Here is a 117,881-nt window from a genome sequence, read left to right as displayed (position 1 = left end):
TTTTTGATTTAACTTAAGAAAGATTCCATCTACACTTGAGTTGAAAACTATCCTTGGAATCACATTAGATGTGCTCTCATCATAATTTGCTCTGAAATTATCCAAAATGGCTCTGATCTATGCTCATTTATCTTTTTCTAACATTATTGCCTTGAGTTATATGATTCATATTCTTGCAATAATTTGACTTACAAATCAGAGTACAAAAAGAAAAAGAAATATTTGAGTATTCTTATCTTTGTGCTTAATGTTTCATTATCTTGCAACCTTTTTAATGTTGTCAAAAAGGGGGAGAAATATCTAAGTATATGCTCATAATGCTTTATGTTTTGAATTGAATACAAATCAGCTTAAATTGAAATATGTTGATTGTATTACGCTGATTAAATCTAAAGCATTATCATGAAGTATGTTTTAAATATATATGTTTTCTACTTCATGCAACTTAGTTATGCATTAGTTCTAGAACATAATCTATTTTATATTGCATATACTCCAAGTTTTGTCATCATCAAAAAGGGGGAGACTGATGACCCAAAGATTGAGTTAAAGATTGATTTTGATGATCACAAAACTTTGAAGTATAATTACTAATGTTTATGTTGCAAGAAGAAAGATATTTATTTTTATTTTGCTAGAAACATAACAAGTTGGAAGAATAGAAGAAGGCCTCAAAAGCTCTCAAAAAGTTGGAAGAAAGATATACTTAATTGGGCCAAGTTTCAAGTTCAAAGGATTCAAGTTGGAGGAGCAAACTCAAAGAAAGATTCAAAAGAATAGTCCTCGAGTCGACTCCTGGAAGTTCCGAGTCGACTCTGGCACTCTAGAGCTTCAAAGAACAGTGCTCGAGTCGACTCCGGAACTTTACGAGTCGACTCCGACTGAGAACAAACAAAAAGACAGAGAGTTGATTTTCAGCGCTACAGTGATCTCGAGTCGACTCCAACTTCAGTGCTACAGTGCGGAGTCGACTCCCAGCTACAGTGCCGGCAGACTACTATTCACGAGTCGACTCCTATTTCAGCCGAGTCGACTCCTGCTTCAGCCGAGTCGACTCCTGCTTCAGCCGAGTCGACTCTAGCACGCTGGGAGGCATAACGGCTAGTTTTTTCTTGATTCCAACGGCTCTATTTTTGTCTCTAACGGCTAGATTTTTGTTTCCACTCCCTCTAAAGCTATAAAATCAAGAGGAGAGCTAGGGAAGAGGGTATGGAAGTGGGAGAAAACATTTAGGAAAGAGATTTCAAAGAGATTACAAGGAAAATCTCCCATAAGCACAAAAGGGCCATTCAAAGTAAAATAGAGAGAAGAAGAGCATCCAAGTGAATCCCAAAGCTTCCTCTCCATCCGTGTGCTGCCTCGGAGATCCTCTACTTCGTGCAAAATCAGAAGAGGGGCAAGTGAAGAAGAAGCCGAGTTCCTCCATCTACAAATTAGTTTGAGGGCTTCTTCTCTTTTCTTTACTTATTTACATTTGCTATATTTGCTTATTTGAGAAGCTTGTATTTGATTTAAACTCTTGTTCTAATATCTTGTAACTTGATTCAATCAAGGGATTGAATCAAGGGGTTAAGGTTTGTTGGTGAGCCAAAGGGAAAAACCAATCGTTGTAAGGTTGTGGTTGGTGAGCCTTTGGGGAAAACCAACTAGGTTGATTGTGAACCCGGAAAACAATCATTGTAAGGTTGTGGTTGGTGAGCCTTTGGGAAAACCAACTGGGTTGGATTGTGAGCCCGTGAAAACAATCGGTTGGTTCTAGTCGGTGAGCCTGTGAAAACCGACCGAGTTCGTTGTGATCTCGCAAAACAACAAGTTGGGTTGTGAGCTTGTAAAACAACTGACTGTAATCTAAAGGATTATAGTGAAATTCCCAAGAGGTCTTGGGGAGTGGATGTAGGTGCTGGGGTGCACCGAACCACTATACATCTTTGTGTTTGTGATGCCTTATCTCTTGTATTTCATGCCTTCCATTCATGCTTGATTGTGTAATATCTCTAGCTTTGTTTTCTATAGAGTTATAAGTGATTTGCTTAGCTTCCACTCCATTCTTACCATACACATAGATTAAGATTGATCATACAACTATAAGTTAATTTTAGATCAATTGCACCCTAAAGCCATAGTATAATTGCTCTAGCTTAATCTTCCACTGCTTTACTTGTAATTGCCTAGAGCTTAAGTAAATAACATCCTATTATTCCGCTGCATTCTATTCAAAGTAAAAATTAGGGAACATAATTTTTAGAAAATCCAATTCACCCCCCCTCTTGGGTTGTCACCTTGGGCAACACTTAGCATGCCTATGATCTATTATGGTCCCGCTAATGGGGTATTTGTTGGCCCAATCGACTTGTAATCTGTGAGAAACTGATTTCGACACCGTATCACTAGTGATTAGAATAGTGGTATTTGGACACTTTGGCATCGGTGGTTAATAATAGTAGTTTTGACACTTTGTGCCACTCATGCCATTAGGTTGTATGGCCATAACCTATTGATGTTGGAATTCTGGTATCAAAGTTTTTATGAAAATATTTAATTAATTTTTTTTTAAAAAAAGTTTATTTGTGATTTATTTTTTAGTCATTATTTTGTATTTTAATTAAATATCTAGCATGCTTTGACCCCACTCTGGGGTATTATGTTGCTTACTAGGCTAGTATAGCTTATTATCATATTTTTTTCATTTTTCAGATCCACAGGCATGATTGTATGGGACTGGAGAGTGTGCTAGATTTTCTAAAAAAAATTTAGTTATTGGCGTTTTAGTTAATTTAGTTAGATTATTTGATTTATGTTAGCACATGTTACTTTGAAACTATTGTAAAAACTATTTGAATAAATTATTGCTTAAATAAATTTTATGGATTTGTCATTACTTTGATATGATCTGTAGCCTTACATATGCCTGTACAGTCCGTCATATAGGCATGCGGCGTCTGTCGCGCTCTAAGTTCGGGGATTGACAACTACCGTCTCCATCAATCTTTATCTCCTCTTTTTCGGCAATGCCGTCCATGGCAACTTCATCCGTGTCCCTCATTGGCATTGTGCCTGTTCCTTCGATCCCTTCATGTCCATTGAGGCTGCCCATGCTCATCACATTGATGCATATACCCACTAAGATCAGCTCGATGTTGAGGAGGGTCTAAGAATTCATGTGGAGATTCTCCAATTTGTGAAAAACTCCCCTTACAAACAAAAAACCAATAGTTTTCTCACTTATTATACTAGAATGGATGGTTGTGACAAGTATCTCGGGTATTATATCAGGTATCAACCAGCTGCTAGAGGTTTAATTTTAGTCATCCAATCTAAATATACAAATGGCTTATAAAAGATTAAGGTACCAAAGCAAAACTGAATACTTTATTACATGAACCTTGAGACAAGCATATCAAAATAACATGTTCTCGACTAGAATTATCATTACAGCTTCCTATGCAGGAGATTTTAAATATATTATATTTCAAGCTTTAACGCAAAGACATACAACACCCGATCATATAATGAAACACCTATCAAAAACAAAAATTACCTAATTATATAGTTGAATTATAAATCACTGCTATGATTGGCAACGTGATACTATTGTTAAACTTTTCTAACATGACTCACCATCCTTCAACGGCCCATCAGAGTTGTGTTTGAAATTATGGGGCAGCTATCAGAATTTGAAGGAGCAGGCACATTTCTTGGAGGAGAATGAAACATTGAAATGGGCATATTGGGTGGCAAAGCTGGCAATGGGGTATCAAATTTAAGTACATTGATTGCTTGCCTCATGGTCGGCCTTTGATCTCTATCAGGGTGAGCACACCATAGTCCCACAACCATCAAGTACACCATTTGTTGCTCATCGAATTCCATCTCTAACCTTCGGTCTGCTGCAGCCAAACATCTTCCATTCCCATAAAGTTCCCAAACCCACTCAACCAAATTCACTTGATCATCTTTCTCCACTTCAGATGGCTTTCTACCGCTTGCAATTTCTAATATAACTACTCCAAAGCTGAAAACATCAGTCTCCTTACTAGCTTTCCCTGTGAAATGTTATGACAATTAATTTAGGCTGTCAAAATAAAACAATGCTTATAGTTGCTCGAATTTAGTTCTGTTAAAAATAAAATGATCTAGCATTTTCAATGATATTAAAATTTTATAGACATGCGCGAGCAAAGTTTTACGGGCGACTTAGTATTACTCTTTCAACTGAATGATTTCTTTTTTTTTCGGTTACTCTAGAGCTTGATGATTCATTTTATAGACATGGTTCTGCAGGAATAACCCGGACTACTAGACACCAACAACAAACAATAATTGATTGAGGCATAAGAATTCATTTTTTTGGGCGTCAATTAAATTAAGAAGACCAGATGCTCCCTGCTCGGACACGAAATTTGGAAGGACTGCTGGTCCACTGGTAGCCTCGGTGGTGCCAGATGTGACGTACTCACATAGAGGATTCGTGCCGGAGCCCAGAGGGGTCACCGAACCGGCCCACGGGTGGGGAGGATATGAGTAAAACCGGACGGGGTGCCCAACACACGGTCATTTCTACCCGCATCGAATATTCTCCTGGTGGGATGAGTGTCCAGTAGGGGTTGCTATGCGGGGGTGAGCTTGTCCCTTCCTCCCCTTTTTCCTTTTGCTTTAGCAAAAAATAAAGAAAAAAGGAAAAAAAAAAGAAAAAGAAAAGTGTGGATAGAGCAATGATGATTTAAATCTCTTACAGAATTCCGTTGTTTATTCAGTAAAATTACTGTATCCTGGTCCTATTTTTATGGAACTCTTAGGTGATTTTGCACATAAATCTTTTCACTTAGTGTGTAAATTGGAGTGGCATATATGTCTTTTCAACAAAAGGGTAAATTAGTACTTTGACACTATATGGTACCTATTTTAATGAATTAAGTCCTTATCAACCGCCACATGCGTGCATCTTACTTTTGATGCACTACGATGCGTGAGCACATCATGCACACATCTGTCATCATGGATCAACTACACATCTACTACATCCTAAGGTGCAGCTAATGCCATGCCATGGTGGATGACCACACATCCATAGTGTGTCGGACCTGCAATCTTTATCATCTTTATCCAGGAGAAGTAAAATAACTATGATGCCTTTCAATTTTATTAAGAAGCAATTAAAAGACCTCGCAAAATGTACTATAATGGCATAGATTTTGTTACCTGTAATAGCATACTCCGGTGCAATATATCCCCTGGTCCCGGCCAAAACTGTTGTTTCTCGGTTGGAATCATGGTCCACGAGCCTTGCCAATCCAAAATCAGCAAGTTTAGCATTGAATCCTGAATCTAGCATCAAATTGCTTGGCTTTACATCTCTGTGGATGACGCACTGCTCCCACTCTTCATGAAGATACAGCAACGCTGATGCTAAACCTAGAGCTATTTTGTACCTCTCCGGCCATAAGAGCAATCTTGTCTTTTTGTATAAATGGTAATCAAGGCTTTTGTTTGGCATGTACTCGTAAACAAGCAGCAGGTCACCTCTCTCATGACAATAGCCTATGAGTTGCACAAGGTTGCGGTGCCTTAGCCGGCTTATGATCGTTACTTCTGATATGTACTCTTTGGTCCCTTGTTTTGAACCCCTGGAGATCCTTTTAATGGCCACCTCAAGCTGTGAATCATGCAGCACCCCTCTGTATACCTCCCCAAATCCTCCTCCGCCAAGTTTCCTCTCCTCCATAAAATTTTTTGTAGCACCCTCGAGTACACTGTAAGGAAACCTCCTAGGCCCACTCTCTCTCTCAAATGCAACATTAATCATTGAATCAATAGTCTTATCTGCTTCTTTCTTCCTTCGATCACCTTTCTTGCATAAACATCGCCTCATAAACCACATCAAACCCAACCCACATAGTAAGACCACGGCGCCAATACCCAACCCCAAAAATATATAAAGATGTCTAGCTCTTGGAGTAGGGCTTGGACTAGAACCATAACCCTGAGAACTCAAATCGGAGGAACTGAAATTCCAGGATACAAGGCTATGTTGTTCGGTCTTGTTACCTGTGGCAGCTGTGAAGCCAACGGCTACCTTAGCTGGCAGAACCTTCCTCAAGTCAACAACATGAGACAGGCTCCAATTCATTGTAGGATCTGAGGCATTGCTAAGGAAGACACTCAAATTTTTGGTAGTAGCTCTGTAATTAACACAAGCGTTGAACGTCGTGTTCTTTCTCATGTTAGCTTTCAAGTCCAGCTGCACAACCGAGTATATCGTGTGGACGTCGATTCCCATATGGTTGGCGCTTATATCCTTGTACTGAGGATTGAAGAAGGTATCAAACTCGACAGCAACGACAGTACTCGGGAGCGTTATGTTGCCATCAGGACTGGTAAACAGACCGAGAGTTCCGCCGCAGGATAAATCGGGGATTGCCGAAGGGTATGACGAGAGGAAGAAGGCGAGTCCATCTGCACTGACTGGTCTTTTGAAGCCATAGATAAAGAAGGAGAAACATGAAGTGAAGTTGATGACGGAAGCTTCGTCATAGATAGTCACTGGTTCAGGATATACCATTCTTCCGGAGCTCCTCTTAAGGTTCATGTGGGCCTGGTTCTTGGTGAGTTGGACGATGCTGCCGTCGAAGAAGGCGTCACCCTGGTAAATCATCTTGCCAATGTTCAGATCATCACCAGAGTAGTTGAAGGACAGGGGGCTTGCAGGGGGGATTAGGATGGACAGCAGGTGGAAGAGGGGCAGCAAAAGTTGGAGGGATGGAAGGGTTCTAGATTTGGAGGGAGCCATGCTTGGTATGTTGGATAGGAGACATTCCAAGGCCATTTGGTGGCTTGGGCGGCTAGAGAAGGTGCTTGGCAGACCACACAACGTGAATCGAGTTCTAATCTCGATTCTTCTTTTATGGTTGAAGCTTAGCACGGTGTCTAACTACGTAAATTGATTTTTCTCTGGTTTATTAAATTTTGATTTTAATAAATGGTAAAACGTTTGGTCCAGTTTGAATTGTATGAGTTCCCTTCCTCCGATGACGATGGGCTCTCTTTTTTTTGAGGGAAACGATATGACGAACCACGGCTCATAAAACTTTTCCTCCTTGACCGACTTAAATTCTAGAAACCAGGTGGCGACAAGGTGATGGCCTGCAGCCAATAGAAATTATGTAGTAAAAAATTACAAAGATCTGACTCCTAAATCTTATCCGGCTCTGTCCGTAACGGCTCCATATCGATTCAGATGATTCTTTTGGAACATTTAGAAAGTAGATAAGGGATATTAAGTCCAAACCCTGAAAGAAATGAAAAATGGACCATTTTGTAGGGTTGAAATGCTAATCCCTAGCAACTCAATCAAATCTTGGATAATTAGGGATAGGAGGTTCTATATACCATGGACCAAGCTATCTCTGATCCTATGAATTTTATGAAAATGACCAAAATAGTCCTTTTATTAGCAAAATGTAACTAGTCTTTTGATCTAAAAATAGTCATTATGATTTTCTTTTGATGTTTTTATTTTTTTGGATTCTCATTATGATTTCATATTCTCTATGGTACAAGACAATCATATAATGAGTACAGAAATTGGTTATTAAACTGTTCTCAGCCACAAAAAAAAAAAAAAAAAAGTTATCCAAACAACGAAAAAGCCTTGTCATGTCATTTCCCACTTTACCCGGGAACCATGTATTCTCATTGAGCTTAACAGCAACCTAAGCCTGGGGGTTTGGATCACTTGCCTGTAGGTGGCCTTTCCATCGATAAAAACTTAACCTCATTCGGGTGGCTTAGCAGGGAGCAGATATATACTCACGCCATCTGAGATAAATCAAGCAAACCAATTTGACCAACTATGGAACGATATTCTCAAACAAATAAGAAATCTTTATCGCGCGTATGAACTGGCTCCAGTTAAGAAAGAGAGAGAATATTTCATTATGGTTGATTTCAGCTCTGAAATATCGAAGATGGTCTCGGAGTATTTAGACCAGCATCTTCTTTTATATATATATATATATATATATATATATATATATATGAAATGGTCGACGCATTCCATTGCGTGTTGCTCGTGAAATTATTGGAAGAACGCACGCAAGTCTCCGACCCTGGGAAGTTCCAAACCTGTGACGGTATGCAGGACTTTCTTGATGGTGTTTCTTCTCGAGTGACAGGTAATGGAATGTGACGGCTGGCGAGCGTCAGCGGGAAGTTCGAATCCTCGAACGGCAGGACTTTCTTGAGGGTGCTATTGCAGAACTCTAATTAAAGCTTCCTTGCGGTGGCTCCTCTGGAGCTTTCTCAATCCCAAACTCACAGGGGACTATGTCAATATCTTCGAGAGGTCAAGGTTATTGTAGAAGATCGGTTGCTTGCTGTTGCTCGCTAAAGGATTCGGTGATATTTTGGATTCTTAATCCGGCCTCATGTTAGTTTAGCATTTTACAAATCTTTCAGCCTTGCATGGATCAAATTAGATATCCCATTACCGTTACTAGAAGTCCAAAAGATCTCCAGGCCAGCAGAGAGCAAGTACTAAATTTCACATGTTTGCATTTACCATCAGGTTCCAATAACGTAAAATGACCTTTTAGCAGTAAAAATAGGAAAATTATAGATATACCCCCACCAAATTTTGGATGTTATTGCTTAAATCTCATAAATTTAAAAAGTGTAGTTTAGCCACCAAAACTTTGAATTTGTTGTAATGTGGTCTGGTTATCATAAAATTATCATATGAGGGTCATTTGATAACTAATTTTTTGTAAAATTTCAAAACTACCCTTTCCACTCGCAGAGTAAGGGATTCTTGTTCTGGTGTGAATTGAAAATGAGTGCTTTAAAATCTGTGCAGATAGATGAACAGCAGAGGATGCAGTGCTTTAAGATTTATGTAGGCAGATGAATGATAAATGATGGATTGCTTTGAGATCTGTGAAGGTGAATAGATAATAGAGGATAGAATGCTTTGAGATTTATGCAAATAGATGGATGGTAGAGAACAAAACACTTTGAGATGAATGACAGAGGATAAAGTGCTTTGAAATCTATGAGACAAATGAACGGTAGAGTATGGAGTGCTTTGATATCTATACAAGCAGATGGATAACAAAGGGTAGAGTGATTTGAGATCTTAGATGAATGATAGAGGATAGAGTATTTTAAGATTTGTACGATAATAAATGATAGAGGATGGAATACTTTTGAAATCTATATAAGTGGATGGGTGAGAGACAATTGAGTGCTTTGAAATCATGCAGATGGATGGATGATAGAGACGAAGTGCTTTAAGATTTGTGGAGGCAGATTAATTATAGAGAATATAGTGCTTTAAGATCTGTAAAAACATATGGATGATAAAGGATGAAGCGCTTTGAGATTTGCGCAGACGAATGAATGACAAATGGAGTGCATTGAGATGTGTGTAGGTGGATTAATGATAGAGGATGAAATACTTTGAGATCTATGCAAGCAGATGAATGATAGAGGATGGAGTACTTTGAGATCTATGCATGTGGATGGATAATAGAAAATGAAGCGCTTTGGGATCTATGCGAGTAGATGAATGATAGAGAATGAAGTGTTTTGAGATCTGTATAAATGGATGAATTATAAAAGACAGAGCGTTTTCAGATTGCGTGAGAGCCACTATCTTGCCTCTCTAAATCAAGGATATTTCGGTCTTTTCTCTCACTCTGCTAACAATAGTGTTAGGATGTAGATAGATGACTGGATCATATTGCAATGAAAATAAAGTTTTAGTGGCCATTAGGCCATATTGCAAGGAAAATGAAGTTTTGGTGGCTACCGAAAACCTTATTATTTTTTTAGAATTTAAGTATAATTATCTCAAATGTGAAGGGGTCTTTGTCTACTTTTATTTAAAAAAAGAATGTAGGGTGACTTTGGCGAAGATTCCATGAGTAGGGGTGGCTACGAATTGAACGCGCTCAGGTACTAGTCAGGTCAAAAAAAGACCACAACCCACTGTGATAAGGTCTGCCAGGGAGATCCGTTCCTTGATATTAAATATTCTTGTGACGCTTTAACAGTTGAAGCGACAAATTTTATAAGAAACAAACGTTACATATCTCTGTGCATTGCAATTATAATTCTACGCAAGTTCCATTAAGTTTTAGTGTGGCCCTTTTAAATTAATGACTCATCGTTTCATTACGCCAGCCGATGGAGTTCCTGTGCGGATAGCTGTTAGGGTTGTGTTTTGATAGAGGCTGCCAAAAGAAAACGCCAAATATAACATAGAATATAATATAATTTAAGAGCAACGGAGGGCCGCCCGAAGTAACTGGGCGGAAATATTTGTTTCCATGAGAAATGTTCCATATGACCCAAGCCCGTCTCCGTGAACAAAGAGATGGCGTAAGTCTGAACACAACTTGGCTCAATATAGCTAAGATCAGACCAACTCATATATCGGCTGGCAATAGCTCTGTATATGTCTATGTGAGAGAAAACGAAGAGCATATATAATTGTCAGATTGTTGCATACTATACTATACCATACAATACTATATTATATTATATTATATTATGTTATGTTATGTTATGTTATGTTATGTTGTACTGTATTGTATTATCTTGTACTGTGCTATGTTATGTTATATATGTTATATTACATTGTCATTTTATATTGCATAGTGAGTTATGCTATATACTATACCATGCTATACTATATCATTTTATATTATATTATATTATATTGTACTAGAGTGTAGCAAAATACTATTGTATAATATAATAGATAGTATACTGTAGTATAGTTATATTAAATTTGTATATTTTGTATGTATTACATAAAACATTGCCGAGCAGGGAGGGGTTAAATTTGATGAGTCTAAGCTTCATCCAAATGTTAATGAAGCCAAAGTTTCTCAACCCAGCCCAACTTGTCGATCCGAATCCCATTACCTAGGCCTGCCAGAATGACACAGCCAGGTCCAGTTTCGGGGAAACTCTTGTAATGACAAATCTTTTTTTGATTACTTTAAACTATGATTGCTCCCTTTGAATTGGCATCGTGCCACTAAATAAGGGCAACTGAATCGTGCAAGGCACCTGAGTGACTAGTGATTTTTTCTGAGTTTCCATAACATTTGCTCTTTGGATGATTAAAAGGCATGTTAGTTACATTTAATAGGTTATTATTACTTCTACTTGTCTACTTAGGGCTTCATTAATTGGGTATGGCGTGAGAAAAAAAAGGGGATATGGCTAGATGGCGTGAGAAAAAGGGAGGAGTCCTTCTCTAACTAGGACTCTTAATTAAGAAAAGGATATGGCGTGAAAAATAAATTATGACGTGAGGAATGGGAAGGGAATGCTGAAACGTGAGGGAAGGATTGGAGTGGGAATGAAAAGGGATAACTAAAGAGGATGGATGGAAGAGTCTCACCTTCACTTAAACTCTTAAAGGGTTGGCGTGAAGAAGAAGAAGGAGTTTCATCTTCACCAACTTCTACCAAGGGCTTGGCGTCTCACCAAGAAAAGAAAAGGAAAGTGTCTCACTTCCTTCACGAGAGAGGCTTCTAATTTTTTCTGTAAAACTCTATTCTCTGAATTTTATTCTTCAACCTCTTCTTTATATAGAGTAAGAGGTTGGAATAAGTTGGAATCTTACAATCTGAAATTTAAAGAACTCCTACTTTAACAAGAACTTCTTCTTTAACTAGGACTCCTATTTGAACTAAGACTCTTACTTGACATGGACTCTTTTAAATTAAACAATTGACTAAATCAACTAACAAGATAGGACTTCCACTTGACTTGGACTGTTCATGGTGCATGGAATGAGATTCCATGTCTGTTAGGACTCTTCCCAAATGTCATGAGGACTAAATGACTAGACTCCACATACACACAAGGACTCTTCAAAGCCTTGGACTCAATGTGATTTAGGCGTTGGACACTAACTCAAGAGGATTTGACATGCCCCAAACAAAAGGACTCAATATAACATTGGACACACCCAATGTTGGACCCAAACTCTCTAATTCAAGACTCCTAATAAACTTGGACTCTCTAATTGACACATGACTAAGAGTCCAAATTAGCTAGGACTCTTTTACACGACACATAGACCCATTACAAAGCCTCCAAATAAATTAGGAATCTTCAACGCCTCTAAGACTCAATGTAATTGGGCATTGAAATACTAGAACCTAATGTAATTAGGTACCGAAATTCTTGGACCCAATGTGTTCTAGTTTTGAAACTCTTAGACGCAATGTGTGTGTTGGCACTAAAACTCATGGACCCAATGTGTTATAGCATCGGAACTCTTGGACCCAATGTAATTTGGTGCATACCCAAGGAGGGGCCTCAATCTCCGTGCACGCCATATGCTTCGACCCATGCTCCTGCATCAATTCCTCCTGCTGAGAAGAACTTGACTATGTCAAGTTGGGGATGATTTGAAGAATCCTGCTTCGATTGGAATCCATTATATAGTGCGCGCTCAGGTGCGGGCTGGTGCATGCCGTTAGAGTCCTGGTAAAACTGAGACTCGAGTCTGGTGTGTTGGTGAGCCGTCAGCGGGATGGGTGTGCACGAATGTGGGTCTGGTGTGCACGGGATGTGGGTCCGATGCTTAAGAGATGCAAATCCGGCGAACGCCGGGAGGCTGCTGCACTCGGTTGCAGACTTGTGCATGGGCGCTGGGCGTGGCATAGTGCGTGGATCAGCTAGTCGCTGCTTGTGCTCCTCACGGCTTTGACTAACGATCAGATTTTTTATCTCAAAATCAGATGACATCTCTTTTGAATTTTTAGCACCATCTTTCTTAGCAATCGATGCAAACATGTCCCCAACTTCATGGTTGATCTCCTCGACTCGCCTCATAGACAACACCCTTTGGATTACTAAATTTTTGGGCTTGAAATCAACAATCTGTAGTGGTCAGTATGGCTCAGGATGAGGCTTCGATTTTAACTTCATCTTGTTCAGCAACTTGTAAGAGACGATGTTCATCCCGTCCTCATTGTCGATGATGAGGTTCGTGGCTTTGTTGTTGTGTTCGACACAAACATGGAAGAGGATTTTTTGTGGCATGGAAGAAGGAAGGGGCAGCAATGGGAAAGAAGGTCTTGGTGAAGACGATGGTGGGGAAGAAGGGATAACTAGAAGGTTGGGTAGACTAGATCCCAGAACAAGATCTATGTTATGCTGAATGTCATGCATGGGTGGAAGTTCCCTGGATAGATCCTCAGGTGTTACATCAGAAAAGTCCTCCAAAATAAACTTGAAATTAGATGGGATTACCTCTGAAATTTCAAATTTTAACTTCTTCGCTTTACTTGCAACCCAAAAGGACCCTGCGAACAACACAAACGGGCAGATCTGAACCTTCTAGTTCCGCCGCAAGCGCTTCTTCCTTATTGCCTTCCTCCTCTTTTTCGATCTCAGTGGGTTTAGGAGAAACTTCAGATATCTCCGTGATCTCATTTTCTTCGCACACCAACGTAAATTGTTGGTCTTTGGTGGGGCAAACATTAGCAAAGTACCCTCGGCCACCACACTTATAGCAGTCGGATTGGCTTCCTCTTTGCGATATAGGACCTTTTTCTTTCTCATTGGTCTTTACTACTCCTCGCTCTAGATATGGACCCCTATTTGCAGAAGTTTCAGATCTCATGAAAGGAGGATTACCTTGAAAAAAAGGAACGCTCTTGCTCCTGCGTTCTAAAGGTCCTCACCCAACTTGAGGGCGACGCTATAGTTGTGCCTCCACAGCATCCATCTTTTGGGTCATCACAGCAAGTTGATTGACAATTTTAGCTAGCATCTCCTCTTCTTGTTGATCGTTATTGTAGGGACGCCCGCTTTCTATACTCATGAAGGTAGAATACCTAAGTTGATATCGATCGGCATTGTAGGGACAGCCACTTCTTGTACTCATAAAGGTAGAGTACCCACATTGATGTCGACCGATGTTGTAGGGATGGCCGCTTTTCGTACTCATGAACGTAGAGTACCCAAGTTGATGTCCGGCATTGTAGGGGCAACCGTTTCTCGTACTCATAGTGATCAGCAGAAAATTCGCTCTCATACTACTTGACGCAGTCGGGATGGGAAGGTTGCTGAAGATTGGGGATGGCAGCTGATTTCTTTCTTCTTCTTTTCTTCCTCTATCAATGGCGGCTAGGGTTTCTTATGGATGGAGGAAGGAGATGAAGGGATGATGGCTAATTGGGTTCATTTGGGTTCAATTGGGTGTGGGTTGACTCAATCGTGTGCAAAAATTACTGATGGATTGTGGTCGCAATAGGAAGTGGGCTTAGACTCGTTGTGGGATTGGGTTAGGATGTGAAGGACTTATGGGTGGCTAGAGATTAGGAGTCCTAATAGAATTAGGACTCTAGGGTTGGCATGAGAAAATAGTATGGCGTGAGATAAACATGGTTGTTGGTGTGAGATAAAGAAATCCTTCTATCACAAGGACTCTTAAATGAAAGGATATGGCGTGAGGAAATAGCCAATTATGAATGTACTGAAAAACTGACGTACTAGATGAGTGAGGACAGATCTCAGAGAGAAGGCAACTGAAGCTCAAGGATGCTCGTAGACGAAAGCACCATGAAAGAAGAGCAAGAGACCTCGAATTGGATGATAAAGGAGCCGGGGCAGCAAATAAAACTGGAGATTAGGGATTGGGGCGACGCCATGCAGATGTACACCTCCATGATCAAAAGTGGGACCGTGCCTACCGAGTTCACCTTTGCCAAGCTTCTAACGGTATGGTATGGTGCGCTGCTCTTGCATGATCGAGAGCGGGACCGCGCCTACCGAGTTCACCTTCGCCAAGCTTCTGACGGTATAGTGTGGCGCGCTGCTCCTGCATGATCAAGAGCGGGATCGCGCCTACCAAGTTCACCTTTGCCAAGCTTTTGATGGTACGGTGTGGCTCGCCGCTAGATAGTAGAGGACTGGACCCAGCCGAGATGTGGGCTGGCATGAAGGGTGAGTCAGGAGAGAGAGGAACCGTGGGTCAACCATTTACCGAGTCGGCGTTGCTCACGAAAGTGAAGCCCTCCACAGAATCGAAGGCAGTCGGCTCGGGCTAGGTCACGAACCACGCGGCATCGCCTGAGTATTCCACGAATCGGTCATACACCACCCTTATCCATTTCAACGTGCAAGCGACGGGGGGAGCGGGAAGTAAGCACAAGTGATGACACCGAGCTGGCCGAGGCCACCAAGGGTTGCAAAGAAGAGGTCGGGGCGCGTGGTAGCGGAGCATACGACGCAACGAGGATCGTGGCGGCAACATCGTCGTATTCCATCTCCTTTAGGGAGATCTCGCAGGTGGCGCCCATCTCGACGACAAGAAGCGTGGGGATGGTGCCACTGTAGATGCCACGCTCCTGGCTGCCTCTGCTCATTTGGGGCTCGTGTATTAGTGAATTGAAGGAGATCGCGAAGCCGGCAAAGCTGACGCTCTACTCATACTGGCAGAGCTCATGCTCACAGCAAATCCAAATTGTCCTCCATCTCAAAGGGTTCAAGTATCTGAACTGAAGGAGATTGCAAAGCCGGCAAAGCTGACTCTTTATTCCTATGGACGGGGAGGGCACGACCCCGGATGCCACATCCTCCTCGCCGTGTCAGTCGGCTACAAGACCGTGAGGGCCATAAAGGCGTACATCAGCAAAGTTGAAGGCGGAATGTAGGGACTCGAGGCGGTGGTTGAGGACATCGAGGAAGCAGACGATAAAGGGGAGCTGGAGGCAGTCGAGCATCTCGAGCCACTGGAGCTTCCAGGCCACCGAGAGGATCTAGGCCATTGTCAGATCGAACTTGCCCTTCTTGCCAAATGTTGATCCAAAGTGGCTGGAGTGCCGTGTCCGTAGCTTCACCCGGAGGCTGATCACCGGCCAGACGGTGAGCCTCCGGCCGGTCTCCACCACCATGTCGAGCTCCTCCTCTCCTCATCCTTGTAGTCGTTGCAGATGAGGAAGGCATCGGGGCTTCCTCGCACGAGGCAGCTTATGGCACGGAGTAGCTCCGGCTTGGATCCAGCCCCGAGGCTGAAGCGGAAGGGGGCACCAAACTCGATGATGTCCTCGACGATGAAGCGGTCCTGGTTCATTTGACTAGGTAAACGCCCTAGTAGTGGGCGCCGTAGTTGGTGGAGCGGATCTCGTCCCTCAAAGAAATAGGTGACCCGGTCACCGAGTTCCACCTCTCCGGCTTCAAGGTCATCGTACGGATGAAAGGGGATGGGGAGAGGGAAGAAGAGAAATCCAACAATCGAAATTAAGGGTCGGATCAGCTTCTTTTCGAAATCATGTTGCTGGGATTGTGGCGTCGTCCGATCAATGGTTGTCGTACATGGGGATCAACCTGGATGTGTTCCTAGAGAGGGAGAAGGAGCTGACCAAATGGTCAGAGAGTGCAGTCGTGCTGCAGATCTTCTTCAACGAGAAGCTTTTGGGGGGCTTGGTGGCATTGAATTCATTGAGTTATAGCGGAGAGTTTCATGGTCGACCAGTCTGGACGAGTTCCAGCCGATCGAGCCTTCCGTCTCCGTCAACTCCCCCATCGTGGATGTCTTCTCCATCGAGAAGTACCTCCGCGATCGGGGTAACAACTTCTCGGCGGTGATCGTGAAGCGGATCTCATCGCTCAAAGAACTGGGCGAGCCCCACAGCACAGGAAGAGAGACATCCCAGACGCGGGCATAGCCAGGAGGGGCGAATGCAGCGCCTACGCAGGCCAGGGCTAGCATCTCTTCCTGATTACAGTAAAGATGAAAGAAAAAGAAAAAGTTAGATTTCTCACGGATTTGAAGAAGAGAGTTTTGGAGCCGTCGAGGCTAGAGCCCCGGCTACCCCCCCAAACGAGGTAGGAGAAATAGAGGATCTGCGAGCGATAACGACGACCACAGCAAAGATGAAAGAGATGATGGCAACAATTTACGTGATCGGTGGCTCTGATACCATGTTGAAATATTTGAAGAAGAAGAGAAAAACAAAAGAAAGAGAGAGAAAGAGAGAAAAGTAATTTTATTTCTCTATTTACTTCTTCTCATATGGTATATCTCAGGGGTTATATATACTCGTGTATAGACTTCATAAATGGAAAGTAATATAGGTTGATATAAGATCTCGCTAATAATGAAAAATATTATAGGTGATACAGGTTCTCATATGATCCCTAAAATTATCCTAATAAAATTTTGCTAACAAAGGAAACTAATATTAATTGACATAGAATCACATCGATAAAGAAAAACATTATGAGTGATGCAGGTTGTTATGTGATCACTAAAATTATTCTAATAGTATGAATTCATTAACCAAGCTCGGTTTCAAGAAGAAGAAGAAGAAGGCAGACAGGAAAAAATAACGTAACGATGGATACGGTGTCTTTGTAATTAACATAATAACTTCATTTGGGCATGTCAATTACGTCCCTGGTAGTTGTAGTTTTCATCAGTGGACAGAAAGAACAAAAGAAAGATTCCATAGATAAGATCAAATGCTTTCATGAGTGTCTTTTCTGGTTTGTTTTTCTGTGAATCTTCCATACCTTTTTTTTCCTAATTAATTTGCTTGACTACGTGGAAGCTCATCGACCATCAAATTAATTAAAGACCATCAAACAAAAAGGAGAATATATATATGCATTGTCGAATCTGTAAGACCGCTTTAGAATCCTATAAAGAGCCCATTTTAGAAGCCACGAAGAAACCGTATGGAATTCTCTTGCCGCTCATTAGAGGACGGCCACCTACCTTCTCCTAGTGGCTGGCCCCTCCTTTGGTTCCCCGCTTGCGGGCATCTCCGGTGTTTTTCTTTAGTTATATTTTTTTCAGAGTTGCTTTGCATATGGGCCAATGTCAGCAATGCCACCAAACACTTACCGTCAGCAAACGAGTTGCACGCTCAATAACTTGGCAAAGAATATCTTAGGGTTTACCTTCCACTAATACACTGCATGGTCGTCCATATAGATGATTACAACCGCTTGTTTCCGAACACTCATCTTAATGCACCTTTATAGAAACAAACGATTGTGATTATCTACATGCATAACCACGTGGTGCATATAATTTTTTAGAGTTACTACTAAAACTATGTGGTCGTGCATATAGATAATCACGATCGTTCGTTACTAAACGCTCATCTTAATACATTCCTATAAAAATAAATAATTGTGATTATCTACATGCATAACCATGTGGCGCATGCAAGATATAATTTCTCACATCTTAGTGGGTGATATGGTGGAAGCGTTGCATCATTGTTCTCTTTTTTACTTTGATCGTAAGTGGGAGGTGGGACCCACCATCAATTTTATTGATGAATGTGTTCATTTACAATGGTTGGTTGGTGGTGCTTCCCTACTTAAAAGAGTTTTGAAGTGAAGTGGTCCTCTTGGTTTACAAAAAAAAAAGAGAGGAAAAAACAGTAGTTCACTTGAGTTGTGAAACAGTTCTATGACCACAGCCACACATCTCCTCTCTTCTTGTTCAATCGTTCCTATTCAGTCTTCCTTCTGTCTTTCTATTTAGTCAATCCTACCGTCTTTCAAAGCACTTATGATGCTTAAAATGTGATTCTTAGCATTGACTTTGTATTCCGAAGACTAGCTTTCGTGCAAGAAGCTTGCTTTCTATTTGGCTGTTACTTTATTATAACATTTACTGGCCATTGTTTTTTAAAAAATAGATTCTCCATGTCTGTGAGAAAAGAAATTTTGGGCAATGATCTGAGCAAAAAGTCTGTACTTTTTTTTGTTATTTTTAGTTATCTTTCAATATAATATTTAATAATAGCCCTTAACTAACTATTTCCATGAAGATATATGTGAGTATGTATTTTGTCTTACATCGGCTATGCACTGGATAGATCTTAAATACTTATAAAGAGCCGGAAAACTCAAATAATATCGTTTTGCTAGTTTCTTTTTGGATAAGGTACTGGATTGTTGCAAATACTATTAGACCAAACTCAGTTCATAGTCTATGTAGACTAGGAGAATTGACCACGGGCTTATCGAGGTATTTATGATTGGATTTGAATGAGACTTTTAGCCTGGCAAGAATACCATAACTTAAACAATATGAGTATGTAACGACCCATGCAAACATATGTTTACATCACTTGTTCTAATCATGACTATCAACGAAAGATACTTTTTCCAAAAAAAATATGGTAGAAATACCACCATCGAAATTAGGATTGAAGCCTATACATAAAAGAGAAGGTGCCAATCTACTTGGATAGGAGCTATTACAAAAGTTTTACAAAATACTCTTATACTAATGCACTTTTATACAATTATGAATTAAGATAAAATCTCCAACACATTCATCCATTCATCATATCATATCATGATTGGAAAAAGTTGCATTCATCTTTCTAATTCATTGACTTCTAGAAATTTTAGCACATGATGACCATAAGTTCAAAAAAACACATGGTACACCTGAGTATCTAAGTATTAACTCAATAATATATCCTCTTGTTTCCAAGAGGCTTGCATCTTGAAGTGGTGTTAACTTCCAAGACTTTAAGTACCCCTCCTTTCCCAAAAATATTCTTTGGAGTAAAAAAACCTAATCCCATGTGCAATAAGCCACATTCCTTGCTAATTATATCATTTGAGTAATGTTGATAGACGTCAACTTTGGACCATATTCGATCCCTTCTGTCTCTCATGTTTGTATATGTGACTTTTCTCTGTTCTCTCAAAAACACCACAAATACCAACCCCACCCCCACAAGTGCAAATACCTCCTAAAAATTCTAGTGAAAGTGGAATTTGAACATAAAATTTATGTCATTAGTGCAACACTCGAAAAAATTCCCTAGCAAGCAAGAATATTAATTATAGGTCTCTACTTGAGTCAAGTCGTTAAGATACATGTGTAAGGTCACGCGCAATAGGACCAGTAGAACATATTACAAAATATATCGAAAATGAACCAACACGACTCAAGTTGAAGAGACATGTGGGCCATACATGTTACTGCATTGGGTGCTTCATATTCAGCATCATCCTAAAAGTTGTATTCGGAGAACAACAACAAACCGATCGGCAACTCTCACAAATATCCATCCTGAACCGAACAGAGGCTGTGTTTGTATGTAAGCAGACTTTGAGTGCTTTGAGATTAGTGCAGGATACGATCCAACGATCAATATTATTAAAAAAGATCAATTTTTTTTTTTGTGCGAAAGATGCAACCTGAATCCTCGTGAACTAGGGTTAGCTCACCCAAGTTCTTCTGGCCAAGGGCTGCCATCTGGACACGCGGCCTTCACTCTCACCAATCCTGATCATCAAGTTCTTTGTGAAGCTTCGGTGTTTGATTGTGCTATGCAATTATTTATAGCGAATGCTAAAGTGGGCACCAACGTCCATCTTAGTGCCTAGGGAATAATTTGGTCGATATTGTGGGATTTGCTACGTTAGGGTTTATTATTAAATTTTTCAAATCCAACTTTTTTCCTTTATGTCTCTCTCTTTCTTCTTGGTGTGAGTCTTCCACTTCCTCTTTATGCTTTGGTTGGTCTATTTCGATGTGCTGCATGATTATCTTTCTTTTAGAAAAGTTGGACAATGGACATCACTAAATCCTTTGCCACTCAGAAAATAAATCACCAGATAGCCTTTGAACTCTTCTTACCCTGCAAAACACGCATGGCTCTCTGCAATTTCTCTCTCCAAGCCATGGTGCCTCTGCTTCAGTTGTTGTGCTTCATATTCCCCCTAGCAAGCTCTCTCTCCTTCAACTTCTCCCGCTTCAACCAGGACAACACAAACATAGTCTTAGATGGCGACGCCTACTTGCTCGACCATGTCATCCAGCTCACCAAGAACCAGCTCGACTCTTCGATCGAGAAGAGCGAAGGCAGAATCACATATTCTAAGCCAGTGCCTATCTGGGACGAAGCTTCCGACGAGCTCGCCGATTTCAATACATGTTTCTCATTCCTCATCAACGGCTTCAATAAAACAGTAAGTGCCGATGGGCTGGCCTTCTTCCTTTCATCCTTCCCTTCCAAGATCCCAGATAACTCATATGGTGGGGCTCTTGGACTATTTAACCGTACTGGTGCTAACTCGACCGCGGATCATGTCGTGGCCATCGAGTTTGATACCTTCAAAAATCCAGAGTATAATGATTCAAGTTCCAATCATATCGGAATTGATATTAACACAATCTTTTCCGTCGCATGGCTCGATTTGAATATTAGCATCAGACAGAAGACCAAGTTCGATGCTTGTGTCAGTTACAATGCCAAGAGTAAAAATTTAACTGTCTTTCTCCGTAGTGCTACAAACCACACAAGGAATTGGAGCCTCTCTCATGGTGTTGACTTGAGGATGGTCCTGCCGGAAAAGGTAGCCGTTGGCTTCTCGGCGGCCACCGGTAACCAAGTCGAGACACACAGCTTATTTTATTGGAATTTCAGTTCCTCTGATTTGAGTCGTCAGGGCTATGGTCCCAATCCACATCCAAGCACCAATTCCAGGCACAAGCCTAGTTTTAAACTCTTTTGGCTTGCCATTGGCGTTGGGATGCTGCTCTGTGGGCTGATTTTGGTTTGGCTAGGAAGACGTTTATATAATAAGATGGCTATTACAGGGAAGAAGGAAGAGATGGCCATTGATTCAATAATCCATGATAACTTCGAGAGAGGGAGTGGGCCTAGGAGATACTCTTACAGTGTACTTGTGAGTGCAACCAAAAGTTTTTCCCAGGAGGGGAAGCTTGGGGAAGGAGGATTTGGGGAGGTGTACAAGGGAGTACTGCATGACTCCAAACTAGAAGTGGCCATCAAAAGAATCTCCAGAGGTTCAAACCAAGGAGCAAAAGAGTACATATCTGAAGTCACAATCATAAGCCGGTTACGCCATCGCAACCTTGTGCAGCTGATCGGCTTTTGCCATGAAAGGGGTGACCTGCTGCTCGTCTACGAGTACATGCCAAACAAAAGCCTTGAATACCATCTCTACAGTGAGGAAAGATTGCTTGCATGGCCAGAGAGGTACAAAATTGCTCTGGGCTTGGCCTCAGCTTTGCTCTACCTTCATGAAGAGTGGGAGCAGTGTGTAGTCCATAGAGATGTGAAGCCTAGCAATGTGATGCTAGATTCAGAGTTCAATGCGAAGCTCGGTGACTTCGGATTGGCAAGGTTGATGGACCATGATAGCAATCCAGAAACAACTATCTTAGCAGGGACCATGGGATACATTGCACCTGAATATGCCACTACAGGTAATGTGAACTGTTACACTTCAATTTAATTTTACATTATATTTAAATGTAAAAAAAACTGTTGTTTAAATTGTTCTGCTTCTGCTAAAAAGGGATGGCAGGAGATCACGTTTGACGCATATTGGATGATTGTGGCATCGATCAATATTGTTGAATGACTAATAATCCAATATGTGTTAAACTTAATCTACCTCCAAGTTAATAATAACAGGATAATCCAATAAAAAGTAAGCTTCAAGCCCTTACCAAACACAAAGTTGAGGCTTGAATGGTAGTAATAAGTCTTGATCTTAAGTTTTTTATGACAATGAAATTTTCAATTTTTAATTTATTATTTTGTGTTTTACGAAAATACGAGATAATAAAAGTTAGAATAATATGATAACTATTCTTCTTATTCAAGGTGTAGACTTATCATAGTCAAAGTCTTTGGAGCAGGTCATCGCGTCGCTTCTTATGGGCATGGGTACCTTTACTTTTGAGTCAAGGTCGAATACCTTTAGGAAGATGCTTGGGGCCCAACCATGGTCTCAAAAAGAAAAAAAAAAAAAAAAAAAGGACTTCATTGCAATGTAACAGTAACACCCATTGATTGGCTTTCACAAAACAAACCAACGTGACCACACAAAATAAAATAAAATAAAATAAAATGAAGAGATTTTTATTAATTTTTGAATAATTAAATGAGACAATGAGAATCTGGACGTCCTTCTGCCACCGTCCTCTGTGGAGGAAACCCGGCTCTTACCGTTCTCCTTAACAAGCACGGAACCTCAAGGAATGCATGAAAATTTGAATAGGATGTTCAGGAATTTGAATAGGATGTTCAAGAATTTTTTCTATTGTTGCATTGTAGCTTAAATTATTTTATGAAATGCATAAATTTTTTAGTTGTACTAAATGAAATGCATCTTAATATGCAACAGGAAAAGCTTGCAAGGAGTCTGACGTCTATAGTTTTGGAGTAGTAATCTTAGAAATTGCATGTGGTAGAAAGCCAATTGAAGTAAGGGAGAACCAAGGCAAGGTGAAATTGGTAGAGTGGGTTTGGGAGCTTTATGGGAATAAGATGTGTTTGAGTGCAGTGGACCAAAAGTTAAAGTTGGAATATGATCCACAACAAATGGAGCAATTGATGATTCTGGGGCTGTGGTGTGCTCATCCAGATTACACTCGACGACCATCTATAAGACAAGTTATCAACGTTCTAAAATTCAATGCTCCACTGCCAATTTTGCCACCCAAGATGCCAATTCCGATGTTCTATTCTCCTCCAGTTGAAGCATCTAGTCATTGTAATAGCTGCTCTACTGCTTCAACTCAATCAAGTTGGGGGATTGATGATTGTAAGCCATGTCAAACTCAAGCATCAGCACCGTTTCTCTCATTAGATCAGCATATAAGATTTTAGCTATACAAGTTTGTGTCCTCTCATCTATGTGAGACTTATTTGGGTTATGTTTTTTGTAATTGCAATGTAAAAGAAGTCGGTTAAGCACTGAAATAGTTATTTGACATGATGTGATATCAATATTTTGATGAAATTTTGGTCGGGTTTGTCTTCATCCTATATATTTCATGTGTAATGCCTTTTGCCCCTTATTTGCTCAAGGCACCCTATATGTAGAACTCATTAGCTTGTAATATATGAATTTGTATTGTTCAACCCAGCCCTTCTATATGAAAGACTTTTCGATTGTGTGACAAATTTTATTCTTTAGCCAACAAAAATAGTGCTTGGCTCTAGAGATGGGGCTGGTTTGAGTTAGGTGTAAGATTCCTTACCTTTCTTGCCTATTTTCCTATATTGGGTCATAGTTCATAAGCTCTATTTTCTTTACCAAGAGATGAAGTATTCAACTAATGAGCAACTCATCTTGATATATAAGTTGTTCCACATTATTACTCGATAAATGGATACAATTAACATGTTTCTATCATAAGAAAGTTCATTAGATATTTTGCATAAGTAATGCGACAAGGCTCTCATTATTTATACAAGTACAATTTTCTTGCCATGTGGCATCAAAGGATTTATGTAATTGACAAGGTTGTTCCCAAAATGGGTTGGTTGATTTAGAATTTACTAAATCAGAATTTATATGATTGATTTCAGCTTTGTTATGTACATGCAACGAGCACCATGAAGCATTTTCTTTTTCCCCTTTCAAAGTGATGAAAAGAAAAGGGGATCAGAAATTTGTTCCTGTCGACATGAGAGAGTTTGCCGGATCACTTGGATATAGTGTCCTGTGCCTTTTTCTTCAATTCTTCCTCTTTTATTTCTTATTTATTTTTAGGCTTCACAAGTTCTAGTATTAACTAGCCAAATCATAGACCAAACATTAGGTCAACATGTTCGACTTGTATAAGATTTCTCTCGTGCTCTACTTAGAACATGCCTGCTAATATCCTTGGTTATGTTAAGATATCTACTATCACTCAAGAACATGTTATCTAAGTACCAGCACAATAATAATTGTTATATAATGTACCTACTATGAAAGAAGTCCTCTGTGGCTTTTTTTCCATAATAAAAAAGGAAAAGATGGAGCGGGCTCACTCTATGAAATAATTTTTAAAGAAAATTCTAGATGGAGCTACTCATAAAGACAAATTGAATAGAGTCAAGCTCCACAAGATACCATGAAACCACATATTTCATGGATGTATAATCTATTTAAAAACATGATACAACCCTGGGAATGGAGAGAATTTATATAGAAAATGGAGTTAAAAATTTGGGTTGAAATACATGGTGTTGAAACTTACTATTGTAGTGAAGAGATGCAAAAATAAGTTTTCTTTTTTAATATATGAAAAGATAAGTCAACCATGGATATAGTATCTACTTTTATAATGCAAACTTCTGAAGTCTTTGTTTATTTGCAGGTCATTAATCTTCTCTACTGAGCCAACCATTAGTAAGCACGGTTACAACTATACTCTTTCTTTATTAAATAACTTTTTATGAGCAATTTTGATTGATAATGTGAAAATATCCACTAAATGCCTTTTACACTTTTCACTCTTCATTAATAAATTAATATTTTTAATTAAATTTTATGTTAAATTTAAAAATAAGTTTTCTTCTTATCCACAATGTTATGCTAAATCTTTAAATAGTCTCTAACCAATAAATAATGAGCTAAGAAAAAAAATAACATTGTTTTCTCTATGCACAAGTTTTTACTATAATAATGGCCAATAATAACTATCCTAGAAGCCTACATCTTATCTCAAATAAATTCAGTTCAAATCAAGATTTCAATAATAATATTATTTCATTACTAGTGAGGTTACTTGTATAATCAAAAAGAATCAAGGGTGGAAAAATAATGCCGTTATTTACCTAAATCACTTTAGACTAAATAATTTTTTTTCCATCAATTCTATATATTACATAAATATTTTCAATAGGTCAAAAATTTAATCTGGAAAATGATTTTATGGATTGAGTAGTCCAAATAACATTCTAATAACGTTAGTATATACTATAACCGGCTTCCCTGAAACTGGTTACTATCTCAAACCACGGTCCGCGGTAAATGAGTAAATCGACGGATGTTATCTCTTCCTTGTATTAGTAATGGTACCTTCTGTTCTATTCCTTTGAAACCCTCCGCTTCTGTTAGAACTTAGAACCTTCCCCTTGGACAAAACCTCTCCCTTTTGAATTGAAACGAGAGTTTCCTGATTTCCTGTTAGAAGCCTGTTGGCTTATGTAAGCAACTTGTGGCCACCTATGGATAGTGGGGTTGAATAAGGCTCATAGCTTTGTATTAAAGATATGAGATATTTGTATGAGGGAGTAGGTGGTTTTAACACGGTAGTTATAAAAGCTTCGTATCCAAACCCTAGTTCTCTTAATAATGATAGGACCTTTTTTTGATCTGATACGGGTTTTCCTGTCGTAGCCAAATTTGTTGGGTTATCCCTCCTATGTTGGAGGAGACTTAGCCTAACAAATGTGGGCTAAATTAATTAGTTTTAGCCTATTTGGTTGGACTATTTTTGGCCCAAAACGTGAGGCCCATTAGGGCAACCTTTTATGTTGAGAATGCAGGGTATGTGAGCCGTCTTCCACGAATTAAAAATAGAGGGAGGCAGGGAAGAAGATGCAGAATTGATATTCAGCGCGCAGTCTTGATCAAACGACGATCGGGAGGTGATCCGTGGTCCGATCGAGCTGAAATTTGGACAGCAGGTTCGCAACACGTGGTTCTTCAATCTGTACGGTGTGATCGCCATTTGCAGTCTTCTATCACAGTCAGATTTTTCAGAAACGTGGCTGCTGTTTATGTGAGATCTTCTCAATCTTTCTCTCTTATAATTGATGTTTGCCAAGAATATTGTTCTTGAGATTATGTGGTGATATATGCCTCTAGTTTTGGCTAGAGAGAACAGATTGTATACCCATTATTTGTTGATAGTGGAAGTTTTTGGGTGGACTACGGTCCCGTGGTTTTTACTCTCCACATTGGGGAGGTTTTCCACGTAAAAATTTGGTGTTCCTTTTGTGTTTTATTTTTCTGATCAGCTAAGTATTTGCGAATGCCTTGATATATATATATTAGGTGGATTGGCTCTAGTTGTTTGTTTTCTAACAGGTTTACACAAGGTGGGAGAGTTGTTGATTCCGTTGTGCTTTAATTATCTTGTTTGTTGTTACCTCCCAATCCAAACAAGTGGTATCAGAGCGAGGTTGTTGAATTGTTTTATCTTGTGTGAACAATGGAAACAAATACTGCTAGAATGATTAATCTGAATGGTACTAATTATCATACATGGAAAGGAAAGATGGAAGATCTTCTCTATGTGAAAGGTTATCATCAACCGGTATTTTCTACTATGAAACCTGATGATAAAACTGAAGAGGAGTGGAAATTGCTCCATCGACAAGTGTGTGGATATATCAGGCAATGGATAGATGACAATGTTTTGAATCATATTAGTGGAGAGACACATGCACGCAGTTTATGGACCAAGCTTGAACAATTGTATGCCCGGAAAACTGGAAATAATAAATTATTCCTCATAAAGCAGATGATGTCCTTGAGGTATCAGGATGGAACTCCTATGACAGATCATTTGAATACATTCCAAGGGATCATTAATCAATTGGCCACAATGGGTATCAATTTTGATGATGAGGTACAGGGATTATGGCTTCTAGGCACTCTGCCGAACTCGTGGGAGACAGTGAGAACAACTTTATCTAACTCAGCCCCGAATGGTGTTATCTCAATGGATTTAGCTAAGAGTAGTATTCTGAATGAAGAGATGAGACGAAAATCACAGGGTTCCTCTTCACAGTCAGATGTTTTAGTTACTGAGACGAGGGGGAGGAGTAAAAGCAGAGATTCGAAGTACAGAGGCAAGACCAGAAGTAAGTCCAATAAATTCGCTAATGTTGAGTGTTATCATTGTGGTGGAAAGGAGAATATCAAGAAGTATTGTCGGAAGCTGAAGAGGGAAAACAAGCAAAACAAAGATACAGATAAGAAGAAAGATGATAATGATAAAGATCAGGTTTCCATTATTGAAAACTTTCTTATTGCTTGTGATGTTGATGTTGTTAATCTTGCATGTCATGAGATGAGCTGGGTAGTTGACAGTGGTGCTTCTATTCATGCTACATCGCGGAGGGATCTCTTTTCAACCTATATAGCTGGTGATTTTGGGGTTGTAAAAATGGGAGATAGTGGCATAGCCAAAGTTGTCGGTGTAGGCGATGTTTGTTTAGAAACCAACAATGGCACAAAGTTGGTTCTTAAAAATGTGAAACATATTCCCGACATCCGTTACAACCTACTTTCTGTGGGTAGACTTGATGATGAAGGATTCTGCAATACTTTCTCTGATGGTAGATGGAAGCTCACTAAAGGAGCTTTGGTTGTGGCTACAGGTAAAAAGCACTCAACTTTATACTTGTTACAGACAGGGCTCTCCAGAACCACTATCAATGCAGTGGAGAATGAAGATACAGTTGAGTTATGGCACAAGAGACTGTGTCACATGAGTGAGAAAGGCTTATCGATGTTGGCTAAGAAAGGACTACTACATGGAGTGAAGAGTACTCATCTAAGAAATTGTGCTCACTGTTTAGCAGGTAAGCAGAACAAAGTTTCCTTCAAAGCATCCCCTCCTTCCAGAAAACCAAATGCACTTGATCTGGTGCATTCAGATGTTTGTGGTCCAATGAAGACAATGACACTTGGTGGTGCTCGTTATTTTGTGACATTCATTGATGATCAATCAAGAAAGATGTGGGTTTACACCTTAAAGACAAAGGATCATGTATTGGATGTTTTCAAACAGTTTCAGGCCTCGGTTGAGAGAGAAACAGGGAGAAAGCTGAAATGTATCCGAACAGATAATGGAGGAGAATACTCAGGTCCATTTGATGATTATTGTCGAGAACAGGGTATTCGGCATCAGAAAACACCTCCGAAGACACCTCAATTGAATGGTTTGGCAGAAAGAATGAATAGGACATTGGTGGAGAGAGTCAGATGTTTGCTTTCACAAGCAGGGTTGCCAAGATCCTTTTGGGGTGAGGCTTTGAGTACAGTTGTACATGTATTGAATCTCACACCTTGTGTTCCCTTGCAGTTTGATGTGCCAAACAGAGTCTGGACAGGTAAAGATGTTTCTTATGATCATCTTCATGTCTTTGGATGCAAGGCATTTGTGCATATTTCCAAAGATGAAAGGTCCAAACTTGATGCCAAAACTAGACAGTGCATATTTTTAGGGTATGGTCAGGATAATTTTGGGTACAAGTTTTATGATCCAGTTAGCAAAAAGCTTATTAGAAGCCGTGATGTCGTGTTCATGGAAGATCAAACCATACAGGACATTGAGAAAGCAGATAAGACAGAGCCACAGTATAGTGATGACATGATAGACTTGGATCCAGTTTCTATAGCACCAACACCAGTGCCAGAAAATGCTGATGAGTTGCAGAATGACCAGCCAGATGCAGTTGATGTGAATGAAAATGCTCCCATACAGGCTGAAGCAAATAATGATGCTGATAATCAGTTGCAAGAACCAGATGTTCCAGCTCAACTAATTAGGAGGTCTAATAGAAATAGACAACCTTCCACACGGTATTCAACTAATGAATATGTGCTACTTACTGACGGGGGAGAACCCGAAAATTATGAAGAAGCGATGGAAGATGAACACAAGAAAGAATGGATTGAGGCCATGAAGGATGAAATGAAGTCACTATATGAAAATCACACCTTTGAGTTAGTAAAGTTGCCTAAAGGCAAAAGAGCTTTGAAGAATAGGTGGGTGTACAGAGTGAAGCAAGAAGAACACTCATCATGTCCACGGTATAAAGCTAGATTGGTTGTCAAGGGATTCAGCCAAAGAAAAGGTGTTGATTTTAATGAAATATTTGCTCCAGTTGTGAAGATGTCATCTATTCGAGTTGTTCTCGGTTTAGCAGCTAGTCTTGATCTAGAGATTGAGCAGATGGATGTCAAGACTGCTTTCCTTCACGGTGACTTAGAGGAAGAAATTTACATGGAGCAGCCAGAAGGTTTCGAGGAAAAGAAAAAAGAGGATTATGTATGCAGATTAAAGAAAAGTCTTTATGGCTTGAAGCAGGCACCGAGACAATGGTACAAGAAATTTGAGTCAGTTATGGGGGAGCATGGTTACAAGAAGACAATTTCTGACCATTGTGTTTTTGTGCAGAAATTTGATGATGATGATTTTATTATTTTGTTACTTTATGTTGATGACATGTTGATTGTTGGCAAGAATGCTTCTCGGATTGATAGGTTGAAGAAGCAATTAAATAAGTCTTTTGCTATGAAAGACTTAGGGTCAGCAAAACAGATCCTTGGCATAAGGATTAATCGAGACAGAGATGCTAAGAAGTTGTACATGTCACAAGAAAAGTACATTGAGAAAGTGCTTCAGAAGTTTAATATGAACAAAGCTAAAGTGGTTAGTACTCCTCTTGCTACTCACTTTAAATTGAGCACTAAACAGTGTCCTTCTACAGATGAAGAAAAGAAAGACATGCAGAAAGTTCCATATTCTTCAGCGGTAGGAAGTTTGATGTATGCAATGGTGTGTACAAGACCAGACATGGCTCATGCAGTTGGCACAGTTAGTCGTTTTCTTTCAAATCCAGGAAGAGAGCATTGGAATGCAGTGAAGTGGATTATGAGATATCTTCGAGGTACGTCCAGTTTGAAACTTAGCTTTGGATGTGAGAAACCTATGCTAGTTGGTTACACAGATGCAGATATGGCTGGAGATGTTGATACTCGCAGATCTACTTCAGGTTATCTAATTACTTTTGCAGGAGGAGCCGTGGCGTGGCAATCAAAGTTACAGAAGTGTGTTGCACTTTCTACCACTGAAGCAGAGTTCATTGCAGCAACAAAATCATGTAAAGAGTTGCTATGGTTGAGAAAATATATTGAGGAGCTTGGTTTCAAGCAAGAGCACTATGTGTTATATTGTGATAATCAGAGTGCTATCCATCTTGGTAAAAACTCTACCTTTCATTCAAGATCGAAGCATATAGATGTGAGATACCATTGGATTCGAGATGTTCTGAGTTCTAAGCTGTTGGAACTTGAAAAAATTCATACAGATGACAATGGTTCTGATATGTTGACGAAGTCTTTGCCAAGAGAAAAGCTTGAGGTATGTCGATTGATCTCCGGGATGGTGAATCCCTCTACATAGTCGGGAGGGGGAGATTTGTTGGGTTATCCCTCCTATGTTGGAGGAGACTTAGCCCAACAAATGTGGGCTAAATTAATTAGTTTTAGCCTATTTGGTTGGACTATTTTTGGCCCAAAACGTGAGGCCCATTAGGGCAACCTTTTATGTTGAGAATGCAGGGTATGTGAGCCGTCTTCCACGAATTAAAAATAGAGGGAGGCAGGGGAGAAGATGCAGAATTGATATTCAGCGCGCAGTCTTGATCAAACGACGATCGGGAGGTGATCCGTGGTCCGATCGAGCTGAAATTTGGACAGCAGGTTCGCAACACGTGGTTCTTCAATCTGTACGGTGTGATCGCCATTTGCAGTCTTCTATCACAGTCAGATTTTTCAGAAACGTGGCTGCTGTTTATGTGAGATCTTCTCAATCTTTCTCTCTTATAATTGATGTTTGCCAAGAATATTGTTCTTGAGATTATGTGGTGATATATGCCTCTAGTTTTGGCTAGAGAGAACAGATTGTATACCCATTATTTGTTGATAGTGGAAGTTTTTGGGTGGACTACGGTCCCGTGGTTTTTACTCTCCACATTGGGGAGGTTTTTCACGTAAAAATTTGGTGTTCCTTTTGTGTTTTATTTTTCTGATCAGCTAAGTATTTGCGAATGCCTTGATATATATATATTAGGTGGATTGGCTCTAGTTGTTTGTTTTCTAACAGGTTTACACAAGGTGGGAGAGTTGTTGATTCCGTTGTGCTTTAATTATCTTGTTTGTTGTTACCTCCCAATCCCAACAAAATTATCACATATACATACCTAAAACATCTAAAGTATTAATTCGTACAAAGAAACTGCACCTTTCTGAATAACAAGTTTTACACCTGAGTTGGAGCCAACCAATGAAAGGGTGCTCCGTGTTCACCAAACGAGTTTCAACCAGCTTGAATTGACACTAATCATTCAAAGCCAACATATTTAATTAAAATTCGTCACACAACAACAACCTCTACGAATCTGACAAAAGGTTAGTACCTCCCAACCGACCTGGGGCAAATACAATATCATTACCTTTGACATCTTATCATGATTCAATATATCACTATTTTTTCATACATAATATATATCAGTTTTTTTTTTTTGGTGACAAAACAGGAGTTGAGGGAGAGAGGCAGAACCCCACCCGCGTAGCAGCCCCCACTCGCCCTCCTTCCATCAGAAAATGTTCGATGCGGGTCGTAAGTTTCCGCGTGCCCTCCCCAACTCGTGGAAAACCCGACTGGGCCATCCACTTGTGAATACGTCACTCCAGCGCCACCTCAGTACTGATGGAAGGAAAGTATATCCACACAGAGCCATCCGGGCATAGGGCAGGCGGTCCTCTGATTTAATCGATGCCTGCGCATTTCGAACCCGGACAACTCGGATGGAGTCCAAGCCCTCTTACCACCAGGCTACCATGTTGGTGGCAATATATATATATATATATATATATATATATATATATATATATATATATATATATATATATATATATATATATATATATATATATATATATCAGTTTCAATAATTGCTTTTACGTTATGTATATTGCATTGGCATAACTAATGTGCTATCTCTTTTGTATATCTTACTTTTATTTCCTTTAGATTGTCTTAATGATAACTCTATCTGCATTGATATTATAAGACAAATATTTCAAAGATCGCATGCACGGTAGATACATAATACTATTTTCCAGTCTAACCTTTGAGTTCATTCTTCCTCAAGGTAATTGATATCGTAGCACCTTCTGGAGCAAGCATGATTTTGTTGGATTGATTGATGATGATTTCATTATTGATTGATCATACTTGAAACAGTGTCGCCTTGATTTGAGTGGCTGGTAAAATTATTTACATCACAAAAGTCTATTAATGGAACCAAATATCACAAAAGCACGTTAGCAAGTACAAAAATACATACCTTTTCATCAAATAAAACAATATCCATCATAGTTCCTGAATCTTTTGTAGCGTCATAGACTCTACAAATGCCTATCTAGGGATCATAAATAAAATGTACACAGCATGTTTTTGACACTGGTAAAATTCCTAGCAGCTGGAAGAAAACTCTTATTACATTGCTTCTGAAGAGATGTAACCCCTAGTAGCATAGCCATTTTTGGGCAATTAGTTTATGCAATATTTTGTACAAAATTGCCGCCAAGTTGTTAGCGAACAGATTGAAGAACGTTCTTGACTCTTAAATTAACGAAGATCTAAGCAGCATTTCTACCCTGGCGTAAAATACATGAAAATGTTGTTATTGCTCAAGACATGAATGTTCTGCGACAAGACCTCTAATGGTTATTAAATTAGATAGGGAAAGGGTCTACGATCGAATGCTGTGGGATTACACTGAAATAGTTCTAGGTCACATTAATTTTTCTGATAAATAGATATTATGGATTAATACTTGCATCAGATAGCCTTCTTTTGCATTTCGTTAAGGGCATACCTGTATGTTATCGTTTTCTTCTTCTATTGGTCGATATTAGAGATGTGCATTGTCTCCGTATCTTTTTATTTTGGGTGCTAAGATACATTCTTGATAGGGGTGCAAATAGGTCGGTCAGATTGGGTCATGAGTGACTCTGAACCGATCCGGTTTCTTGTTCGGATTCTAATTTTGGACCCAAACTCAATCCAATAAAAGATTGGATCAGGTCTAGGACTACAATTTTTGACCCAACGGATCATTTGGATCGGATTGGGTCCATGTATAACCTAGTCCCAACTTAAAAAATTCGGATCTAGTTCAGGTCGGGTCCAGACCCATTCAATTTTACAAAATAAATACGATGCATATTTCAGTATTCATGCACAACGCGTTATAAAAATTCATATACAATGGCCTTTATCTTCATGTAGGCCTTGGTGGCCGGGTCCTCGAACTCCCTCCCCTTAATGCTAGTGTCGTTCAACAAGACATTCTCCTGGTGCTTCGGAACCCCGGCCGTCCCGTTGGCGTTGGACTGGGTCTTGCTGGAGTTGGCCATGGTGGACTGTATCACGTTGTGCATCTGGTTCTTGCTGTTCTAACTCTGGTTCCCATAGGGGTGCTGCCTCTAGCTCTGCTCTAGGCCATCTACCGGCATGGAATAATGATCCATTGTTGCGTTGTTGGCCATGACGATGGAGTGGATGGACATGCCTTTGGAGGGAATGGCATACTTGGAGTGCTCCTGGACGGTCTCGAAGGCGAGGTGGATGATGAAGAGGCGGATGACATTGTGTTGGGTGAAGATGTCCTGGCGCTTGGGGTGGTTGGCGGTGAGCTCCACCGCGGCCCACACCACCATCGCCTGGACTTTCATGGCTTCTTCTTTGAGGACCTCGGCGAAGACTGAGCAAACGCCGGCAAGCACCATCTGCTCGACGCTCTCCAGGTCGCGGGCAAGCAGGCCGATGGCGAGTGCGGCGTTCTCTTGGGCCTCCACCCGACCCTCCTTAATCAGACAGAGCAAAGGGTCCACGCCATCTTCTTCAATGATGAGCTTGTCGTAGCCGTCGTTGCCGCGAGCGAGGGAGACGAGGGAGGCAGCGACGTTGGCGCTGGCGTCAAGGGAGCCGATGAACATGGTGCCGATCGGCTCCCAGATGAGGAAGAGAATGGACTTGCTGTGGGCGATGGGGGGCTGGCCGAAGTCGTGATCAGCTGCGAGCGTAGAGACGTGGATGAGCCAGGAGAATGCCATAGAGCAAGAAAGCCTAAATTGCCCCAAAAATCAAACAAGTCGGGTCGGATCGGATTGGGTCAGAATTTAGTAAACCCAGACCCAATCCGAAAAATAGAACGGATCTAATTTTAGAACCCAACCCGGCTCCACAGGTCCTATCGGATCGGATCTAAGCAGGTCGAGCTGGGTCGGGTCGCGGGTCGATCCGACCCAATTGTAGCCTTACTTATTGGCAGCTCAATTTGGAGCTGCAATTAGACACATTGCATATTTGTATGCGCGTAGACCTAAAATGGAGCTCGATATAGAACGAAAAGGAGGTCAATCCTATTACTCACCTTCTGTTTACTGGTGATTGCTTGCTCATCAGCCAAGCCAAAAAGAAGGATTGCTCGGCATTCAGAAGAGCTTTGCAATATTATTGTCTTGCTCCCTATTAGAGAATGTTTTCAGAAATCCTATGTGATCTTCAGTCCAAAATTTCCCTTAAAAGTCATGCTACAATTCTTGTAAATCTACCTCCTCTAACCTGGGTAGTTATTTCGGTATTCTGGCATGAGAGGTAAGATGGAAACCTTCTTTTCTTCAGCCAGTTAAGGGTAAGGGCCTATGTAAGCTGGACTCTTGGATGTGGAAGCCCTTACCATTTCTAGATCGGATTACTTTGATGAAGATCTGTACTATACCAAATCATTTTGTTCTCATTCTGCACAGTGCCTATTGGGTTCATTAAATGGTTGGAATCAATTTGCAGAGCTTTCCTTTGGGGGCATGATTTCAACTAAAGAAAATTTCACCTAATCTCCTGGTATTTCCATGTCTGCCAAAAGATGAGGGTGGTCTGGCAATACGTAGCTACAGCTTCATATATGGTCTAAATCTCTGATGGTTAGAGCGGCAGCTTCAACCAACTAATAGTTTGGTGCAGACTAGGTCGAGCTATATATTCATTTCATAGAGAGTGGGAGTCATATAAAACTCCTTGAACATTGTTGGGAACTGGAGAACTATTTGTTCAGCGGCACCTCTTTATTTTAACTGATTCAGATGCTATCTTGGCAATGGAGATGGTGCTTGCACCACTAATGATCCATGATATAATATATATAATATTATATTCTTTCAGGCTCGTCCAAGCTTGACTCATAACCTTGGGTTTAGCCCATGGCCCGACCCGAGTGAGCCAGGATAGGCACAGACACAGAATTAGGCTGGCTCAGGTGTGAATGATAAGGAGAGTCTCTTTTTTTTTTGGTGGAAACGGCAACTTCATATTACTCTAACGTGAGTACACCTTGCCATATCAGAAGAAAGCAAAAAATACAATGGGGGCGGGAGCCCTGCCGTGGAAGTCCAACAAAAGTCCCCTGAGTGACGTGCAACGTAAGAGGCGACCCAGTCTGCCACACTGTTCGCCTCCCGGAACACATGTACTGCCTCGAAGTCGTCCATCTCTAGGGCCAACCTGCGGGTCTCCCTGATGAGAGGATGTCCATCTCCATATCTGTCCGCACCCTGAATCCAATCGATCACAATAGAGGAATCCCCCTCGAGGTGCACCCGCCTAGCGCCAAGCACCCGCCTCGCATAGGACACACCCTCCCAAGCTGCCCGTAACTCAGCTCCCACTACTGTGAGTCCAGGCGTATATCGGCCACCCGCCACTACCAGCCGTCCAAAAGGATCTCTGATGACAAACCCAACCCCGCCGGACCTGCCCTCTAATGCAACACTACCATCAAAACTCACCTTGAGATAGCCGGGGGGTGGGGGCACCCAAGAAGCAAGCACAAACCTGGGCGCTATAACAGCACAATGAGTACCCCAGATGTCCCTGGCCGTCCCGGGAGGACACAAGTCGAGGCTGGAAGAAACCTCCCCAGCCTGAAGTACAGCTCTGTCCACCACCATCCTCGTCGTGAGCCTCCTACCCTCAAACAAACGTGCATTCCGATCCAACCATATATGGTAGGCCAGATATGCTCTAAGAATACCCACCTGGGCGAGCCTAGGGCTCCGCATGGAAGCCCGCAGCAGCTGTAACAGATCCTGAGCCGACTCCACTGAACTGGGAAGAGGAACAGGTGACCTCGTCCATATCTCCCTAGCCCTGGGACACTGCAGGAGGACGTGCTCAATAGTCTCCACGACATCAGTGCACAACACACAAAACTGGGGAATCCGCACTCCCCTCCTGACTAGCACACATCTGGTAGGTAGGCAACCCCAGGCCACCTTCCAGATAAAAAGTGCCACCCGCGGATGGATACGCATCCTCCAAATCCATCCCCCCTCAATCTGCCTGACTGGCTCCCCACTGAAAAGTACCATAAGATCCCGAGCCCGCACCTGTGACCGCCCCGACGGTACCCAAATCAACCTATCAGACTCCCCTCTGGAAGGCACCGGAATAGCCAAGATCATCTCTGCCAGCTGCTCCCCAAACACCTCACGGACCAACCCCTCCCTCCATCTGCTCTCATCCGGGAATATCAAATCGCTGACCCTGCGTCCGGCTAAGCGTCCGGAGTCCACCATAGTGGGCAAGCGGCTAATCGGCTGAGCAGTCACCCAACAGTCCTCCAGCACATCAATCGAGCGTCCGTCGCCAACAGCCCATCTGATCTCCGACAGTACCGCCCCCGCTCTGGCACACATCTCCCTCCACACTGGAGAGTGGTGACGGGCTGCTCTCCCTCCAGGAATCAAAGCTCCATACTTAGCCCTCAACAACGAGGACCACATGCAATCGGGCTCCATAACAAATCTAGCGACATGTCGCGCCGCTAAAGCCTCCCGCCTCACCAACAAAGACTGCACCCCTAAACCACCCCTCCTTGTCGATTGACACACCACCCCCCATGCCAGCAAATGAATGCCATCTCTACCATCCTGCCTCCCCCATATAAAACTCCTGAGAAGCTGCTCAATGGTCCTCAGCACCGCCACCGGGATGAATGAAGTAGAAAGTAGATAGGTAGGGATCGAGGAAAGGACTGACCGAACCAGCGTGATCCTCCCCATCATGGACAGTGAGTGCCTCTGCCAACCCTCCACCCTCTGCCGAATGCTAGCCTCCAAGAAAGTACAGTCCCTGCCGCGTAGCCTCCGACCAGACAGCGGAACCCCCAGATACCTCAATAAGCCATCCTGCTCTGTCACCCCCAAAATCTCCATGATAGAGTTCTTCTCCTCAAGTCTGGTCAACGGGCTGAAGCAGACTGCCGATTTCGATAAGTTAACCCGTTGACCTGATATAGCACAGTAGTCCCGTAGAACCCTACCCAGCACTCGGGCATCCTGTCGTGTCAACCGGACCAGTAGCAAAAGATCATCCGCAAACAGCAGGTGAGAGATCGAGGGAGCATCCACTGCCGGTCTATAAACATCCAACTCCTGAGAAGATACAGCCTGATGCAAGAATCTGGATAAGGCATCCGCACAGATAATAAACAATAGGGGAGAAAGCGGGCACCCCTGTCGCAAACCTCCTGATGACACAAAGAAGCGGGAGGGTGTGCCATTCACCAAGATGGCAAAAGAAGGAGCCCTGACACAACCCATAACCCACTGAATCCAAATCTCCAGAAAGCCAAACACATGCAGAGACTGGTGGACAAAGTCCCACCGCATCCTATCATAGGCCCTCTCCATATCAAGCTTGACCCCCATCAAGCTCCTCCTCATCGGGGCCCTCCCCAGATCATACATGAACTCCTGAGCAATCAATACATTGTCAGAGATACTCCGACCACCTATGAAAGCACCCTGCTCCACACTAATCAATCTCGGGAGTAAGTCCCTCATCCTGACAGCAAGAATCTTCGCCGTTACCTTATACAAAGTAGAACATAAGCTGATCGGTCGAAAGTGACACGGCTCAGTAGCATCCTGCCGCTTAGGAATCAAGGTGACGAAGGTCCTCTGCCAGTCCGGTGACATCACAGCTGTGGAAAAGAACTGCTGTATGGCCGCCGTCACATCCTGTCCCACTACCATCCAGTACCTACGGAAAAACAACGGTGGAAAACCATCTGGCCCTGGTGCCTTCTCCCCCTCGAGGGACCACACTGCCGCCCTGATCTCCTCCTCTGATACCGGTCTAATCAGTGCCTCTGTCTCCTCCTCCGACACCCTCACAGTAGGCATCGGCATCTCCACTCGACTCCCCCCACCCAACGGCTCCGTCCACCTCACTCTAAAGAAACTCTCCATAATCCTCCGGATCGTGTCCGGGTCCTCCGACAGCTGCCCATCCTCACTCCTGATGACTCTGATCCTGTTCTGATTCCTTCTTATCACTGTCGCCTGATGAAAAAATCTAGTGTTCCGATCTCCCTCCAAAATCCACTGGACCCTGGACTTCTGTCTCCATAATGTATCCTGCTGCCTGAGAAGGGAATCATGTAAGGCCAAATGCGATCTGAGCTCCCCCATCTCCTCCGCCGATAACCCTCCCCTCTGTACCTCCTGATGCTGTAATCTGTCGATAGCCGCCTCCTCCTCCTCTGTTCTCCTGAAAATGTTCCCCACCTCCTCACGGTTCCACCTACGCAGCCGCCTCCTAGTCAACTCCAACCTCCTTGACACCCGATACATAGCATCACCCCTCACTGGGGTACTCCATGCCTCCCGCACCATATCCCAGGACCGTGGGTAGCATAGCCAGAACTTCTCAAATCTGAAGGGGGGTCGAACAGGGATGTGTACCTCAGTGCAAACCAACAGTGGACTGTGATCCGAAGCTATCCTCGACAAATGTCTAACATGATGATCAGGAAAACTCTGGATCCACCCAGCTATTGCATATGCTCTGTCTAGTCTCTCCCACACACGTGCCTGTCCCTGCTGATTATTGCACCATGTGTACCTAGGGCCCGTGAATCCCAAATCTATCAGACCATTAGATATAAGAAAGTCCTGAAACTCCTTAATCTTCCTTTCATGGGAGAAAGGTTTACCCCCCATCTTATCCTGGGGATCAACAATGCAATTGAAGTCACCTGCCACCATCATAGGATAGCCCTGGCTAATCATCTGTGAAACCTCCTCCCACAGAGTCCTCCTCACCCTATAATCAGTGCTCGCATATACCGCTGACAATACCCAAGGGCTGCGGTTGTTCTCTGTGATCACCATAATCACCTCCTGATTGCAGACATTGAAACAATCCAATCGACACCGTCCTTGTCCCCAAGTAACAATAATGCCTCCTGACAAGCCTTGGGATTCCACAGCATAGAACCCCCAAGATCTCGGAATCGCCCTTCTGGCCTTCTGTAGACTGCCTCCCGAAAGCCGGGTCTCAAATAATACACAAATATCCGGATTGTGCAGCTGCACCATCCTGCGAAAAGCCGGGGCAAAGGATGGTTTCCCCGCACCACGACAATTCCACAAAAGGATCTTCATAAATCACCGGATGAGACCGCACAGCCCGCATCCCCCGAGCTGTTGCTGCCACCTGTGTCCACAACCATACCCTCTTCAACACCTTGAGATTCCCTATTCGCTCCCTTCGCCACAGCCATCAATTGGATAAGAACTTGCTGATGCTGCCCACCACTGTTCCCATGTGCCATAGAATCCACAGTGCCCATGGAAACCGTGCCACCAACCCCAGATTCACCAAACTCCTTCTCACAGACATCCGGCTAAATCCCTTCCATCATTTCAACCAACTTCCCCTTCCCCTTGCTAAGAATTGAGGAGCTGGGACTGTTCAACCGTGCCAAATGGCACGGAGTAGAGACAGGGGATGAAGAACTGACCTGCTTTCCCCGACCAGCGCCGAGACCACCATCCACATCGGACCACCTCCCCGTCGCCTCCGTCGAACACAGCCCGAGTGTCGCCGCCGGAACTTGCTCCGGCAGTCCCGTCGCCTCCGATAGAGCTCGGAACAGCCGCCGTCCGTGGGATTCCTCCACCCCTTGCCGTGAACAGCCTCCACCTGGCACGACCGGAGGTCGCCCGTGCGCCGGCGCGAGGGGCGGTGGCGAGCTCTTGCTCCGCCGACGAAGAACCGGACGACCGCCCTTCGCAAGTGAAGGCATCCTCCCTCCTTTCGGCTTCAACTGTCCATCAACCGAGCCCTCCACCGTAGGCAATCCGGTCATGCTCCTGGATCGCTTCAGCGGGCTCAGGCCCGGCCCACCACGGCGCAGCCCTTCACTCGGACTGGGCCTCACCTCACTCCGGCCCAGAACGGACCGGCTTGAGTCAGACCCAGCCCCTGACTCGGTTTCCACCTCGGATGGCAGACCGAGTTGACTCGTCTCCCCCATCGTCCCGCCCGCGCTCGCCACCGAGACGTCCTTCTCCGGCGTTCTCCGGCGGGCCACCTTAGACGGTTTCTGCCAACCATCCAGGTCCACCGGAGAAGCCGCCGTTGCCTGAGTATCTCCTTTCGATCCAGGGCTCGGAGGGGAGCTGACCGGCTTCTTCCTCGCACCGCTGCCTGACGCCTCCTTCTTCCGAGAAGCCCTCAAGGACGGACCAATGCGGTTCGTCACTAGCCAAGGTCCATAGAGGCCTTCCGCCCCAGATCGCTTACCGTCCTCCCTCATACTAACCGGGACATCCTCGGACGGCTTTCCCCTAGCACCCCCTTCAGATCCGGAAGCCTCCATCATCGGGTCCACACCCGCCGCCGCCGAGGAAGAGAAACCACAAGCCGCCGCTGGGTGCCCTAGCCGCCCACATTTGGGACATGGAGCTGGCAGGTTTTCATAAACGAAACCCTGCCAGAACTTAGTCTCTCTGCCCGCAGATCTCCCTAGCACCATCGTCCCCGGCTTGAGCGGAGCCGCCGCATCCACCACCACCTTCACCCTCACAAAGCCGAAACGACGCCTCTTCTCCGTGCATTCATCCAACGCCAGAGGATTCCCCGCCTGCACCGCGATTCGGAATATCGTCTCCTTCTTCCAATAGTCGAGCGGCAGCCCAGGTAGCCTGATCCAGACTACCACCCGCCCGACGCCCTCAGTGCCCGGAACAAAGTTGGGACGCCATCTCTCCATGGCGTGCAGTTGACCGGCCACCATCCAAGGGCCGTTCGCCATTGCAGCCTCCCGGTCGTCTTCGTTGGCAAACCTTATGGCGATGACTCCATCCACCAACGAGAAGCAACCGACGTCGTAGTCTAGCTTTCCCACCCGTCGGACCTCCTTCGCCACCCAGTCCGCCGGAATGAACCTCCCCATGCTCCTTACCAGAACCGTGGAGCTGCGCCACTCCGACCGCATCTCCTCCAGTTCCTCTTCCGAAATCTCGACCGCCTCCGAGAACCTCTCCTGCAACACCTCCAACTCGCGGGGAGAAATGCGATGATTGGTCCACGCCGATGATTGCCCCGGAGCTCCTTTAGCCACCTCCGCCCACGACCGGGGTCTGACCGGACTCCTCGCGGCATCGTTCCTCGGAGCTTCGGCCGTCCCCTGCCCCGGCGCCGACGACGTCGACGACGACGTCCTAGCTCCCGGTTCGGCCATAGCACCAAGCAAGCACCCGTTCGACGAAATTCCCCACTGATCTCCCCGCAAAACCCGAATCTCAAAGCTCCCTCACTCGCTCACCCCATGTCAGGATACAAGGTGAATTGGTCAGTAAGGAGAGTCTCTTTGATGAGCTTTTTTTTCTTTTGACTTGATCCTTGAGCCATATATTGAAGAAAGATATGGGCTGACACCTATATTAATTTAATTAAATAAAAAAAGAACTCACAGTCAAGTAACGGCGGGTTCGCCCTGGCTGCTTAAACGGACCGGTAAACGTTCTTTTCTTCTTCCTTCCGTCGTTTGAAATGGGGAAGGAATTCGAGCCCTAGCGGTCTCCTCTGGAATCCAAGAGGTCATCTTGATGATGCAATCCGTTGTTTAGGGGAGGGTTTCGATTCATTTCCGCTTCTTCTTCTTCCTGCGTTTTTTGATGTTTACATGGATGGGCGGGTTCTCTGTCTCCGATTCGGTGTTTTCCTCCCGTTTTTGGAGGATTTTGGGATTTTCATGGTCTTAGGTCGATAAAGATCTGATCTTTTTGGTTGTGTTGGATTCCTGTTTTAAATTGCGTAAAGGATTTCCAAGAAATTAATGATTTTAGGGCTCTTCTCTCCCGTTTTCGGTGGGTTTTGGGGATTCCATAGACGTAGATTGTCAAAGGTCTCATCTTTTTCGTTATCTTTTTGATAGCCACGCTTCCTATTTTTCTTTGTGATTCCAAAAAAGGTTCTTGCTTTATCCATGTCATCTTGACAAAAAATGAAATATGCTTCCTTTCTCCTGTGGTCATAATCAATCAAGCCTTTGCTCATGCTGCTGAGTTTCACAGCCCATAGATTCTGGTCACTGGGGAGCCACTGCATCTTCTGACGCTAATCAAAACCTCTCAAAGTTCTGTTGGACTGCAAACCGCAACCAAGTTAGCTGAATTCCATGGAGCTTTTACCAATACCTGAGGGGTTTTGTGGATTGCAAGCGACTATTCGTCGCTTTACAGCCGCTGGAAGAGGGATTCCTCAACAGCTGGGGCCAGAAAGGATTCGACCCCTGAGGGCCAATTTGATATGACAAAAGATCGAATCTTTCTTTTTTCCAGGATGCTTCTTATAACTTTAGCAGGAACTTTTGCTTACCATTCTTCATAAAATGAGTGGTCCTGCTTTCTCTCATGGCAACTTGGAAACCGATTGAGGTAAGTTTCCATCTATATCCATTATTAACTAGTGGATGGGATGAGTCCCCACTTTTTAATTTAAAAAAAAAAAAATAAAGAAGCACCTAGCAATCCCCTTCTTTTAGTACCAATATTAATTTGTTTAAATCTAGTAAAGAGTATTTGTATTATAGGTAGAACTTAGTAAAGTTTAACTATCAAATTAGAATTTAAGAGATATACTTTAGGTTACATAGTATATGATTGGAATGAAAAAGGTTTTATTTTGCTTGATTAGACAAGTAAAAGATCTTCTTGGATATAGATAATTTGAAGTATGACAAGTAAAAGGTTTTAAATTTAAGCATCACAAGTATTAAGCAGTAAACATTTCTTTCAATACAATCAACAATTCTAGCATGAACTAATTTATCTCTAAAATCCATAGATCAACTTGTCATATGGAAAAAGTTGCTTAGCTCTTTCCATCAATATGCTAACGGAAAGTGATTAACTATTAGGAATGCTGTGATGCATAAGTAGGAGTTGAGACTTGTAGTATTCAGTACAAAGATTCACTAAGAAAGACCGTTCTACGGAGTCTCATGTTATATACATAATAAGAGAGAGAGAGAGAAAGAGAAATAGATAGAGAGAGAGAGAGAGGATTGAGAATTTTGCTTACTGTTTCATTTTGGTACTATAGGGATCTTGTTGTGCTTAGATTTTTCACTTTCTAAGAGAGTTAGGAGTTTGAGTCATTTGAGTTCTTATCTGGGACCAATAGTTGAGTTTTTTTTTTTATAATGGGAATCACATTATTAGCTTATAACTGAAGCTCCTCTTAAAGGCTGAGTCTGTGTCCAAATGGCGCCACTTTCGGGCTTGTTTGGTTCGCGGGAAAAGAAGGAGAGAAAGTGTAGTTAACAAAAAAAGTAATGAGATACCTTTTGTTTGGTTGGAGTTTTTAAAAGGAGAGAGATGGGAAAGTTGTATTTCCATGGGAATATGATTCTCACATTTCATGGCAAAGTCTTTCACAGGAGAAACATGAGAAAGTTACTTTTCCATAAGGCTGGAATCACTCCATCTTTATTTTTTCCCAAAAAAGCTCTTCAGTATTAAAGAGGCATTAAAGACCTAATTTTTATTAGGGGTATAATAGGAATTACACATAACTTTTTTAGAAAAATGGATGGTCAATCAAACATAAGCACTGTAGAAATCTGTCACTTTTCCATTTTTAACCAAACATGCCAAAAGTACATTCTCAAGCATTCTCTTCCTAGGAATCTTCTTCCCAGAAATCATATTCTAAGGAGAGAAAATGTTTTCCACGAACCAAACGAGCCATTCATGGTAGGAAAAGTTAGGATTTAGAAGTAGAACCCTAGTTTAGGCTCATCTAAGCTCGACCTTGTATTCAAATTGATATTATACAATATTATACTTACACAAAAATGATAGGGCCTTTATCTTGGCTGAGATGCCAATTTATTTGTAACAATGCCTCGTGTATATGTGAAATATCAGCTCTCTTTATCTTGAAGGGTATAAAATATCAAGCAAGATACTGTCCCAATTTATCTTCAACCTCTTGAAGCCTAGTTTGCAGGGACACAAGATCATAGTGTTTTCCCCCCTCTTCAATACTAATACAAATGACCATATTTTAATGGTACCCATGTATCAGGGTCGTTAACTTATGGAGATCATTCTTTTGTATATCCCTCTCTACCAATCGATTCTGGGCCATACGTCCAATTGTTCTTTCCAGTTAATTCATTCCCATGCAGCATTGCCCATCTATTTGGGGCACTTAATCATACCTCATTTGCCAATCATTCCTAGCTAGGTCTATTTTTTGATGTTCTACAAGCTTTCTCAAATATAAGAAATCTTAAAATCCATGGTAAACACCACTATTTGTTTCATTTTCCGAATTACCAGAATTCTCTTGGTCGAATCAGAACAACACTAAAAAGCATCAAAACCAATCATTTTATTGATATGAAATATTATCAAACTTGAGCAAACACTGAAGAATCCAGTGAATTATTCTTAAAATATTGCAGGATTTTTTTATTTTTCAATTTCTAAAGAGTTGGTCACTAAAAAAGAAGGCTCAATTACCAGATTTCTAGGTCTGAATTCAAGAGCATTTCCCAAACCCCTTTGCATAACTGGACAGAAAGAGCAAAAGAAAGATTTCATTGTATGAATCCATTAACTGCATGTCGAAGCCCGATGTCGAGAAGAAGAAGAAGAAGAAGGCAAACAGGAAAAAATAAAGTAATGATGGATATGATGTATTTGTAATTAACATTATAACTTCATTTGGGCATGTCGATTACGTCCCTGGTAGTTGTAGTTTGCATCAGTTGACAGAGAGAAAAAAAATAAAGATTTCATAGGTATATAGGATCAAATGCTTTCATGCGTCTTTTCTGATCTGTTTTTCTGTGAACGTTCCGTGCCTTTTTTTATTTTCTAATTAATTTGCTTGGCTACGTGGAAGCTCATCGACCATCAAAGAAAAAGCAACATATAAAGAGATCATTTTCGAATCTGTGAGACTGTTTTAGAATCGTATAAAGAGACCATTTGAGAAGCCACCAAGAAATCGCATGGCATTGCCTTGTCGCTCGTAAGAGGGCGGCCGGCCACTTGGTTCGCCACTTGGGCATCTTCCATTTTTTTTCTTTTTCTCTTTTTTATTTTTTTCATGATAGCTGTGAGGATGCATGCAGGCGTGTGTTTAGTTTCACATCAGTTATTCGCTGGATAGATCTTGGGTACTTATACAGGATCAAAAAATTCAAACAATATCTTCCGGCTAGCCATTTTGGGTGAGGTCTTGGGTTGTTACAAATGGTATCAGAGCGGACCCGATCCATAACTTATGTGAAATAGGGGGACATTGCAGCACGAATCCATTGGGGTTGACCACGGACCAATCGTGATATTTGTGACTAGATTTGAATGGATTTGAACCCTTAGCATGACGAGGATGTCAAGGCTTGAACGGAGGGAGTATGTGAGGACCCGTGCGGGCGTGTGTTTAGTCCCACATCGATTATTTGCTGAGTAGATCTTGGATACTTATACAGGATCAAGGAACCCAAACAATACTTTCCGACTAGCTATTTTGGATAGTTCTTGGATTGTTACAGTAGCTTTGCATCTGGATAATCACAACTGCTCGTTTCTATTATCAGTTCCATTTATCGAGTGCTCATCTTAATGCATCGCTACAGAAACAAATCTTTTGCCCCAGCAAGCAAGCCATTTGTTGCATAATTATCTTTCTTTTAGAAAAGCTGCACGATGTACATCACTAAATCCTTTGCCATTCATAAAATAAATCACCAAACAGCCTTCGAATTCTTCTTAGCCATCAAACAAGCATGGCTCTCTGCAATTCATCTCTCCAAGCCTTGGTGCCTCTGCTTCAGTTGTTGTGCTTCATAGTCCCCGTAGCAAGCTCTCTCTCCTTCAACTTCTCCAGCTTCAACCAGGACAACACAAATATAGTCTACGATGGCGACGCCTTCTTGATCAACCATGTCATCCAGCTCACCAAGAACCAGCTCGACTCTCCGATCGAGAAGAGCGAAGGCAGAATCGCATATTCTGAGCCAGTGACTATCTGGGACAAAGATTCTGACGAGCTCGCCGATTTCAATACATGCTTCTCCTTCGTCATCAATGGCTTCAATAAAACGGTAAGTGCCGATGGGCTTGCCTTCTTCCTCTCATCATTCCCTTCCAAGATCCCAGATAACTCATATGGCGGGGCTCTTGGACTATTTAACCTTGCTGGTGCTAACACGACCGCGGATCGTGTCGTGGCCGTCGAGTTCGATACCTTCAAAAATCCGGAGTATAATGATTCAAGTTCTAATCACATTGGAATTGATATTAACACAATCTTTTCCGTCGCATGGCTTGATTTGAATATTAGCATCAGACAGAATATCAAGTTTAATGCTTGTGTCAGTTACAATGCCAAAAGTAAAAATTTTACTGTGTTTCTCAGTAGTCCTAGAAACCACACATGGAATTGGAGCCTCTCTTATGGTGTTGACTTGAGGATGGTCCTGCCGGAAAAGGTAGCCGTTGGCTTCTCGGCTGCCACCGGTAACCAAGTCGAGTCACACTGCTTATTGTCTTGGAATTTCAGTTCCTCTGATTTGAGTCATCAGGACTATCGTCCCAATCCACATCCAAGCACCAATTCCAGGCATAAGCCTAGTTTTAAACCCTTTGGGCTTGCCATGGGCATTGGGATGCTGTTCTGTGGGTTGATTTTGGTTTGGCTTGGAAGATGTTTATATAAGATGGCTAGTACAGGGAAGAAGGAAGAGATGGCCATTGATTCATTAATCCATGATACGCTTGAGATAGGGAGTGGGCCTAGGAGATACTCCTTCGGTGCACTTGCGAGTGCAACCAAAAGTTTTTCCAAGGAGGGGAAGCTTGGGGAAGGAGGATTTGGGGAGGTGTACAAGGGAGTACTGCATGACTCCAAACTAGAAGTGGCCATCAAAAGAATCTCCAGAGGCTCAAACCAAGGAGCAAAAGAGTACATATCTGAAGTCACAATCATAAGCCGGTTACGCCATCGCAATCTTGTGCAGCTGATCGGCTTTTGCCATGAAAGGGGTGAATTGCTGCTCGTCTACGAGTACATGCCAAACAAAAGCCTTGAGTACCATCTCTACAGCGAGGAAAGATTGCTTGCATGGCCAGAGAGGTACAAAATTGCTCTGGGATTGGCCTCAGCTTTGCTCTACCTTCATGAAGAGTGGGAGCTGTGTGTAGTCCATAGAGATGTGAAGCCTAGCAATGTTATGCTGGATTCAGAGTTCAATGCGAAGCTCGGTGACTTCGGCTTGGCAAGGTTGATGAACCATGATAGCAATCTAGAAACAACGATCTTGGCAGGGACCATGGGATACATTGCACCTGAATATGCCACCACAGGTAATGTGAACTGTTAAACTTCAATTTAATTTTACATTATATTTAAATGTTAAAAGATGTTGTTTAAATTGTTCTGCTTCTGATGATAACAGGATAATCCAATAAAACGTAAGCTTCAAGCCCTTACTAAACACAAATTGAGGCTTGAATGGTAGTAATAAATCTCGATCTTAAGTTTTTTATGACAATGAAATTTTCAGTTTTTAATTTATTATTTTGTGTTTTACGAAAATACGAGATGATAAAAATTAGAATAATATGATAATAATATATACATTAAATAATTATTCTTCTTATTCAAGGTGTGGACTTACCCTAGTCAAAGTCTTTGGAGCAGCAGCTCATGGCGTCGCTTCTGATGGACATATGGATTACCTTACTTTTTGAGTCAAGGCCGCATACCTTTAGGAAAATGCTTGGGGCCCAACTATGTTCCCCCACCCCCCCCACCCAAAAAAAAAAAAGCTTCGTTACAATGTACCGCACTTTGATTGGCCTTCACAACACAAATCAGTGGGACCGCACAAAATCAAAAATAAAATAAAATAAAATAAAGAGATTCTTTTAATTTTTGAATAATTAAATGAGTATGGAATCTGGACGTCCTTCTGCCATCATCCTCTGTGGAGGAAATGCAACTCTTACCCTTCTCTTTAACAAGCACGAGACCTCATGGAATGCATGAAAGTAATTTAGTTTCTTTAAAAAATATAGAATTAGATGTTCAAAAAAATTATGATTATTAAAGTTGGATGAATTTTACAACATTTAGTGTGAAAATTAAAATAAAAATCTTAATGTTAGTATCAAATACAAACCAAACTTTAATGAGATCAATTGTTGATCTGTCAATATGCCGGACCCAAAAAAATGAAAATTTTGCAAGATATTTGCCACACCAACGACACATTGGATGGAAATTGGACAAGCATATGAGCGTGGTGACGATGCATCTTAACATATTTCTTCCTTGCATTATTTGTCCTTTTTTTTATGAAACATTATATTATTTATCTTACGATATACTTGTCTATCTTATATTATAAATAAGGGAGAAATATATAGAAAGATTATTGATCAAAATCTCATTATATTTATATAATAAATTTACTAAAAGATGATGAAAAGTGGGTAGCTAAGATGCATATATTAGATTTTATTTGTTGAAAACATTTGTACAATACAAGAATACAACTAAAATTCTTCCTAATAACATTTTCATCTACAGAACAAACCCAATCATATTTGAGATTTTAAATTTTAATAATAGATATTTTTAAATGGCAATTTTTTTTAAAAAAAGTACCAAAAATCCAAATGAAAATTCTATTTTAATTTTATAATTGTAGTTTTATCTTATGTATTGTTTTTTTTTGTCTTAAAATATGTGTTGTATGGTTTCGGTTGCCAGTCCTAAGTTTATAAGAGATGCCCTTCATATGTCCAAAATTGCATTTTAAGAAAAAAAAAATTAACTCAACAACCAAAGTTGGCCTTAAGCGATGCGCATGATGAAGTTACCCTTTTTAACTTTAGCATTTTATAGGTAGTGCACAAGTGGCTTGTGTGGGGTCAAATATGGTCTTAACCTCAGCTAACTTTAGTTAAGACTAGGGCTAAGCTTAATTTAGCCATATTTCAATATTATATCCTGGCTTAGTACATCATGTATTTTGTTGAGTAGAACTCGTGATAGCCTAAGGAATAGCAACCCAAGAATTATTCAAAATAGTCTAGTTTTATGATGGCTGATTTGTTTGAGTTCTTTTCCACAAAGATTTTGCTTATAAGTTAATGTTTTTCCTTGACTCTATTTAAAGAAGAGAAAGGTAATGGATGGTTGCTGCCATACACATGTGCTAGGAATTTGAATAGCATGAAATTTTCTCTATTGTTGTATTGTAACTTAATTTATTTTATGTAACTTGAAAAGTAATATTCATAACCATAATTTTTTTAGTTGTACTAAATGAAATGCATCTTAATATGCAACAGGAAAAGCTAGCAAAGAGTCTGACGTCTATAGCTTTGGAGTAGTAATATTAGAAATTGCATGTGGTAGGAAGCCAATTGAAGCAAAGGAGAAGCAAAGCGAAGTGAAATTGGTAGGCTGGGTTTGGGAGCTTTATGGGAATAATATGTGTTTGAGTGCAGTGGACCAAAGGTTAAACATGGAATATGATCCACAACAAATGGAGCAATTGATGATTCTGGGGCTGTGGTGTGCTCATCCAGATTACACTCGACGACCATCTATAAGACAAGTCATCAATGTTCTAAAATTCAATGCTCCACTGCCAGTTTTGCCACCCAAGATGCCTATTCCGATGTTCTATTCTCCTCCAGTTGAAGCACATAATCTTTGCAATAGCTACTCTACTAGTTCGACTTAATTAAGTTCGGGGATTGAAGATGGTAAGCCATGTCAAAAAGTTGAGCATTGACACCGTTTTACTCATTAGATCAGCATGAAAGATTTTAGATATACAAGTTTGTGCCCTCTCATCTATGCAAAACTTATTTATATTTTTTGTAATTGCGAAGTAAAAGGATTCGCTTAAGCATTGGAATAATTTTTTGACGATGTGATTTCAATATTTTGATGAAATTATGGTTGGGTTTGTCTTCATCCCTATATATTTGGTGTGTTATGCTTTTTTCTCCTTACTCAAGATACCCTGTATGTAGATCTCATTAGCTTGTAATATATGAATTTGTATTGTTTAACCCAGCCCTTTATGTGAAAGACTTTTCGATTGTATGACAAATTTTCTTCTTTAGCCAACAAACATAGTGCTTTCCTTTCTTGCTTATTTTCCTATATTGGGTTATAATTCATAAGCTCTATTTTCTTTATCATTTAGAAGAGATGAAGTATTTAATTGATGGATAACATATCTTGATATATAAGTCATTCCACATTATTACTCGATAAATGGATACAATCAACATATTTCTATCACAAGAAGGTTCATTAGATATTTTGCGTAAGTAATGCTACAAGGCTCTTATTATTTATACAAGTACAAGTTTCTTGTCATGTGGCATAAAAGGATTTATGCAATTGACAAGGTTGTTGCCAATAAAAAGTTTGGTTGAATTTGAACTTACTAAATCAGAATTTATAAGATTGATTTCAACTTTGTTATGTACATGCAACCAGCAACATCAAGCATTTTCTTTTTTTCCCTTTCAAAGTGATGAAAAGAAAAGGGGAGAAATTTGTTCATGTCGACATAAAAGAGTTTGCCAGATCACTTGGATATAGTGTCATGTGCCTTTTTCTTCCTCCTTTATTTCCTATTTATTTTTAGGCTTCACAAGTTCTAGTATAAACTAGCCAAATCATAGACCAAACATTAGGTCAACATGTTAGATTTGTATAAGATGTAACAACCCAGAACCTCGCCCAAAATGGCTAGCCGGAAGGTATTATTTGGGTTCCTTGATCCTGTATAAGTACTCAAGATCTACCCAGCGAATAATCGATGTGGGACTAAACACACGCCCGCACGGGTCCTCACATACTCCCCCCGTTCAAGCCCTGACGTCCTCGTTAGGCTAAGGGTTCATATCTATTCAAATCTAATCACAAACACCACGATTGGCCCGTGGTCAGCCCCAATAGATCCGTGCTGCAGTGTCTCCTAGTCCACATAGGTTATGGGCAGGGTTCGTTCTGATACCATTTGTAACAATCCAGAGCCTCGCCCAAAATGGCTAGCCGGAAGGTATTATTTGGGTTCCTTGATCCTGTATAAGTACCCAAGATCTACCCAGTAAATAACCGATGTGGGACTAAACACACGCCCGCACGAGTCCTCACATAAGATTTCTGTTGTGCTCTACTTAGAGCATGCCTGCTAATATACCTTGGTTATGTTAAGATATCTACTATAACTCAAGAACATATTATCTAAGTAAGAGCACAATAATAATTGTTAGATATTGTACATACTGTGAAAGAAGTCTTCTATGGCTTTTTCTATAAAAAAAGAGAGGAAAAGATGGAGTGGCTCACTCAGTCACTCTACGAAATAATTTTTAAAAATAATGAAGAAAATGCTAAGATGGAGCTACTCATGATGACCAACTGAATGCGCCGAGCCTCATAAGAAACATGAAACCACATATTTCATGGATATATAAAATCTATTTAATGAAATGATATCATGAGTTAGAGATGGAGATAATTTATATAGAAAATGAGAGTGAAAAATGTGGGTTGAGCTGCCGGCGCGCCGAAAGTTCCCATTGTAACGGAGAGATACAAAAATAAGTTTTTTTTTCTAATATATAAAAAGATAAGTCAATCATGGATATAATATCTACTTTTATAATGCAAACTCTTTGGAGGCTTCGTCTATTTGGTTGTCATAAATCTTCTCTGTTAAGCCAACCATTAGCAAGCATCATTGCAACTATACTCTTTTTTTATTAAATAACTTTTTATGAGCAATTTTGATTGATAATGTCCATATATCCATCAAATGCTTTTGCTTCTTGAATAAATAGCACCCAAACTACTCCTATAAGCCATATACATCATACACAACAAATCTAGTTTTTTCCAGAATTATCACATTCTAAGGATTGTTTCAGGGTGAAATCATTGTGCGCATATATATTTATATGAGTTCTCTAAAAAGATCCACAAAAATATTGTGCGCATAAATATTTATAGACTAATATATATCCGCATGTCAGCATGTGTTTGGGTTGGGACAAGTACAAGTTTATACTAATAAATGTCATAATAGTGTTATAGGTAACAAGCTTTTAAAGAATAACTATTTTTAGCCATGATACTAAATGGCCATTATTTTACACTTTTCACTCTCCATCAATAAATTAATATTTTAATTAAAATTTAAAAATATGTTTTCTTATTATCCACAACATTATACTACATCTTTAAATAGTTTTTAGTCGATAAATAGTGAACTAAGCAAAAAAATAGCATTATTTTGACTATGCACAAGTTTTTATTATAACAATAGCCAATAACAACTATCCTAGAAGCCAACATCTTATCTTAAATAAATTCAGTTCAAATCAAGGTTGCAATAATAATGTTATTTCATTATAATAGGTCTCCACTGAAATTACTATGGACTATTACAAATGATGTTACTTGTTGTATAATCAAAAAAAAAAAAATCAATGGCGGAAAAATAATGCAGTTATTAACTCAAATCACTTGGGACTAAATATTATTTTTCTATCAATATATTATATAATTTTTTTTAATGGCTAAAAAATTGAATCTGAAAAATGATTTTATGGATTGAGTGGTCCAAATGTTGAATAGTGGCCCTTATAACTGCCGTTGTAACATTCTAAACTTTATTATATACTGTAACGGTCTTCCCCGAAACGGGTACGACGACAATGATCTAAAACCACGGTCCACGGTATATGAGTAATAAATCGACGGATGTTATTTCTGTCGTAACGGAAAGATAACCGTTTCTGATATGTCCCGTTATAAGCTTTCGCTGGTACAAACGGTACCCGGTCTCCCGCCTCTCCTGTGTCGGGTCACCTCCCGACTTCCGTCCGTCGAAAGAAATCCTCTCTTTTCTCGCCCCTCTCCCCCTCGCTATCTTCCTTCGCTCCCCATCGTCCCGCTCCCGGCGTCCTTTCTCTCCTCTCCTCTACTTGTCTCCTCCAATCGCCGCCTCCGCCGCCGCCCGTTGCGACGCCCGAGGAATCCTCCCTCCTCTCCTGATCGAATCTCACCTTCTTTGTCGTCTCTGGCTTTGGGATCCGATCGATAGATGTCGTAGATCTGCTGCCCTCAATCGCGTCCGGAAGGGGGCTTATAAGATCCAATCCCTGGAAAGCCCCTGGATCTTGGCTGCGTCGTCCGTGATCTAAACGGCATTGGTGGGGGTCTTTCGCGATGGATCGGATCGGTTCTGGTACGGCTTCGGGAGGGGCGCTGAGGTATTTCTTTAACGGCTCCTTGGACCTTAGTTATGTTGGACTTATAGATTTTGGGAATTCTGGTGTTCATGCCCCTGTTTCTTGTGTTTTTTTATGCTTAATTTGATTTTTCTGTGAAGGCTCGCCGTGTTTGTTGCTCGTTTCATTTGTTTTCTTGAAGATTTTGACTTCAAAGTTGATACTTTTTAAGATTTTATGCAGATGTGCTACATGAGATGTGATGTCAATGATGCCTAACTGACGGAAATTTGTTTTTCTGCTGGGTTCCCACTCCATAGAGGGGAAAAAAACGAAAAAGATAAAAAATAAAGATGCAAACTACATTATACCAAGCATTTAAAACCTCAAATCAACATTGCGATATTTTCTGGCATTGAATATTTAATAAATGACGTATATAATATTATATAACATATGCGGGGTAGGTTTCTCGGATTTTTATCCGAAAAACAATGATAAGTTAATCCAATTAAGCTTTGAAAAGTATATTACGTATTGGTATCTTTTGAATTGACAGGGCACACATTTGTTTATCACATGATAGCATCGAAGCATGGTGATGGATCTTGGTTTATTGCCAAGGGCAAAACTGATGTGAAAATTTTTAAGAATTTGGATACATGTTGGATATCAATCAAAGAAACTATTATACATTTTAAAGATGATACTCGGATGTACATTAGAGTACAGAAGAAGATAAGAGGTACATTTTTGATGGATGAGGTTATAACTCTTAGTTTACTTGATATTTCTTGGAAGTTATGACATTCGAAATTCTTGTTTTCCGTTGTTGGGTACACTTAAACTGTCATTAGGGGAAATAGAATCATGTTATCATTTGGAAGCTGGAACAACGGGTGTCTCTAATTTCATGCAGCTTTAACTGTGAAAAATAAGTTGGTTTCATAATCTGAAATTTATTTGATTCCAATTTTTGAAGTATCAATCCAACCAGCCTTAACTCAGCAAGTTGCTATCCATTTGGGAGGGGTCTCGGGTTTAAGATTGGGTGATGGTATCCCCAACATATTCCTAAAAAGATCGTCTAATGCATCATACATACCATGCTGATATCTTTTGATTTTTTTATTAAAGTTTGTGACGTAGAATATCGTGCAGGGTAGTTGGAGATGCACAATAACATGAAATGGATATGCTAATAATATAGTAGGTGCCCTTAGCTAACTGAACTGTAGTCTAATATAGACTATTTCTAGTCTTGTTATAATCCGGAAGTGACATCTTTTGAAGTCTAAAATACAGTTTGTCACTGCAAAATACATTACATTGGGATCTCTAGATTTCAGCTAATGTTAGAATTAAGGTCCGCCGTACCGACTGTACCGACGTACCGGTAGGCGTCAGTACCACTGGTTTGGCTTGGTTCACGCATCCAACAGCCCAAAAAAAAATTTTGGAACCGGTAGGGGCCGACACCAACCAGTACGGGCCGATACGGGCTGGTACTGGTTTTTAACACCGAACCGGACCGGTCAGAGCCGGTACCGATTCAGTACGGGCTGAACCGGCCGGTACGGGCTGCTTTAGCATTCCTTGGTTAGAATACACTGTAAAAGTTTGTTGGAACCCACCAAGAATAAGGGCAAAAATCAAATGTATTGAATTAGAATACGCTGTAAAAATCAAAGCTTTGACTATAGGAGTCCACGCTAGCCTATTGCGAATGATCTTAATTGCTAGGTTGACACATATAGTAGCCCATCCTATAAGAGATAGAGTGATTTCCTGACTTGGAATGCCCATTCAAGAATGTTGACTTCCATCATCTGTATTTGTCTATTATTCTGCTTGTTAGTTATTGTAATTAGTAGAAATTTGATTTGCTATGACGAGATACTGCCATCCTTATGAGAGACTAGGTTCAATTATGTCTACTGGTTGACTGTACTCATCAACCATCATTTTAGCATGCTATCCTGCTTTCAGGTCCTAATATGTGGCAACCACACTCAATTTTCAATCTTGCATGCTGAGCTACACCTATGATTGGAGTTCCTTTACCTGTCTCTACTAGCCCTATTCTTCGTCGAGCTGGCAGCAAACCTGTTTTCTCTGACCAAAGTAGATGAATACTGTACTTCAAATCACTGCTAGTTTCTTTATTTTTTATAAATAATTTCTTTGGAGATAACTATACATTTGCAGCACGCTTAACTCTCTAAGTGTGTTTCAGGATCTGGTGAATTAGGAATCAATAACGACGAAGGCTTTCTGTTTCCGGCAGAGGTAAATGAGATGAAGGGTGGAAGTATACCAATGCATGGTGCTGCGATAATGCCATCTCCAGTCCTCTTATGGAGATTCAAGGTCATTCTTTTGTTATGTGATTTCTTAATATTTATTTCTTCCAATTATGATGCTTAAGTTTTCTAGGAAATACCTTAGCTGCCCGTTCAATGGTTCCTCATGATTCTCAATCAATAAAATAAATTTATGGATGCTCTGATTCTGTCAATAAATCTGAATCCAATAGGTATGATGCACATAACTTATTTAAGGTGGATTCATACTTGATGGACAACTATGATATTATTATGTCCTTCAACTATCAGAACTTTGATCGAAGGCTGCAATCCGATGAGTCAGGGTAGTGCTTGAAAAAAGATATATTACTCAATTATGTTCCCGACAATCCGGGGTCTTGGGAGGGCCGATTGGGTGCACATCTAACCTTTGTCATTTTTTACACAAAGTGGCTTGAACCTATGCCACTGCACTTGTAAGTCCAAGCTTTTACTATTGCACTAACTGATGGCCCCTAATCAGAGTTGTGCTTGATGCTTTTTATTTACATGAGCTAAAAATTGCATTCATGCTAATAATTTGATTGTCACTAAGAAGTTAACTTGGGAATCAAGACCAACAGTTTCGGAAGCTTATGATGATTCTTTATTCATGTGACTTGTTGTTCACCAGTTGTCAAGATAAAGAAGTATGTTTTATGAAGAATCAATCATATTAATAAGTAAATTCTCTGCTTGAGCTTGAAGGATTTTAATTACATTCAGTTATTTTTATATTTGGATTAGAAGAATCCTAATGACTCGCACTTCTAGTTGATGTAAGCTGCACACATTATTTTTGGACTGTGACAGTTTTGTGCTGTATCGTGTCAAGTCTAAGTTTCAATAAGTGTAGACATTCCAGGATCCTTAATTATTTAAGTGTCAATTCTTCATTAATTTAGAGTATACAAAAAAAATGAGTTCAAGCCATGGAGAAAGAAGGAGCCACGTGAGTCAGCTTGTAGATCTGAAAGGGATGAATGCAAGTGGAATCATGAGTCAAAGTTGCATGAGCCCATTGGGGTAAATTTCTTGGTTAGAAGGGTGAGGCTTTCTAATCAGACTTGGAGAGTTCTAGTTGGAAGGGATTCATTGATAAAAAAATTAAGCTACCAGAGTATGAAATCGTCTTCAGTTTGGTTTCACTGGGAGAGAGCAGGGAGGCATGATCATTGAAGTGTTCTGCATCTTCGTTATGTTTCTGGTCCATGCATAACAGCAAACCCATCATCTTATTTCAGTTGGAAGCATGGAAGGAATCTTATGGATTTCTTCTTTTTTTTTTTTTTTTTTTGAATTATAGAAGAGTGGCGGTAGAGTTAAACAAAGTGATGAAGTGGGGAAAGGAGACGTTTCCTCACAAGTATAGGGTTGCTCCTTTGTTGTGGCATTGTAGGACACCCATCTGACTATTAAAAGTGAAATAGATTATTTATGAAATGGTCAAGGTAAAGAATAACCATGAGATAATCAGACACTATAACACCATAGAAAGATGTTAACGATATTACTTTTTAAGTATATATAAAAAAGGGAAGGTTGTTCCACCCTCCACCAACCACCACTAAGAAAACGAAAAAGAATATGAAAGGAAGAAAATATGGAATCACCAAACAAAAACATCCATATAGCGGAACAAAATTAATCAAGTGGAGTAATGTCTAGAAGTTAACTTTATAAGTAGATGAACATGTTATGTAGCTTGAAATATATTCCCTTCAAATTGGTGGAAAAATATGGACCCCTTAAAATGTACATGCATGGTGTACAATATTTCATGCGGACGATGCTTGTATGGATGTTTTATCGCAGTTCTCTTTGCTGATATGGCATAACAATCATGATTGAAAACATTGCTGCACTTACTGTTCATTTGTACAATTTGTTGGTGCTGCGTTCCTAGACTCCAGGTGTTTGATGCCCATTGTTAAGTACTGTAGGACTATTAAATGAATAGCTTTTGGTTGTTGCGAGGGAACTGATCATCAATTTATTCTGACCTTATTCCTCAATGTTGTAGATTCTGGCAATTGCATGCTATAGTCCAAATAGTCTATAAACTAGAAGCAACCTTTTATTCAGAAAAGATCATTTTATTAAGCTTTGAATAGCTACCCGAGTATTATTGAGTATTGTGCCTTTTTGTACTAGCACTGCATAGGCAGGGGAACATATGGGACGCTATCTGAAGATATACAAACAATGCGCTGAGGTCTGTTAATTTGACCCTTGGCTACTTTTGTTATGTGACAGATACACATATTTAGCCGGTCAAACACGAATTTTTGTTCCATATAGTCTGACTCGGCATTTTAAGTTATTAAGACTGAAAAAAATATCCTGATAATAAACTGACAAACTTTAAGCATCTTTGACTGAATATATATGCTATTTGGCCGTGTGCCAAGCCTTATCATATTGTATTTTGGTCCATTCTTTGGGCACATATGATTTGACACCTATCGATATGGGTTGGGTTGCTATCAATATGAAATCCTGTAGAGTGTCAGCAACCATGTATTATGATGCTTGTCATGTGACACAACTTGATACCTACAACAGCTGATTCTTGGTTCCACCCTATTAGATTTTAGTATTCAAATATTTTTTTTCTTGAGCAACAGTCATGCCTTCCAAGTTCCAACAAATCCCTAGTTAATTTAAAAAGTCTAGGTTAAGTGAATGATAAGATCAGTTACAAAATCTAATACAAGAATGGAATAGTCTATTGATTTTCTTTCTTGTTTTGTTTTTTAATATAGATTTGGGTCTACCATTATAACCATTATGGGGTGGACTTTATGATTCATTATTTGCGAGGCATCCCTGTTCAAGGCTAGCTCTATTGTTACTTCAAGACACTAAAGCATTCATGGGTAACATAGTTAGATTGATTTCATAGTTTGATGTGCCTGTTATGAATATCTGTCAACCTAATATCAATCTGCTACCTTGTCCATCTAAGTCTTGGAACTAGCATTTTTGCTGTTGCCACATGATTGTCTGAAAAACTCATTATGTAGTAAAATCTTATTTGAGGAGCAATCCTATAGTCTTGACTTATCCAAGCTGAAGAAGCAAATATTTCTTAAAAATCATGCAAATTAGGAGAATCAAATCTTAATGTGCATCCTAACTTAAAAAATATTGATTGCACAATTGAAAGTGCAGGTTGTTGTCATAATACTTAAGTATTTTATGTGATATTGATTAGTGGAGGAATGTATGCATTTGTTTATTGGACTTACCCATATTGTATCTGCTTTTAAAATTCATATGTAACTTGCAGCGCTAATATGTGACATCAGAATGCCTCCTAATAAAGGATGGCGCTATATTCTTTCCACTATGAGTAATTATTTGTTTTTAAGGCATGTGAGTTACTTCAGTTAAGCATGCAGGTGATCTTAGGCTGATCAGATGATGCATGATTATTATATTTCTATTAATTTTTGCTTACTATACCTAAACTGCAAAAGTCAGGGAGAAATTTGCATGCAAGGGCTGTAACTAAACAATATCTGATTAACAGACATTCAGGAACATGATTTGTCATAGCTCTGACAATTGCAGGAGTAACTTTCTCAACAAAATTAGAAATTGACATATTAGTTATATTTGCACAAGGACAGACTTCTTTTGAGATTATTATTTATTCATTGCCCAAGAATATGTGCTGTACCTTGAAGCCATGGTTGCTTTACCTGGATATTATTGATTCATATGTAGTCTTCTTCATTCTTCAACTGCTCTAATAACTTTCTTTTCAAAGAATCATACTTGGAGTGTGAGAATCCTACAGAGATAAATTTGAAGCATATAATTTGATATTCACCTAACTAAATAGTAATTTTCAGGTATTATTGTTTCTTGTATGGGGTATCAGCTGTTGCAAGGTCAGTTTGGTTATAATTTTCATTGTTACTATAGGTTTAGAAATCAACATATTTAAAAGTGTTGTAAAGAATTTGAGGCTTTTAAATGGTATTGTCTGGACTTTTTGAAGTTGCAGATTGGTTGGGACTCCGTAATGAGAATGAGCGCTGATCTTCGGGATTTGTTTCTTTATGAGGCTTTTTTGTATTATAATCCTCTTCTTCTTGTGGTGAGTGCTCTTCTATTTAAGACTTTCCTTTCTTCTTAAAATTTGAGACTGATGTGTTAAATTCTTGCCTCTCTCATTGACTATTTTATTTTTTGTTTTTAATGTTACAGACATTGATGGTTTGGCTTTGGGGAGTTAACCTATGGGTTTTTGCTCAATCATCAGTAAGCTATGCAAAAGTATTTGATCTTGACCATACCCATCTTACATACCGAGAGATATGGAAGGTATGACTATTTGATTCCAGTATCTTAATTTACACATATTTTCACCATATTATTCTGCATTTTCAACTAAAAATAGTGCTTTTCCAAGAGGTATCTTCTTACCACCTGGAACAGGCTGTAAATAAATAGCACTACTGCACTTTGATAAAGTGATGTCCTTGTCCTGTCTTGGCATGAAACCCATTTTACACACATATTCTGGAAGTTTTATTGTGATTTTTTATGGATATATTTTAGTATTAATATCATAGTTATATTCTTCTGGAGGGAAATTATATGATTTGCCAAATACCATAATCATCATGTGAATGCTGTAAGTTATTTTCCTGCTCAAATTATTATTAGCTATTCGACTCATGGTGGGTTGTGCATTCAACATTTGCAATTTTATTGCTTTATAGATTGGAACCAAATTTTTCTACATAGGCTGACACTTCCTTCTTTGGATCACGTATCCATTTATTCTCCTAGAGAAATTCTTTTATCATTTTCCAGTTACTTCTGATTACCGAACAAAAGGGCAGTTACTGCTCATTATTTCAAGAAAATCAGCTTTCTTGCTGTTAATTTTGCCGAGCCTGTTGTTTTTATTAATTGTTATGATGTTCACATCTTTTTTATGCTATATTAATGAGAACATTTAACTTTCAAATATTATTCTGTTGTTGTTGTCTATCAACTTTATGGACAAAATGGCCTTTACTTTAATTCTAAAATATCCTATGTCAACAAAATAAAGAAAACGAGAAATACCAAAAAATCAAAATACATTAGGAAGAAAATGCAATCAACTAGCACAATATATTAGGAATCAAACAAAAGGAACTATCACAATCAGTTGGCTCTTTGCTTCAAATTATTTTATCTTTGTTCATATTCATTATTATCGATTTCTATACTGTGCTGTCATATAATGTAAGTTCATCATAAACTTAAAAGTATAATAATTGATATCATAAATGTTGTTTGTAATTATGGTATATTGATTATTTTTCTAAAATGTGCATTGCATGTGCCCATTGCAATTATTATAGAAGAATAGAGATTGGAACCTTTTTTTATTGAGGATTCAATACATTATATGCTAATTCTTCTAATTTATCTTGCTTTGTAATATTGAAAAGCATTTTTCATCACTCCCTTTAGAAAAGTTCGTCCTGCTTTCTATATCATATGTTGTACAAGTTTTGAAAAAAACGCCATAACAATGTAAGAGTATTTTGGGTGAAATTTAGGAAACTTGTGGATAGTATTGATTATTGTATATATATTCAAGGTTGTAAATAAGTTCTTCATGATTTATTTTGGTGCTGCTCGAAAATTAGCTTTAAATGTAATTTGGGTGGAATTGAAAATGATTGGGCACTAAGTTAAAGATTACTTTTGCTATTAAATCTTTTATCATGCTAATTAATTAAGATGATTTTAAATTCGTTTTACCCCTAAATCTGGAAATGAATTTATTTCTATTTAATTGCTTATGCCTTTGTTTGGCATTTTTATTAATATTCATTTGATGCTAAATGACTAATGTGTGATGTTTCCAACAGTGTTCTACTTGGATGACCATCATAGTGCCCACAAGTATGACAGCTTATCTTTATCTCTACTCACATGGGGAAGTGTCACTGGCCGCATCACAACCAGTGTAGTATCAGTTTCTCTCTTATTGATAGCTGATGATCCTAAATCTTGTCTATCTTATAACACTTTTTTTTGAGTGTCTAAGTTTTTTTGTTTATTTATATTATTTTGAAATGAACTTGCTCTTTGCTTCTGATATTCCTCTGATGGTTTACACTATAAACTTAGAAATTGTGTCAGCCATCATTTTTAACCTGAAGTTGTACAATTAATTGCATTGTTTCTCATGATCATTTGATTCATAAGCTGCTAAAATTGGTTTATCCACAATTTCTTATACAATCTCTGGTATTACGTTCCAAAACACTTTAATTTTATTACAATATATTCAGATTTTTAGTAATGAAAATTGTAACATCCTTTTGTGATACTAGCTATGATGCACATGGCTACTAAATATTTTAAAGATGAGAGAAATTTTAAAAGGATTTTAACATGGATCAGATGCTATCATGCTAATATGCCTTTTCCATGAAATTGTTTAAGATTTAATTGTTATGCTATTTTCTCATTCTAAATAAACTTTACTTTTGACATGAGCAATGAATCACTACGAATTTAGATTTTTTGGAGGACATGGCCTCTTATTAATCATCAGAACATGAAATTTCAACTTAAGGGAAGTTTCTTCTTGGACTCTTTTTCAGACACCAACAAGGTTAGAATTCCTTTTTGTAGAAGTTTGGTATGGTCTAAATCTGTAATGGAAATATCTAGTTAAGGTTATAATGGGAATTGAAAAGTTGGGAAATATAACTGCTTTTTTTGCAGTGTTAGATTTTCTATATTCAAGGCATAGAAGATGGAAAATCATGCATTATTCATTACTGATTGTTTGGAAATGATCAGCGAGTATTGACGATCCTTTTGATGCATGACTTATATTCTCCAAGATAATAACATGTTTGAGGATATTATGAAAACTTAGGTTTTAGTTGGAAGGAAGAAAATAGGCAAGTCATATCCAAATGTAAGTTGCATATAAGTATTGTTCAGAACGAATATTAAATTTCAGAAATGGATTATCATGTTCTAATTGGAGGAGCTGCGAGGAGAGGTTGATATCAAAACTTTTGGATTGACATGCCTTTTTTTTAACAATCATCTCCAGTACAGGAATTATTTTAAAAATCAGATTTAGCAGCCACTATAGCGGTTTTGGACCTAAACTGCTATGCTATGTGCCATGGCAGCCTTATATAGCGCCTGGGTGTATAACACCCGGTATTAGCAGGCAAAAAGCCACTACAATGGCCACTACACTATTGCTTTATATTGGGCGCTATATTCTAAAGTGGGCTGGATCGGCTCTAATTTGACCGGTTCAGCAATTAAGCAATAATTTGACCTGTGGGTGTTTATTGAAGGAAGGGCTGGTTCACTTATTTGGTACTCTAATTGAACGGAGTGTTGGAAAGAAGAGAAGAGAAGAAAGTAGGAAAGAATGAGGCATCCCTCCAAGTGCGGCACCACAAAGCTCCAATGCTGGAGCTCCCCCATTGGTGCTTCACAGGCGATGCACCACCTAGCTTGCTCGAGCATCTTTGATTTATGGCTGATGTTATGTGATTGTGGACATCTTTATTATATGAGCAATGTTACTATGTATGGTGGATAATGATATTTGTCATTAGATTGTGGACTTTTACATTGTATGAATGTTGATAACTTGATATGGTATTATGATGTTAGATTGATAATGTTCTATACTTTGTCCTGATTTGTTCTTTTTCTATTTGTTGCATGAACTTCATATTAAAGTATTGATTTTTGATACTTGTAAGAAAAATCATTGATATGCTTTAACAACCTGCTTTGAGTTCATAGAAACTGCTATAGCATCCGCAGATTGCTATCCACTATGAAACCACCTGGCAGCTACATGCCACTCTCCACTTTTTAGTACATTGAGTATAGGTCTCAAATATTGTCTGAAGGGCCCATCTATGATTCTGGTGAAGAAAGTGCTACTTGTGACATTGAAGAAGACTATCATTGTAATTAAAACAAGAAACATTTTACATCTGCAAAGTTTCAACTTTATGTGTTACATAGAAAAGTGTTAGCTTTGTTACTTATTCATTTAAAACCATGCAAATAGAATGTCCCTGTTATTTTCTATATAAATATCAATTTTGTAGGTGAACATTATGTATCTTATTATTGTAATGAGAAAGTTTCACCCTCTTTTTGTAGTAGACTGTTTTTTCCCCATCTCAATCATAGATTGCAAAAACCTAATGAGCAAGGTTTTAAATCCTGTGGGATGAGGTCATCTTGGTTTTTCTGTGGATAAGGACGTGCAAGATGCACCGCCGTCCTGCCCCGTCATGACACTTGGGACAGAAATGTCCCAAAACATGCCGATCAGGTCATTGAGATGCCCATTCTGACACTTGGGATGGTACTGTATCTTGGCATCCTGCAAGATGTCCCACCCGGATTTGAAACTATGCTAATGAGTGCTGAACTACACCAAAATAGTATAAATGGGATGGTGTAACCAGTAGTAGAAAGTAAATTTGATTAAAAAAATCATAGGCTATGGAAGAAACTCCTGAGCAGAGGTGGGCTTGCAGGGAAGGAGACTTATGGCCATGGAATGCCGTACCGGGCCGTACCGGCCGGTACGGGCCGGTACGTACCGGTCCGGCCGTGGACCGGTACCGGAACGGATAAAAAACCGGTATTTTCCGGTTTTTTATCCGAACCGGCCGGTACGGGTGCGTACCGGCCGGTTCGGGCCCGTACCGGCCGGTTCGGAGCCCGTACCGGCCGGTACGCACCTCGTACCGGTGCGAACCGGCCGGTTCGCACCGGTACGATTTTTTTTTTTTTTTTTAGAACCACAGCGCCGCGCGCTGTGGTTTTTGAAACCACCGCGTACCGGCCGGTACGGGACCGGTACCAGCCGGTACGTACCGGACCGGACCGGTACCGTACCGGTCCGGCCGGCCACCGGTACGCCGACCGGTACCGGTACGGCGGACCTTGCTTATGGCAGTGTTCTGTAGTCCAGCAGTTGTTATCCAATGTTATGGCATTGCACATCATGACACTGTTACATCCTCCAAGGTGAACTTTGCATGCTTGGGGAAAATTCAATATATATCATCCTTTTAGAAATTCAAAATGGTTCATAGTAAGAAATCTCGAAGAAGGCAACCATTTTCTTGGATTGACCTCCTGAACTGTTATAGAAGTTTCACTTGAATACATTTACAAAAATTATACAAAGCTTAATCATTCCTATGAGTCTGTTCTCACTTCTAAATATACGTGCAGTTTAAATATCAAAGATACTTGCTTGGAAATTATTTAACCAATTTTTTGTCTTCCTAAGTGCAACTGATCTTCAAGGTTTTCGGTGGTGGCCCCTCTCAGGTCCACAGTGAACTAGGTCTGAAATTTGTACCAACTCAGAGTGTTGACATCTGGTCGAGAGTTGGTTCAAAAACATTCTCAAACTTTGATGGATCATAACTTAATATATGATATCCATATAGATCAGATAAGACTTGTTGGTGTTGGTATACAGAAATGACTGCTAAAGCATTTACGTTTCAGATTATATAAATATTATTTGTTTAATTGACTTCTGACTTAATAGAGATCATGGTTAGGATGAATTGCTTGTTGTTTCATTAATGCTCTGGCATGCTATTGATTTAAGGATTTTTCGGTCCGAGTTTCTTAAAACAAGGAGACTGAGAGAACCAACTCATTTCCGACTATTGCTAGTAATCATTTTATTTGATTGCAATTTTTTATCTAGCAGTTATTTCAGCAATACTTGTTAGTTTATGCTATGTTAATCCGTTGATTTAACAAAACTTCAGTATCCATGTCAATTTTTTGAACTTGATACCATTCAGTATCCGATTGATATTTAAGTTTATATTGTCATTATTTTGGTTCATTTTCCAAGGAGAATTTGGACATACAGCCTGAACTGCATCTATGTATGAGGCATCCTGGACTATTATAACTGAAGTAAAATACCTATCAGTTGCATTTCCTTATCATCAATCAATACTCCATCAGTTTATTCCACCAGACACTCGTACTGTTACTTATGTTCTAAATTCGGGAAAAGGCTTAATTGGATTGTTGATTTCTTGATTTGTCTATATTTTTGTTTGTAGTTGAGCATCGCTGCAGTGCTGCTACATATATGCAAAAATTCTCACATCAATTTTTCTCCCTTCTTTCTAGTCTTTGCTACTTCATTGGAGATCCACATTATAATCTTATTCCATCTCATGCTGTGCAACTATTGGATGTGAAAGTGCATTTTATAATAATTTTTGTCGTAAGACAGCTTACTGATGATTTTATCTCTACCTGCGAATGAACTGGTTCATTTCAAGATGTTCTGATCACTCCGTTGGAGGATATACTGTAACATGCATGAGATTTCTTTGCAACCCTTTAGTAACTGATCTTTATTTGGTGGCCTCAACAAAAAGCTGCTTCTTTATGATTCCTGTATATTATATTGTTCTTGCCTGATGCCTAAAATGTATTTAAAGACACTTCATAACTCATGCTGCAAACAAGGAGTTGCTTAAATGTTTTGTGTGATAGTAATCTATAGTCATGCAATACTTTTTATTTATAGTTTCCTTTAGGTAGCGGAAACATTTTACTGGTCACGTGCAATATTCATGTACATGTTGTATAACCTTTTTTCCTAGTATGAATGGCATTTCTCATGTTGTGCCTGTGCTGATATATGAAGGCAACATATACCAGACGTGTTTTTCTTTAACCACTACATTGGATAGAAGTATCTCTAACCACTTGTTTTAACTTGCAGGTTATGCTATATACTGTTATGCTGATGCTTCTCGTATTTCCATTTGATATTTTTTATTTGTCATCTCGCTACTACTTGTTAAGGACTCTTTGGCGTATAATACTTCCATTACAGGCAAGTGTTTTAGCTTATTGCTTTAAGGCAACTTGTGTAGGAGACTTGGGCTTATAAGATATCGCTGGCTGGAGAGATTTGAACATGATTAAGCTTTAAATTTTAAGCACTTCCTGTTAAATTATTCAGTGAACCTCCAGAGGCAAAATAATGTGCTGGTTTATTCTTTCTGTTACACAGCTGGAACAAAAGGGGCATGGAAGTTGCTTTTATAAACTTCAACTATATTTCAAGAACATATTATGTAAATTGTTTTCTTGATTATATTTTATTTCAAATGCAACTATTTAACTCTTCAAAAAAAAAACAAAGAAACAAAGGGGAAAGGAGCCTGATTGTTTAAATCCATTTTTGGACAATAACTTGGTACACTTTGAGTTTTACCATGATGTTTTGAAGATTATGGCTCTAGATTGTCACCATTGATGAGAGAAGCTAGACGAAACTCTGTTAGTTTGCTTGAAAGTATCTATGCTGTTGCTTGAAGAAGTTTTTATAATTGAGGTATGATTTTACATTTACAACTTCATGAGTCCTTGTTCAATGCAGGCGATCACATTTTCTGATTTTTTCCTGGCTGATATTTTAACATCAATGTCCAAGGTATGTCCCCTGGCAGATTGCATCATTACAATTCATTCCTTTATATAGAAATAGATGATAGAGATGTGAATGATCCATCTATTACAAGCCTCAATCACCTTTTGTTACTTGGATGCTAACTGTTCCCCAGTTACAGTAAAAAGAATTATTCCATAAAACTCTTCTACTTTAATTGGATCCTGTCTTTATATCTGAATTTGACACAGATGTCAGACACGAAATCTTGTTTTCATGATATACGAATTTTACACATGCCCTCATATTGCCTTCATGGAGTTTAGGTTTTAATTCCTTAGGTATGTTATAGGGTCCAGGAATGCTGCTCCCTGCAAAAAAGCACGCTTATCATGAGAAGTTTGTGACGCATGTATATTGTCATGTGAGGTTTTTTTTTTTTAATTGAATATGAAGAGGGAGAAGGGCTGAGTGCCCATGAGCTATTAGTGTTAATTGGTTATTTCAGAAATTGAAGGAGCCAAACTACTGCGCATATGTGCTCAAAATGATTTTTTTTGTTGTCAGTGCAAATACTGGTGCTGGTGGTAATTATTAATTTCTTTCAGGTGTTGTCAGATTTGGAGCGTTCAGTTTGCCGGATGGTTAACCGACAGGTCAGTGTAGAAGAGCTAGATTGATCTTTTTGTTTAAACATACTAAAGCCAAGTTTTTCCATAACTAACAAAATTTCCATTTATGGGTGAGTTCTCAGGTTGCAACAATTGCTTGGTTCGAGGCGGATTCTATATGTGGTAGCCACTCTCTTGCTATTCCTTTAGTGCTTGTCTTCCCATATTTGTGCCGTTTTTTCCAATGTCTGCGTCAGTACAAGGACACTAAAGAAAAGACATCCTTTTTAAATGGTATGTTTTAGCATAGGCTGCTTTCACTTATTTTGGCTATGATCTAGTTTCTCTTAGCATGGACTGCTTTCACTTATTTTAAGTAAGATCTAGTTTCTATGAACATTATCCACTACAATTGTAACTTGCTAGGGCCTGTTGAGAATGCATTGTATTTGATGTCATGTATTACTAGTTGCTCTGCAGGTCACATATCTTTAGAATATTATGAGATGATAGTCTGTTTTATATGGTTGATAACAGGTCACATAGGATGTCTTGGCTATGTAACCTAGGATCACTTTTACATGCCTGTCATTTGATTTTCTGATATCATTATACTATTCATCTGATTTTCTGATATCATTACACTATTCATCTGATTTTATTGAAGTGCTTATATCTTATATTTGCTATTTTATATGAATGAGAAACTGTTTAAAAAATTGATAGATTATTTTTATAAGAATACTGGCAGCAGAACCTGCACACAATCAATGGTGGATTGAGAAGTTGCCCTGATCTCCAAAGATATAGACTGGAAATGCTATTTACTAGGAACAGAAATGCCTTGTACTTTTTTCTCACTTGCAAACTTAAACTGATGTCAAATACTAGTGCATATTGTTTGTCATACTTCATCCATTTTGGATGAGTATTACATTTTTAAGGAGACAAATACCTGTCAACATGAATACATATGCCAAAAGTAGCAGTCACTTCATCTCAAAATGCTTGAGTTTGGCCTTTGTAACTTGAGGTTAGGTAGGCTAATGGGTATTTTTCCAATGCAGGTCTTCCGTTTGAATGTTGTTTGATACATCTGTAATCATTCTTTATCTAACAGAAACTTATTGTCCTTAAAGGATATTTTTTTTGATCTTTGGCCAATTTTTTCTGGTTGGTTCTGGTGTTTTATTTAGACCTATTTTGATTCTTGCTTAACATGCTTCCAAAAGCAGTTTCTTTAAAGTTTTGACTTTAGGCAAGGGGTTTCGGGTGTAGTAAAGAAGTCATGAGACGAAAGGAGTGTTAGTTGAGATGAAAGGTGAAAATTATGAATCTTGAAGGGATAAATACAATGAGGGGAAGGATATTCTTGACTCAATGCTATGTCAACGTCAAAATTGGAGGCCTTATTATCTTTTGACATTGTGCTATCTGATTGAAAGATCATGAGTAAATTACTTTAATTACTTTCTTCCTTCTAAAAATATTTTGTCAAGGGATTATAATATTCGGAATGGGTGCATCTTGGGGAATAAGTTTCGCATGGTGATAATGCATGGGATTGTTGAGATTTTTGGATGGTTATATTATTTTTATATTTGAGTAGATAGGGTTGGTTCTATTTTATATGTCCAAATGAAGTCATCTTGATGGCATTTTGCTGCTTTGGTGCAATTTGGGTATTGGACAACCTGCATTCATGATTAGATTATCGTCGACTTGGATCTAAGAATGAGCCAAACTTGATTTGGACCCATTAGAAGATTTAGGTTTTATATTGATCCAAACCCTACCTATCCAATAAGAAGATCAGGCTCAGGTAGGTGAGATTTCATAAGACCTATCAGCTTTATGGATTAGGTATGGGAATCAGGCCTTTACAAGATACATATGGGGTTTGTGTTAAGGCATATTGGGTTCAGGTTCAATTAGTAACAATCTTCAAGAAAACTAGGGTGTCACTACTCACTAGGCTCTGTAGACTCGTCCATGACTTGGACCCGATAGTGACTAGTACGCCTATGTGTTGGGTGTTGGTGTAAACATAGATGCATTCAATTTTTCAAGTTTGGTTCTAGGTCTGAAAAATAACCTAATTTGAACCCAACTAGCTCAGTTTAACTCTAACTCAACTAAGCCTTAATCTCAAACTAGTGCGGTTGGCTACACGAATTATTTTCCTCCATTCCGCTTTATTTAGAGCCGCACTTTCTGAAAGATGTAACAATATCAAGTCCTTCCTTACCACTTTATCCCATGTGATTTTTGGTCCACCTTCTTTTTCCTTCTACATATATCAAATCACTCCTTCATACTAGCACATCCATCGGCCTATATTGCACATGCCCAAACTATTTAAGTCGTCCTTCTCTCAATTTTTCTCAATTTGAACTCGACCCAACCCAATTTTATATATATATATATATATATATATATATATATATATATATATATATATATATATATATATATATATATATATATATATATATATGGGGATTGATAACCTACTCTCTGTTATGGTAGGTTATCAATCTACCCATTTTTCATTGGACAAAAGATACCCTTACTTTTTATAACTCTTAAGGGTATTTTATGTATTTTTACAATCTCACATTAACTCACCCTCTCAACCCCCCAATTAATTGTCTCTCTCTCTCATATACATACATATAGATGTATATGTATGTATATACATACATATATAGATGTATATGTATGTACATATATATACATATACATATAGATGTATGTATATATAGATAGATATATGTATGTATATATACGTACGTATATGCATATATATATAAATGTACATGTATACATATATACATACATACATACATACATACACACACACATATATATACACTGAAGAGAGAAAGAGAGAGAGGGAGAGAGTATTAATTGGGGGGGTTGAGAGGGTGAAATAATGCGGGATTGTAAAAAGATATAAATACCCTTAAGAGTTATAAAAAGTAAGGGTATTTTTTGTCTACGAAAAAATGGGTAGATTGAGAACCTACCATAACAGAGAGTAGGTTATCAATCCCCTATATATATATATAAGGTTTTGGATTTGGTTTTCATTGATCTGACTCGATCCGGACCCAAACCCAATTCATACTAAATAGTTTATTAAATAATTAATATGTTTTAAACTTACATCCTGCACATTTTTAATAAATCTTATTAATTATACCTTCAGTTTGCATCATCAGTGAATAATGTTGAGGGCATGAAAGCTATTGAGCTTTCTAAATAGTGGTGCCCGCTTCTGACTTGGATGCAATCTTGATCCATATCCAAACCAACCTGAACCTGATCCCTATCTGATCCTACTTGAAGTTTGCTCAACCCAATTGTTGGACGGGTAAGGTATGTATTTAAATATGGACCTGGAAGCCCAGCCAGGTCAGGTATGGTTTGGGCAATACTTGGATCTGGTCCTACTAGATAGCACCCCCTATAGAAAACTTTTGACGCTTTTCAATTGGGTACTAATATTGAATGAATTTTAATCATCCATATATTTAATTGGTCTGAAGGCTAGTTGAATTAGAGGGTCGGTGCAATGGGCCATTGGTGGGGGTTGGAGGTAGGAACAACAAAATGGAGGAATGCAGTATAGGGCTTGGTTAGCTTCTTTCATATGGAAGAATGATTGAATAACTCAAGGATCTAGTAAGCCAAATTCACTTAATTCCTACAAAAGAATACATCAAATATTTGTAGCAAGGTTTGAAAAAATGACAACACCATGGTACATATCGCCCCAAACCAAGGGTTATTTATTAGGTGCATATGTTTCCATATAGCCATGTATGAACAAACCCTGAGTAGATGCGGGGGGGTGCTGTGCTACATACCATATTGATGCATGACAGGTATAACCCTATTCATTGCTATTTCAGACCATGCCTTAAAGTATAAATTACAAAACAAGAAATGCGAAGGGTATAGGAGGAGAACTGTAAGTATAACTAATGTATTAAATAAACTTGGTATACTGTTAGGTGCCGATCAATTGAGGTAAACTTTCATTAGACCCAAACCAAGACCAAAAATGTTTTGTGGATTTCCTTTGGATCCATGCCTGACTTGTGGATCAACTATTGCATAACATGTTTGGGTCAAATCCAAGTCTGTCAGTCTCTCTGACATCCCCATTCCTTAGTTTCCTAATGTTTTTGTTTTCTTTCTTTATTTATTTATTTTGGCAATCAAGTCTCGAGGATCATTTATTTGTTTTAAGGATGTCCAAGACTAGTAGAAACTTTCATATATGTCCAAGTAATTGCCATTTAGAAATCGCCTAATAATACATGCTTAATGTTAGATGTGAAAGAAATTATTAAAGATCTCCATGCTTAATCTATATCTAGATATGTCATTTATTTAAATTCAGAATCAATTTCAAATTTAGTCTGATCTAATAAAATAACTTTTACTTTGTTTCAGATATTTCTTATTACTATTAGAAGGATTCTTGATGCATTCTGCTCAAGAAAATCTTGTAATTAAGGTTTCAGATCAAGGTTCGCCATACCGTACCAAATTGGATGGTATGGGGCATATCGTACTGTACCAGTTTGGTACCGATACATGGTACAAGGGGCGTACCGGCATTCGGTACGCCAAACTGGCCCCGTGCCATATCGTACTGACATAGTGATAGTGTGTCACCAGTACAGAGCCTGGAACAGAGACGGCGTACCTTGTTTCAGATTTAGTCCATTTATCTTTTATTGCCTCTTCTTGCTCTTGTATGCTTTCACCATGTCATGGATGATATTCAAAAATCCATGTAAGCTTGAATTAGTCTCTAAAAATGCTTAATTATTAGTTGATATGAACTTGAGTAAGCAAAAATCAATCAGGTCTGAAAAGCCAACTTGAATTGAACCTGTTTGGGCCAGGTTGGATTAGGATTTTTCTAGTTGGAGCTAGGTATGGGTCAAATTTCTTGATCTAGAATTTGAACGGATCGGATGTAGGTCAAACCTTGACTAGTGTCGGATCATGAGGGTAGAGTTCTATTTGGATCATGATAGTTTAGGTCAGACTAATCATGATCTTAGATAGGGATATTAGGGGTGGTTGATCTTTTTGTTTACCACTAGTTGTTTTATTCGTCTTGAAAATTTTTAAATTATTTGGAGTTGTGAAGATTGGGCTAAACAGAGGTAGGTTCGGTTGGTCAAGGATTGAGATTGTCGTTGGTTAATCAGGTTAGGAGGGTTGACCCATGGGTGGTTATGAACGAAGGGTATCGACCCGATGTCAGGTCGGTCAATTATGGGTCAAGGCTACATAAGTTATTAACCTAACCTGATCTGACTCATAATGAGGTACATCTATACTGAAACAAAAGGTGCTGAAGGTCTCTTTGTTTTCGTAATGGAGAGATTACGTAGATAATAGTCAAACCTCCATGAAAAGTTGAAGCAACTAGTAATTGATATATCCAATTCAGTCTCTCAAAATGCCAAGGTACAAGTTTGATATGAACTTCATCTATAAAGAGATTTTAAAGAAGATTGTTTATTTAGTGGACAAGAGAGATAAGATTAAGCCTCTTTAGGGGCAATCGTCTTTATTCCTCTGAGGACTCATCATCATATTTCGCTCTACATCCTCAGCCAACCTCCATATTGTAGATCTATATATAGTGATTAAAATTATTTAAGATGAAAATTCAATTTCAGTTTTAGCCTAAGATTATGTAGTCTGATTTAAATAAATCAATTATTACCTAATTTAAACTCATTTGTATGCATGCAAGGTTCTTAACACTTGGCTATATTGCTCACTTTAATGTTTAAATATTAAAATGTTGAGAAGGTTGGTGATATATGATCAAAGGACTAGGTATGATTTAAAATTAAGGAACCAATGTGTCAAGCTCTTTGTCCAAGGAAGGAAAGAATTATCTCACTGGTGGAACTGTCGTTAATCTGATATTAATGAGAATAAAACAAGATAGATAGTAGCAGGAAAAAACATCTTACTGGCAAGAATTGGAAGAGAAGATATGTAACAAGAAATGGTAGACTTACAGGAGCTTGAAGTTAAATGTTAAGAGGATGAGACTATTAATAGTAATAGTTATGATGAAATGCAATGCTCCATTTGATGTTTCCAAAATCAATTTCAGAACACAGTACATGGACTAGGATTTGTCAATGTGACATAAAAACAAAGCATGGTTCGGGGATCAGCTTTTCTCTCAATTTAGCATGAAAAAACTAAGAGTCGACGGACAAATCCACAAGAGAGAGAGAGAGAGGCAATGCGGGATTGGGCGCGGCAGCTGACAGGTAGTGAGCAGACAAGGGTAAGAGAGGAGACGAAATCTCAGCGTAGTTTTAGATTATTTGATCCCTTTTTGTTGGCAAGTAATCAGGATTTGAGGTTGTTTTTAAATTCCATCTATCTATTCATCTCAGTTGACATAAACCGATATCTTGGTTCATCTTTCTTTTGGCCATCCACTGGGATGGCCAAATAACATTCTTAAAAAAACCATACTGATGAGTCAGACCAATATCAGCCAATCTCAGGGACCTCTAGTGTTTTAGAACAGTGCCTCCATTTAAGGTCCACTAGAATCGTCTTTACGAATTCACCATTTTCTGAGCCTTGTATATTTAGATATTGTTCATATCATGTGTTTCCTTTGGGATAGATTCAGATGGGTATGAAATGTTGATGCTGATTAAGGAGGCAGCACCAGTCGTTGGGTGGTTTTACTACTTTTTCACTCAGTTATGCTATTTAGAATTTCAGATCACTCTATTCTACTTTTTCCATTTTGGTAATAAAGTAACACTAGTTTTGTTCAATTTTACAGCTTTAAAATATTCGACTGCAGTCCCAGTAATATTTCTTTCAGCCCTCAAGTATCATGTCTTCCCTAACAAGTGGACCAATTTTTATCGCCCTCTCTGGCTTCTTTCTAGTGTCATAAATTCATTGTATTCTTTCTACTGGGATATTGCCCGTGATTGGGATTTGAGGTATGTAAAAATGCTTTTCTTCCCCTTATTTTTCACCTTTTTTTTTTTGTTGTTGGACAGTAAGTCACATATTCTCGTATGCTCTATGCCTCTATGTTTGCAGTGTTTTTACCAGAATTTTCAAGTTTAAAAATACACATCGTTGCACAAGCCTTCTATATGGGCGGATATGGGTATGGTTTGTAGATCTGCAAAATTTTCCATTTGTTTCTTATCGAATATTTTATCAGTAAATTGATGTTCGTGGAATTGCAGGTGTTCTACTGGGTAATAGGAAGCAACTTAATTCTTCGATGCACATGGACCTACAAACTTTCTGCTCATCTTCGGCACAACTACCTGACTGTCTTCACAATAACAGCTCTGGAGATATCGCGGCGGTTTCAGTGGATTTTCTTTCGTGTAGAGAATGAGTGGAACAAGATGACTGCCAAGCAAAGTATCGAACTCTCTACTGAGGATGTCCCAAAGGAGGAAGACAGACTTCTAGGCCCTGCGAGCCACAGCATGTAAGCTGTAAAGCAAGGCAGTTTCACATTTCTTATACCCATTATTTTTTTCAAAATTTTTTAAAAAGAAAAATATTGTGGTCCTCATAGTTCTCCATTATTGTTTTCTTAGCTCATTTCATGCGACTGTCCTAAAATCTCTTCTTTTTAACTGGAGAACATACAGATCCATTTGTACGAGGTACATGGCATTTAGTGACGTCTTAGGAGATTAATATTCTTTCAATATAGCTAATCTGGTCCAATTTATGGGTTTAAATTGCATTTGCTTAATGAGTTATATTCCCCAGATTTTTGGTTGACTAATGTCCCTTTGGGTGGTCTGCATTGGCGATTACCCATGGCAGAGAATTTGAAAGATTTTTCTTTTAAATTAAATTAGGGCTTTTTAATCTGGTCCAATTCTCCTCTCTTTTTTTTTAAGCCAGCTTTCTGGGGACCAGGGGATACATTTCCCCCCAATTTGCTAATTCAGGTGATCAAATTTATTAAATGCATTTTGCAAGGCCTCGTGAATGTCCTTTTCTTTTGTATTTTAGGGAGGCATTTCTGTATTTAATTTTGCAACAAAAATATTTCATTTCCATTTTTGTTAAAAATGGCCACAACCTTGGACGGATTTGGCATGCCCTTCTCTCCTAACACCCTTAAGCCCATCCACCTCCAGCCTTTCTAAATTGGACACTTGAGGTGGATTGAGCTTGGTTAGAAGTGGTTTCATGCTTAGCTTGCATTGAGGTCTCGATCCAAGCTCAACCTGACCTTATTGAAACATGGTTTCTTGATCTGAGCTTAAGCTGGGACAAGTGAAGACTGGATAACCAAGACGTGATTTCCACCCAAAAATAATAGAAAGCAACGTAATTTACATGAAAACTTTGATTACCATGTTGGTTCTTTATTTCTTGATTGTATGTAAAGAAAACTAGAACATTACATGTTAGGAATCAAATGCAATTTTAATCTAAAATCGACTGATATACAAGTTCAGTAATATTGACTGATTATATTGTCTAATATGAAAAACTAAGAAAGGGTGTTTGAAACAAAGTAGCAAGACATAATAAACTTGGCAGCTGGGTTTGGGAACTTTATGGGATAGGATGTGTTTCACTATAGGATATGAAAGATTAAACATGGAGTTCGATGAGCAACAAATGGAACGTTTGATAATTGTAGATCTCTGCTGCACCCACACGGGTGACAATTTCAGACCATCCACAGGACAAGCCGTAAATATCATAATTTTGATACTCTACTGCCACAGTTTCCAGTGAAGATGCCAATGCCGGCATCTTTTCCTCCGGTGAAGGCTTCATTTTACGGGGCCTACGCCTAGTGGTTTGCTGCTAAATTTCCGATTCCATAATTGTATGGGTGATGAAGACTAGTGTTGCTGGAAACTGGATCCGGAGGCGATCACTGGCTGAGAAGGAGGAGCTCCAGCTGGCGGTGGTGCGTCGGCGGGCTGCATCCTCCGGGGATCCTGCAAGAAGCTGGTGGCCGGGGTTTCCGGCGCCGGCCCTCCGATGCTTAAGTCCGAGAGGGCTTTTGCGGAGAAAAAGATAGACTGTATGCAGGAGTCAGAGTCAGAAGTTTTTCGGTCCCCACTTTAGAGGAAGAAGTTTCCTTTTTATAGGAGGGATGCCAGGATTACCTGCGATGTGACTGGGCGAATTAATGAGTTACTGTCATGATTGGGCGTAATCATGTGAATTAATGAGTCGCAGTGGGTGACTAGATGTAGTTGAGTGAGTCAACGAGTTGCCGTGGATGGCCTGAGATTTTGAGTAAGCTGGAGGTCCGTGAAGATCGTGCGCATTTAATGGTTGACAGTTGCTCAGAGGGAGACCGCGGGATTGGATCCCGGATGAGGAGGGGATGAGCTTGATTTCTGGAGGAGTGGAGAGGCCTGCTTCACCCTTTGGTCGGGCGCCTCTGAGGTCGGGCGCTTGGCAGTTGGGTGCCTGGAGGTCGGGCGCTTCAAGGTCGGGCGCGCCGAGGTCGGGCGCCTCTGCGGGTTGCTGCCATTGCACCCGTCATCACGTGCCGACGATGCATCCACGTGTTTTGGGGCAGTCCATTTTTCCCCCAACACTACCCTCCGACTTCCGAGTTCGAACCGCTTGCGAGCACGGGCGAAGGAAGTAGTTGTCTTTATTATGCTAGTGGGACCAGGTAGCTTTAAATTGCTCCGCCGTTCCGCGCGCTTCGGGGCGACTTTCGATGAGGGCACGAGGCGACGCCCCTTTGCTTTTCGAGGCGGTTCCGGGCTGCGGACTCATGATGAGGCTCCTGGATCCGACGAAATGCCGCTTTGATTATGCATTTAAAGCATCGGTCCAGGTTAATACGCCGCTTCGATTTTCGGGGCCGACGTGTGGCGCGATCCAGGTGGAAGGCGAGATCTAGCTCTGCCGATCTGGGCTGTCGGAAGGGCCTATATAAACCCTTGACCTAGCCTTAAAGGTTCTTATTTGGCCGTCGCAGCTATTGCCTTCCCCCTCTTCCATTTTCTTCCTCCTTTTTCTTCCAGTCATCGCTTAGTCCTTCCTGGCGGTGCCCTGAGGCAATTCCCGGCGGTCGTTTGGATCTCTCGCTTTTGGCCGGCGGCATTTCCGGCGGAACCCACAGTAGGTCTTCTACCCACATTTGCGCGGAGGGTTTTTGTTTTTCTCTTCCTTCTTTTTTTTTCTTCCTCCTTCTTTGCCTTCCCCTCGGAGATGGGTCACGGTCCGAACGAAGTCGGGTCCAGCTTGACCGAGGAGAAGTTAGAGTTAATCTGCACCCGGTTTTTCCCTCAGCGCGGGTTTCACCTCGAGCCCGCGGGGTCGGAAGACCAGATGACGAAACCTCCTCCAGGTCGGATTGGGGTGTACATAGAGACACTTTGGGCCAGCCTTCGGTTCCCTTTGCACGAGTTTGTGAACAAGCTCTGGTGGCGTACCAACTCGTCCCAGCGCAGCTCGCTCCGAACTCATGGAGGACCATCATCGGATTCTTGTCCCTTTGCCTTGCGCATGGGATATCGACCTCGGTGAACGTTTTCCGCCGGTGCTTCATGCTGAAGTCCAACCCGGCGGATGGGGAATGGCTCTACCTCGCCCTTCGGGGCGGTAGGCCATTTTTCCGAGGCGCCCCTTCTTCCATTCGAGGGTGGAAGGAAAAAATTTTCTTTCTTTCCTCCGAGCGCATATGGAGGTTTGACCCGAAGTGGAGGCAACCCCGGCTCAAGGCCATCAATAAGCTCCCCCAACTTTCGGCGGATGAGCAGAGGGTTCTCGACGCTCTTCATGGCCTCGGGGGAGACATTCTTCTGAACAACCTCCTGAGCGAGGAGGCCCTGGTGAATGTCGGCCTGAGCTCGGCGCGCCCCGAGGGTAAGGGCGGTTGCTCTGCTCCTTCTATGTCTTGTCATTCCTTGTCTTATTTGTTCCTTCTTTTTTATCATCATCTTTTTAGTGCTAATCTGACACTTGAGGTTTTTCTCCTTTTTCAGACATCGCACAAATGGTGACCAGCAGCGCGGCTCTCTTCGCTAGGTATAAGAAGAGGGTGGCTGAGGCCGGCGGGGCTCAGCCCGAGCCCAGGAAGAAGGCCAGGTCGGCCTCAACTTCTGCTCCCGCCGAGGTGGCGGGACCTGAGGCTGGGGCTTCCGGGTTCATCCGGAAGGAAGTTTCGTCCGCCAAGCGCGCAAGCTCGGGCTCTTTAAGGGGGGCGAGAGATTCTGTGGCCCCAGCTTGCCCGACCCCCATCTCCCAGCAACCAGGTCATTAGGTTGTCCGCCTGCGACGCTCGGGTCCCGAGCCGGGTAGCGGTCTCGGGATCCCGAGCTCGTCTCGCCCTTCTATTCCGAGCTCAGCTGGGCCCAGCCTTCCAAGCTAGTCGGGGGCCGGGGGCCGCTTCGAGAGGAGTCCCGACCGCTCGGAACGGTCGATCCGCGAGGGTGATTCGGCCCTCCACGACAGCAACGTTGCACGTAAAATATTTCGCCGGGTGCTGCTCCCAGCCGACCAGGCTGAGTTCGAGGCTGCCGATCTTAGCAGTCTCGTCGATCAGACTTACTGCTCCGCCATCCAGGTAAGTAACCTCCTTGTTTTAATTTTTGCATCTTTTTGAATTCTTGACCTCTGCTCATCTTCACTTTCTTTCTCTACAGCACCTTCATGAAGTCGACATGCTGGTGCTCGTGACGTCTGAGTGGCAGAATAAGGCTCGGAAGAGCCAAAGGGCACAGGAGGAGGCCGAGAAAAAGCTCGGCGAAGCTGAGGCCTCGCAGAGGGAGGCCGTTGCGAGGATGGAGGCCGCCGAGGCCGAGTTGCGGTCAACGGTCGAGCGCCTTGACGAGGAGAAAGCTTCACACGCTCTGGCCAGGTTGGAGCTTCGCGCCTCCGAGGCGCGCCTGGCCAACGCCCGCTTCGAGATCGTCGGCCTCAAGTACGAGGCGGGGGTCTCTCAACTAAAGGTCGAGCAGCTCGAGGCTCGAGATAGAAGGGCGCAAGAGCAAGCCCAGAACACGGTGCAACTCTTCCGGGAGTCGGAAGAGTTCCGCGATTTGATGGACGAGGAGGCCGTGGACGGGTTCATCCGCGGCTTTGAGGACTTCCGGAGGCAAATGCAGAAGTTTTGCCCCTAGCTCGACCTCAAAGGTATCCGGCCCAACATGGGGATTGCCGACGATGAGAGCAAGCTCGGAAGTTCCGACGGTGGGTCCGGCAGCGCGCTTGCAAGTCCTGAGGCCGAGTGGGAGGCTGTTGGGGCCGGGACTGAGCGGACGAGCAGACGACTCAGGAGGCTCTCCCTGGAGAGGCTGCCGAAGGCGCTGCTGAGGAGGTGCCCGAAGCTACTCCCGGGGCCATCGGCGGAGCCCCGACTGAGGCCACTACGGATGATCCTAAAGCAACTCCTGCTGGGAATCCCGACGTGATCGTCGTAGATGGCCCCGAGGTCAATGCTGCTCCTTCTGCTGCTCCCTAGGGCCTAGTTTTTTTTTCTTTTTTCTTCTTTTTGTAAATGAGGTCGGCCTCCACGGCCACTGTACAACCAGATGGGTCGGCCTCGAACTCCAACTTTGTGCTTAGCCTTCGGGCTTTCAATCAATGAAAAATTTTCTTTCCAAATTCTGCTGTGTATTTGTGCTTGTTTCCATTTGCATAGTTGATAGACCTTTATCTTGGTTGCTTGAGTTGAACTCTTGTTCGGCAAATTTTTATTAAGTCTCCGTGCTCGGCTTCCGGAAAAACCTGTTAGACCCTTAGGCTTCGACTCCGGTAGAATCCGCCAAGTATTTAGGCTTAACTTCCGGAGAAATTCCGCCAAGACTTAGGCTCGGCTTCCGGAAAGGCCTTTGAGCTCAGACTCAATAGCAGCGTAGGCCGAGGCTGAGCTGCCGTCGGAGCGTACATGCTCTTTGATCTCGAACTTGGTCGAGGCGCAGCTAGGCAGGACTTGAAATGGGGTTCACGGCCAATGTGACTGGGTATCCTCGAGCTTGGCCGGAACATCATCAGGTAGAGCTCGAGGTCGTCGTAGCAGGTTATCTCGAACCAGGTTGAGGCGTACGAACAGGGCCGGGCTTCCGAGCCTGGTCGGAAGACCGTATGCAAGGCCGAGGGAGCTTGGGCTCGCGGTCGGCTCTGCGGGGCATCCCGACCTCGGTCGGGGGATCCCGAGCCCGGTCGAGGCCTTATCGGAGATACACGTAGGAGGCGAGCCTCGTCCGTTGATCGTTCTGTAATGTAACCAGGTAAATATAGAGAGATGTATGCGCCCAATAGGGTATACCTCTCGTGTAGCTTGTGCTAAGTGTCTCAGGTCGAGCTAAGCGACTCCGCTCCGAGGTCAACTTCAGCAGCCTTCTTTGGCTTGTGGTCGACATGGCAAAGTGTCCCCATTCAGATCGGGGCGTGTTGTCGTAGGAGGTGTTGAATGATGTCCGACCTTAATCGGGAAATCATGTGCGAGGTCGAGGGAGTCTGGGCTCGCGGTCGACTCTGCGATACTTTTCGAGGTCGAGGGAGACTTAGCTCGCGGTCGACTCAGTGGGGCATCCCGACTTTAGTCGGGGGATCATGCGCAAGGTCGAGGAAGCCTGGGCTCGCGGTAGACTCTGCGATGTTTCCCGAGGTCGAGGGAGACTTGACTCGCGGTCGACTCAGCGGGGCATCCCAATCTTAGTCGGAGGATCATGCGCGAGGTCGAGGGAGTCTGGGCTCGCGGTCGACTCTGCGATGCTTTCCGAGGTCGAGGAAGACTTGGCTCGCGCATGATCCTCCCCTGTTCCATGTCCAAAAAAAATAGGGTCATCCCAAGACTTCCCAGCCGACCATCATGGCTCACGATTCTCTTCTTCCTTATCATCTCCAACTAAAATCCTTTCTCCCAAATAAATCCCAGCCGCTCGTATTCAGCCTCATCCTCTTCTCCGGATCAAGTCCAACAAATCTCACACGGTATACTCCCTGTTACCAACCGTATGCGTCTTCCTCGTTTCTGGATCTCCTCCCAGCAGCAAACAACATCATCCAGCTTCCTCCCACGAACAGAATTCATCCACGTACGAGTTCCCTAGCCGTGAACACAGCCAACGGAAACATCCCCGAGCTCCAAGGATGAGCATTCAAGCCGTTCACAGCTCTAAATCCTCTGTTCAACTGCCGGCCATCCTGATCCACGGGATAAGTTCAAATCATCATCCACATCCTCCTGCGTCCAGCTCTCACCAACGGATTGCTCACAGCCTCCTTCATCCATGGGATAAGCTCCAATCCAGCTAAAGCCTCATCCATTCTGGGATCCGCTGCATATGAAGTCTCGCTTCAAAGCTCCTTCCACGGTAATCCTTATCCCCTGCTTCAGCGGAACAGAGGCCGAGTCCTCCCTTATCCACAGATTCATCCCAACACCTTCCGTCACCTGTTCTTCCTTCACAAATCCGAACCAAATGCATAGCATCCACCGATCCCAGTTCCTCCCAACCGAACTCCTAGATTTCCTATCCTCTCGTTCCAGATCAACCCCATTCAACTGTGCCCGTGGAACATCCCCTGTTTTCCAACCGTGGACAGCATCCTCAACGTCCCAGCTATCTTCCGTTCCCAACATCTTCATCTCCGCGTCATCACAGATTATCCCACGTTCCATTCTTTCTTCCCCTGCTTTAAAACAAAATCCCCTGCATCTCGGATTACATCCTTATTTCGTAACTTCATCTACATCATCCCCTGTTACGTGTATCTCCCGTTCATGTTCATCCTCATCCTTCCCACGCTCACATCCAAACTGCCCACAAAACAGAGTCCAGCTCCCCCTCGCGCCTGTTCCCATCTTCTTCCGGATTCCTCCCATCCGCGTGTCTTCCCTCTTCCGAACCAAGCCATCAGCCGAGATCCCAACGTCTCCTCTTCATCTGCGGATGTCTCCAACCGTTCATCCCGCAGCCAGTTACCACCTATCTCTCCGTGATATAATCCGTGTCCCTCCCGCGTCTGAGATACTCTCCACATCCAAATCCCAAGCCTCACAATCTCAGCTGCTCACCCGCATGCATCCCGTGCATCACGGATCGTTCTCCCATCCGGATCAGAGCCAGCAGCATATCTTTCGCATTCAAGGATCAAGGATTCGACCTTATCCCGCAGCCATTGATCCTTATCTACACTCGGAATAGGAAGGTGGGCAGTCTAATTAAAGGAGTCGGACGTGAAGACCAAGGCATTCTTCTTCCCCATGGTGGGCTTCTCCCATCAACTAATCTCCTCAGAAGCCAAGTTCCCACGGGAAGAAAAGAAATAAAAGGAGAGATAATAGTTTGGGTATTATGGGAATTACTTCCCACGAAAAAAAAAAAAGAAATGAAATGATAAGAGGAGAATCGCCGAAGGGAGAGAAGGAAGAAATAGAAGCCCGCTGCTGTGCCACTGCTGCTGTCGCCCACGACTCCATGGAAGGTTGATCTTCTCTCTAGGGCCGGATGCAGCCCTAACAAAGGGACACGGGTTTTATATTTTATTTTATATTCTTGGGGTTGTGTGAACTTATTGTTTTCAATGGATATCTTCTTTTGAATCATATTTAATTTCTGTGATTTTAAGTATGATGTTCGTACAATTGTTCTTCATGATCACTAAGTAAATATAAGATAGTCCATGCTTAGGGAAGATGCAGTGTCCTGCCACATTAGTTTAGGGTAGACATTTCATGTCAACTGAAGATGGATTATTTTCAAATTACTTTTGTGAATTTCTATTTAAATGCTTATTAGGCTTGTAGCCAATTTGCATGTTAATCCAAGAATAGATTAAAATACAAATAATCCTTGTTCCAATGTTAGTGGTGAATTCTTTGCCCTAGGTTCCTCCAAACTGATATCATTTTAATTGCATTTCTTATTAAATTGCTTAGTTTAATAGACTTCACAAATTTTTTTTTTCAAATATTTTTTTAAGAAAACAACTGTACCCCAATCCCTGTGGATCGATATCCGTAATCACTATCCTGCCAGATACGTGCTATTGCGTGGTCTTTAAACTTGACTATCAAAGACCCCTGGGGGCTTCACTGATAATACATCCTGAGATTTTTGGAGTTCTAGCTTTGGGAAATGAGGGTCCCTTCAAGAGACTCCAATTTGTATGCTCCGGGCCGCTGGACTCGAGCAACCTGGTATGGCCCCTCCAAATTTGAGGCGAACTTCTCTTGCTTAGTAGGTTGAGAGGCTTCAGTTTTTCTCAGGATGAGATCTCCCACCTTGAAGAGCTTGACCTTTACCATGGAGTTGTAGTACTGCGCCACTTTCTGTTGGCATCTCGCCATGCGGACTCGAGCGGCCTCCCTCGTCTTCTCGACGAGGTCCAAGTTGCTTCTAAGCTGAGATGAGTTGGAGGCTTCATCATAGTTCCCCACCCTTAGTGATGGAAGTCCGATCTCCAAGGGGATGACGGCTTTCGTTCCGTAGGCCAGGTTGAAGGGGGTCTCGCCGGTGGGGAGTCGGAACGTAGTCCTGTAGGTCCAGAGAACATTGTAGAGATCTTCGACCCATTGCCCTTTGGCTCGGTCGAGTCTGGCTTTGAGTTCTTGGAGAATGGTGCGGTTCGTCACCTCGGTTTCTCCATTCATCCGTAGATGAATGACCGAGGTGAAACGACGGTCGATGACGAGCTCGGAGCAGAACTTTCTGAAGTGGACTTTGTCGAACTGGCAATCGTTGTTGGATATGAGGATGCGGGGGAGTCCGAATCTGTAGATTATTGATTTTCAGACGAAGTCTCGCATCTTGGCTCAGATATTTGAGCCACCGGTTCAGTTTCGACCCACTTGGTGAAGTAGTCGATGGAGATAATAAGGAACTTTCTCTGCCCGGTGGCTTGGAGAAAAGGTCCCAAGATATCAATCCCCCATTGGGCAAATAGTCAGGGGGCGTTGATCGAGGTCAGTGGGACTGAGGGTCGGTGCTGAATGTTGGCGTTCTGCTGACACCGATCGCACCTTTGGACAAAGTATGATGCGTCTTTTGGAGCGGAGGCCAATAATGTCCTTGGCGTAGAATCTTGTGGGCCAGGGCCCGGCCTCCTAGGTGATTTTTGTAGATTTCTTCATGAACTTCTCGCATGGCATAATCCGCCTCTAAAGGACAGAGGCATTTGAGGAAAGGAGAGGTGAATGACCTACGTTAGAGCTTGCCTTCGTATAAGATATATCGGGAGGCCGGACGCTTAGTTCGGCGGGCTTCGAGCTCATCATCGGGGAGGACTTCGTTCTGCAAGTAGCTGATGAACACATCCATCCAACTCGGCTCGGTCTCGATGCAGAGGACTGGCTCGGGCTCCTCGGTGCTGGGCACTTGGAGGTACTCAAGTGTCGTGGTTTTCGGGAGCTCACTCATGCGAGAAGTCGCACGGTCGGGCGCCTCGAGGTCGGGCGCGCCGAGATCGGGCGCCTCGAGGTCGGGCGCGCCGAAATCGGGCGCCTCTGCAGGTTGCTGCCGTTGCACCTGTCATCACGTGTCGACGATGCATCCACGTGTTTTGGAGCAGTCTATTTTTCCCCCAACAACTAGCAAGTTTGTCGAAGCTTCTTGAATAATCTAGTCATCTTTTTGTATTTTTCTGATCAGAAGTCCTTAGTCCTAATCATCCATTGGTCTTGTGTTCTCACTCGTATTGTGTTCTTTTCGGTACCCTCACGTGAAGCGCTAGTTAGGTGGCTGAGCCGGTCAAGTGGATCTGGCCCAGTCTAGATCTCACACATTAATCTTGTGACTCTTCTGTTCTTGAACATAAAATTTTGTTAACAAATTGATCTTAGAAAAAGGAATTAGCCATCTCTTTTTACAATTGCCAGCGCTATGATGTACGGGCATTGAGTGCTAGCAATTTTGGAAAAATCCATGAGTAAGGTCATGCCATCCATTTGGCTTGCAAATTAGTCATGCTGTTGTTTATAAAAATCTACACGGAAATATTTTATTATTTTACTTTTGAGTACTGAAGGGAAGATTCACTAAAAATAAATTTTACAATTTCAAATCTTGAACGTGATGCGGAGGCATTGACAAATTGTTCAGTCTACTTTTTTTTAAAAAAAAAATTAAATAACTGATACGACTTTCCCATTTCTTTCTTAAACAATATGTGTTACATTATTTTATGCTTATATATCTTTCTAGGAGATTATTATGTTACTTAAGCATTGCTTATTTTAGATGAATCTAATTAAATATATAAGTAGTTGGTAAGCTTTCTATGTATTAGACTTGTTTAAATTTTTTGGATGTGTTTGTGGAGGTGATAAAGCCTGACCAAACATTAAATATTAAATTTTGATTAGAGAAAAATTATTGAGCTGGTGCATGAGCGGTGCCGGAAAGCAGCATTCTATATCCTACTTTGACCGCTCCGTGTTCTTGGTGGATCCTGTTTGTGCCATCGTGCGATTGGCCCGCCATTTTTGACCATTTTTGACGCCAGAAATGTACATATGGGCATTAGACCAAGTTGGGGCATGAAAAAATTGTATCGTCGCAAGACTAGGTCCGTGACGTCCGTCCAAGTTGCAATTAGACTAGTCGTGCAACGAAACTATCAACTCTAAGCACGGCTGTACCCTTCAAGTGACTAATTCCCAACGAACAATTTCTTGACGACGCTACAACTCCCTTGTCTTTCTACCGCTCAAGAAATCTAGCTTGGCGAGCCTCCTACCCTTCCCGAGCAAATGGCTCTCTGCAAGTCTGGTTCTCTCCGCATCTTAGTTCTCCTCTTTCAGTTGCTAACCGTCCTGATCCCCGTTGCAAGCCCACTCTATTTCAACTTCGCTGGCATTGATCTCGACAAACCAAACATAAGCTTCTCTGGCGACGCCTACTTTAACGTCAGAAACGTCCAACTGACCAAGAACCAGGCGGGGAATGGGGCTAACCTTACCCATAGCGTTGGAAGAGCCACATATTCCAAACCGGTGCCTCTCTGGGACAAAGCTTCAGGAACGCTTGCCAACTTCACAACAAATTTCACATTCGCTATCGACGGCTTAGGAAAAAATTATAGTGCCGATGGGCTTGCCTTCTTCCTCTCACCCATCACTTCTAAGGCTCCACCGGATTCAGCCGGTGCGGGTCTTGGACTATTTTCAAGTTCTGGCAACGAAACAGAGGAGAGCAAGGTCGTGGCTGTCGAATTTGATAGCTACAAGAACCTTGCTGTCAAGGATACGAGCGACAACCATGTGGGCATCGACATATGGTCGATCATTTCCAAAAACCAAGTGAACATGTATCCTAGCATCAGAACGAATTCACAGTTCAATGCATCCGTTAGTTACGATGCTGTTGCTCAAAATTTGAGCGTCTTCCTCATTAATGCTTCAAATCCTCTGAGGAATTGGAGCCTGTTTTATGGTGTGGACTTGCGGAAATACCTGCCTGAGAACGTAACCATTGGTTTCTCAGCTTCCACCGGGGACGATTACGAGACGCATAGCATCTATTCCTGGGAGTTCAATTCCTCCAATTTGGGTTCTCAAGATCTTGCTCCCAGCCCTGGACCTACTCCAACTAATGAAACTTTCGAAGCCAAGAAAAGGAGTAAGATGAGCCTAGTCGTGGGGCTTGCTGTTGGTATTGGGATCTTGCTATGTGGGTTGGGTTTGTTGTGGTCCGTAGTATGGCGTAAGAGGGCCAGGGGAGGGATGGAAGCACAAGAAGAAGAAGAAGAAGAAGAGATGGCTCTTGAATTGTCCCTCAATAATGCATTCGAGAGAGGTGGCGGCCCTAGGAAATTTTCTTATACTGCACTCGCGATTGCAACCAGAAATTTTGTTAGGGAGGCAAAGCTTGGGGAAGGAGGTTTCGGGGAGGTTTACATGGGCATGTTGGATGATACAAAGCAAGAAGTGGCGATCAAGAGGATTTCTAGAGATTCTAAGCAAGGGAAGAAGGAGTATATCTCAGAAGTCACGATTATAAGCCGGGTGCGGCATCGCAATCTTGTGCAGCTCATCGGCTACTGCCATCAAAAAGGCGATTTATTGCTTGTCTACGAGTACATGCCGAACAAAAGCCTCGATCGGCATCTATACAGCGAGGAGAGACTGCTAACATGGCCCGAGAGGTACCGGATCGCATTCGGCTTGGCCTCGGCACTTCTCTATCTTCACGAAGAGTGGGAGCAGTGTGTGGTCCATAGAGATGTCAAGCCAAGCAACGTGATGTTGGATTCAGGATTCAATGCTAAACTCGGTGATTTTGGGCTAGCAAGGCTTGTGGATCATGACAGTAACATGCAAACAACGGTTATGGCTGGGACGAGGGGATACATCGCACCTGAATATGCTACCACAGGTAAGTAATATTATAATTCTAGCTGCACTTTGAAGGCTCTCTGAATGGATGCTTTTCTGATGAAATTTATAGAAAGAGATTTTATTCATGCTAGGTAGAGCTGAATTGCTGACTGTGGCTTGGCCTAGACCAAGGAAAATGCTCTTTGAGCCCATGGCAACCCTGCGGTCTAGGCCTACGTCCATCATCAGCTCTGCTATAAGGTACAGTGATAGACCAATCACTGCTATCCCATTTTTATCAATAGCCAGGCTTGATTTTGGCTTGCAAAGAATATTCTAATAGTCCGATTTGCAGAAAATTTTACCATCAATCTTCTTGCCCTATTGTATCTGAAGAAAAAATAAAACACCTCTACTTGCATGTTAGGAAGTTAAAATTCAGCCGAACTTATGTGTTGTGACTGATGTTCATTAGGCATAGATATATTCCTACCCACAAATTCATTGGGGTAAACAAGTTTCTTTAGTCAAGCTTGTCTAACCCAATAGTGAATTGGTCCAGCCTATACAAAAGGCTATTGATTGCTCAAACTAAATATCCACCCTGGAGGCTTACTCCATCAACCGCTACACTCAAGAATAAACCCAAGCTAGCCTGGCTCAATATGAAAGTGCTTTATGACAATATCAAGTCTGGATCATAGTTGTCTTGTTTAGTTGGGTCTGCATTGTTTTAATTAACTTGAAATTAACGGTGATAAATATAAATTAATTTTTGCTAATTGAAATGCATCATACTATTTTACAGGAAAAGCTAGCAAAGAATCAGATGTATACAGCTTTGGAGTTGTTGTGCTAGAAATTGCATGTGGTAGAAAACCAATTGATTTAAAAGAGAAGCAAGACAAGGTGAATTTGGTAGAATGGGTTTGGGAGCTTTATGGAAAAAACATGTGTTTTACGGCAGTGGATAAAAGGTTAAAGATGGAATTCGATGAGAAACAAATGGAACGCTTCATGATTGTAGGGTTGTGGTGTGCCTATCCAGATTACAACCTGAGACCGACAATAAGACAAGCAATTAACGTTCTCAAATTTGATGCTCCACTACCCGATCTGCCACCCAAGATGCCTGTAGCAATGTATTTTCCTCCAATGGATATTTCCAACTTTATCTCCGCATCATCATCATCCGGCGGACCTTCAGTTAGTAGCTACTCCTCAAGCTCCAACTCAAACATTCGCAGAAGTTATTTTGAGTAAGAAATTAAAACAGGTTTTAAAGATTGAGCTTTTTTTTTCTAGGAGGTTTGATATATTATGTTTATCATGTAACATGGTGAGGAAATTGCTTCTCCATGCTATCATGTGTTCTTTACTATCAATTTTCCAAACTTTGTGATGCTTTTTTACCCAATTTACTGCTCAAGATGCCTATAACATTGTCACAAGTCATCTTTTACACTGCTGGCGGTGCTTCATGCAAAAGATATGTTAAACTATGCTATTGATGATCATCGACATCTCAATGCAAGTCCATTATTTTTTCCTCTGCATAATGATGCGTAGTATATATATCATTATGCTAACATTTGTTTTCACAGGAAACAAATATGTCTGCATATGTTACATGAAAAATGTTTTCAAGCATGTGTGCCCAACAACTATATACACTAAAACTATTGTTAAAGGGATGCAAAGGCAAAGAAAAAATTGTGCTTGTGTCTCCTTTAACCAAGCACATGATTGAATGGTAAGAATTGATGCAGTGCTTTTTATATATGCCTTCCCTACATCTCAATAACAAATCATATAACACATACTGGCAAGTCATCTCTGCATATAAAATCCATGTTTGAAGCACCTCATGTCGTTGAAGGAGAAATTCTTTTCTTGGGTTCACAAAAATATATGTACTAAATCTCAAATAAATGACCCAAGAATTGGTTGATCTTCATCCGTATCGTCACCTGAATCCATGTATTTAGCACTAGATCATCAACTTCTGGACATAGTTCTCAGAATTTGTAATAACAAGTAGATACATGAAAGCTTAAACTTGATATTTCTGAACAATTCTTGTTTATGCATCGTCAGGTTTCTCATCCCATGTTTCAGAAACTATTCCTTGTTCACCTCCTAAAATTCATAGATACTACATTACCTTATAAGCTTTTATCCTTTTTTCCCCCAAACGGATTTATTGTTTGTTCACATGGTCGATCTACCATCATCATTAAAAATACAGCAGAGACTGACTTGAAGTCTTGAAGAGGATAACACCAGAAAGAAAATAACTTGTCTATGATGAATTCTTTACTCAGTTATCTATTTTAGGAATTTCTGAGGACTTCTGTGAGCAGAGGTTGCCCAAAATTTGAATGGTATGAGGGTTTCTATGCATCATTGAGGTGGTTGAGGATTTTTTTCTCAAGAAGATTCTTGTGTTCCTCTCATTCCAAATTTGCCAACGTAGTGCCAGAATGAGATGATCCAAACATCCCTGTCCCCCATATTACAAATAGACTAGACCTGAAACTACTACTGTACGCACTTTGAGATCGCTTCTGCCTTTGTGAATTCCACCCTCTGCAAATATTCATTCTATTAATAAAGTTGGGAGAAGTGGCTCACTTCCTCCATTTTCTCTCAAAAAAGATATATTTTAGAAATTTGCACAGAATCCATATTAAAATAGCCAGTTTATTCTCTGGACAGGGAAAAATATTTGGCGGTTTGAACCAAGCATGCAGAAATAGACGCCGGAGATAATGAAGGCCAATCGAGTCATAGCAACTCCTCTGCCAGTCCAGGTAAGAGAACACCATGGGGGAAAAGATTTATATGAATTGACAACTGGAAAATTGAAAATCCACCAATTCTGTTACGGAAATAGATAACTAGATCCAATACTGTGTTTCTAGTCTCACAAAAAGAATTGTTAGGGATAGGCTCTGTACTCCAGTATAAGAAAATATAAAATATATAAATAAATCTACTTCATCCTATAAGCTTAAGTTTTTAGGACAAGTAGTGATTTCAACATAGTATCAGAGCAGAGGTCCTGAGTTCGAATCTTGTCTTCGCACTCTTTAACCCCATTATTAAATTTTCACATGTTGGGCTCACCAATTAAAAGAAAAGTCCGACCCACATGTGAGGAAGAGTATAAGAAAATATAAAATATATAAATAAATCTACCTCATCCTATCAGACGAACTCTGTCTCCGCACTTTTTAACCCGGATATTAAAAAATTTCATATGTTGGGCTCACCCATTAAAGCAAAGTCCGGCCCACATGTGAAGGAAAGTATACGAAAATATAAAATATATAAATAAATCTACCTCATCCTATAAGCTTAAGTTTTTACGACAAATGGTGATTTCAACATCCAGAGTGCTCCATGGCTTGACTGAGGACTGAGTTACCTAGCTGGCTAGTGATGAGTTCACCTTGAATTGGAGGGAGAGCTCATTTCTGTGGCTAGAATTACTCAAAATGGGGAGACTCTTCTGGACTTAACAGAAGACCAATGTGCAGTTCAGGGCAGGGCAAGTTCGCTTGGAGGATTGAGGATGATAATTGCTTTTCTCGTCAAAAAAGTCCAGAACTACCTCAAGATACTTGGCCATGTTTATGTGGAGTAATTTGACCATTCCGAAGCATGATTTTGCTGCTTGGAGAGCTGTGTATGGAAAGTGGTTCACTCAAGACTTAGCTATAAGATAGGAGAAGAGAGCTTGCTTCGTTCAACATGCTGAATGAGGGAATGCTTATCATTCGCTCCTCTCTTGTTTGTATGCTAGTTGGTTATCGAAAGCAATGCTCCTCAAGTATGCTATGAGTAGTTCTCATGTGCAGAAAAGACGAAGAAGTTGGGGCTACTCGCATGCTTCTCTTACGAAAGATAAGTCATTAGGCTGGTTGTACATCTGCTTCTGTATGGCTTGCTTTGACTCACTTGGGAAAAGTAGAACAAGAGTATGCGCAAAGCACTTGAGCTTCAGATAGTAGGATTTGGATCGATGCCTGATTAAGTGGCACTGCCGACAGAGGGGAAATTTGAAGAATCTTTGAGAATGATGAGCTGGATGCCCTTCTTGATTGCATGAAGGTGATAAAAACTCCCGGTCATCGAGGGAGAATTATGCCAAATTGGCTTGCTTGGATTCTTCTTTTTTGAAGGAATCCTGCTGTCTTCCCTTCTGTTTATAAAGTAATGGATGTGTATTTGTTCTTGGCTGTCTAAAAAGTAAAAGAAGTTGATCTATCCAGTAGAAATCCCCGTGGCTTGAAGCTTTTGCCAAGGTTATCCGAGGTTCGCCGTAGGAGGAGTTTGTACTTGCATTACGGTACCATCTGCTGATGGGACTCTAGGTAGGTTAAATAAATTATAGTTGATGCCCAAAGATAATGCAACTCGATCTTATGATTGCCTATTAATTTTCAATGCTCAGCTGTACTCCAGCCAAACACATTTTAGCAACTGTGGAGGAAGGGTGGTATGTTAACCATCAGCCGAAAAAGCAGTGCACGTACATAGGGGGTAGATATTTAATAATTTGATAATTATAAAGTTTTCCGTTATCTTTGTGCCTAGATTAAGAGAAAGTCTTGTTGACGAGTATGACCTAAATCTGTGGAGCATTGCATACTCGGAAACATGACAAACTCCCTTGCATTAGTATCTTTTCCATGTCTCGAGCCAACCGAGAAGGATCTCTGTCTTCCCCTTCTCACCGGCCGCCGGCCGCCAGAGCAGCCGCCAGCCGCCGCTACTCCATAGGCCGCACCAACACAAGCCGCTGGCTGGGCCAGCGTCAGGCCATCGACCTTCCTCTCCTCTTCCTTTCCTCCCCTTTTTTCTTCCCCTTCTTCCTTGTTTCTTAGCCATTGGGATGAAGAAAACTCTATGGGTCGTGATTGGGTATTGTTCATTGGGCCATATACGTTGTGGGCTGAATCCATCCATCATGGGTTGAGTTGGCCCTTGTTCATCTATTGTGGACCACACTCATCTTGGGCCCTGTCCAATTAGGTTGGGCAGTTTACCCATTTGGATTGTGTTGGGCCGTTTATCCATTTTGGTCATGTTGGGTTGTTTATCCATTTTGGCCATGTTGGGTTGTTTATCTATTTGGGCCATGTTGGGCCGTTTATCCATTTGGGCTTTGTTGGAGCGTTTACCCATTTGAGTCATGTTGGACCGTCTATCCATTTGTGCCGTTTATCCATTTAGGTTCTGTTGGGTCGTTTATCCAATTAGGCAGTATTCATTTTGGGCCCTGTTCACCCATTGTAGGTCGTATTCATCTTGGGTCTTGTCCAATCATTGCGGGCTGTGATTATTTTGGGCTCTATTTATCCACATGGGTCGTGTTCATGTTAGGCCATATTGGGCCCCATTCAACTATTGTGGGCCATGATAATCTTGGGCCCTAATCATTTATTGTGGATACTAGTCCCTGACTTTCCTTTAATTGAGTAAATCTAGCCCTCTCCTCATGGTTGACCCAGACCACACAAATTGAGCCCAAGACCAAGGATCAGACCAAGTTCATACCTGAGCCAAGATTCTCTGTCGTCCTCCTTTTTCTCTCTCTAGACAGGCTTAGGGATCCTAGTGTAAGTCATGTTCCTTTTGTTGCTCGGATCCAAGTTAACCTAGTTTGGAGACCCTGAACCACCCCGGTAACCGGGCAATAGACCGGCCCACTGCTTTAGTCCCAACTAAATTTGACAACTTTTGAACTTCATCTGACCCATTGAATCCTTCTGGCTCAGATCGACCTGGGCAGTTGAGCACAATTATCCGACCGACCTGATAAGAGGGCAAAAGGTTGTTCTCCACCAGTATTTAATTTTGACTTCTGAAATGATATTAAAATTAATAATATTTTAATGAAATTAAACGGGTGCACCTAACCCATTTGTTTGAAGTGGGATTTAAGCAAAAAAAGTGTGTTTTCAAAATTATTTGGTAAAATAATTATTAGTTGATTAAATTTTGATATATATTTTGTATTTAATTAATCGGGTCAGACATGTTAATAATCATTTTGCATTTATGTTATATGTTATGAAATCTGGAAAATGCGACTGGGTAAATTATGAAAAATCTATTTTGTATATATATATGTATTCTTAGCATGACTATGATCTGTTCTGGCCTTGCCAATGGAGATTTTTTGTTGGCCCTATCGACTTGTATCTGTGAGAAACTGGTTTCGATACCACGCCACTGATGATTAGAATAGTGGATTTGGACACCGTTGCCACTGATGGTTAATAATAGTAGATTTGTACATCGTTGCCATCGGTGGTTAATAATAGTAAATTTGGCACTTTGTGCAACCCATGCCACTGGGTTACGTGACCACAGCCTATTGATGTTGAAATTTTGGTATCATAGTTTTTGTGAAATGATAAAAGCTTCAAAAAAAAATATGTTATTTGTGGTTTATTTTTCAATCATTATTTTGTGTTTTGATTAAATATCTCGCATGCTTTGACCCCATTCTAGGGTATAATGTTGCTTACTTGGCTAGTGTACCTCATTATCATAATTTTTCTATTTTTCATATCTAGATGCATAGACGCCTGATCGCTCGGAACTTGGAGAGTGCGCTAGATTTTCTAATGATTTATTTAATTATGGGCATTTTAGATAGACTAGTTAGAGTATTTGATTTATGTTGACATATGGTATTTTGAAACTTTGGAAGATTGCATTGAATATATTTTTATGGAAAAAAATATTTAGAAAGTTGTCATTGCTTTGATTTGATCTACAACCTTGCATGTCTGTACGGTCCGTCGTGCAGGCGTGCGGCATCTGCCGTGCTCCAGGCTCGGGGCATGACAGGCTAGCTGGCCATTGGCCCCAAACGAGTTCACGAACCAGCAAAGGAAGCTCGGATTCACTAGGGTTTAAGCTGGAGATAAATGCCCTTGATCCCCTTAAGTCGAGGGTCCTCATCAAGGGGAGCTCATGGATGTTCTAGCAGGCATTTGGGTATGAGAACTTGCCAGGTTTCTGCTATCAATGCGACAGAATAATTTAAATTAGCTAGTTGTGTCCTTTTTCTCTTTCTTGAATTGTTCCACCCTTAATTTTGGTTATTACAATTTTCTAATTAGGTATAATAAACTATACATCTCGAGCCAACATATTTATGCTATAAATTCCTATTTTTTTCTTTATTAGTCTTGTATTAGATAAGATTGAGAAAGTTAGGATGAAAATAATTTGGACGTCAAAATTCTAAATTAGGAACTAGCAATGATTGGTTAATTGTTATTGCCAATGATTGGTTAAGGACAACTTGGTTTCATATTAATTTTAATTAGACATGTGTTAAGTGTGGATTAGTAGCATCGTAGCTGAGTTATGGACAATAGATAAAAATTATGGTACATGATCACCAGTATATATTACTTTTGAATTTATAATGTTGGAATTGTATCATTGGATTTTGATCAATGAATTCAGTTTGCATGAGATGATACTATTTGGTATGAGCATATTTATGTATTTATTATATGTGGATATCTCCTATTGAAAACATGACCATATGAACAATGATACTACTAAATTGGAATTAATTGGACAAGAATAATATCTAATGATCTGATGGATTAAAAATGGTTTGGACTAATCTCGTCATGTGAATAGCCTCCACAAGTTTATGCATAGGATAGCCTCGACGAATTTATGCGTAGCATAATCTCGATGGGCTTTAGCATGGGATAGTATCTACAAGTTTATGCATGGGCTAGCCTCTGTGAGTTTATACTTGGAAACTTTATTTATCAGTCATGGAGAGGGGCATGATTTTGGTCAGTCCAAAGCTGAAAAATAAATTATTATAGAACTTAGAATTGAGAAAAAGAGGAACGGATGATAAGACACAAAAAACCAATGTTGAATAAAAGGTTTTACTTGTTGGTATTTGTAATATATATCTCTTTTGATAAGACAGATATTTGATATATATTTATCGGAATATTTGTCGATTTAATTAAGTTGTGCTGGATGTTTGAAAAGAGATTTTATAATTTATGTTTTCACTCTAATATCGTTTATTGCTATTTTCTTAAGATGTGTGGAGATTCTGACTAAGCTGCAATGCTCACACCACCTTTTTTTTTTCTTTTTTTTTTAGAATTGCAAGATGCTTATTACTTGATTATGGTTCAGGTCATGGATGAAAGAATAAATAGATGGAGCATCATTGATACTAGCCGAATAATTGAATATTGTACTTGTATAAATTTTTTTATTTATTATAAATTAAAATTATTATTGTTTACGGATATTGGAGTTATAATAAATTATCAAACTTTATATGTTTTCAGGGCGACCGTATCATTTGGCCGATCCAGTTCATAGATTCAGGGTGCGACACATAATTAAATGGTAAGCCATCAATTCAAGGGCACACCAAAACTTCAAGGAACCTGCATGCACTTGTAATTGTAGTCCATCGATGTTTGCAACGTCAACTGTTTTTTATGAAATTTGTCGCATCAACTATGCAAAGATGTGAAATTTAGTACTTACTCTCCACTGGCCGGCAGAACTTTTGTTGGACTCTTACAAACAATGACGGGAAGAGTAATGTGATCCACGCTAAGGCTGAAAGAATGAAAAATACTAAACTAACAGATTAATAGTCCAAAAATATCACCAACTCCTAAAAAACTTCAGTCACCGAACCCTAGTAAGCAACTGATCTCGTACAACAATCTTGACTTCTTTGGGCTCGTTTGGTTCGCGGGAAACATTTTCCCCCCTAGGAATATGATTCCAGGAAAACAAATTTCTAGGAAGAGAATACCTAGAAAAGTACTTTTGGCATGTTTGGTTGATCATGGGAAAGTGACAAATTTCCAAAGTGCTTATGTTTGGTTGGCCATCCACTTTCTTAGGAAAGTTATGTATAATTCCTATTATGCCCTTAATAAAAAATAGGTTGTTAATGTCTCTTTAATGCTTCTTTAATGTTGAAGGGATTTTTTGGAAAAAAGTAAAAATTGAGTGATTCCCGCCTCATTGGAAAGTAACTTTCCCATGTTTCTCATGGGAAAGACTTTTCCATAAAATGTGGGAATCATATTCTCATGGGAATACAACTTTCCCTTCTCTCTCCTTTGAAAACTCCAACCAAACAAGAGGCATTCCATTACTTTCCCGTTGACCACACTTTTCCTCCTTCTTTTCCCGCGAACCAAACGAGCCCAAAGGAGTCCCACCAACTTGAAGAGTGGGAGCCACTGCAAGAAAGCCTTAATTGGTGCCGTGCGATTGCACCCAAATGCGCCGTCAAGCCGTGCCGTCCAGCCGTCGCATTCCATTACGTGTTGCTCGAGAAAACTTGCATGCACGGGTCCAATAATCCAATTCATAATAAACTTGACGGTGTAGCCATCTGGTGAGCAGACTTGATAATTAAATTGATGCCGGCCTGAACACTTCTGGACCAAGTCTTGGATATCCAGAGCTGAGGTAATTGGCCTGCACGATAATTCATTAATTGCATCCGTTAGTTACAATGCTGTGACCCAAAATTTGAGCGTCTTCCTCAGAAATGCTTCAGATCCTCAGAGGAATTGGAACCTGTTTTATGTCGTGGACTCGAGGCACTACCAGCCTGTTCACGTAGCCATTGGTTTCTCAGCTTCCACCGGAGACCTTTACATGTCGCATAGCATCTACTCCTGGGATTTCAATTCCTCCAATTTAGGTTCTCAAGGTCCTGCTCCCAGTCCAACTAATGAAACTTTTGAAGCCAAGAAGAAGAGTAGGAAGGGCCTAGTGGCTTTTTCAAACGAACAAACTATTTACGAGGAGCTCATGTTTGGCTTGAAATTAAGCTAGATATTAGTACATGAATAAGTTAAACATGAATTAAATTTATTTAGCTCAATATAAACAAATTGAACAAAGACTAGATTTGCTTCATTCAAGTCTAGGTTAATGTAGCTCAAATCATAAACAAATAAATATTACTTACTAATTTTTTATTGATAAGAATCAATTGATAGTTAGAATCAATGGGCGGCCTTAGCCATAAGATTTTAAAACTAACAACAACAATTTTATTTGACGGTGAAAATTATGGCCAATGGATTATAGATTTAACAACTTAAGATCACTAGAAATCTTCAACCTCTCATTCTCTTCGCGACACCACCCCATCCCTCTCTTTTCCTGTGTCCAATTCTGTGTCTCCCTCTGCCCCCGCCTCTGCCTCTCCCCGCCTCTCTCTCCCCCCCTCACTCCGAGTATGCTCTCTAAAAGGCTCAAAGACATTATTCCAAGAAAGTCCCATTGTGCCATATGCCATCCTTAAGTCGTTCTTATAGCTTCCATGGATCTCTTATAGTTTCCATGGACCTTCTCAAGATCCTTCCAAGCAAATGGGTCTCTGCAAGTCTGGTCCTCTCCACATCTTAGTTCTCCTCCTTTTTCAGTTGTCCATCGTGATCCCTCTTGCAAGCCCACTCTCCTTCAACCTTACTGGCAATAAACTGGACAAACCGAACATAAACTTCTCTGGCGACGCCTACTATCACGGCAGCATCGTCGAACTGACCAAGAACCAGATGGACTCTCCCCTTAACTATAGCGTTGGAAGCGCCACATATTCCGAACCGGTGCCTCTCTGGGACAAAGCTTCAGGGACGCTTGCCAACTTCACAACAACTTTCAGATTCTCTATCAACGGCTTCGGAAATCAGCTAAGTGCCGATGGGCTTGCCTTCTTCCTCTCACCCTTCCCTTTTGTCCAGGACCCATCGGCAACAGCCGGTAAAAAGCTTGGACTATATAAAAATAATGGCAACAAAACAGATGAGAACAAGGTCGTGGCTGTCGAATTTGATAGCTACATGAACACTGATGTCAACGATACAAGCGCCAACCATGTGGGCATCGACATTTGGTCGATCTTTTCCCGAAAACAAGTGGACTTGAAGGCTAGCCTCAGAGAGAATGCACAATTCATTGCATCCGTTAGTTACGATGCTGCTGCTCAAAATTTGAGCGTCTTCCTCAGTAATGCTTCAGATCCTCGGAGGAATTGGAGCTTGTTTTATGCAGTGGACTTGAGGGACCACCTGCCTGAGAACGTAGCCATTGGCTTCTCAGCTTCCACCGGGGAACTTTACGAGTCGCATAGCATCTACTCCTGGGATTTCAATTCCTCCAATTTGGGTTCTCAAGATCTTGCTCCCAGCCCTGGACTTAGTCCAACTAATGAAACTTTCGAAGCCAAGAAGAAGAGTAAGATGAGCCTAGTGGTGGGGCTTGCTTGTGGCATTGGGATCTTGCTATGTGGGTTGGGTTTGGTGTGTTCCGTAGTATGGCATAAGAGGGCTGGTGGAGGGATGGAAGCACAAGAAGCACAAGAAGAAGAAGAAGAAGAAGAAGAAGAAGAAGAAGAAGAAGAAGAGAAGGCTCTTGAATTGTCCATCAATAATGCATTCGAGAGAGGTGGCGGCCCTAGGAAATTTTCTTATAGTGCACTTGCGATTGCAACCAGAAATTTTGTTAAGGAGGCAAAGCTTGGGAAAGGGGGTTTCGGGGAGGTTTACATGGGAGTGTTGGATGATACGAAGCAAGAAGTGGCAATCAAGAGGATTTCCAGAGATTCTAAGCAAGGGACAAAGGAGTATAAATCGGAAGTCACGATTATAAGCCGGCTGCGGCATCGCAATCTTGTGCAGCTCATTGGCTATTGCCATCAAAGAGGCGATTTGTTGCTTGTCTACGAGTACATGTCGAACAAAAGCCTCGATCGCCATCTATACAACGAGGAGAGATTGCTAACATGGCCAGAGAGGTACCAGATCGCATTCGGCTTGGCCTTGGCACTTCTCTATCTTCACGAAGAGTGGGAGCAGTGTGTAGTCCATAGAGATGTCAAGCCGAGCAACGTGATGTTGGATTCGGGGTTCAATGCTAAACTCGGTGATTTTGGGCTAGCAAGGCTTGTGGATCATGATAGTAAGATGCAAACAACGGTTATGGCTGGGACGAGGGGATACATCGCACCTGAATATGCTACCACAGGTAGGTAATATTATAATTCTAGCTGCTCTTTGAGGGCTCTCTGGATGATTGCTTTTTGGATGGAAACTATAGAAATAGATTTTAGAGCTTTTTCGGCACATAACTCCTAAATATTAGAATTTGTGTGAATACCCTTCTTAAATTGATATTTATATGTATATCATCATCAAACACTTGTTTTCTATGCATACCTTGTATACCTTTCTTTTTCTTTTTTCTTTGTAAGTATTTATCCATGCCATCTAACATCGTTAGTAGTTTAAAATTGAAATGACGAAAATACCCTTAATGGGTAAACTTGTAAAAGGAAATGTTTATAGGGGTATATGTGCAAATAGCAATTTCGAACGGTATTCATATAATTTTATATATTTAGAAGAGTGTATATAAAAAAAAAATAATGCCCTCTAAATTGATATTTGCATGCATACCCTCACAAAATACTATATTTGTATGAATACCTTTGACATAGCAATTCAACTGACGTGATTAGCCAAAATCATATTGATTTAAATTAAAAATTAATTAAAATTATGAGAATATCTTTTTATTTTTGAAGCGGAAAACAGGTTAACATGTCTCACTAAAAACTAATATCTCTACATTCTTTAAGAAATTTTTCGATCTCGCTCGACCCTCTCTTTCACTTCTCTGTCTGAAATTAAAACTATTTTCATGACTCCCTTCTCCACCATAGATAGACCTTCATTATATTCTTTTTTACATGAAGATGACAAGGTCTTGCATTTGGCTTTATGAATTATTTAATAAAAACTTTTGTGAGAGATTTGCAACATTTATCTTTTAGTGTATAAGATTTGCAATGTTTTAGAGTTGGAAAATTTTTCTTGTGTAGACTTATGGCTGATTTAAAATTACTATGATAAGATAGGCCCCGTACACTACATCTTTTTTTTTCCTTCTAAAAAATTGAAGCTGCAAAGAAAACGGCTTAAGGTACACAACATAAGGGGTGGCCTCCTACCATATGGCCATGGAGGTTGTTAATAAGTCTGAAGGGTTCGAAGTCCTTCAATGATTTTGCTTGAGGATGATTGGTATTACTTTTCTACTTATGAGCATAGTAGAAGCAAAGAAGTTTGATCACTGCAATCTATCGTATGCCTTTAAAAAATTATAATCCTTTTCTATATTCTTATACTTACTCTCATATATATATCTATAACAATAAACATTATAAGCTATGTTTCGATGAAATAAAATATTTTTATGGAAAACATTGATAAGTAGGCACTAGACAAATTCATATGTTAAAATAGATTGAAATAGAACAAAATAATATTAGAATTTTTTGCATTTAAACCCTCCTAAATATGTAAAATTTTATGAATACCCTCACAAAGTATTATTTACATATATACCTTTATAAATATTTTTTTGCATATCTACCTATTAGGAATATCTCAGTCATTTTTAATTTTAAACCACTAATTTTGTGACAGTATTAGATGGTGTGGGCACATATGCAGAAAAAAAAAAAGTGAAAGGTATACAAGAGAAACAAGTATTTTATAAAGGTATACATACAAAAATTAATTATAAAAAGATATTCATGCAAATTTTAATATTTAGAAGGATATGTATGCAAAAAAATCTTAAATTTTATTTATGCTAGGCAGAGCTGAATTGCTGATCATGGCTAGGCCTAGACCAATGAAAATGGCTCTTGGAGCCCATGGCAGCTCTATGGTCTAGGCCTATCATGTGTAAGGTCCCTTATCAACTCTACTATAAAATGGAGCAATCACTGATATCCCAATTTTATCAATAGGCAGGCTCAATTTTAGCTCCCAAAAAAGTAATTGTCTAATTTGCGGAAAATTTTACCATCAATCTTCTAGCCCTATTGTATTTGAAGAAAAAGTAAAACACCTCTACTTGCATGCTAGGAAGTTAAAATTCAGCCGAACTTATGTGTTGTGACTGATGTTCATTAGGCATAAATATATTCCTACCCATAAATTTATGCCTGGAAAAACTAGGTTAACGAAGTTTCTTCGGTCAAGCTTGTTTAACCCATTAGTGAATTGGTCCAGCCTATACAGAAGGCTATTAATTGCTCAAACTAAATATCCACCCTGGAGGCTTACTCCATCAACTGTTGTACCCAAGCTAGCCAGGCTCAATATGAAAACGCTTCACGACAATATAAAGTTAGGATCATAGTTGACCTGTTTAGCCGAGTCTGCATTATTTTAATTAACTTAAAATTAACGATGATAAATATAAATTATTTTTTGCTAATCGAAATGTATCATACTATTTTACAGGAAAAGCTAACAAAGAATCAGATGTATACAGCTTTGGAGTTGTTGTACTAGAGCTTGCATGTGGTAGAAAACCAATTGATTTAAAAGAGAAGCAAGACAAGGTGAATTTGGTAGAGTGGGCTTGGGAGCTTTATGGCAAAAACATGTATTTAATGGCAGTGGATAAAAGGTTAAAGATGGAATTCGAAGAGAAACAAATGGAGCGCTTCATGATTGTAGGGTTGTGGTGCGCCCATCCAGATTACAACATGAGACCATCAATAAGACAAGCAATTAACGTTCTCAAATTTGATGGTCCACTACCTGATCTGCCACCTAAGATGCCTGTAGCAGTGTATTTTCCTCCAATGGATATTTCTAATCTTATCTCCGCATCATCATCATCCGGCGGACCTCCAGTTAGTAGCTACTCTTCAAGCTCCAACTCAAACATGGCCAGGAGTTATTTTGAACAAGAAATTGAAGCAGGTTTTAGAGATTGAACTTTTTTTTTGTTCTAGGAGGTTTGATATGTTATCCATTGGACTTGCAAATTAGTCTTATATGTTTATCATGGAACATGGTGAGGATATTGCTTCTTAATGCTATCATGTGTTCTGTACTATCAATTTTCCAAACTTTGTGATGCTTTTTTACCCAATTTACTGCTCAAGATGCCTATAGCATTGTGGCGAGTCATCTTTAACACTATTGGCGGTGCTTCGTGCAAAAGATATGTCAAACCATGCTATTGATGATTGTGGGCATGTCAATGTAAGTCCAATATTTTTTCCTCTGCATAATGGTAAGTATTATATATATCATTATGCTCACATTTGTTTTCATAGGAAACAAATATGTCTGCATATGTTACATGTGTTCAAGCATGTGTGGCCAACAACTATATGTTCACTAAAATTGTTAAAATCATATGATTGATTAGGATCATGGTTGATTTGTGACTGATTGTGCCAAACTTAGTCGGCCTTACTAAACTTCACCTTGATTAATTTGTGATTGATTGTGTCAAACTTAATCGGCCTTACCAAACTTCATCAGCCTCCTAGTCTATATAAGGGCTGCTCCTGTACATTATAACAGACGAGCAGAAATATAATTCTCTTCTCTAATTCTTCAATTTCAACATGGTATCAGAGCCACCGATCACACAACCTGTTGTCGTCCTCTCTTTCGCTTGTTTTGTGGTCGTCATTGCTCGTAGATCCTCTATTTCTTCTGCCTCATTTGGAGGGTAGTCGGGGCTCCGACCTCGGCGGCTTTCAAAGCCCCCTTCTTCTCATTGAGATCCTGATAAAATCAAAGTCTTCTTTCTTTCCTCTTTTTCTCTTTAATTATTTTTTGTTATTTTCTCATTATTTTCTGTTTGGCTTTCAATCAAAAACATTAAAAAAAAAAATTGGGCTGTTATGGGGGTGCTGTACTTTACGTGGAAGGGGGGTGGCTATAGCGTTCTCTCTCTTTTCACGTGAGTGTTGCTTCACATAGGGGCTCAGGGGGTTTTTTAGGTGCTATTCTTCTCCCCCAAGCCCAAAGAGAATTCTCTTCCCCGTGGGCGCTCCATCACGTGGGGGTTCTCTGGCGGTTTTCTTCCCAAGCCGAAACTAGAGAAGAAAGAAAAAGAGAGACCTCTTCTTCCCGTGGGTTCCTTTGTTCTTCCCGGTGTTCTCTAGTATCCGGCGGCTTCCAAGGCAAGGGGGAGAAGGATCTCTGCCACGCACCACTGTCGACGCCTCGGAACTCTTTTTCTTCCTGCTATCCTCGCGTCCGCCGTCCGCGGCCTTGATTCCACGTCGCACCGCCGTTCGTGGTCGCCTCCATCATCAAGCCCGTCCGCACCATCAAGTTCGAGGTCGACATGAGGGACTTCTCCACCTACGTCTCCACCGACTTCCTCCTCGGCCGTGCCTCCATCCCTCCGCGCGCATGAAGGAGCACAGCAATCGGGCCATGGCCTATGCGACCCACATGAAGCAGCTGGGCCTCAGCACCGGACCCACCAACGCTACCCACTCAGCTCTCTTTCTCTGGGCCCCATGGCCTCAGAAGTGCCGAAGCGGGCGAGCCCTTTCCCTCCCTCACAGGGCGCGCATGTGCTGGTGGACCAGGGCTGTTAATGAGCCCCATATTGGGCTCGGCTCGGGCTCGGCTCGTTAGTCAAACGAGCGCAAGCTCGAGCCCGAACAGCTCACGAGCCCAAACGAGCTCTCGTCTCCCACTGAAAAATCTTATTTCAGCACCATAATTCATAAAAATCTGACCACATAGAAAAAAATAGCTTGTTATCGAGCCCGAGCCCGATTACGAGCCCGAGCTCGGGCTCGTTCTGGAGCTCGTAATTGAAATGAGCTTTACGAGCTCAAGCCCGAGCCTTTGCTTTGCCAAGCAAGCCCGAGCCTGAGCCCAATATAGAGCTCGTTACCGAGCCCGAGCTCGAGCCCGAGCTTTGTGAAACGAGCCGAGCCGAGCTCTCCCAGGCTCGGGCTCGGCTCGGCTTGTTAACAGCCCTACTGGTGGTCAAGACATGATGAGGACGTGATCACGAGGAAATTCCTCATGGTGATTGCTAGTTTGTGGGTCCTTTCTATCAGTGGGACCTGCTGCAAATTTTTTTTTTTTTGACCTTGTTTTACGCTGCACACGATGCCTGTTCCACCGGAGATGAGGGAGTTAAGCTCCCTGAGCACCTATTTCTTGTGCTTCTATTGAGGGAGTTAAACTCCCTGAGCACTCATTTTCAATGCTCCTATTGAGAGAGTTAAGCTCCCTGAGCACCCACTTTAAGTGCTCTTGTTGAGGGAGTTAAGCTCCTTGAGCACCCATCTCTAGTGCTCCTATTAAGGGAGTTAAGTTCCCAGAGCACCCATTTTCAGTGCTCCTATTGAAAGAGTTAAGCTTCCTGAGCACCCGTTTCCCGTGCTCTTGTTAAGGGAGTTAAGCTTCTTGAGCACCCGCTTCTAGTGCTTCTGTTGAGAGAGTTAAGCTCCCTGAGCACGTGCTTCTGTTTTTCCGTGTCAGTGACCTCCTCTTCCACAGCATCATTGAGCATAAAGCAGTGCATCAAACCGTACCGTCATAAACTTGATGAGTAAACTTGGCAGGCGCGGTGCTGCTCCAAACTCTAGCAGCAGCGCGTCAAACCGTACTGTCAGAAGCTTGGCAGATAAACTTGGCAGGCACGATCTCGCTCCAAACACTAGCAGCAGCGCGACAAATTGTACCGTCAGAAACTTGGCGGATAAACTTAGCAGGCACGGTCCCTCTCTGGATCATGGAGGTGTACATCTGCATGGCACCATCCGAGTCCTCAATCTTCGATTTTATTTCCTTCCCTGACTTCTTTATCATTCAGTTTGAGGTCTTTTACTCTTCTTCTATGGTGTTTTTCTCTACGAGCATCGTTAAGCTTCAGTTGTCTTCTCTCTGAGATCTATCTTTGTTGCGAACGTCTTTACCAAAGCTCATCTTCCCGGCATCTTGCAATCTCTTATTTCCAAACTCAGGTTGGTGTCTACTTTACTACCTTGAGTTTGAGGGGGGATGTTAAAATCATATGATTGATTAGGATCATGATTGACTTATGATTGATTGTGCCAAAATTAGTCGGCCTTATTAAACTTTATATTGATTGATTTGTGATTGATTATGCCAAACTTAGTCGGCTTTACCAAACTTCGTCAGCCTTCTAGTCTATATAAAGGCTGCTCCTATACATTATAACAAACTGGCAGAAATACAAATCTCTTCTCTAATTCTTTAATTTTAATAAAAACTATTGTTAAAGGGTTGCAAAGGCAAACGAAAAATTGTACTTGTGTCTCCATTAACCAAGCGCAAGCTTGAATGGTAAGAATTAATGCAGTGCTTTTTATATATACCTTGATTTGTATTCCCTACATCTCAATAACAAATGATATAACACATAGTGGCTAGTCATCTCTACATATAAAATCGAAGTTTCAAGTACCTCAAGTCGTTGATGGAGAAATCGAAGCAACTAGGCGACCTCTCTGACCTCCTTAACTTGGCCAACGGGCACGACCACCACTTGGTTAGAAGGGTCCCTTCCTGCCACCAATGGGGGCACCTCGGCCTCTACTGCAAGGACCTGATCGGATCCGGCCCGACCAGGAGCGGTGGCCTCAATCGGGGCGGGCTCTCCCCGCTCAATTCCAAGGCCGAAAGCGACTCTGGCCTTCTTTCAAACTGAACCCCTTCCGGGGCGGCCCTCCTCTTTCTGTACTTGGCCATCAGTGTCTCAACGCTGAAGATCATCCATGCGATATCTGATGACAGAAGATCTTATTAGAATCCAGCATGGGAAGGAAAAAGAGCAACTAAGCTACTCTTACCCTCGGAACGAGTTGGACTCAGACCAAGATTTACTAATGCCTCCTCGCCGAGTAGGTCGAAGAGCAGTGGAGTTCCTTCTAGTCCGAGCAAACTGTCTAAAATTTCCTACTCGGACTGCGACAACTGTGTAAGCCTGTTATTCGCCGAGACCAGCGGAAAGCTTCAGGTTGGATTAAACCTCCACGATCGCTCGAAGGAAACAAAAAAAAACTTATCTTTCCACCCATGGATGAAAGTAGGAATGCCCCCGAAAAGATTACGGCCTCTTTGGGAGGAGAACGAGCTGAGTTCCGCCATATGGCAGGCCCTAAAATGGCCTTAGCAAATCTTTCTGCATTGCGGCACTAAATACCGATCATTATGAAGGGTGCTCCAAAGATCGGAACATTAATAGTTGGCCTCTTGCATTCCATCGGACGAGATGCTTCGGAGAATGGAGCATTAATAGCCGGCCTCTCATGTTCCATCAAGCAGGGCGCTTCAGAGGACAAGGCATTAATAGTCGCCCCCTTCCCATTCCATCTAGCAACCCCTTAAAAAGGAATGCGCACATGAAACACTAAGAAACTCCCACAGCGGATTTTGCTCAAAGTGATGTGGCAGCTCAAGCCACCTAAGCCCGGCTCCGAAAGCCTGACTCAAAGCCCTCAGCTATAAAATGCACCAAGTATCCCCTGCTCGGCATGTGCGTCTTCACAACCGCTGGGCCACACCGCAGGATGACCAACAATCCAACTACTTTCTTTGTCCAAGCCAAAGAGCGACTCGACCTCGGAAGTCGGGGGGCAAATGATGGGGGGTGAAATTGTTGGGAATTGTGTCCCAAAGCCAATTTTTAATTGTAAGAAATTAGATTATGTATATATTTTATTAAAATGAATAAAAATTTATTCTGGCAATTTTCTATTCATCACAAGTGTTACATCTTCAAATTGAACTCCTGTGTATTGTGATGAAGTCCTTAGGACTAATTTAGTGGATAAAAGAAGTTTTATCATTTAGTCCTTAAACCAGTTCGCGACCAAATGATGAGCTGTCAATTGGACGACAGCTATGTCAAGTATAGGTCGTTGTGTGTCATTTAGTTGGTTGTCCTCTTAAACCAAGGAGTGTGGAGACACTGTATGGCATACAGATGAGATGTAGGAGTACATCATCACTGAACAGTGACTCACCTGCGTAGCACTCCACTGTCGGGAGTTAGCTCGCAAAGCATATGGGCATAAGTACCCCTTAGACTTAAGACTGTCACGGTGACTTGCAAGCAACTCACTGTACTTAGGCACTGGATGACCTGAATTTCTAATTCAGGGATCGGAAGGATGCTGGGTGCAGTCAAGTACTCGCGAAGTCTGTGTATGAGTCAAGATGGGATTGACCGCTCCAGATTTTAGGAGTTGATGTCTCACTGTATTTCAATTCAGTAAAACCTTGGCCAGGGTAAACCAAGTGATAGGTCACTTGATTTGATTATTTGAAATACACTATGGATGACCGGACCCGGAGGTCGACAGTCCACTCTGAGGTCATCTTGAGCATCGATGGTCATAGGGATGAATTATGCAACAACCATACGTCTAGGTTCTTGAATGTTGCTTTGCATATTCGACCTATCCGGACGTCGGGTATCATTGCTAGATGGTCACCTCGATTAGTGCATGAAGTAGTCCATGTACTACCGGCTTAGTGTTCGAACCTATCGGAGTCACGCACATTAGTCAAACTAAGTAGGAAGGTCTTGACCCAATTTAATTAAGAATTAAATTGTGGGTTATTTGGAATTTGGTTCTGTCTATGTTCAGCTAGCACTGAACATGAGGTACATGCTAAATTTTATGGATGAACAACTAATTAAGTCTGTATTTCGGGTCAATCAAGTTTCAATTAATGTAATTGAACTTGATCAGGACTCAATTGTTGAGATTGGATTTGATTGGGTCTAAATTAGTGCAATTGGGCTCGATCACGATTTAATTGGAATTTAATTTCGTATTTATTCTGATTTAAGTCGGATTTGGATCGAGCCGAAACTGGACCCAATTGAATCCTCCATGAGTCGGACTCATGTGGAATTTTTCCGGATCAAAAATCATTCAAATGGGCTGTCAATTTGGTTTAGAACCAAATAGGCTTGCTTTATTACAAAATGGGCTAACCCATTTTCTATTTGGCTAATCCCATTTGAATGGTGAACGGCTGACTTGTTTTAAACTCCTGTGGACCCATGGACCCTTAAGCTCATGGACCCTTAAGAGATGCTTATGAGCCGCGATGGAAAAGAAACGCCTGGGAGCAAAAACAGAGTCTTCTCCATCCTTGGTTCAACGCCACACCGTGCCACCATCCGGACTCCGTTCGGCTTGCCGTCTAGACCGGAATGTTCGGTTTTGAACCGGCTACATTCCGGTTCATTTAGATTTTCGAAATCTGGCACGTTTTCATGGATTCACTAGTTTTTTCCACCGTTTGTTTTTGAAACAAACGTTATGAAATTCATCATGAATGAATTCTTTAATGCTTGGCCAATAACGCCTCTTAACTCCTCTCAGCGTTGGCCTATTTGTAGGCCACCGTATCCTCTTAGAAGAAGAGAGGAAGAGAATTTTCTTGAGAAGAAATTGTCAGACAGAGAAGGAGATTTGATTCTGTGAAGAAGAAGAAGAAGAGAGAGGAAGGAGTCCTTTCTCTCTGGTGGTTTGGAGTTCGGCCCAGATCCAGTGTTCTCTCCTCCCTTCCATTCCCTCTGTGATCAGGATCAAGAGACGGGCGTCTGTGGCCCAGGCGTGCTGCGAAGAAACGGGAGAAAAGAAACCGAAGAAAGAAAGAAAGAGAAGAAAGAAAGAAAGAGAAAAGGGAAGGTCCTTTTTCTGGATTTCTTTTCTTTCAAGGGTCCTTTTAGCAAAAGATTGTTTTGCACGAGTAAAGACATCATCCAACCTTCTTGCGAAGTTTGACGTGCATGCGAAGTAGAGGGCTTGCAGATCCGGGCCTCGCAGAGCTACCTTCAGGGATCTAGATCCGGATCCAGATCCAGATTACCTCGACCAACTTCCGCTGCAGGCTTGAGGTAATTTTTACATAAAAAATTAAATTAAATATTTATAATTGTTATAAATAAAATAAATAAAAATTTTAAAACTGATTTTTCATGCCTGGCGTTCGATTTTATCGGACAACTCGAGAGATTTTTCCCTTCAGAAATATCATCCTGCCCACAACAAAAGGGCCACCCAATTTCGGCCCAAAAGACGCCAACGCAAGCCAGACAGAGCTTCGATCCAGGCCAGAACCAGTCCGACCTCGGATTCCTTCGAAAGCTCCTTCAACCTCGGATATTCGTCCGACCAAGTTCGGGGCGTCTCCTGTATTCGCCGACTCGCCCGACTAAGTTCAAGGCATCTCCTGTATTCGCCGACTCGCCTGACCAAGTTCGGAGCGTCTCCTGTATTCACCGACTCGCCCTGACCAAGCTCGGGGCGCCCTCTCCAATGATACGCCCCGATCCTTGAGCTCGGGAAGCTCCACCGAGCATACCTTGGAGCCTGGGATGCTAGGTTAGCCTCAACACCCGTTAGGTCGTCCTCACCAAATGTATGATGCGACCTCTCAGCGAGCTCGGCCCTACCAACGGCCGCACCCACATGTGCGCCTACGTCCTCCTACGTGGTCGTACGTAGCGACGCCCCCATGCCATGCTATGCTTGTTGGCCCACGACAGCTAAGGATAGCGTCGTGCTACTCCGACTATACCCTGCTACGACTGTCAACACCTTATTGTTCCCAAAAACGGATGTCAACACACGTCACCAGCAAGCTCTAGTTGTGCGCCATCCGACTTAGAGCCATTCCCTTTCATGATGAGGACGGGCAATACTTCCGCCACTTGGGCCTCTCTACAGGGACTATAAATAATCCCGTCAGGTAACACCTAAGAGATTTTTGGCTAAACCAACTGAGTTCCACACTAACTTAAGCGTCGGAGGGCCCTTATAGGAAACACTGGTGAGGCTTTGTGCAGGTACACCACCATTCAGGATGCAGTTTCCGTCCTTCCCTTCCACACCCTGGCGGCTCCCCCAACTCCTCCGACATGGTCATCCTCGGGCCAGATTTGAACCACAACACCCCTAATGATCCCTGATATAATATATATATAATATTATATTTTTTCATGCTTGTCCAAGCTTGACTCAAATAGCCTTTGACAAGCTTTTCTTTTTTTTTTTACTCCTATATATTGAAGAAAAAGAAGATATGGACTGACACCTATATTAATTTAATTAAATAAAAAAAGAACTCACCGTCAAGTAACGGCGAGTTCGCCCTGCTCCTAAACGGACCGATTAACGTTCTTCTCTTCTTCCTTCCGTCGTTTGAAATGGGGAAGGAATTCGAGCCCTAGCGGTCTCCTTTGGAATCCAAGAGGTCATCTTGATGCAATCCGTTGTTTAGGGGTGCGTTTCGATTCATTTCTGCTTCTTCTTCTTCCTGCATTTTTTGATGTTTACATGGATGGCTGGGTTCTCTCTCTCCAATTCGGTGTTTTCCTCCCGTTTTTGGAGGATTTTGGGATTTTCATGGTCTTAGTTCGATAAAGATCTGATCTTTTTGGTTGTGTTGGATTCCTGTTTCAAAGTGCGTAGAGGATTTCCAAGAAATTAATGATTTTAGAGTTCTTCTCTCTCGTTTTCGGAGGGTTTTGGGGATTCCATTGCCGTAGATTGTCAAAGGTCTCATGTTTTTCGTTATCTATTCCAAAGGCCAAAAGATGTTGATGACCATCTTTTTGATAGCCATGCTCCCTATATTTCTTTGTGATTCCAAAAAAGGTTCTTTCTTTATCCATGTCATTTTGACAAAAGATGAAATATGCTTCCTTTCTCCTGTGGTCAAAATCCATCTAGCCTTTGCTCTTGCTGCTAAGTTTCACAGCCCATTGATTCTGGTCACTGGGGAGCCACTGCATCTTCTGACGCTAATCAAAACCTCTCAAGGTCTACACGTTGGAATGCAAACTGCAACCGAGTTAGCTGAATTCCTTGGAGCTTTTACCAATACCTGAGGGGTTTTGTGGATTGCAAGCGACTATTCATCGCTTTACAGCCGCTGGAAGAGGGATTCCTCAACAGCTGGGGCCAGAAAGGATTCGACCCCTGTGGGCCAATTTGTTATGACGAAAGATCGAATCTTTCTTGTTTCCAGTGAAAGGATGCCCTACAAGCCAATCGCAATATGTATTGTGAAGAATTTTCTTTTAATTTTCCAAATCATGTACATGACATTTAATATAAATAAATGCATTGTGTTTCATCATATGCTGTTGATTATATTTGTGATGAACCTCTTAAATTAAGGCAATGATTTTAAGGCTATGATGAGATTATACTAGTGAGACCTAAAATCCTAAAATCCTAATCTTAAATATTCTCAGTCATTGGTACATTGAGTCGGAGATCAATGTTTACCGGAAAGACTGACACATCTTATGTATGCTCAATGCAGAGGGTGATTGATCTCACAATCACTTGTGTGGAGACACTAATACAAAGATGTGGGTGCTCATTAGAGAAATGAGTTCACTGAATTGACCTACAAAGAGAAATCTTATGAGGTCTTACTTACATGTCAAAAGATGATTCTCTTAGTGGGAGTTGTGCAACTAATCATTTGACCTGAGATCACCATTGTATCTTGTACACATAAATCCATTTTAGTTTCTACTCATTCATGACAATAAGTTATGTACGAGGTCTTCTGGATATGGTGGAATGTGTACGAAGGTTATGAGTAGGTCAACAAGAAATTAATCACTTCTAGTAAGAGAAGATCGCATCCTATTTATTCTAATCATATGATAATTCAGGAAGCCTTTGATCAAAGCACAATGAAAATTAGAAAGAGTTTCTAATGTTTCATTATTCGAATTATCATTAGAAGATTGAGAAATATTTGAATATGAAATTAAGTTTGACATATATTCATACTCATATACATATTCGGGATGCAGTTTGATTAAAGGATTGAATTGCACGGTAACTTGCCACTGAAGGGTATTTTTGGTATTTATATCAAATTCCATATTTTTCGGATAGACATGACACATTGCTAGATGTCAATCTTGTCTTATAGGTTTGATCGAATTAAAGAGTTTAATTAATTCGATCACCAATTAGAAAGGATTCTAATTGTTAAGTTCGGGTTCGCGCAGTTTGGACTTAAATCGATTAGAAGAGTTCTAATCAAGTTGGGTCAACTCGCACTCACACCTATTGCTGGCTAAGTATGGAACCCAATGGGTCATACACAAGAAAACTTATTAAGGATCTAATTGGATTAGATCATGTTTGCAAGATAGACATCCTAGCAGGTGTTGCAAACCCTTAGCTCTTGATTCGAATTAGATTCGAATCCGATTCTTAATTGATCTAATTTGATTAGATCATGTTCTAATATGGGTTAGCCAAGAGTTGGCACCTAATTGGCTTGGTTTGAGTCTAATTGGATTAGATTTAATAAATCATTCAATCTAGACTGTTAGATCTTGATCTACCGTTGGATGAAGACATAATGGAGAGTTGGTTTAACCCAATTGGATTGGGTTAGAGGATGGCTACCATAATTGACCATTGGATCTTAATTCCACCATTGGATGAAGACATAATGGGTCAAGTGAATGGCACCTTGCATTAGAGCCCTTGGATCATCATCATGAAAGATCAAGAGGTGAGGCGTGATGGACATGTGATTAGCATGTGATGTTGACTTGGTCAAAATATGGCACCACATGAAAGGACATATCATTTGATACACCTCCTCACTTGATCTACGCCTCCTCTTATTTGATATGGCCCTTTAGATGATGCCCTTTCATGAGAGGATGTGTGGATGGGATGCATCCCTTAGAGATGCATCCCTACACTTATTATAAATAGGCTAGCACTCCATGGGTTTCATCATTCCAACTCCACCCCACTCCTCTCTTCTTTCTTTCTTACATTAGTTTCTTTCTTTCTAGCATTGCTTCTAGTGTGTTCTAAGCCAAGACAATGTGGTCTTCTTTAGGACAAAAGGATTAGAAGTGATTTTAGAAGGTTAAAGAAAAATAGAAAGAAAGGAAAGCAAGCTATTAGAGTTCTTTAGAAGAATTCTGTATTAAGGATCAAGTCTTTGGAGCTTAAGACTTAAATCAAGTTTTCGTGTGGATCAACGTTGGAGGGTGAACACTTGGGCACCTAGTGGAAATTCTGCACATTGGATTAGCGTTAGAGGTATTCTTCTATTTTTGATAAAATCATATTATTTGATTGCTTCCATTAAGGTGATCTTGGCTTATAAAGGTTTTATGTTAAGGAATTTTATCAAGAAATTTTTAAAATTCCTAGCTTCCTTCCGCTGCACATTATAGCATCCTAGAACCCTTCATCCAGGATGCTTGTTATAACTTTAGCAGGAACTTTTGCTTACCATTCTTCATAAAATGAGTGGTCCTGCTTTCTCTCATGGCAACCTTGGAAACCGATTGAGGTAAGTTTCCATCTATATCCATTATTAACTAGTGGATGGGATGAGTCCCCACGTTTTAATTTAAAAAAATATATAAAGAAGCACCTAGCAATCCCCTTCTTTTAGTACCAATATTAATTTTTTTAATATAATAAAGAGTATTTGTATTACAGATAGAACTTAGCAAAGTTTAACTATCAAATTAGAATTTAAGAGATATACTTTAGGTTACATAGTATATGGTTGGAATGAAAAGGTTCTATTTTGCTTGATTAGACAAGTAAAAGATCCTCTTGGGTATAGATAATTTGAACCAAAGAACGAGATATGTAATTTTATATTTAAGCATGACAAGTATTAAACAGTAAACATTTCTTTCAATACAATCAACAATTGTAGCATGAACTAATTCATCTCTAAAATCCATAGATCAACTTGTCATATGGAAAAAGTTGCTTAGCTCTTTCCATCAATATTGCAACGGAAAGTGATTAACTATTAGGAATGCTGTGATGCATAAGTAGGAATTGAGACTTGTAATATTCAGTGCAACGATTCCCTAAGAAAGATCCTTCTACGAAGTCTCATGTTATATACATAATAAGAGAAATAGATAGAGAGAGAGAGAGAGGATTGAGAATTTTGCATACTGTTTCATTTTGGTACTATAGGGACCTTGTGGTGCTTAGATTTTTTCGCTTTCTAAGAGAGTTAGGAGTTTGAGTCATTTGAGTTTGTATCTGGGGCTAATACTTGAGTTTTTTTTTATAATGGGAATTACATTATTAGCTTATAACTGAAGCTCCTCTTAAAGGCTGAGTCAGTGGCCAAATGGCGCCACTTTCATGGTAGGAAAAGTTAGGATTTAGAAGTAGAACCCCAGCTTAGGCCCATCCAAGCTTGGCCTTGTAATCAAATTGATATTATACAATATTATACTTACACAAAATTGATAGGGCCTTTATCTTGGCTGAGATGCCAATTTATTTGTAACAATGCCTCGTGTATATGTGAAATATCAGCTCTTTTTATCTTGAAGGGTATAAAATATCAAGCAAGATATCTGAGAATACTGATACAAAAGACCATATTTTAATGGTACCCATGTATCAGGGTCGTTAACTTATGGAGATGATTCTTTTGTATATCCCTCTCTACCAATCGATTCTGGGTCATACGTCCAATTGTTCTTTCCAGTTAATTCATTTCCATGCAGCATTGCCCATCTATTTGGGGCACTTAATCATACCTCATTTGCCAATCATTCCTAGCTAGGTCTATTTTTGATGTTCTACAAGCTTTCTCAAATATAAGAAATCTTAGAATCCATGGTAAACACCACTATTTGTTTCATTTTCCAAATTACCAGAATTCTCTTGGTTGAATCAGAACAACACTAAAAAGCATCAAAACCAATCATTTTATTGATATGAAATATTATCAAACTTGAGCAAACACTGAAGAATCCAGTGAATTATTCTTAAAATATTGCAGGATTTTTTATTTTTCAATTTCTAAAGAGGAGGTCACTAAAAAAGAAGGCTCAATTACCAGATTTCTAGGTCTGAATTCAAGAGCATTTCACAAACCCCTTTGCATAACTGGACAGAAAGAGCAAAAGAAAGATTTCATTGTATGAATCCATTAACTGCATGTCGAAGCCCGATGTCAAGAAGAAGAAGAAGAAAATGGCAAACTGGAAAAAATAAAGTAATGATGGATATGATTTATTTGTAATTAACATTATAACTTCATTTGGGCATGTCGATTACGTCCCTGGTAGTTGTAGTTTGCATCAGTGGACAGAAAGAAACAAAATAAAAATTTCATAGGTCGATAGGATCAAATGCTTTCATGCGTGTCTTTTCTGATCTGTTTTTCTGTGAATGTTCCGTGCCTTCTTTTTTTTTTTCTAATTAATTTGCTTGGCTACGTGGAAGCTCATCGACCATCAAAGAAAAAGCAGCATATAAAGAGACCAATTGAATCTGTAAGACTGCTTTAGAATCGTATGAAGAGACCATTTGAGAAGCCACCAAGAAACCGCAGGGCATTGCCTTGTCGCTCGTAAGAGGGCGGCCGGCCTCTTGGTTCGCCACTTGGGCATCTTCCTTTTTTTTTTCTCTTTTTAATTATTCATGATAGCTTTGCATTTGGATAATCACAACTGCTCATTTCTATTATCAGTTCCATTTATCGAGTGCTCATCTCAATGCATCGCTATAGAAACAAATCTTTTGCCCCAGCAACCAAGCCATTTGTTGCATAATTATCTTTCTTTTAGAAAAGCTCCACGATGTACATCACTAAATCCTATGCCATTCATAAAATAAATCACCAAATAGCCCATCAAACAAGCATGGCTCTCTGCAATTCATAATGTATGGATGATGAAGACTAGCAAGTTTCTTGATGCTTCGTGAATAAACTAGTCATCCTTTTTATTTTTCTGGTCAGAAGTCCTTAGTCCTATTCATCCATTGGTCTTGTGACTCTTCTGTGCTTCCCGGTGCCCTCATGTGTGATGCACATAAGGCCCTAGTTAGGTGGCTAAGCCAGTCAAGTGGACTGGGCCAGTCCAGGGTCTCACACATCGGTCTTGTGACTCTTCTGTTCTTAAATATAAAATTTTGTTAACAAATTGATCTTGGAAAAAAGAATTAGTGATCTCTATTTACAATTGCCGGCTCTCTAATGTACAGG

At 40.8% G+C, this 117,881-nt stretch overlaps 7 protein-coding genes and 1 pseudogene across 16 annotated transcripts; 6 read left to right on the top strand and 2 right to left on the bottom strand.

The window, feature by feature from the left end:
• Nucleotides 1-3,345: 3,345 nt before the first annotated feature.
• LOC120112950 (L-type lectin-domain containing receptor kinase IX.1-like) lies at nucleotides 3,346-7,022 on the bottom strand. Its single transcript, XM_039133172.3, has 2 exons — nucleotides 5,200-7,022; nucleotides 3,346-4,043 (listed from the first exon to the last, which is right to left on the bottom strand). Exons 1-2 carry the CDS (start codon nucleotides 6,821-6,823, stop codon nucleotides 3,625-3,627), a joined length of 2,043 nt encoding a protein of 680 aa, XP_038989100.2. The 5' UTR covers nucleotides 6,824-7,022; the 3' UTR covers nucleotides 3,346-3,624.
• A 13,502-nt stretch (nucleotides 7,023-20,524) lies between these two features.
• LOC108511856 (L-type lectin-domain containing receptor kinase IX.1-like) lies at nucleotides 20,525-23,927 on the top strand. The gene is made up of 2 exons (XM_017846544.5): nucleotides 20,525-22,246; nucleotides 23,173-23,927. Exons 1-2 carry the CDS (start codon nucleotides 20,584-20,586, stop codon nucleotides 23,655-23,657), a joined length of 2,148 nt encoding a protein of 715 aa, XP_017702033.3. The 5' UTR covers nucleotides 20,525-20,583; the 3' UTR covers nucleotides 23,658-23,927.
• A 10,079-nt stretch (nucleotides 23,928-34,006) lies between these two features.
• Nucleotides 34,007-35,668, bottom strand: LOC149768198 (uncharacterized). The gene has a single exon (XM_089929337.1). The coding sequence runs from the start codon at nucleotides 34,687-34,689 to the stop codon at nucleotides 34,060-34,062; it is 630 nt and encodes a 209-aa protein (XP_089785463.1). The 5' UTR covers nucleotides 34,690-35,668; the 3' UTR covers nucleotides 34,007-34,059.
• Nucleotides 35,669-46,441: 10,773 nt separating this feature from the next.
• Nucleotides 46,442-51,761, top strand: LOC103722629 (L-type lectin-domain containing receptor kinase IX.1-like). Of its 2 annotated transcripts, XM_089928713.1 has the most exons (3): nucleotides 46,445-47,051; nucleotides 47,967-48,312; nucleotides 50,308-51,761. In XM_089928713.1, the coding sequence occupies exons 1-3, from the start codon at nucleotides 46,734-46,736 to the stop codon at nucleotides 50,703-50,705; spliced, it is 1,062 nt and encodes a 353-aa protein (XP_089784839.1). In that variant the 5' UTR covers nucleotides 46,445-46,733; the 3' UTR covers nucleotides 50,706-51,761. The 2 variants fall into 2 exon arrangements, with proteins under 2 accessions (XP_017702031.2, XP_089784839.1); XM_017846542.5 differs by having other exon boundaries at nucleotides 46,442-48,312.
• Nucleotides 51,762-53,832: 2,071 nt separating this feature from the next.
• Nucleotides 53,833-76,435, top strand: LOC103722622 (uncharacterized). Of its 8 annotated transcripts, XM_026810589.3 has the most exons (15): nucleotides 53,833-54,261; nucleotides 56,209-56,343; nucleotides 56,456-56,589; nucleotides 58,729-58,779; nucleotides 60,425-60,463; nucleotides 60,580-60,672; nucleotides 60,783-60,899; nucleotides 62,450-62,545; nucleotides 67,363-67,476; nucleotides 68,026-68,079; nucleotides 68,643-68,690; nucleotides 68,789-68,939; nucleotides 75,502-75,667; nucleotides 75,771-75,840; nucleotides 75,923-76,435. In XM_026810589.3, the coding sequence occupies exons 2-15, from the start codon at nucleotides 56,265-56,267 to the stop codon at nucleotides 76,178-76,180; spliced, it is 1,470 nt and encodes a 489-aa protein (XP_026666390.3). In that variant the 5' UTR covers nucleotides 53,833-54,261; nucleotides 56,209-56,264; the 3' UTR covers nucleotides 76,181-76,435. The 8 variants fall into 8 exon arrangements, with proteins under 8 accessions (XP_026666390.3, XP_026666393.3, XP_008811462.3 ...); XM_026810592.3 differs by lacking the exon at nucleotides 56,209-56,343 and having other exon boundaries at nucleotides 53,834-54,261; nucleotides 56,507-56,589; XM_008813240.5 differs by lacking the exon at nucleotides 58,729-58,779 and having other exon boundaries at nucleotides 53,834-54,261.
• A 2,802-nt stretch (nucleotides 76,436-79,237) lies between these two features.
• On the top strand, nucleotides 79,238-81,296 carry LOC148714535 (uncharacterized). The gene is made up of 4 exons (XM_089929329.1): nucleotides 79,238-79,556; nucleotides 79,676-79,869; nucleotides 80,062-80,256; nucleotides 80,336-81,296. Exons 1-4 carry the CDS (start codon nucleotides 79,238-79,240, stop codon nucleotides 80,810-80,812), a joined length of 1,185 nt encoding a protein of 394 aa, XP_089785455.1. The 3' UTR covers nucleotides 80,813-81,296.
• A 1,079-nt stretch (nucleotides 81,297-82,375) lies between these two features.
• Nucleotides 82,376-90,407, top strand: LOC103722628 (L-type lectin-domain containing receptor kinase IX.1-like). Its single transcript, XM_026810588.4, has 2 exons — nucleotides 82,376-89,014; nucleotides 89,765-90,407. Exons 1-2 carry the CDS (start codon nucleotides 87,391-87,393, stop codon nucleotides 90,217-90,219), a joined length of 2,079 nt encoding a protein of 692 aa, XP_026666389.4. The 5' UTR covers nucleotides 82,376-87,390; the 3' UTR covers nucleotides 90,220-90,407.
• An 8,973-nt stretch (nucleotides 90,408-99,380) lies between these two features.
• LOC120112723 (L-type lectin-domain containing receptor kinase IX.1 pseudogene) lies at nucleotides 99,381-103,807 on the top strand (annotated as a pseudogene). The gene is made up of 2 exons (XR_015975924.2): nucleotides 99,381-101,034; nucleotides 103,326-103,807. The product of XR_015975924.2 is annotated as an L-type lectin-domain containing receptor kinase IX.1 pseudogene (transcript).
• Nucleotides 103,808-117,881: the final 14,074 nt, after the last annotated feature.

This window comes from Phoenix dactylifera, chromosome 2 (genome assembly GCF_051530095.1).
Source record: "Phoenix dactylifera cultivar Ajwa chromosome 2, Ajwa_hap1_PhDact_Kaust_v1.1, whole genome shotgun sequence".
NCBI classification, from domain to species: domain Eukaryota; kingdom Viridiplantae; phylum Streptophyta; class Magnoliopsida; order Arecales; family Arecaceae; genus Phoenix; species Phoenix dactylifera.
Note: the sequence above shows the minus strand (reverse complement) of the source record. Positions and strands in the feature narration are given on the sequence as shown.

Excerpts from the sequence above, each read along its gene's own strand:
- LOC120112950 (XM_039133172.3), bottom strand. The coding sequence starts at position 6,823 with ATGGCCTTGGAATGTCTCCTATCCAACATACCAAGCATGGCTCCCTCC. Across the intron at positions 4,044-5,199 it reads ACCGGAGTATGCTATTACAG|GGAAAGCTAGTAAGGAGACT; the intron begins GTAACAAAATCT and ends AACATTTCACAG.
- LOC149768198 (XM_089929337.1), bottom strand. The coding sequence starts at position 34,689 with ATGGCATTCTCCTGGCTCATCCACGTCTCTACGCTCGCAGCTGATCAC.
- LOC148714535 (XM_089929329.1), top strand. The coding sequence starts at position 79,238 with ATGCTGAAGTCCAACCCGGCGGATGGGGAATGGCTCTACCTCGCCCTT. Across the intron at positions 79,557-79,675 it reads GAGCTCGGCGCGCCCCGAGG|ACATCGCACAAATGGTGACC; the intron begins GTAAGGGCGGTT and ends CTCCTTTTTCAG. Across the intron at positions 79,870-80,061 it reads AAGTTTCGTCCGCCAAGCGC|TCGGGGGCCGGGGGCCGCTT; the intron begins GCAAGCTCGGGC and ends CTTCCAAGCTAG.
- LOC103722629 (XM_017846542.5), top strand. The coding sequence starts at position 46,734 with ATGGCTCTCTGCAATTCATCTCTCCAAGCCTTGGTGCCTCTGCTTCAG. Across the intron at positions 48,313-50,307 it reads ACCTGAATATGCCACCACAG|GAAAAGCTAGCAAAGAGTCT; the intron begins GTAATGTGAACT and ends AATATGCAACAG.
- LOC103722622 (XM_026810589.3), top strand. The coding sequence starts at position 56,265 with ATGATTGGAGTTCCTTTACCTGTCTCTACTAGCCCTATTCTTCGTCGA. Across the intron at positions 67,477-68,025 it reads GTATAATACTTCCATTACAG|GCGATCACATTTTCTGATTT; the intron begins GCAAGTGTTTTA and ends TGTTCAATGCAG. Across the intron at positions 75,841-75,922 it reads TTCTATATGGGCGGATATGG|GTGTTCTACTGGGTAATAGG; the intron begins GTATGGTTTGTA and ends GTGGAATTGCAG.
- LOC103722628 (XM_026810588.4), top strand. The coding sequence starts at position 87,391 with ATGGCTCTCTGCAAGTCTGGTTCTCTCCGCATCTTAGTTCTCCTCTTT. Across the intron at positions 89,015-89,764 it reads ACCTGAATATGCTACCACAG|GAAAAGCTAGCAAAGAATCA; the intron begins GTAAGTAATATT and ends ACTATTTTACAG.
- LOC108511856 (XM_017846544.5), top strand. The coding sequence starts at position 20,584 with ATGGACATCACTAAATCCTTTGCCACTCAGAAAATAAATCACCAGATA. Across the intron at positions 22,247-23,172 it reads ACCTGAATATGCCACTACAG|GAAAAGCTTGCAAGGAGTCT; the intron begins GTAATGTGAACT and ends AATATGCAACAG.